Genomic DNA, 144,179 nt, shown 5'->3' on the forward strand with positions numbered 1-144,179 from the left:
ACCTTAAAGAATTATATACTAGCCTACGGAAGACTCAGACAAGCTCCAGCTTAGAAACTGCACCTTGAGAAGTTTAGGAGTTGAGTGTGCTATGAACAAGCAATCCATACATCATGTTATTTCCCTCACTGTCAAAGCCAAGGGGTGAGAGTGGGTGTGCATCTTGCATTGTTACACCTATTGACCTACTTAAAATGTTTTTATTGTCTCTAAGACTCCAGGATCTGCTTATTTATAGGTCTGAGTGCCCAAGAGGGTAATTATTTCATTGCACTTAAAATTAAAACTGCCATATGGCCATTTTGGAATCCTTATGTTAGTAGACAGACCACGTTTTAACCATAATTACCAAGAGAAAAGTGTTGCTATATAATGAGAGGGAAAAGGAACATTCTAGACAACTAGGGGTCATTCTGAATACCTTCTAGTGTTCCCAAGTCCAGTGTAAAACATTAATGTAAGACTAAAGCAACTTATATAGGAAAGTCCATCAAATGATCAAATACCCCAGGATGTCAACTTGTGTTCATCCTCTAGGAGAAAAATTTCGATCAGCCAAGGTATTTTTCAAGAAAAACGAAACACTAAATGCACAGGAGAGGAAGGGAATTATAAACAACAATGGCTCACAACCAATTGCAGGACAGAATTTTTCTTGGTTCTGTGGTTTTGGATGATGTTGGTGGTGGTTAGATTTATTACTTGGTCCTTGTTTATAAAACACCAAAGCAGGACTGTGATTCCACTAAGGTAAGAAAAACCAACACTCAGACTTGGATGTCATAACTGAGAAGATTGTGTATCTTCTCTCTGGCGAATATAATGTGAGTCCAATTTTGTTTTTGCACAGGTGGTTATATACATTAACTGCAAGGACATCGTGCGACTATTGTATTGTCTGGAATTGCACACATGTACAGTCAAAGCACTCAAAGGGTTAAACTGTGGCAGACAGACTGATTAACTCATTCATTCCCACTTCCACATAGGACTGTACCGTATCTAGGACCATATCTTCCTGTTTTCTTACAAACCAGCTCAGTTATATTTCAGAAGTCTTTTGCCACAAGTCTTCCACTTGGCCAATTGCACTGCACAAGGCTTGTAAGAAAGAAATGAGCAGGTGAGATGGCAGTCTCACCTAGGGAAATGAGGTCTCCTCGAAATGACAGTGGGGGGGACATCTGGTTCTCTGGGCTAGCTTTGATGGAGGTTCCACCCGGGAACCCTACGTGCCAAGTAGCAGATGGCAGCGGCAGTGGGATTTCACCTAGAACAGTCCCATATTGTGGCTGGGTGATTCTCTTCCTGCTTTGTACTTGGCTGTGTAGAATGCATGCCAAATTCCCTGGCCTTCCTGAGTATTCGGTATGCTGCTAAGTATGTCAAAATAAATCCCAAACTACAGTCTTTCTGTTGTTTGCAATGATGGCTCCTGGCCAAGAGAATACTTGTTTATATAAAGGAATTATTTGAAATTAATACATTTTATATTTTTTGATAAATAATGATGTGTCATGAACAGAATTACACACACACACACTGTATATGTATATGTATATATATACATACTTTATATTTATATAGATTTAGAAGTTGGGATGTAATTTTCATAAGGTAAAATACACAAATCTTGGATGAATGGTTCTAAGAATTGTTACAAACACCTGTAAGTGTGTAAACCACATCCCCCGTTTATTTCTACGACAACAGATTAGTTTCCCTGTTCTGAAACATCTCACAAATAGAATTATGCAGCAAGTACGCCTCTGTGTATGGCTTCTGTCATTTACCATAATGTTCGTGAGGTTCACCCGTGTTATTCTGTTATCACTAGATTACTTACTTTTATTGCTGAATTGTCTGAGCAGGGCACAATTTGCTGATCCATTTTCCCATTGATTGATATAATATTTGAGCCGTTTTCATTTCTTGGCTATTATGAATAAAGCTGCTGTAAATACTTTTGTACAAGTCTTTCTATTGACATAAGTTTTTGTTTCTCTCCACTAAATATCCAAGCATGGAATTACTGGGACATGAATAGGTAGGTGAAAGTTTAAGGTTAGGAAAAATTTCCAAACTTTCTTCCAGACAGTTGTGCCATTTCACAATTTCACCAAAAACATCTGAAAGTTCTGCTTACTCCATGTCCTCACCAACATTTGGTATCTTTGGTGGTTTTTAATTTGAAACAATCTAGAGTGAGAACAGTAGTATGTCACTGTAGTTTTAATTTGCCCTAATTATTAAACTACTGACCACATTGTCATTGTCTATTGGTCATTTGTGCATCTTCCTCTATGAAACAGTTTGTTCAAGTATTTTGCATATTTTTAAGTTGAATTGTTCATAAAAGTCTTTTATTGTTTAGATATAAGTTCTTTGTCACATACATAAGTATAGCAAAGATATTCTCTCAAGTATATTTTGATGAGCAGAAGTTTTAAAATTTTACAAAATTCAATTGGTCATTAGTATATACTTGCTAATGTCTATATCCTGTCTAAAAATTCTTTGTCTACTCCGAGTTTATAAATATATTCTCCTGATTTCTTCCTCGAAGATTAATGGTTCTAGATTGTATGTGCATGTGTGTGATTCATATTGAATTAATTTTTGTGTAAGACATGTGTTAGTCCCTGGCAGGTTGGCTCAGTGGTAGAGCGCCCACCCAGCATGTGGAAGTCCTGGGTTTGATTCCCAATCAGGCCACACAGAAGAAGCAACCATCTACTTCTCCACCCTCCTTCCCTCTTCATTCTCTCTCTCTTCCCCTCCTGCAGTCATGGTTCGATTGGTTGGAGCACATTGGCCCCTGGTGCTGAGGATGGCTCTGTGGAACCTCTGCTCAAGAGCTAAAAACAGCTCAGTTGCCAGCATGGCCCCAGATGGGCAGAGGATTATCCCAAGACAGGGGTTGCCAGGTTGATCTTAGTCAGGGTACACGTGACCTGACCTCTCTGCTCACCTCTCACTCAGAAAAGAAAGAAAGAAAAAAAAAGACATGGTAATTTTCTTTCATGTTACTATCCAGGTGTTCCAGGACCATTTGGTGAGCAGATTAGCAGATTTTCTTTTCCTGTTGAATTGCTTTAGCGCCTTTGCAGTAAATCAGGTGAGTGTCAATGCGTGGGTCTATTTCTGGCCTCTATCATTTTCCATTGATCTTTTTGTCTACACGTACTCCAGCTCTCTACTTTCTAGACTGCTATACCTTTATAGTAAGTCTGGGACTGAGGTACTGCAAGTCATCAAATTAACAAAGTGTCTTGATTATTCTAGCCCCTTTGCACTTCCATATCGTTTCTTAGAATCACTTTGTCAGTTTCTATCAAAAGGCTTACTAAGATTTTGATTGAGGTGACACGGAATCCACAGAACATTCCAGGGTTAACAGCTCTTCACACTACTGGTCTTCTAATCAAATATTATGACATCTCACCCCTTATTTAGGTCTTTGTCTGCTCAAAATGATCTTCTACTTCTCACTTCATTTCTTTTACATCTATCATTACATTTATTTATAAGTATTTTATGTTTTCCTGTAATTAAAGTGGTATTTATTTGTAATTTTATTTTCAAATTGTCCATATGTAATAAACAGAAACACAATTGATTTTTGCATACTGTAACATAATTAAATTGACTTGCTGTTTGTTTGTGTGTTTTTTTGTGGTTTATTTTGTAGGATCCTTAGGATTTTCTGCATAGAAACTCATGTCAGTTGAGAATGAAGACAATTCTATTTTGCCCTTCCTTATTTGTATTCCCTTGCAGTCATTTTCTTCCTTCCACTGATTATGTTAGTAGTACAGTGTTGAAAAGACTGGTTACATTAAGATGCCCCTGCCTTCTTCCAGAATATAGGACCTAGGGATTTCAGGATTCACCATTTAGTATCACCACTTAGTTGAGATTTTTTTTAAAGACATCCTTTGTCAGATGAAGAAGATTCCTCTAATTCCTACTTTGCTGTCATAAATGTGTGTTGAATTTTTTCCAAAGTTTTTTCTGCATCTATTAAAATGACCATATAATTTTTCTTCTTTATTCTATTAGTTTGATAATTTACATTAATGATTATTGGATGTTGAAACAATTATATATTCTTTTAATAAACTCTTAGTCATGTCATATTATGCTTTTTACATACTGCTAATTTCATTTGTTAATATTCTGTCCATCTATGTGTATGTTATATTGGTATATCATGAAGATAAACACTCTTATAAGAGCTGATCGGATTGGTGCTACCTTATTATTTTCTGAAAGCATCTGCGGAAGGTTGATATTAACTTCTCTTACATGTTTGAGAAGTTCTAAATTCACCAAAAAAACATAAGGTATGTGATTGTCTAACCACTATGCTGTAAAACTGAAACTAATACAAAATAACAGTGAATATAAACTGTAATTGTAAAAAAAGTTCACTAAAAAGCTTTCTGGATGTGGCTGGTTTTATTTTTTGTTGTTTTGTTTTGTTTTTCTGAGAAGGTTTTTAATTATGAAATCAAATTATTTAAATAGGTATAGGGCTATTCAAAATTTGTATTTCTTCTCCTTGTGTCTGTTTTCACAACATATGCGCCTAAAGTAATTAATTCACTTGACCTAAATAATCAAACTCATTGTCAGAGGATATCGTATTATTTATTATATATTACTCTTTTATATATCTGTAGGATTTGTACTGAGGTCCATCATTATTGACATTGATAACTGTGCTTCCCTCTTTTTCCCTTGATCAGTTCACCGAGGGGTTTAAAAATTTATTAATCTTTTTCAAAGTATGCCTTTGAATTTTATCAATATCTCAATATTTATTCATTTCATTGATTTCTACTCACTTTATTCTTTTTCTTTCTACTTATTTGAGGTTTAATTTACTCATTTTTCTAGTATCCCAAAGTAAATTAGTTTCAAACTTTTCTTTCTTTTCTTACATATATATATAAGCATTTACAAATTTTAACAGTGTGTTAGCTATATTCACATAACCATTTAGTTTGAGATTATTTTCTAAGTATCCATGTGATTTCTTCCTTGACACATGGTTTACTTAGGACTGTGTTGCTTAATTTCCAAATATTTGAGACATTTTTAGATATCTTCTTTATTGATTTTTAATTTTGGTCAGAGAATATAAATTCTTTGACACTTACTTAGACATTTTTATAGCACAGCATATGATTTATCTTTATAAATGTTTCATGTACACTTAAAATTTGTGTCCTGAGTTTTGGGGGGTAATATTCCACATATATAAATGAGGTTAGAAGAATTGATGTTATTATGCAATTCTTCTATAACTTTACTAAAGTTTTTGTCTAATGGCTTTATCAGTTCATGAGAGGAGTGTTCAAAATTATAAACTATAAGTGTATAGGTGTGTTTACATTCTGTTTTAATAATTAAGACCAGAATTTTTATATCTTCACGATAAATTGATTTTTTAATCATTTTAAAATATCTCTTTGTATTCATTATCATATTCAATATCCTAATTCTGTCTGATTCTAATATAATCTTTCTGAGTCTTCCTGAGTTGAGGTTCCACGGTGTTCCTTCTTATTCTTTTACTTTTAGCCAATCTGCTCCTCATATTTAAAATGTATCTCTTATAATAGCATGTAATTAGATTTTGCTTTGAATTCCCTTTTGTCAACCTTTTCCAATTAATTGGAGTGTTTACTTCATAATACACTTAAAGTAATTACTGATACAGTTGAGTTTTAAGCTATTATCTTGCTATTAGTTACCTACTTCTCGCATGTGTCCTTTGCTCATATTTTTTCCTTTCCTGTCTTCATTTAGATAAATCAGTCTTTTCTCCCTAAGCATTTCCTTTTATCTCTACTGTTAGCTTTTAGTTTTGTCTATTATTTCTTATTGGTGGTGGTATTTATTATTGCGTTAGGGGTTATAATATGCATCCTTAATTTATCAGTGCATTGAGTAAAGTTTGGAAAGTAACATTATGCTTTCTCATGTGTAATGTGAGATCCTTACACAGTTTACTTCCTTTACTAGCCTCCTTTTCTTGGTCTGTTGTTATAGGTTTTAATTCTACATATGCTACAATATACACAGTCTATTAATATTACTTTTCTCTAAAGTAATAACCTAGATATTAAACAAAATAAGGATAAAAAAGACAGTCTGATATATTTATTCATATATTTTCTATTTCTGGTTGTATTTCCCTGTGTTTATTTGTGTTACCATCTGGTATCATTTTTCTTGTGTGCTAGTCTGTGTGGATAAAATTGTTCCATGTGTGTCTATTTGAAAATTTTCATAGCACTCTATATTTTGAATATTATTAGGATAATATACCAGGCGTTTAGTATAGAGTAAGATAAGAATGGATACAGAGGAGGACTAGAAAGAACTGTCCAAGGGTATGGAAGAGGCACTTAGCCCAGTCTTAAACAAGTCAAGAAAGGTTTACAGTAGACATGGTAGGTCAACCATCTGAAAGATGACAAGGAAAGAGGGCATGGGTCAGTGAGACAAACAGAGAGGTTAACTGAGGTCTTTTCAAGCAAAGGAAAATATAATATAATTAACCAAAATTCTACAGTATATTTAGATTGTTTCCTTTATCCCCCCTTTCCTTTTAATTGTTTGTTTACTACTAGAAAGCCCAGCGGTCATATGAAATGACCGCTGTTCTAGATATTATAAATTGTAATTAAAATGATTTGTGCAAAGGTGTCTGCTAATTCAAACTGAATTACCCAGGGCAGGCGGCAAGGACACCCCTTTGCTTAGTGCCCCACGGGGTTTCCCCCTTCTACTTGCTTAATTGCTTAAAGTAGAGTGCAATGAAGGAAACCACTGGTGGTACATTTCTTAAGAGCCACTGCTAGCTCAATAAATAAAGGTGATTTAAAAAATAAAATGTTAATTCACATGTCAAAGATCTCTTTGTACACAACATTTCTTGTGTAGATCTTTCCATCATTTTTAAGCTCGCCTTGCAGAGGACCATCAATTATTTTTAATTTTACATCTGTTCTTTCATGAACTCTTGAACAGGCAACATAAAGTTGACCGTGTCCAAATGCAGGCTCAGGTAAAAAAATGCCAACACACTTAAGCATTTGGCCCTGAGACTTATTGATGGTCATAGCAAAGTCAAGTTTTACAGGAAATTGTCTACGTGGATAATTCTCAATTAGTGGAACTACAATGTTTCCGTACTTGCAACATTGAGAAAATCCTTTCTTGCCATGGTCAAATCGATTAGTTTCTAACTTGAAGTTTAAGGACTGACAGTGTTCACATTTAATATTCATGTCACCAGAGGAATGCTCAAAAATTAAAGTTTCTCCGTTTGAAACCGTTTTAATCCTTTTTGCATTTCAGTCAGCATTACTCTGTCATTTTTTTGCATTTCTCTCCTGCCTTTGTTCAAGGGACTCATTTTGTCGAGACAGGCTTTTTTGTCTTTCATCTGAGTCAAGCCTTGTTTCTCTATGCTCATCAGTCTCATTTTGCCGAGAAAGACGCATTTGCTCTGCAACTGAAGCAAGCCTTGTCTTTCTCTGCTCAGTGGTTTCTTTTTGTCGAGAAAGCTGTTTTTGTGCAGCTTTAGCTCCTTTTCTCCTCTTCAGTGCTGTATTTTCTAGGAGGCATTCTTAAAAGAAATTACGTTAAGACGTAGTTTTTATGTAAAACAGATGATTGCCAATGCAAACAAACGTTCACCTTCCCCCTGACCTGCTCAATTTGCATTCAGCCATGGCAACTTCACCCAATCGGCTAGTACAGTTACGCAAGCAACCAATAAGCTATCGGCGACAAACAGACACTTAAGCTGCATATAATAAAGATGTAAATAGTGACTTCTTTGAACATTCCATTCATATGTACTTGCATGCTTTACTCATAATGAAACTCCTAGAATTAAGCATTTGAGGTGAAAGGTTTTTAATCTTTTAATACCTACTAAATGGTGAAATTCTCTCTGGAATGGCTATATCAGTTTGGATTCCCACCAGGAACCTATGAGAGTGGTAGGCTTTATATTCCTGGAGCTGATAGCAGAATGACTGAAATCACAGATTTGTCATTATTTCTTCCTTCTCTGTCATTGTTGGGCCTGTAGAGCCATCTTTTCATGTTCGCAGGAAAAGCCCAGACCCTCGGCAGAGACTGCAGGAGTCCTCCAGAGCATCTCTCATGGCCTCTGGGATACATCCCTTTCCTGCAGACCAACTCCATCATGTGCCCTGTCTGTATACCTCAGCTTTGACTCCCTCTGTGCCTTTGAGCCCGGCTCTAAGAAATTGCTTGGGAATCTCAATTTCCTGCATAATGAGACCCCTAACTTACTGCTACAATTTTCCCTCCTAGGAATTGAAAAACTGCCCCTGGGTCCCATTCCTGTTTCTGAATCTGTCCTGGAAACTGCAGAGAGAACCTTATGATGCCAATAATTTCTCTGTCCTTCTCATTGTCACCAGCCCTAAAATCAATGTCACTGTGTTCCATCTAATAACAAGAAGGCTCCCTGCAAGCCACCTCCAAATGCTTTGATTACATTCACATGTAATAAAAGTTTCCTATTATAACAATCTTCATAGCAATATCCCAAATTCATTTTTATCACCTCCATCACCTCAGAGACACTCATGCATATTGAACACAGAATGAAAATTTCAAGACAGAATAACCTTAATCTGAATACCATTTGAAAGTCTTTGTTGTTGCGCTGAAGGATCTCTCTGCTTGCTGCAGGTGAGCTATCGGGATAAAAAAAAGAGCCTCTTGCACTGAAATTTCTGAATTGACATTTTACAGAATCCTTCAATAGGGACAGATTCAGAAAGAAGTTACATTTTGCTTGGTTGTACGTGTTTTGTGATTAAAAGTTTATACATATTTGCATCTTATTTTCTAATTTAGCAGTACAACATTTCTTACATGGCATCATAAAACAATGAAGATGTGGCCTTTGTAGGGTCTGCTCATGAATGAAGGTTTGTGTGGAATACAGCAACATGCACGGTGTTATCTCATTTCCACTCACGATGTCCATTGGAAGGTAAGCTGTGTGTCCCTACAGAGATATTAACTAACTCTGTGCAGCATTTTATTCTTCTTGTGCTGTGACAACACTAATCCCAGTTTCCTTTTACTCCCTACCTTGCCCCAGAGCAGTGTAGAAGATCTGAACGAGTCCGTAAGGAAATAATGGAAGAACATAGTATCTTTCACGTTTTAGGGCCACTAACCCCACACTCACGCATGCACATGCACACACACGCACACACATGAACAAACACCGATAAGGGATAAGGCAGGTCCTTTGTTCTTATCATAGACACAGACATAATCCGTGCCTTCACAGGATGGCAGCATGCCAGCCCGCCTATCACCGTCACCTGACCCTCCTTAGCCAGACCAAGATGATATAGACCAGAAATCTCAAGGTAGGAGTTACTCGGTTTTCTTGCTTGCTTGCCACCAGTAGACCAGGGAGCATGAAAATTCACCCTGTTTATTTTATTCTCTCAACTGGAGCCTCAGATGCTAGCCGTTCCTTCAAGTCCCATCTCAAATATTGCTTCCTTCATAAAGCCACTTTCAGGGTTAATGGGAGGATTCTCAGTCTCCCTGCCACTTGTTTTCTCTCTGAAGGTGATTTCAGGAATCGTGGTGGAAAATAAGAGTTGATACGGAGGCGGAATTGAAAAGACATGGAGTGTGGGGGGGGGGGGGGCTTAGATAGAAATGACACAACAGCAGAGGGAATCAGGGAAGTGATTTATAAACAAACATCTCAAAACTGAAAGAAGTAGGCAGACCAGTGAGTTATTTCTAAACATCGTTTACCTTAACTTCTTCATTGAATCCCTACTCTGAACCAAACACTGTACTAAGTACTTTCCATGCTGTCACGTGCTTTACAACTGCCTTGTACTCAGGATTAAAGCAAGGCCATTGGCCTTGACTCGTGTCTTCTCTCACACCCCACTCACAAGCCCTGGGAAACTGTGGTCGACGCTCCTGTTACGAGTCCAGACTCCACCCCCTTCCCATCATCTCCGCTCCTCCCCTCCCATCCCAGCTCCAGCCGCCACCTTCCCCCGACTGCGCCCCTAGAGGCTCCTAATCCTTTTCCCTAGTTCCCCATTATCCACAGTCCTGCTTCTCCCGATATTTACCACTGTCCTCCAAACGCAGGTGAGACTGTGTCACTTCTCAGTGACACTCTGTGATGCCTCCTTCCCTTCAGAATAAAGCCAAACCCTTGCCTTGGCTGGCGAAAGGATCCTCCACTACCTAGTCTGGTCTTCCCTTTGTCGCCTGGCTGACCTCATTTCCTAAGACCCGCCCATCACCTGCTCTGCCCCAGTCACAAAGGCCTTCTTCTCTTCCTTCAACAGGCCAGCCTTTGTGCTGGCTGCCCGCTGTCCCCCCGTTGCGCTTTCCAGGGTATGTGCTGACACTCTTCCTTACCTCCTTTGCTCTGACACAACATTCTCTATAAAGCCTACCCTGACTACCACATTTAAAGGTATAGCCCCTTCCCCAGTAAACTGTTAGTACCCAATTCATTTCATCGTAATATCTACAGTTTAGTGTTAATCTCCCTGTCCTGGAAGCTGAGCCATATGAGGACAGATATCTATATTTTTTTTTTCACCAATATATAGCAAGCACCAATTATATTCCATGGCTTAGAGTAGTAGGCACTCAAATATTTGCCATCTAAAGACTTAAATATTTGATCATTTTACTAAACCTTTGAGGTAGGAACCCTTTTATGCTATTCTAGGAGGATACTTGACGACATTATCTACTCACAGCCAGTTCGTGGCAGAGAAAACAATTCAAATACCATCCAGCACTCAGACCCTTTGTCCTGACTCCGAGTCTGTCTTGCATCCTCAGTATATCTTGTGCTCTCCTTAAGGACCGGGAACAATGTGTATTCCACATATCTTGGTTTTGCCTCAGTGATACATGCAGTACCTTGCACACAGTAGGTGCTAAATAAACATTTATGTAATTGTGTTTGGCCAGCTTTTCCCAAACATGACCTTGTTTGCTGCAGGGGTCTTCTTGTGTTGGCTTGTATAACACTTGCCAAGGGAGTTGGGGGAGGTAGAGGAGGGAAAAGAGGGTACAAATGGTGATGGAGGGAGACGACGTGGGGTAGTGAACACAGTGCAATGTACCGATTGTATACTGTACAATTGTACACTTAAAACCTATGTAATTTGCCCTGGCCAGTTGGCTCAGTGGTAGAGCGTTGGCCTGGCGTACAGGAGTCCGGGGTTTGATTCCTGGCCAGGGCACACAGGAGAAGCACCCATCTGCTTCTCCACCCCTCCCCCTCTCCTTCCTCTCTGTCTCTCCCTTCCCCTCCCACAGCCAAGGCTCCATTGGAGCCAAGTTGGCCCGGGCGCTGGGGATGGCTCTGCCTCAGGCACTAGAGTGGCTCTGGTTGCAACAGAGCAATGCTCCAGATGGGCAGAGCATCGCCCCCTGGTGGGCATGCCAGGTGGATCCCCATCAGGCGCATGTGGGAGTCTGTCTGACTGCCTCCCTGTTTCCAGCTTCATAAAAATACAAAAAAAAAACAAAAAACAACAACAACAAAAAAACTATGTAATTTTATTAACTGATACGATCCCAATAAATTCAATAAACATATTTTTTTAAAAGAAGATGTCACAGCCCTGGCCGTTTGGCTTAGCAGTACAGTGTCGACCCGGCATGTGGAAGTCCTGAGTTCAATTCCCAGTCAAGGCACACAAGAAAAGCGCCCATCTGCTTCTCCATCCTTTCTCCTCTCCTTCTTCTCTGTCTCTCTCTTCCCCTCCTGCAGCCAAGGCTCCACTGGAGCAAAGTTTGCCTGGGCACTAGAGTGGCTCTGGTTGCAACAGAGCAATGCTCCAGATGGGCAGAGCATTGCCCCCTGGTGGGCATGCCGGGTGGATCCCGGTCAGGAGCATGTGGGAGTCTGTCTGCCTCCACCCTCCGCACCCCTCGCTTCTCACTTCAGAAAAATACAAAAAATAAAAAATAAAAATAAATAAAAGAACAACATGTCATGCTGAGGAGTCACAGAAATGACCTGCGCAAATCAAGGCCCAGACAGGTACAGCAGCCTAGCCAAGGCTATGCGGCTACTTAGAGGAAAAGACAAGTCTAGAGCCCAAATCTTCAGACTCTGCAGTCATTTTTACTTTGTGATCTTGATTTTTAAATATAAGCATATATATACCTTTTGAGTGCAACTTAAAGAAAGCAGGGACTTTGTTTTTTCTATGTGCCCTGCAGGGACTGTGCCTGAGGTAGATACACCAACAGTATGGAATAAATGTTGTTTATTTCCAACAAGGCCCGAGCTGGATTAGTACAAATAGTAGAACCAACCCAATTTAGCTGGATGGTCAAGCAGAGATAATGAGGGGAAGTAAGAAATGAAACAGCCTCATGAAAACACAAAACAAGCAGTCAATTTCACCTTTAAAAGTGATCACAGTTTCTGAGACAGAGTTGGGAACTAAATAGAATTTGGAAGATTTTCAATCAATGGTCTCCATGGTTTTCATTTCCATTTAAGGGGGAAAAAACAGCAAGGCCTTGAGCAAGACTGATAAATGACTACTTGATCAATTCTTTCCTTGTCCCAGTTGTAAAAACAAAACCATAAATTATACTAATTTTTATTTTGGCTAAATGAGTTTCAGCAGCAGGGGTGGATGGCGCAGCCCACAGGGACTCGTCCTTGCGTGCAGCCTAGCATCACAGCATCGGGGCTGTTCTCCCTTCCGGGGCGTTGTCAGAAAACTGGGACCCTCCCAGAGTCAAACTGAAAACCTGTTAAATAATTTAAATTTTCCATTTGTGTTCAAATAATTCTTCCTCTATTTCTGAAAGCAGCTTGAGAATAAGAACATCCATTCTCATGATGGATAAGACATGGCCGATGCTGTAGAACTTTCAGCTTACTTTTTCTTTCTAATAGATGACTCTTGACTTCTGTAAAACTAGGATATTTGTTTGGGGCATATGTTCATCTCAAAGGTCTTTCTAACAATGCCTGTGCCTTTAGGCAGATGCACCTTGTCTAATATGAAAAGGCTGCACAATGCTGTACCATGAGTAAGAAAACCAAATGAAATCCATCCCCCCCCAAAAAAAAAAAAATTAAAGAACACAGAAAAAAAAAAAGTGTAAGAGAAGTTGACAGACCCTGGCCCCCATCTCAGGCCTGCCATTCATTTCAGCCAGCACACCTTTGCAAGAGGAGACCATTTCTGTGTGAATTGAAGCTGCGAGTGACCTTCATTCACATACCATGGACCTCTGTTTGATTAAAACTAATAGGAAAGTTTGAGTCTGCATCATACAGAAGCCCTATAAGCTCCTTCCTTCCTCACTGAGCTCTCTCTCTCTCTCTCTCTCTCTCTCTCTCTCTTAGAATCTCTCAGAGATTCATTTTAAGAAATTAGCCCCTGTGATTATTCGTGGTGGCAGCCAAGACCAAAATCTGCGGGCAAGCTGGAAATGCACGGGCAGGGCATCATGTTACTGTTTGGAGCTAAAATGTCTCCTTCTCAGGGAAATAACCGCTTTTGCTCTTAACGCCTTTTAAAAACTGATTGTACGAGGCCCACTCACTCACAGTGTTAAGAGTCACCTTCTTTCCTTAAAGTCAACTGACTGAAGATATCAACCATGTCTACAAAGTACCTTCAGAGCAACCTCTAGGTTGGCAAGAGTAACCAAAGGCTTTCCTGCAGCTGTGGCATCCAAGCAGAGACCTAGGAAATGGCCAGGACTTGGCCAGGCCAGAAGAAGAGAACTGCATCGCAAGCATTTCTGTGCATGCTTCTACAAAAGCTCTGCATCGAGAAGGAACCCTTTTCCATTGGAGACATGTAAAAGAAGCCAGGGCAGCAGAAGCCTAATTATCTTTGCACCCAAATGTCCCAAGTAGACAAAGCCAAGCTCCTGGACAGAACGGACAGCTTCGGTTTCCATTGGATCCAGCCACTTTGCCTACACGTATTTAAGATCTCTTTGGGCGAAAAGACAATTTCTCTTGTTCTATTGATCTCATGATAAAAATCACTCATGGTCCTATCACAGGTAGAATAAAATATTTGTCCCCTGAAAAGTGTACAGGTCAGGCATTGCCATACTGTTTGTAACAACCCCTACCACTTTCTTTTCTAAATACGTTGCTCCCATGATGCCTTTAGTTCTCACACGTGCCAGGACTAGTCCAGTCTCAGAGCCATTGAACTTGCTATTTCTTTTTTTTTTTTTTTTTTTTTTTTTTTTTTTTATATAATTTTATTTTTTTAATGGGGTGACATCAATAAATCAGGATACATATATTCAAAGATAACAAGTCCAGGTTATCTTGTCGTTCAATTATGTTGCATACCCACCACCCAAAGTCAGATTGTCCTCTGTCACCTTCTATCTTGTTTTCTTTGTGCCCCTCCTCACCCCCTATCCCTCTCTCATTCCCCCCTCCCCCCCCCCGTAACCACCACACTCTTATCAATGTCTCTTAGTTTCACTATTATGTCCCACCTACGTATGGAATAATACAGTTCCTGTTTTTTTCTGATTTACTTATTTCGCTTCGTATCATGTTATCAAGATCCCACCATTTTGCTGTAAATGTTCCGATGTCATTATTTCTTATGGCTGAGTAGTATTCCATAGTGTATATGTGCCACATCTTCTTTATCCAGTCATCTATTGATGGGCTTTTTGGTTGTTTCCATGTCCTGGCCACTGTGAACAATGCTGCAATAAACATGGGGCTGCATGTGTCTTTACGTATCAATGTTTCTGAGTTTTTGGGATATATACCCAGTAGAGGGATTGCTGGGTCATAAGGTAGTTCTATTTTCAGTTTTTTGAGGAACCACCATACTTTCTTCCATAATGGTTGTACTACTTTACATTCCCACCAACAGTGTATGAGGGTTCCTTTTTCTCCACAGCCTCTCCAACATTTGCTGTTACCTGACTTGCTAATAACAGCTAATCGAACAGGTACAAAGAGATCTTTGACATGTGAATTAACATTTTATTTTTTAAATCTAAATATTTTTTAAATCTAAACAAAATACTAGCAAATCGAATACAACAACATATTAAAAAAATAATACATCATGATCAAGTGGGATTCATCCCAGAATCTCAAGGATGGTTCAACATACGTAAAACGGTTAACGTAATACACCATATCAACAAAACAAAGAACAAAAACCACATGATCTTATCAATAGTTGCTATTTCTTCTACTCGCATCATCACTTTCCAGATTTTCACTCAGCTAGACAACACTCAGCTTTTGAACCTCCGTTCAGAAACCCATCTCTCCCCCCCTTCCCAGTTCCATCACCACTATCGGGTCCCATCTTATTTGCTTGTTTCTTCCCTTACTTTCTGTCTCCACTCCCTGGCATGAATGTCCAAAAAGCAGATACTTTGCTAGTAGCTATGTAATACCTGTTTTTAAAATATGGATTTAATGCTATTAGTTAACAATATTTGAGCTTTATTTTATTCATCTTTAGAATGAGATAATTAATGCACATTTAACACACTATGGAGGACTGCAAAAGTGATTCTCTTATGTTTAGGGAGACTGAGTTTTTCTAGTTGACTTTGAATTTTTTTTTTAGTATTTTTGTTTTTTGCTTGGCTTCTTAGTCAACAAATTTATGCTCACATAAAAAAAGAGCTTAGAAAAGGACACAATTTAAACAATGTCTCAGACAAGTCATCGCAAAGTAATGAGAAATAAAGAAAAAAATGTTAGAAGACTGATTGCATAGTAGCGAAGCCATCCTAGAATCGTGCCCAGATTTTTATTGAAGAGAAAAACCTCACAAGCTTATAATATGGTGATAAGTAGGAAGAACACAAATTATAGTTAGATAAATGGGGACCTAAATCTTAGCTACTTGCTCAATGTTTGTAAAATGGGTAGAAAAGGGTACTTAGCAAAAGAAGTTGTCATGAGTATTCAATACGATATATAAAAGCATATATCACTAAGCATGACACATAGTAGGTAATAAAAATTATTATTATTGCTCATAATAACATTAAAAGGGTGAGCATAGCATTTTATACCATGCCACCTATATTGACAAACTATGGATTATCAATTTAGGTTATTCCAGAGGAGGTCTGGGAAGCAACCAATGACTTATAGGCACTGACATCATGTGGATCAAGTGACGATTTTTGGTCACCAAATGAAAGCATTTCAGAAGCCCCTTGTCTCAGTAGCTTTGGGCGATGGCTCCAGAATTCTGTTCTTCCGTATTTCCTGAGGTTGTTTTCATCCCTGTAGAGAACTAGAGAACGTGCTGGTGAGGACAAACATGGAGACTGAGCTGGGGGCTGTCCAGCCAAGAACGATCATCTCTACCAGCTTGACAAAGAAGCCAATTCTTCCTGTTCCCTGCAGATGTCAGAGCCTGTCTAGTGGGTGTGCCTGTGACTATTATAACAAATCGCATGACACTTTCATGGCATTGTCCTTGGTTTCCTTCTCTTTATTAAGTTGCTTACTGTATTCCTTTTGAAATCTGCCCCTTAAAAATGTCTACTCTAGATCTAAGATCATAGAACCAGGACACTTAGAAAGAGAGAGGAATATTGGCCTGCCCCTCACCTTCCTGATACCCCCACAGGGAGGTTGGCCCAACCCCTCTCTCACCTACTCTTAGACTTGATTGCTGTCCAGTTATAGAGAAACCACTGCCTTGGGATTCTGTAGCAACTCTTCTTTGTCTGGTTGGTTGGCTATTCATATACCATAATTTTAAAGTGTTCATTAAAATGATAAAGCAATGCCCATTTTAGTAGAAAGCAATGGCATGTTATTAAATGTTTTAAGTTTTTTAGAAGGCCAGATTTAATGAAACTGAGTTCAGCTGAGTGTTTTCCATACACTTAGAACTGTTCTAGGGGCTCTGGATATAACAAAACATAAGGCACATCTCTTACACTTTGAAATTGTTAGCCTTTTGGGGGTGCCCAACCATAAAACAGTCACTGATTCCACAGTGCAAGTGCTTAGAACAGGGAGTGATGGCAACAAAATGGAGAATACCCAACTCAGATCAGAGGCTGGGAAGGGAGGTCTATGGCTGGTTCCGTGGGGGAATGAGGAAGTCCAGTCCAGGATACAGAAACTCTTCCTAACAGATGGTGTCTGAGGGCACATGGAGATAAGATGAGGAGCCAGAGAGAAGAATGTAGAATGAGGGCAATAGCTAAATCACTGGGCACATGGAGCAAAGTCTGAGCTTACATTAAACCGAGTTCACTTGGATAAGGGGTGAATTCTCACTGGCTTTTCCTATCTCTGTTTGGATTTTGACAGAAGCATGGTCACAAGAGGGGACTGAGAGCAAGACAGTGCAAGCAAAGTCACATTGCCTGAGATGGCAGTCAGCACTACAGTGAGACCCAGGGCCAGTGGGAACAGATGGGGGGACTTCGCAGCAGACGTCAGCAGAACTGCTAAAAACCTGGAGCAAAACCGTGTTCCCGAGATCCAAAGAGCTCGAGAATGTGCTCAGGACCACGTGCCACTAAAGCTCCAAGTAGCTGCAGAGGCTCTTTAAAACGCTGCGTGTTTCTGACTCAGAAGGCTTAAAAGGAAGGGAAGAGTCCTACAAGACTTTAGTTTAAAAGAAATGGAACAGAAGAAAAAAGGTCTTGGATAAATGACTAGCCTGACTGTTCCTTCTTTCTCAGATTTTATTCTACTGTAGATTATTTCCTTTCCCAGAAGGTGCTTATTAGTATTTACCATCTGGTTTCAATGAAACATATATTGTTCAGAAAAGTGTGGTCATGAGAAGATGCCCACAGGATCTGTGTGTCAGGATATCGGTCCCATTGGAGGCTCGGAGGGTTCTTGATCAGTCCTGGGACCTCCCAGTTTTCATTACTCTGATCTCTGCAGAGTTAAGGTCACCTGGGTGCTTTTCAGGCTGTGAAGGTAAACCAAATTTGTGATGGCAAATGTCACTGCCAATCTTTGGTCCAGAGAAAGAAGAATAGCATGAAATGTAGTAAAGAAACATAGACACACACACACACACACACACACACACACAATGTATACAAATACACACAGATGTGTTGTGTTTTGGTGTATAATATAACATTGCTATATAAACTTATTTTTTTCTCTAAAACCTTTAGCAAGATAGGCAAAGAACAGGCTTCTCTATATGTCTCCCTGAAAAAACATACTAGATGCCTTTTATCTACAGAAATAGTAACTGATTAGTCACAATTTAAAATGCTTAAAATGTCACCACAGTTTATTGTTTTTTACTCTGAGTCTTTTGACTGGTTGTAAAGAAATTCTGGAGTCATTTCCAGCCCAAGCAACTCCTTCTTGGGCCGTATAAAAATCAGTCAACTTAAATATTTTCCCCTAAGCTTGCTGTTGTTGTTCTTGCATTTTAGCAATAGATGATGGTGGTATTTGGGAGCAGGGAAAAGAGCTCTGATAACTAGAACAATGAACTGACAAGCAGTGAGAGAGCTAAGATAACCAGGCCTGCCATTTGCTACCAACGTAAGCAGACCAACCTCAGTCTTTCTGCTAGACTTCGGGAAAATAAATAAGAAAATATTACACCTCTTCTATAACTGCTTATAAAACACTAAGGAATTGAAAATGAAGAGATTGAACTGCACAGGGTCCTCATTTCTTCTTAGCCCCTCCTGGCTGGTAAGTTCCCCTGCCGTCTTAACTCTCCAGTTCCCACATAGATTCCTAGGAGCTTCTCAGTAACAAGTGAATAAAACATAATCTCAGTGGGAACGCCTATTAACATCCCACATTCATTTACAGAGTCTGTTGGCCATGTCTTGCTGTGGCCCTCATGTACAGAGCTGATAATGTCGTACGGAATCTGCAGTTACCAGGGCCCGTGGTGCACACTGCATTTGAAGCACCGTAAGAGAGCACACGGGAAATTTGCATATGGCGATCTGACCAATCAGGTTTCTGATTGTCTTAAAAGAGTGCAGAGAATATAGTTTTAAACACTTAATTTTATATATACTTTTGAGACATATTCCCACACCTTTCCCTCACGCCCAGTTTTGAGAACCTGCTCTCTGGTAAGACAAGAGGGGACTTGCATTCCAAGAGAAGAAACTCATTACAAAGTCTTACATATTCAGAGTGTCATGATTCCACCCACGGAGAGGTGAGAACAGCTCTTTGAACTCCAGCCCAGTTGAATAAAATATCTCTAATTAGAGCTAAAATGCTTAAAATTCTATAAAGAAAGCATCTACACTAATGTACCCGTAGAGGAAAACTTCTTAATGGTGTTCAAACTACAGTGAAGTGCTTCTCTCCACTAGAAAATGCATCAGAATGAAGACAAGGGTAGCGTCAAAAGAGACAAAGGAACCTCCTAGAAGAAAAGAAGATCTTGTCTGCTTTCTTGGCAATGAGAGCGGCCCACTGCCTAAGCCACTGATCAAGTATTTCCCTCTTTTGAAAAGAGATTGGAGAAGCAGCCATGTGAATAATTGTCTTCTTACACTGTCTAGTTATCAAGAAATGTCAGCCTACCAGGCTCAAATGATCCTGGTAGATAAGCAAACTTCTGTGGAGGTTTCCCTGAAAAAAAAAAAAAAGAACTAGTGACTTCACATACATTGAAAACTCTACATCTTTTATTTAAGTTAGCAGTCATTTATTGAGTACATACGCTGTGCCAGACTCAGTAGGAAACAGGAATGAAACCTGGATTTGTGGTTTCCACACTAGAGAGCCTGCCTACCACAGTCAACATGCTTCACATTTAGAATGAACTTGAAAAACTTGATGGACCCAACACACACACACACACATAGACACACATACATCTCTGTCGTTTCCCCCGAACTTCAGAAACAAGTCCTTCCGTGTAAAATATTCCTTGTCAGTTTCTTCCTGAGAACTAGACACAGGCTTGAGATGTAGGCTTTCTCGCACTCGAATGCGTTCGGGGGAAGGAGTGATCAAAAGAAACTGTGGACTTGTTAAATAGGTCAGAAGATGATAAGCCCTCAGCATTAGAATTTAGGAGTTACTTAATAATCACACATCCAAATAAGATAGAAAGTATGCTTTAGTCAAAATTAATCAGATCATCAGGACATTTAGGACTCCTACTTCTGGGCAACAACCGCAAAATATATTCCTCAGCTACTAGTTAATTAAATAGAAATCAAATAAAAATACACTTTGCTGCCAGCGGCTGGCTTCTTGGCAGTGATTAACTGTATTGATTGAGGTACTTTTCATTAGATCTTCCCGGGGAGGGATAATTACAAGAGTTGAAAGAGACAAAAATGCACAGCTGTGGGTAGATGTCTGTGGCCGGAAGAAGCAGCACCTTCTCCCTACACTCAGGTCAGTCTGTCCAAGACTCAAGGTATATTTAGGTTCCTTTAGTTTCTATTGCTCAGATCTCCTATTTCAAATGGTTTCTGAGTATTAAGCTTATCCAGCCTTCTCTATAACTCCCGACCTTTCCATTTCCGCCATTATCCTACCACTTAGCCCTAACCGAGAAAACAACGGCATGCCTTCATTCTCCAAAATAAACTCTCTCAGTACTCTGGAGTGTCGCCACTTTTTTTGTTGTTGTTGTTGTATTTTTTTGTATTTTTCTGAAGCTGGAAACGGGGAGAGACAGTCAGACAGACTCCTGCATGCGCCCGACCGGGATCCACCCGGCATGCCCACCAGGGGGCGACGCTCTGCCCACCAGGGGGCGATGCTCTGCCCCTCCGGGGCATCGCTCTGCCGCGACCAGAGCCACTCTAGCGCCTGGGGCAGAGGCCAAGGAGCCATCCCCAGCGCCCGGGCCATCTTTGCTCCAATGGAGCCTCGGCTACGGGAGGGGAAAAGAGAGACAGAGAGGAAAGAGAGGGGGAGGGGTGGAGAAGCAGATGGGCGCTTCTCCTGTGTGCCCTGGCTGGGAATCGAACCCGGGACTTCTGCACGCCAGGCCGACGCTCTACCACTGAGCCAACCAGCCAGGGCCCGCCACTTTTTGATGAAAGTTTGGGGTGACAGAAAGAAGTGAAAGCCAGGCACAGTGATGGAAAATGGAAGTTTGAATACTAAAGTCTATTTTCCAAAATCTTCAAATCCATTCCCAATATGGAGAAACGCTTTGTTGGGCCCGCCTGGTCTAGGACACTGTTTCTGCCAAGTTTCTCAAGTTTCTGCCTAACGTCAGTCTCTCCTCTTTGTTTCCTCCTTTCCAAGCCCCCACCCCACCCCCTCCCTACCAGAGAATAACTTTCAGGCCACTCGTCTTCCATGAGCAGAAACCACCATCATGGTATTTGTTCTAACAAAGGAGAAGTTATCCTTCCAAACATAAATTTGCCTCCCTTCAAGGACATGCGACTCATATTGCTGACTTCTTTACAAAATAATTGATATTTTCTCTCCTTTTGTTCATTTACCCATTCTTTCAATAAAGATCTATCTATTTAGTACCTGCTGTATAAGCCACTCTGGGTGATGACATATTTATAAATAAATAATTCAATCAAATATTATCAGGTCAAAGACTCAAAATTCTTAACCTCTACATTGGTCATGAAGATCCCAATAAATGGTTCAATTAATTTAGAGTCTTCTTATTTGGCATAATGACTACTTAGAAACTGGTTACTTGAATTTCTCTTGACTTATTTTCAAAGTAATGACTCCTTTGCTTTCAACTAGCTGTTTTTAAATCTCTTGAAATGCAAGCATAGCTTTAAGAAAAATCTAAAAAATATTATCTTATCATAACATATGCTCGTGTGGATGAGACAACACAAACCTATTTCTTAAATTTAGGACTGTAGCACAACAAAGATTTCTGGCCATGTTCTGTTTTATGGAGAATTTTATCAGTCTCGATTCAAATAATTTAATTTTCAAGTGTCTTGATACCAGCTCGGCTCTAAAAACCCTTGACTACGTAAGTCAGGAACCGGAAGAACCCATATATAGTGTTATCTCTCACGGACTTCATAAGCAGCACTTAAAAGGTATTTGCACTTGATTGGGTAACAGTGGGCTTCTGTTTGTTTCAGTGCTTGTGTCATGCCAGACGTATCCTTTATGATGATGATGATACATTAGTCTGTTCTTTGAAGGAAGTGCATAATCACTCTTAGTTCAGCCTCTGTGTTACTCATGACCCAAGTGAGGAAAATGTGGTCGGTTTTATGTCAGCTGAGTCAGAGCGAACACCACAGCCTGGGGAAATTGTACTTTGTCATAATGATATCTGAACTGAAATTTCCAGGTGTCCACACTCTGTGGAGTGAGTCATTGCTTGCTAGTGTATTCAGAAGGTCCTACATACCCATTCCTACGTGCAATATAAAATCTACCTCGTTTCCAGTAGTGGTCAGCTTTTATGTCTTTCTATTATTTTTCATTTCTTTCTATCACATATCAGGTTACGCTCCTCACGGAAGGTGTTCTCCGTCCTGGAATGATTTTATATATTGTTGTACCAACGAGAGTGGGAGAAAGAAAAAGCATTTACATGTAGAACTCTGGAAATTATTGCAAGTGAGAGAATGGTATATAATAACAGCCAAAAGGAAGCCATGTTCAGGCCCCTTAGAGCAATAATCCTTTCTGACTCACTTCCCTGATTGGCTCTCTCTCAAAATGAACACAGGGTATTGCATATTTAAGCTTAGCAACCCTCCAAGTTCCAATGTGCTTCACAAGGGGGTTTTGGGAGCAGAGCTGGTCTTAGTAAATTGGGCTGCAGGTGAAGTTCGGGTTGTTTGGGGTTCCTCGCCCTGCTCCCAGTTTCCTCACCATCTTTGCCTCCTAAAATACTATCTTCTAAAAGCCTTTAAAAGCCAATGAGAGCTTAGTGATGGGTTTTCTCAGACAACCTGATATTTCAGATGATGTGCTTTCCAAGGACCTGAGAAATTGTGTCCAGTAAAACATCACTGTAATTGTACCAAGGATGGCCCCATTTGGAAGAGCCACAAGTTTTCACACCATGTTTTTCAATTCCTTCCTTCTATATTTTTTTCTCAATTTATATTTCCTTTGTCAATGAGCTTTGAAGTTGAACATGGTGATCTGACTTTTTAAGTGATGGCCTACTATGTGCCGGGCACAATATTCTTTACGTGCAGTATCATAGTTAATCTTCACACCAGCCTCACAACATAGGTATTAGCCTGCCTGTGTGACAAATAAAGAAATTGAAATTCGGAAAGAATAAGAAGATGACACAAAGAGCTAGGCAGTGTTGGTCCTGACTTGAACCCAAGTCTTTCTGTCTCCAAAGCAACGCTATGTCCAATATATTACTCCACTCTCCTCAGATCTGGAGATGACACAGGACAGACGAGAAGAAACAGCAAGGTCGCATGTTATTCTGAGCAGCATCGGAACTCAGATCTTTCCCTCTTCCTGTTTACTTAGGACACGTAAGTCCAGAGTCAGTGTTTCTCATGCCGCACAGCTCACTTGAATCTCATCAGTGCCTTTCGTATCCCGAGGCATCCCCAATTCTTCCTGTAAAACTCGCGCTTTCACCTTATCTTTTTTTAAATTTTATTTTATTGTAGAGTAAGAGTGCTAAGAAGAAAAAGTCAAACCAAGCACCCTAATGTTTTATGCTGCGGGAAATTCCAGTTGAAATACTCACTGTAGACCATGATTGCAAATACATAGTTCATGACTGCAAAAACAACCCCCACTCCCACCACCCCCATAGCCACCAGAAAAAGAGAACGGTGGCCTGTTGGGAGGGAAAAAGGGAAAAGAAGACAAACTGGGCTTTTGAGTCACACAGACCCTAGTCTGGAACCACGTTTGCTATCTTGTGCCTGATAAGGACCGTGAGCCTGTTACTCAAGCTTTCTAACCACTGCTATGCACAGCTCTTTTCTCATAAAGTCAGAACTCCCTTCTTTCCTAAGGAAGTGAAATGCAATCAGGTGCATTCAGTCTCTAGCTAGCTAGCTAGTTAGCTAGGTCTCCTCTCTTTCTCTTCTACTCTCTCTGCCATCCCCCTTCCCTCTCTGCTGAAATTGCATTCTCCCTGGCTGTAAAAGTCTATCTCCTAAATACAACTGATCTTGATGGATTGGAATGTTTCTTGTATCTTCTCTCGGTAAAGAAGTGAAGGAACAGCTATGATGTATAGGAGCGGTGTCATTGAATTATTGGGAAACAGTTTGCTCCTAGGAGAGGCCAGCTCAGAAGGACTGTGAGTACAATAGTCTAGCAGAAATTCACCAAAAGTCAAAAATCATTAATCTAGTCTGATTCCTCTCCCTTCTACCAAACTCCCTATTTTATGGATTGAGTAAAAAGAAAAAGAAGAGTTTATTGTGTCTGTACAACAAAACAGAATCATGACAAATGCTGCTGGGGTAGCAAGTCCTGGGCAGTATCCCATCAGGCTGGGCAAGAAAACTGAGAAAGAGGAGACTGCTTTCAGCTAAGGCCTTGAGAGCAACTGTATTTGGGATGCTTCTTTGTCTCTGGCCACCCCATTATGCTATTGAGAAGGCATGATGATAAATTGGCCACCCTACCAAATTTACCAAAACCCTAGCAGAAGACTAAAACGTAAAATCTAAGTACTCTAGAAAGTGACATATTTTTCAAAACCTAGTGTAGAATGCAATTGCAATGAAATAAGACATGCCTGGTCTTTCAATTGTGATTAAGAGAAGGACATTTGCCTAACCAGGTGGTGGTGCAGTGGATAAAGCTTTGACCTGGGATGCTGAGGTCCCAGGTTCAAGCCCCAAGGTCGCCAGCTCGGGTGCAGTCTTGCCAGCTTGAGCATGGGGTTGCTGGCTTGAGCGTAGGATTATCAACATGACCCCATGGTTGCTGGTTTGAGCCCAAGGGTCGTTGTCTTGAAGCCTAAGGTCACTGGCTTGAGCAAGAAGTCAAATGGCTTAGCTGGAGCCCCGCCCCTCCAGTCAAGGCACGTCTGAGAAGCATTCAATGAACAACTAAGGTGCCGCAGCTGCAGGTTGTTGTTTCTCAACTCTCTCCCTTCCTGTCTCTCTCTCTCTCTCTCTCTCTCTCTCTCTCTCAGAAAAAAATAAATAAAGACATTTAATTCCTGTGAGAGCTTTCCATTTTATTAAGTCTGTTTGAGTTTTCAGGTATAAAAACTCCGTAAAATAGAAGAAAAATTTAAATCCAAAAGGTTTTTGAGAGCACTCAAGAGCTGAGAAACTGACTTAATTATTTCATGGCCATGACTCGCTGAATATCATTGTCATTTTAATATCATAATTACTATCTTGATATCAGAGACTCAATCATCAACCACTCTGGCCCTCATAAGCAGTTTGGGGTATAAATAGTGAAATTTCATTTTTTTATAGGAGATATATTTCCAAAGTTAATTATCCCATCTCTATATAGCCCAATGGATGACAAGGCAATACCTGTCACAGACTGTCCTCCCTTCCCTGGACTTCCTTAAATTAAAGCCTGCCCCAGCCAAAGGGTCTGCCCTGCTTAACAATGATTTGACTAAGGGACAACTGGGTGACACAGTGAGTCTACCAGAAGGTCCCTTTTTCTACTGCCTTGTGTTTCTTTGCTACTCAAAAGCATCTTTGCCTGATGCTGTCCCTCTCCACTGTCAACTTCCCCAGTGGCAATTTAAGGCTTATTGAGGGACAAAAGAATGTCTCTTCCACTCAGTGTTATGTTTAGTCAGGGCCATGTCATCTCCAGCCAGAACACCTAATGTTAAATCCCTTTAACCCCTGCCACTGCCGCAGCTCCTGAGATGGCCTGAAAGAACACAGTCCTATCCCTTCAGCACTCCATGCTCAGCCAAGGGTGTTCATGACTTGGTCCTCCCCAAGTCAAGGGTTTAAGTTCTGTTCATGCATTCAATCATGTGTTCATTGAGTATTGTCCTGGCTTAGACTGCTATAACCAAATGCCATAGACTAGAGACTTGTCAACAATAGAAATGTATTTCTCACAGTCCTGGAGTCCAGAAGTCCAAGATCAGGGACTTGGTGAGAACCCTTTTCCGGACTGTAGCCTGCTCATTTCTCCCTATATTCTCACCTGGTGGAAAGAGAGTAAGAGAACTCTGGACACTAATCTTATTCGTGAGGGCTCCACTCTAATGACCTAATCACTTTCTAAAGGCTGCATTTCCTAATACGTACCATCACATTGGGTGCTGGGATTTCAACATTTGAATATGGGGGCTGGTGGAACACATACAGTAAGTCAATTATAAGCATCAATCATAAGGAAAACTCAGTTCCAGTTGTTGAGAATCCAATCATGAGAAAGATTCAACCATTCTGCCCTCCTGGAGCTCATTTTTTTTCCTGCTAAAGCATGCCATCTATCCCAGGGTGACTGATTTCGGAAGGGCATTCATCTTCATACATAAGCTGAATTAGAAAAGGTTCCATAAATCCAAGCCACAGGATGGACAAGCAATAATTATTTTTTATATATGAGTTGGATTTATATTATGCCCTGGAACACAAACAGCTAATACTCAAGGACAATTGTAGGCTCAGTACAGTACGTGATGAAAAGTTAGAGTGCATAAAATATGCTTTTAATAGTTTGTTTTTCAAATAAAGACCAAAATTATACTCAACCCACTTTTTATATTGTGACTCATACAGTGAAGGTTAAAAGCATGGTCTCTGGAGCCAGAGACTCGAGTTTGAATCATAGGTCCACCACCTGTTTTATAGATAAACTTAACTCATATATATCAGTTTTCTCATCTGTAATACTGAAATAATAAATGTAAGTATCTCATAGAAGTGTATGTGCATTACTAAGTTAATGCACAAAGTCAATATCTGAAATGTGGTTAGTACTTGCAAATGATAACTGGGACTTCTTACATTTCAGTCCCTAAATATATGGCTTGAAAAACAAGTATTGAAGCATATCAATTTGCCAGGTTCTTCTGTATTGGGATTTGACTTATAAACACAATCATGGTATCTATTTCTTTCCGCTACACTCTATTTTAACTTTTAAAAGTGTAGTGTTTCACAAGTGCTGACTTGACTTAAGAAAGAACCTATACTGAGTAAAGCAAGTCAATGACTTCAGATGGCACTCAAAGTGGATTAATAGATGTCATACCAACATATTTTCTTTGTTAGAGAGCATTAGTGCATTATCTTACAGTTTATTAAGTGTTGAGGGGAGATGATGTCAAGATAGCCAACACAAGAATCACTCATTATTTTCCCCAAAACTATATGTTCTTTCAAGCTAGACTGAGATTCTTAACTTTTTGGAAAAATAAGATTAGCTTTGGACTAAATGAATACAAATGTGGTGATGGTGTGTAGGTAGCTGAGAGTGTTTTTACAAAACTACAAAATAATCTAGGGAGATATTCAAAATATTTAGCTCCCATAATAGTATAAGCTTCTCTATAAAAGGCTTATTGGTGCCTACTGGTAAATAAAATATCAGCCCCTCTTATAATAGAGCAAAATACCTTTCTCAGATTTTAACTCAACTATATTATGGGTGGTGTCTAATGAGGGTTGGGGTTAGATTTATGCTAAATTATGAAAAATGTATCCATAAACACATAGATGGGATGCAAGAAGAGGAATGGTCATGCATTTCCCAGGAGAAGAGATTTTTGACAAAAAATATCACAAGAATGAGGAGGCTTATTAGATTCTAGATTTGAAGTCTGAGATGACAGTTTTGAATGGTTCTAATCCCTTCTGCATGTTTGGGAAGGGCCAAAGAGTGTATTTCCAGATAGACATGTGCATTCTGCATTTGAGACTCTATAAAATATACACATCAGATAAAATTAAGTAATTGGAGTCTATCACTAGCTGTCTGCTATTATGGTACATAATTTCTTGCTCTCTGTGTGACAGGTGACACAGAGGAAGTGGTATGAGCTATTGCCGAAGTAAACAATGTCTATTTGGGACTGCCTATCAATTATCCAATAGGGTCCTGCTTCTTTTGAAACTGAGATGTGTATTGTCTACACAGATTAGGTCATCAATGACTTGGGTTTAGGATGACCTCAAGTTATTTGTGAGTTTACTGATCTTCAAAGTGTCTAATGGGAAGAATATAAATGCCATGTTTTATTCTTAATTCAACTTTTGCCAAATTTTTTGCTGCAATTCAGTGGAAGGGACTTCCCTGGGTTGGAAAAGAACAGCAGTTAATAGTGGATTGCAGTTGTTATAAAACTACTAACAAGAGAAACAAGGAAGGCATTAAGATCTAAATTTTCAAAATATGAGATGTCATCTCCTTTCACATTTCTTTGTCAGGCAGTATCCTTGCCTATAATGCATCCACAGTTATATTTAGCATGATGCAAATTTTATACTACAGAAATCAAGGACTCCTAATTTAAGCAGGTAGATAATCCACAGATGTTAGAGCTAAACTTAAAACTAGATAGTTCTAATCTTTAGCTTATAGTGCACACATTTTTATCTGACTTCTCCCTAAAATGGTTCTTATAAAGAAGTTTGTTCTCATGAAGTCATAAGTATTAGTTTGTGGAAAGTCACTCCTAAGAGAAAAAAATCAAAGTCTGCATACAGGCTGAAGAAAATAACAGGGTTCTGAATGATCTGGCCAAATCCACAGGGAACTGGAAACATCTGCTGTTCCATTCTGACCAAGCAGCATCAAAATGCGTCCTCATGTTAGAGTCTCAGAGTTTGAGAATCCTAGCATTACTTATTTGTTCACATTGGAATTTAAGGTCCACGGAGATAGAGACTTCGTCTCTCTTGGTCGCCAATAATATCTCAATGCTTAAAATAGTACCTGGCATATGATAATAAATGCTCATTAAACACTCAACCTGTACCAGGCATTTTTTTTTTGTACCAGGCATTTTAAAGGCAATTTACATGTATTATCTCATTGCATCCTTCCAATCATCCAGTGAGTAGACACTTAGTCGTACTCCCATTTTATAGATGGGGAGACTGTGCACTGACCATTTCGGTGACGTCGCCAGCAGATTGCAGCTAGAAGGAAGAAAAGCCAGGATTTCAATCCCACCACACCAGCCCGGAGCTTCCTCTTCTACAACTTCATTCTGATTGAATAAACCAGAGAGAAAGGATATGATGAAAATCATGGAAACTTAAAGCAATTCCATCTAGAACCTGGACAGAGAACTTTCCTAAGCTGTTTCTGTATAAAAGGGAAGAAGAGTGCAGAGAGCACCACTGATTATCGTCAGCATCATCAGAATCACACCAGAGCTCTAACAGCACAACTGGTCCTGAGCAAGCTGAACACTTAACCACCCCTCCCAACCTCCCCATCTGGACATGCTTCTAATGGACTCTTCTTCTCATGCTGTGGAATAGAAGTGACACTGAACCCAGGAACCAGGAGATGTTAATAACTGCCACTTGTTAAACACGTGCCTCAATTCTGTCCTAGGCTTGATGCTGTTCCAACACTATCTTATTTAGTTCTCCCAACAGCTCTCTGGGATATATTTTTTTGGCCCCTTTGAAGATGAATGAGGTAAAGGAGTTTTATGACATGATAGAAACAAGATATGGGTTCCGATCTACCTGACTTACAGACCATGGTTAACCAATGGAGTTTTTTGGGAGGAGGGGGATTGTGTTTTTGTTTTACTTTGAGTCCCACCTCTGTCTTCCACCAGCAGTGTGGTTTTGACCAAGTCCCTTAGCAGCTGTAATCTATATGCATGGTCATCCACTAACATGGTGATGATAATAATAATAATAATAATGTATTATCTATATACAGCATTTCTCAAGGTTGTTACAAGAAAACATATATAAAGTGACCAGATTAATCACTTTAAAATATATATCTCCCCATTTCACTACTACTCATCATATGTATTTTAAAAAATAAATCTAAAACGAGTAGAAAGCCCAAAACTTAAATAAAAACTGCAACTAAAATAGATAACATTTTCTTTTCTTTTCTTTTTTTTAAATTTTATTTGTTCAGTGAGTAGAGGGGAGGCAGAGAGACAGATTCCCACATTTCCTGAACTGGGATCCACCCACCAAGCCAACTAGGGGGAGATGCTCTGCCCGGGGTGTTGCTCCATTGCTCAGCAACCAAGCTCTTATTAGAGCCTGAGGCAGAGGCCATGGAGTCATCTTCAGCATCTGGGGCCAATTTGTTCCAATCAAGCCATGGCTGCAGGAGGGGAAGAGAAAGAGAGAGAAGCAAGAGAGGGAGGAGTGGAGCAGATAGGCACTTTTCCTGTGTGCCCTGATTGGGAATAGAACCTGGGACATGCACACGCCCTACCGATGTTCTACCACTGAGCCAAACGGCCAGGGCGCCCACTTGTTGATCTTCTTATTGCAACATTATGGGGAGATTTGCTAAAGCTGGATTGCCCCCATTTCCTCAGGCCCCGGACTTGCTGTCACTCTGAGCACAGGACGTTTTCCTATGTGATAACCCACACTCAGAGATGGTGTTATAAACGTGAAATGCTCAGTGATGGTAGGAGATTGTGTCAGGTGTGGTTGTTAGCATCCCTGTACACCTCCTGTCCTCCCACCAGTCCTAGAGCTCACCGTGTGCATCCTTCTGGCTCCAAGCAAAATGAGTGCTTACATCACCCTGCCCAGGGCAGCTTTCCGTGATTCGCCAAGACTGAACTCCCCTCCATGCTGCTGCAGGAGTCTGTTCTTATCCCCATCCTAGCCCGTTCGAAGACTTTGGACATTTAAAGCATAGAGCAATACGATTCCCAGCCAGGGCACACAGGAGAAGCACCCATCTGCTTCTCCACCCACTGTCCTTCCTCTCTGTCTCTCTCTTCCCCTCCCGCAGCCAAGGCTCCATTGGAGCAAAGATGGCCTGGGCGCTGGGGATGGCTCCTTGGCCTCTGCCCCAGGCGCTAGAGTGGCTCTGGTTGCAATAGAGCAATGCCCTGGAGGGGCAGAGCATCACCCCCTGGTGGGCAGAGCGCCCCCCTGGTGGGCAGAGCGCCCCCCTGGTGGGCGTGCCGGGTGGATCCCGGTCGGGCGCATGCGGGAGTCTGTCTGACTGTCTCTCCCCGTTTCCAGCTTCAGAAAAATACAAAAATAAAAAATAAATAAATAAAGCATAGAGCAATAGAAGGGAAGGCTATTACCCTGCCAATTCACACCAGACTAAAGAATTAGATCAGATTCTGTATTCTGGAACTCAGACTAGAAAAATAAAGTTATGACCAACAGCCCCTGAGTACGTTCGCCTCCATTGCAGTGGCCAGCCAGAACTGCTGTGATAATGACCTTCATTAGCGTTTGCAGACATCCCCTCCAGGAGTACATTCAAGAGAAGAACTCAGTGAGCAGTGTGTGTTTAACTGCCTGGCTATCCAGAATTCCTAGAGAAATCAATGACAGGCAGGCTTGCCTTAGCACATCTTAATGAGGTGAAATCTCACTAAAAAGGCTAAATGAGCAAAAAGACAATTCAATTTCCAGGGTAGAGACGAGGCTGAGATCGAACAGAAGCAAGGAAATCTCGTGATGTGCTCTAAGACTGAAGCTGTCTAGATGGGAGAGCTTTGTTTGCAGCCCACTGTGAAAAAGGAGAAGAGGAAAACTCATTAGTGAGACCTGCCAATGACCCCGTTTGATGCTGAGTCCCTGCCAGAGGCTGACTGTGAAATTCTGGTGAGGGAAAGAGAAAAGATAGAAGGTCACGTTTACGCCAACCCCTTTTCCTAGAACTTCCCTGGTACCGGATGGGAGGGAGGGACAGAGACGCAGGAACTGAGGGATGAGAACTTCCGGGGTCTCTATGGACTTCTGATGGGGCAATGAGCACGTAAAGGCTTCAGGGTCCCCAGGATGTGAGAGGAGGAGAGCACAGGCAGGAGGGACAACAGGGGGAGGCATTGTAGCATTAATAACATCTGACTTCTGGGAACTTCCTGTCTTAATGCATGATTCTGCATCAAAGAGCTAGACTAGGTTTTCCATTGTTTTATTATTTTAAAAGCAGTCCCTTTCTCCTGTCCCTTGTTACTCTCATTGCCTAATCTCCAGAGACATCACATTCAACTCTTTAGCCGGTTCTTCTGATATTTACCACCTAATTCCAATCTACAATGTCAGTTTTGCTATTTCTTGGTTTTGCAGTTATAGACAATATTGTCATTTCTTCCTTCTGAGAAAGACAAGGGTCAGTTTGCTCAGGGTTCTCTTGTCAACTGATCATTGCTGCATCTTCAAATTCTGCTAAGCACTTTTCAACCAGGTCAAACACATCAATATCTTATCTAGTTTTTCCCTTGGGGACATCTCTCGTGGAAGCCCAAGTTACATGCTCCGGTGTAGACTGGGACCACCCGGGCCAGCTGCACAGCAGGCCAAATGTGCCTGCTCCGCTTTGTCACCTCTCTCTCCTCTGAGGAGCCCTCTGTTTCCCGGATCTCTGGCTGCGTTGCCTATTATCTTATCTGCACCTGTGCACTAGATGAGAAGCCCTGGGTAATGAATTGGTTGATATCTTGCATGCCTGAAAATGTTATTTCACCCTCAAACTTGATTTATAGTTTCATTGAGAACGTAATTCCAGTTAGAATTCATTTCCTTGGGACTGGGAAACATTTCTCCATTGTCTTCTGTCTGCCAGGGTTGTAGCTAAAAAGCTTGATTCAATTATCATTCCTGATCATGTGTTGCTTGCTATTCTCTTTTCTTGTCTGGAAGCTTTTAGAATTCTCTCTTTAATGAGAATGTTCTGCATTTTCTTGATGATAAGACTTGGTGTGGGTCTTTTCCTTCACTCTGTTAGGCATGAAATGGCCCCTATTAATCTGGAAATGCATGGCCTTCAATTAATAGAGATTATTTGTTCTATGGGATATTGAATAGATAAGTGTTAAAAATTCTAGATTACAATTGCAATCTTTTGGAAACTAATCTTGGGAGTGACATTCCATCTATTGACCATATTTCATTTGCTAGGGGCTGGTTAGTAAATTCAAGAGGAGGGAATTACATGTGACTATAAGCTGAGGGATCCTTGGAAACCATACTGGAAGCTGCCTGCCACATCTTGCTTAAAAATAAACAATAGCCATAATCTCTTCACTTCTTCTGATTCTCATGACTGTAACTCTCTTACCTGGTGGCAACACGGGACCTCAATTCTACTGGAGAAGATTTTCCTGAGTTCTCCTAAAGGCAGGAGGAATTTTGTTGAAGAAAATAACCTGATTTTCTTTTCCATCTATATATGTTTACCATACTTATTTGGGCAGGGATTGAAGAGTCAAAAACTGCATGAGTAAATGTTCTGAAAATCCATAGAGTTTATATCACTCTGGAAGACTTTTATTTTCCAGAGAAGCAACAATAATTCTAAGAGATGCCTTTATCCAATTAAGAGTATTAGCGAGAAAAATCACTAATAAAAATATTAAGGTAAAGATTAGGATACTAAATTATTCAATTAATTTGGACAAAATATTCATTTGTCCTGATAATTAAGGTATGTAATGATAAAAGATTACTTCTCAAAGACAAGATACAGCAATGAATAAAAATTTCCCTTCAGTTTACCAACAGAAAAATTCATTACAAAAGTAATTATTCAAACTCAAATACAATTATTTCATTTTTGAAAGAAAAGCCCCCAAATCCAGGGAACTAAAACTGGAAGTTTTTGATGTTGTTTACATAACTTCATCATTTCCAATAGGGAGAAAAATCAGGTACATTATTATGCAGTGAACACAATCTAGTTGGTTGAGTTTTTTTTCTCACTCTTGAATTGATTATCAAACTACATTATAGCTAGCTTTCTTCTCACGACTGCATGATAGACTAATTATTAAATGTTCCCTCACTCTGGGCAGACTGTATTTTGAAGTTTTTGGCTTCTAATGTATAATTATCCCTGGCTGGATAGCTTGGTTGGTTAGAGTGTCACCTCAAAACACAGAGGCTGCTGGTTGGATCCCCCATCAGGGCACATGCAAGAACAATTCGATGTTCCTGTTTTTCTCTCTCTCTCCCTTCCTCTATCTTTAAAAATTAATTAAAAAAACATATCATTAAACAGTTGTTCTTCCCCTCTAGCTGTGTCTGTGTTTGTGTGTGGTTTCTTGCATGCATGTGTATTATAAATGTGAAGAAGTACCTTTTATTAGCCTTCATGTAGAAAGTTGGCATTGACTGTTAGGTCCAATATATGAGCTATTTTGAGCTCAGACAAAGGTGAGCAAATGTGACATTTTATTTAAATAAGTTAGAAATCGGCTGGGCATTGTGTGCTACTTTCTCTCTCAGGATCAATAGCCCACTTCTCCTTACCAAATTCCACTCAAGCTTCAACTAACAGAAATTGAGCAGCCCTGGAAGCATTTAGAGGTATGGTACAAGAAGTGTTGATCATGATATTCAATTCATCTTTCCTTATGTTCTGATGGAGCACTTGTTCACTGGTATATTTTTAAATCAATGCTGAAATATTATTCCAAGATACATGTGCATTAAAGATATATGTGGAGTTACCTAAAATAATAAAATTTGCATGTTTAAGAAAACAGGCATTTTTCGAGCTCTTATAATATGTCTGTTATCATCCTAGGCATAATGGGAGAGGACTGATAGAAGATATAACCCAAAAATTCATTGGTGAAACACAGCACATACAAGAGACTCCCATAGCAATATAAATTCTTCACTATCTATTCCCCAAACACGTAATTCTTTGAACTATAAAACTTTGGAAGCACAATTCATGTTCTATTCAGTACATCAACAGTACCTAACACTGTAATCAGAACATAATAGACACTTAAAATATGGCTAATGGATAATGAATAAATCATAAAGTAAATTAATAAATAAACCTGTAACCAAAGCAGATGCATGGTACAGAGTGTTATGGGAGTTAAATGGGGGAAGATATTTCTATAGGCTAGAGAGGTAATGAAACTGTATTTGGAAGAGATGCATGCTATAGGCTGAATGTTTGTGTCCCCCAACATTCATATGTTGAAACCTAATCCCCAACTGTTATGATATTTGGACGTAGGGTTACTGAGATATGATTATGTCATGAGGACAGAGCTGTCATGAACAGGATTAGTGTTCTTATATGAAGAGACCCCAGAAAAATTTGCCCCCTCCATTCCACTCTGTGAGAACACAAAAAATGGATGATTATCTATGAATCAGGAAGCATGCCTTCACCAGACAAAAGATCTGCTGGCACCTTGGTCTTGGACTTCACAGCCTCCAGAACTGTTAAAGACAAATACGTATTGTGTATAAGCCATCCTGTCTAGGGTATCTTTGTTACAGCAGCCAGAACAAGCTAAGACATGAGTTGTACTCTAGTCCTAAAAAATTAAGAATTCTTTGGTTGGATAGAAAGTAGGAATGACATTAGCCAAGTTGTTTTCCTGAGAAAATACCATCTTCACCATCTTTTTCAAACAATCATAAAATCTTACACATCCTCCACTATTTTATGATGTTATTGCTTCCTTTATAGACATGAAGAGATGATCTCCTATAATGGTTACTTGGGCTGGGATGAACCTTGCTTTCTCATTTCCTAGCTGTGTGAGTATAACCAACTTATTTAATTTTTCTATCTCAATTTTTCCTCTATATTCTAGGAATATAAACAGAATTTATTTAACAAGTTGTGAAGATTAAGGGATGTATGACAGAAAGGCCTTATGGTATGAAAGCACACAGTAAGTATTAAATAGTGTTACCTAGTTTGGCAGAGACATTTGGTCTCCACGAACATCTGCTCACCTCCCCCCATACCACAGTCTGTATGGACTACACTGCATAACATACATACTACAGAATTCCTTGTCATTGTAAAGTAGCTCTGCAGTGAGGCCTATCTCAGCTTTCATGCATGTAAGTGTGACCAAGAGACCAGTTCTCACCCATGGAAATTATACGAGCAGAAATGATATGGTCCCTTCCTTTCAACACAGGGCATAAAAAAGCACACGTGTCTTCTCTAGGCTCCCAAAACCTCCTCTCAGCTGATTGAGTCCCACCATACGGGACTTCATTAAAAAATTCATTATGCCATGAGGCTTAAAATAACTTAGCACTGGTAAGAATTAGTGTAAACACACCTTGTCATAGTTAGAGAAAATTTTCTGCATTTACATTGGGATTACCTTAACTCAAAAGGTCAATGAAATAAAGCTAAGGTATCTTTACACTGTGCTTTCTTCTTTAGCAAAAGAGGACACAAAAGCACAGTGTTCATTTGTGTTCTAAGATGAGTCCTAAAGTCAACACAATTAGAAACGCATATTCAGTGATCACATTAAAACAGCAGTAACTTTAGACCTTTTTTTTATGAGATGGAGACTTGCTTTGAAAGATTATAACTTTACAAACACTTGGATTTACCTTAACCAAAACACTTCATTTTGAAGCATCCTCCAAGAATGCTCATCACATTGCCAAGCAAAAAGGCTCCCACGGGGTGGTCAGATCTTAGAGAATCCATGTGTAGCAGTTGGCTAGTGCTGTCATAATAAAGTACCACAGACAGGTGCATAAGAGAAATTTATTTTCCCATAATTCTGGTAGCTCCAAGTCCAAGAACAGGGTGTCTGCTGGGCTGGTTTCCTTCCGAAGCCTCTCTCTGTGGCTTGTAGATGGCCATCTTCCTTTTGTGTCTTCACATGGTCTTCTCTCTGAGCATGTCTGTGACTTAAGTTCCTATCATGACACCAGTCATATTGAATGAGAACTCATGCCAATAACCTCATTTCACTTAATTATCTCTTTAAAGACCCTATCTCCAAAGATAGCCACTTACTGAGGAAATAGTGGGTAGGACTCAAAATGTCAATTTGGGGGCACATTATTCAGTCCTTAATAAGTACCATGTGACCTATAAGTAGCCAATTTCAAAAACTGAAGTACTAACTCTATCAAAAATATTACCTTCTCCAAACTTGTTGGTCCTTTTGAATATGTTTCAGAGAGTAATGCACCTTATTCTTTCACATTAACTGGATGAAACTAGCAGTCTCTCTCAATGGTGTCGATATATTAACTTGGATATAACTGATAACCTCAAAAGAGTGCATTTGCCAACACAAGTTCTTGGTGCTCTCTGGCAATGTCACACATAACAACATGAAGTGTTTTTCCTGCTTCAATGAAGAAGGAAGTTGTACGTGTCAGGTGGCACCTCTGCTTCATTCTGAAGTCACAGACAGCCTCCTGTCCAGGGAGTCTCGTCTACTGCCCTGAATGTGGGCTCTTTCATCTGAGCTAGGTTTTGAATCACAGCTTCTTTGTGTCGTTTTGGTCAGGAGTAGGCTGAACAGAAAGTAGTCTTCTGGACAGATGTTCCCGAGCTTACAAAAGAGAATGAATCTTGAAGGGCTGGATTGAACATCGGGCAGAAGTTGCTGTTTGCATGAGAAAAGTAAATCATATTCCCAGCCCAGTCACAAGGGCTCTTGGCTCAGATGGCAGAGATCTGGGCCCTTCTGGATGAGGTAAATCACGTCATGGGACCTCTGCAGGCCCTCTGGTGGAGGCTGCTGTGGACAGTTGTGGATTCCAATGGCTAACTCGCCACACTGGATGGAGAGATTAGGATCAGAAACTTGTGAAACCTTTCTAACGCTGGAAGAAGCAATTCAGCAGACTGAGGTTGAAAATAAGAAAATCTAGTCAATTTGTCAGGAGTCTGCAGACACTCAGAAATACAACAGAAGAAGTCTGCCAAAAATTACTTCTGTGGAGATGGCAAAAAGATTCATAATTCTGTTCTTGCAAACATACAGAGCACCAATGACGAAATTAATATAAAAATACATCCTCACTGATTTGAGGACAAAGGAAATCATGAATTTAACCTCAAAAGGAAGAATCTTGGAACTACCTCGTGTTTCATAAGACAAACTATGCTTACATAACAAAGAGCAAAATAAAACATAATGAAAAATGAACACTCAGTTTGCCTCTTATTCTTCCATAAGTCAGGTTCTCAGCACTTATTCCTATGGAAATACAAGTCAAAATAAGTCGCTGTAAAGGGCGCATGCATATTGCTACTTCAACAAGGTCCTCTGCCGTCTTAACGTCTCATTAAAACCAACCCCCCCCAAAAAAAAACCAAACCCAACAAGCTGCTTTTAGTGCCATTTAGATCTCTTTCAACCTTTTTACAGAAGTAGGTATAATTTTTTAAAAAAAAAATAAAAAAAAGGAAAGTGAAAAAATATAATTCATAAAGAAGATTATTTCTATTTTTCATTGTGAAGTAAATTCTTAATCAATTGCTTTGACTGCACATCAAACTAATGTAGCACCATCACCAAGATGGCTTATAGGAAAAAGGAACTCACCAACAGGAATCCATATCACCAATTATAACAATAACATCAATTTTATATAAAATACTAGGTGTATGAATGAGGGTGTTGAGGTTTTCTCTACTAAGTGATCTAAAGTTTCATCAGAGTCCCGTATCGGTTTTAGCTTTCAAAGAACAACACACACAAAATCAGAACACCCAGTAGCAGTTCAGTACTTTACCCGTAGAAGCTTTAACATAGCTCTGCACTATCTGGGCTTCAAATACTTGTCTGTAAACTACAGGTGTTGTTGATATACTTAGTATTTACTGAGTAGGGCTTTCCATCATTCCTCGAATCGAAAAAGCTTCTGTGAACATATAATTTATTAAGATATTAGTTTGTGTTCAGTTCTCATGTATGTATATACAAAGTCGGCACTGCAAGAGTAAAAGGTCAGCCTTTGAAACCTAATGACCAAACCAGGCAACTAAAACCTGCCTGGCTGATTTCTTTCTCTGGTTGTGTGAACTGGGCACTTTACTTAACCTCCCTAGGTTTCAGTTTCTCCATCCATAAAATGGAACAGAAATAGTTGTATCCAACCCTCAGCATTATCATCGGGACGAATAAAAAGCAGGAATCTGCTGGAACTTTTTGTTCTAACAACATACATGGCTACATCCCAGAGATAGGGGGTTGGCAGCACCTCGACACCAGGACCCCATCATCTGCCCCACCTGCCTCCATCATTTCTCCACTCCCGGTGGGACTGCAGCAGCCCTCTGCTGTGTGGAACAGAGACCCGCGGCCATGCTTGGAGACAGAAAACAGCAGCCATGGAAGGATGGCCTCTGCCCCGCTCTACTTCCCAAACCTCAGCAGTGTGCATCAGGTGGGTGAAAAGAAATTATTCAGAAGCCCAGCTGCAACAGAGTCTGGGGCAGGCAGAGTCCTTCCTCTTCCTAGCTCTGCAGCAGACCTAGGCACACTGCCCCTCATCCACCATGCTTGTTACCATATTTCCCCGTGTAAAAGACAATCCCATGTATAAGATGCACCTTAATTTGGGGGCCCAAAAATTTGAAAAAAACATGTATTATATGAAGTTATTGAATTCAAGTTTTATTCATCATAACATTCGTACAACTCCTCATCACTGTCAAAACTCTCGTCCATTAGTTAGTCCTCATCTGTGTCTGATGATGAATCACTGTCTTCAACAATGAGTACAAAAACAAGCATTAAAAAAGCAGGAAATGCAAGTAAAGGAATCTACAACCACTGTGTAAGATGCACCCAGTGTTTAGACTCCAAATTTTTCGAAAAGAAGATGCATCTTATACATGGGGAATATGGTATATCTGGCTGTCCCAAGGGAAGGCAGGGAGGTGAAGTCCTAATTTACTCAGGGTGGAGATTGTGGAAGCTGTGAAGGCAAAGGGGGGGCGACATTATCTAAGAGGAAGGGGTGGCTTTCCGTAAGTCCCACGGAGCAACAACAGCAATGACACCCGCCTTGGGAGGGGAGTCAGACCACACTCATCACGGTCCCACTGCACCTTGGGAGGGGAGTCAGACCACACTCATCACGGTCCCACTGCACCTTGGAAGGGGAGTCAGACCACACTCATCACGGTCCCACTGCACCTTGGGAGGGGAGTCAGACCACACTCATCACGGTCCCACTGCACCTTGGGAGGGGAGTCAGACCACACTCATCACGGTCCCACTGCATCTCGGAGAAACATGAAGCATGTTTAACCTCAGTAAAATACTAGTAACCTCTTCAGAGACACTGTAAGAAATTAAGGAGACGATAGAGAAGGAAATGATTACTGCAATAATGACAAAGCCACTGAATTCCTTTGAGGACCAATCTGAATTCCCCAGAGCAGGGAGTGGGCCCTGTTCTTCGCTATTCCCAGGCCTGGTGCCTGGCCCAGAATTAGATGTCAGTACCTGTTCAAAGATTATACCAGTCAAGAGGCACGATTCCACTGTGAATGGCAATGTATAGAATCTGCGGATTGAGGGATAGGAGAAAAGGAAAGAGAAGGAAGTTCTCTTATAAAAATTATAACAGAGGGGAAATCTTTGCCTCTGTAAAGACCAGACTTCACTTTAACTAGAGGAAGACTTCTAAGTATTCACTAGTTCTTCTCATGGAGAGTTCTATGAATATTGTTGGCACTTACTATTCAATCACTATTCTAAGCTCTTAGGCTTCTTATTCTGTTGACTTAATGTGTTCTGGTATTTCATAAATTTATGAATCGCATCCTCATGAATAGCAACCATGGTGCTGTTCGGAATTGACAGGAGAGGGGTGTTCATTTTCTGCTGTCTACATCTGAAAGATATCAAGGACTCCTAGGAACCAAGGTAACTTCCCTACTGTTATGTTTTCCCCGCTAGAATCAATGTGTCAGATACTGGGAAGAAAACAGAATAAAGCAATCAATTCCTGAACCCCTAATATACCACTCACTCTGCTGTGCTTCATACACGGGACAGCTCTAAAGAGACAGAGCCTCCACACCAACTGACCTAGTAGGGCTACACAGTCAAGTGACAGTTGTCATGCATCCCCTCTGCACTGCAATGTCCTCACCTCTACAAGAGTAAAGCTCTGAACCATTCCACAGGCCTACTGAGATAAATGCACAAAGGCAAAAGTGAGAAGTATAAAAGCTCTCATCACATTGAGAAATTATTAAAACTGATCAATTTCTTGAATGTTAATTATTGGAATAATCAGTCTATTGATGTTTAAGAAAAATATTTTTGATGTATGAATTTGAATATCTGAAAACAACTTGCAGCTTCACGATTTTTCAAAAATTTTAAATGAGAAAAACCAATGGGATGTCAGAAAACACAAAAGAAAATCAAATTAGTATGATAATAAAGTAAAATCAAGAACTAAAAATATTTGTATCATTTATACCGGAAGGAAGTCCATCAGCCATCTCACAAACATTTTTTCAAATTAGCAACAGTTTCCACCAGTCTCTTAAAAAAATAAAGGATTCTTCAAAGTAACTTTCACAAAAATTTTTACTTTGCTAAAGCAGATAAAGCCTCATGTCATATAGATAATATATCTATAAATAAAGACAATCAAATTACATGCATTATAAACTTCAAACTTGGCAGATGGCAAAATCTAATTTGGCTTCTTTACAAAAATTACAAATCATGGTGTTGAATTTTGAATTACCAAAGTTTTGACTTTAATGTCTCCTTAAAGTCCTGGTCCAAAAAAATAAAACACCAATATAATATTTACAACAATTGATTTTACAAAATATGACCTGTCAATCTCTGAATGAGATTCTGTGTTGATTATATCCAACAACTCTTCCTAGGTCGTGATGCTCTCAGGAAAAATAATATTACTTACATTGTCTAGGGTAGGTGTCATTTCAGATTCAAAAACAATGACTTTAACATGGAAGAGAAATTATTTTGCTTATCTTATATAACAGATGAAGATAGAGGAAAAAAATGATGATTTCAGTGAGAATTCCTAACCACAGTTTAGGATATCCTAAAGGGAAGGAATTAGAGAATGAATGTTATTAAAGGGCTACTGGTTCTCATCCATCATTTTCATTCTGTCATAGTTAATAATTCCACAGGATTGCCTACTCTCTGTCCTCTTAAAAATATTTTGTTTTACCAGTTCAGTGATGTGAATTCTCCAACAGAGTGAAAAAGAACACAGTCTTCACAGGGCCCCTTTTCTGACTGTCTTTTTGTTAAAGGAATTTACCACCACAAGGCAAATAAAAATAAACACAGTGAGGGTACAAAGCTTGGAAATCTCAAGCGGTTCTCAATAGAAATAGGCTCTTTTCTCTAAGACCTTACTCCATGCTGATTGTAGCCGAAGCCCCACGTGATCCCTTTCTCCCCTTTGGTTCCTGAGACAGGAATTCACCAACGTTGTTCCCCTTTCAACCTCCGTGAGGAGGCTTAGAGATCATTTGCTTGTTTGCCTGAAGAATCTATCCCTCCCCATTTCCCTGCCCTACCCTGAAGCACACAGTAGGGACGCCTGGCCAACCGTCTTCCGCGACCCCGTTCCCCCTTGCAAACCCCGTTCCCCCTTGCACATGGAAGGAAACTGAAGGGCAGAAAGAGAAAGACGGTGCGTCCCTCCCTGTCTTTGCCTCAGGCACAGTCTTCCTGGAGGCGGCACCTGCTCTCTGGCCCTGGCTCTATGGTTTCAGGCCCCACCGCGCGCAGTCTACATGATTCCTGCTTCCGCTGCTGGTGACCCTGGCTCCTCTCTTCATCCCCTATGCCTAGGGATGGCGACAGCTTCCCACAGTTGCAAATCCTAAGGTTTCCTTGCTTTTTGGTTGCTTTTCCTAAGACTTTTATAAGTACATGTAATAATATATGGCTCACAAAAATTAGGGGATACTTCAAAATTATTATGAAACGGTAAAACATCCCCTAATTTTTGTGAGCAGTGTACTTCAGTTGTTAAATTAGCTAGAATAAGTTCTACTGGCAGACAGGGTTCTCTCGGATGGAACAGGCTACTGATTCTTTCCTCATGAAAGGCCTCAGACAGGGTCACTGAACTACGTGATAGGAACATTTTTCATACCTTCACTTCTGGTATAAGAGCCACTGCAATCATAAAAAACCCTGAGAAAGTCAGTGAGGGTGTGACTTCCAGGAAGACCAGACAACCCGCTCTTGACTGGAGTTTCGTCTTTCCCTCTGGGCAGTTCTGATGTCAAAGAATGACTTAGTTAATCAAATCTTCAATAGCACCTTTCTCTGTTATATGTACAATTTAATTATCTCAATTTCATGGAAAGTGATAGGCAAAATAGTTCCAATAATAGCTCCCCGGAATGGGAGAGTACTGTCTCTAAATTCATCCTCTGTAGCATTCTGGAGAACCCGCCACATTCAGATGATGAGCAATTGTCTGTCACTATTTAGACAGCTTTAGCTTTAGCATTTTCCCAAAATCTGTTTCTTCTGAAGCTTACCTCTCAAAGTTAGTAGCTATTCAATTTTATTAGTTCCTCAGTTCCAAAGCCCCAGTGCAGGGGTCTGGAACCTATAACTCGCGAGCCAGATGTGACTCTTTTGATGGCTGCATCTAGCTCGCAGACAAATCTTTAATAAAAAAATAATAACGTTAAAAATATAAAACATTCTCATCCATTACAATCCATTCATTTTCTACCGCTCATGTTCATGGTTGCGGGTGGCTGGAGCCAATCACAGCTGTCCTCAGGGACATCATCAAATTGTTATTGGATAATGCATAATGTACACGGGTCGTTTTATGGCTCTCATGGAATTATATTTTAAAATATGTGGCGTTCATGGCTCTCTCAGCAGAAAAGGTTTCCGACCCCTGCCCTAGTGTCATCCTTAACACTCTCTTTCTCTCATACCCTAGATCTAACCCACCGGTGAGTCCTCCTGACAAGACCCCTCACCATCCCTTCTTCCCAGTGTAGTCCAAGACACCGTCATCTCCCACCTGGACAATTGCAGTAGACTCCAAAGAGAGCCCCTTGCTTTTATTCTTGCACTCCCCGAATTTCTCCTCCACACAGCAGCCAGACACACCCTTCCAAATTATCAACTACATTATACTATTCCTCTCCTTAATACCCACAACTAGCTTTCCAACTTATTAAAGGAAAGCCCAAAGACTTTATTATCTATAAGAAACACATCATCCTCCATAAGCCAGCCTCCAGTTTTCCTTCCTGTCCTTACCCCCTAACTTTCCCTCCTTCTAATTTCCTTGGAATAGCATGGGCGTCTTCACTGAGCCTCAAACTTGCTAGTAGTCTCCTCTCTCCTGTAATCATCACAAGAACACTACTTAAATCAAAAAAAGGAACAGAGATGTCAAAGACTGTGATTATTCATTAGAACAAAATTTAGATGGGGAGAAAATTTCCAAATGTCCTTGATAGCTAGCTCTCTCTCTCTTCAGCTGTGGAGAAGCTCAAACACCTATAAAAAGTGATTAATGTTGGCTCCTAATGTTTCAAGGCTTTGGTCCAAGCTTCACGTTCTGTCCTCTGGTCAGGACACTGGTGCTCCATCTAGAGCGCCCTAAGTTTTACGTTTTACTCAGTTTGTACCACTCACCGCAGCTTGAGTATGACTCTCAGTCCGTTTTAATGCAGACTTGGGCCCAGATGCTGTCTTTCATAACTCCCTCCATTCCATCATTTGTGTCCTGAGGAAAGATCACACATCTACATGCCCAATTCCAGCCCTGCAAACAATAGACTTTAGATAGTAGTCTAGTCCCCACTTTTTGAAAAGAGATAAAGAATAGATAATAATAAAGATCAAGACCTCAAATAACAAAGAAAAGAAAGAATACCAACACAGACCTATACTGGGAGTCACTGCAGGATTATGTTTTTATGTTTTTGGAATATCTAAGGACCTACCTTGAGGCTCCTGCCCCATGTTTTTAGTAGTTTAAAACCATCTCCTGAAGTCATTGGTATGGGGTAACATGTGAACCCTCTGAGCTGAAAGAAAAAGAAGAAGAGACAGAAAAATGATAACGATATAGAAGTATTTATTGCCTGCAAGACACAGGAGCAGAACAGAAACATGGACAACATGGAGAAAAAGAAATAAACTGTTACTTTGTGGAATCCAGATTTATAGAAAGGAGGCCCACGAAAGACCAGTTCTTTTTGCATCCCCTCCCCTAGATTGTTAACAAGGAGACCAGAATATAACCACCAGGAGTCATTCTATTATTTTCACCCAGAAGAAAATATCATGTGAAGTTATGCGTGATTTCTACTGATGACAAGGTCATAGTACACCTAAAAGTACAGAAGAACGTTGCCTAATTTCCTAAGGTATAGTCAGAGATTAATAAAAGTAAAGATACAAGTTTTCCCATCCAAATTCACAGACTCTCAGCATCTTATTCAAGAGTCCTTTGGGGGGGGGGGGTCCATGAATCCCATAATCAGAGTCTCTTTTAAAAAGACATAAACCAAAGAACAAAAGAAAATTTCCTCACAGTGCCTCACACTGAGACCAACCAGAGAGAATGTCGATGGAGACTTGCCCCAAACTGTCCTGTATATTACTGCACCATAAAATAGGACAGTATTCGAAACTCCACTCTTTATAAGTAGAAAAGAAATTATGGACAGCTTTGCTTCTTGAAGGACAACTCAGTTCAAGTACCACCAATTTCATTACTCAGCATGTTTGTTGTTTTGAATGGTTTTGGCTTGGTTTCTATTTCTTTGTTTGCTTGCCATAACCTACAGAATGAGAACAATATGCCTACCTCACGGGGTTGTTGGTACTCCTGACGCACATTAACTGAGTTCTCAATGAAAGCCTGTTCCTTTCCGTTTGTGTTCCTTAACACCAGTGAGATCTCTGGAGCAGCCCGGTGTCTCCACAAATTATATTCCCCTAGTCACAGAGGATGAAAGTGTAAGAATTGATTGAGGCCAAGCCACCTTCAGGACTTAAAACAAATTAAAGCATAAGGCTTTAGCAATCTCAGACAGCAATAGATATTTAATTTCTAAAGGCTGAAATATCATCATTTTGGAATTCTTATAGGGTTCACCCTTTTCTAACTATAAAATTATGTTTGGGTTTTTAATACAAATTACTCATAGCTAAAGAGATCTTTTAAAATGCTGACAAGAGATTCTAGAAACACTAAAATTTTAAGGCTGAATCGGTTCCAGCATTCATTAAAATAATGGGACAAAGAGATGGGCTAAGAGGACTACCTTTTCTGTCTGGACTTGTGTACAAGTTTTTTAAAGTCAGAAATGGGGGGTAAACTCAAATGTTGAAGGAAGGATAATTCTCAATTTGGCAAAGAAATTTCTTTGAGGCAGGAGACAACAGCCCAGAGTGTATTTATTCATGGATTTACGAAAGGAGTTACATCACTGTGGCTTAGGGCATGACTCGAAAGTTTAGCAAAATGTGAAATTAATTTTTGATCTTCTGCTCCAGGTTCCTCTTTAAATCCTCCCCTAATTCTGCTACTTTTTGAAAAATATTTGTGATTTCCTTTTGTGGGAAGCATGTTGTTTCTCTTGCCAAACATTTACCCTTTGTTTGTTCAAATTCAAATTTGTTCTACCAAATATGTATCAAGTCTCTGTTCTGTGTTAGACAGCATGCCAGGAGCATGGAATACAAAGTGGACTGGGAGAGGGTCTTCTCCAGCCCTGGACTTAATAAGGCAGATGACCCACATCAAAAGGAATTGCAATAGATCCATGTATAAATCAAAAAGATATCTGCACGCCCATGGTAACTGCAGCATCGGTCACAATAGCCAGCATACAGAGGCAAACTGTCTGCCTATCAAAGGACGAATGAATAAAGAAGTGACTAAATAGATAAATAGATGGATGGATGATAGATAGGTAGGTAGATAGGTAGATAGATAGATAGACAGACAGACAGACAGACAGATAGACCTGTACCTATATACAGATATGTTTAAGGGAATATTATTCAGCCTTGAGAAAGAAGGACATTCTGCCATTTGTGGCAACATGGATGAACCTGGAGGACATTACGCTAAGCGAGGTAAGTCAGAGAAAGACATATGTATGATCTCACTTACATATGGAATCTGAAAAAGCAGAACTCATAGGAACTGAGGCTGGAACGGTGGTTACCAGCAGCTGGGGAGAGCCCTCTTCCCGGATGCAGATGGGCATCTTCTCCCGTGTTCGTGCATCACAGAGAGAGACAGCGTTCTGTTCTCTCTTCCCCTTCTTCTACGGACACTAATTTTATCACGGGGGCCCCAGCTTTATGACTTTATTCAAACCCAAGTACTTCCAAAAGCCTCATCTCCAATTACCATCACATAGGGGATTGCACCTTCAACATAGAAATTTGAGGAGGACACAAACATTCAGTCTCTGATACTTGGCTTCGTAAAATATCACTAAGACCAAAGTTCAGGGCAAATAAATGAAAGCATTACTCCCAAGTCAGTGCAACAGATGTCATGGTAATGAAAAGTGACTTGGAACTGCTAGTGTGCAAAACAGGAAGCCCGGGCTCTGGATTCTGATTGTGGTGGGGTCAAAGCCTGGCTCTTCTGGTTCCTAGCGGCTGTGTGACCTTCAGAAGTCTGTGTAGTGGTTCTGACCACCACGTTCCTCGTCTGTAAAATGGCGACAATAATAATAATGCTTGATTCATAAAATATCTCAGACGAGCTAAGTAAGAAATGCTCTGCAAAGTGCCTGGCAGAGAATAAACACTCAATAAACATTATTGTGGTGATATTTTTTATTATTATCTGTCCCAGTATTGCAAGTTTCTCAAGAAAAAGCAGAATTCAAGAAGATTATCAGGGTGGGGGAGTAGAAGAGGGTAAAGGGGATTAAATACAGGGTGCCAGAAGGAGACTCAATGCTGTGGAGTGAACACACGATGCAACATACAGATGATGTAGCATAGAATTGTACACTTATATAATCTTATTAACCAATGGCACTCCAATACATTTAATAAATATTTTTTTAAAAGAAGGTTATGTCATACACTGACATCGCAAGTAAAACGCTGAGTACCATTCATGTTTTTTAAGGTATTAATAAAGCAAACCTAGACATGGTGTTAAACTACACACACACACACACACACACACACACACACACAAAACAAACCAAAAAAAAAAAAAAAACCAGACTTTTGAGTAGCCAAACAAAATAAACCCACCCTTGTGTGAACAGCCTTAACGTGCTTATTTGCATAAATTTCCACACAATTATGTTCACATTTTATTAGATTTCTTCTTCACTGTTTCTGTTTAGACAAAACAAAAAAAAATAAGTGCTGTAATTGTTGCGATCTTTTCAATATTTAGTAGCTTCAGTTTGCCCAGTTCATTTGTTTGCTTTTTAATTTGGCACAGTTTTATTTCCCCCTCCTTATATAATAACATATCCAAGAAATGCATCATCCAAAGTAATTTCATTACTGAAGAAATAGTCATTAAAATGTTTGTGAAGGCTTGAGGTTTTACATAATCTGCGCGATGTTCAATAGCTTTCAGGACTAAAGCATCTCCAGGCTCACTCTCTAACCCCTTCCCCACCTGTGCTCCCTGTGGACGAGCTGTGCCTTTCCAGGGGCCATGGGTCGGTGGTCCCTCCCAATTCCATCTCACCCGCAGACCAGCTGCACTCACTGCAGACAAACACACTGAGAAGCTGCTCCCAACACAGGTCTCTTAGGGGATGCTGCAGCCCTTCCCCGTTCCCTACTATCCACTTCATTCTAGGCTACGAGTCACCGGAGTTGAAAGAAGCTCGACAAATTCTTCTGAGCCAAGACCGGGGAAAGCAGGGTGCAGCCAGCCAAGTGACTGCCCGAAGGCACATGGCTCCTGGAATGGCCGGGACAAGTCCCCGAGACCTGCTCTGTCTACCGTGTAACCCTGTTACACCAATACCCACTCCCCACCAGTAAAGCAAAACCACGTCGATTTATATGGCCTTTCTTCTGAAGGGCTTTTTTCATTGCTTTTATTAAGGTGACACTGGTTGACATAATTATACGGGCTTCAGGCGCCCAATGCTACATCACATCTCTGTGCACCGTACTGTGTGTTCCCCCCTCCAAGGTCTTCAACCATCACCATCTATTCCCCCTCTACCCTCCTCCACCTCTACCCCCACCCCAGCGATCACCACACTGTTGACCATGGAAAAAAGGGGTGAAGCGATTGAGCAAAAAAAAAAAAAAAAAGAAAAAACTTATATATCCTTTCATATTACTTCCTTATAGACAAACACTAACGGACAGGGCTGTTCCCTCCAAGATCAAAGAACAGCCTTACACCAAGTGAGGAATGAACTTGGACGGTAGAAGGGGGAGCCCCGACGTGCCATGCACAGAGGGGGAGCCCCGACGTGCCACGCGCAGAGGGGGAGCCCTGACGTGCCATGCGTTGCCAGCGTTAGGGGACACTATTCAGGAATGGTTGAGAACCCAGGCTTCACGGCCTATTATCCAACCAATTTCTTAACTTCTGACCTAGTCCTCCCATTCCTCCAAGGCGGGGAGGGCTGTTAGCTTCCTCATAGAATTGCTGTAAGATTTGGATACAGTCCTGTATGGAAGACACTTATCACAAGGGCTGATGTAAAAATTGTCAACTACAGCCAGCGAATGGTGCTGGAGGCATAGTTGTAATGAGAGTCACGCAGCACTGGTCATGCTGATGGGAATAGTCATCGCGGTGGACACAGCAGCAGTAGTTAGAATGGCGGCACAAGAGTAATAGAGGAAGCGGTAGCCATCGCAGTAGTTACAGCGGTGGCAGCAGTGACAGCTAGAGTAACAGTGTTGTTATTACCCACCATGATGGTCTTACTAACAGAACAAGTAAACATGCTGGCTTTGGAGCCAGAGGCCCTGGATTTGATACCCACCTCTGCCACTTACTTGCTATGTCACTTTTGGCAAATTACTTAACTTCCCTAGGCTTTATTTAATTTCTTCATCTATACAATGCTAATAATAAAAGTAAAACATTTTAGAAAAGGCAACCAATTATTTGGTGCTCACTGTATGGCCAGCAACCGTGACCATTTGCATGCAGGTTCTCATTAGATTCAGGCAGATGGTAAAGAAACAGTGGAGCCAAAAAATGGTGGGCCATTCCTTTATTAAAGTCTCGCACCAGCCGATGAGCAAACACACAGGGCTCCCAAAGCCACTGACACATTCTCCAGTTCCACTACCAGGAGAATCTTTTCTGGATTCTCCTAGAATCAAAGGCCCCACCAGTCTCAGCGGAGCTCGCAAACCCCCTCAACTCTGGTTCCCCACCTGCACACCTTCATTCCCTCTGTTCCTACTCTACAAACATGGCTTCCTCCTCTTCCTCTTCTTCTCTCTCTTTTCAAAACTTTCTGGCCCAAAAACCTCTCCTCCAGCAAACATTAGCAAGACAATGGCCCTTCCCAAGCAGGAAGGTAATTTGCAATTTCACAGATCACATACCTGGCGCTGCCCAGCACCATTTTTAACAATAAAAGTGAGCAAACTCAAAGAATACAAATTTTGCAAACTCATTTGCCCAACACTCACATCAACAGCTGGAGTCTGTGCTCCCTCCCTTCCAGTCTGGGCGGGCTGAAGATGGCTTCCACCAATGGAGTATGGCAGAAATGACACCATGGGCCTTCCCAGACTAGGCCATAAAAGGCTGTGCAGTTTCAACCTCCATCCCTGATTCAGAGTCGCCATGTGAGAAATTCAACATTCCCTAGGCCACCATGTTGGAGACACTTCATATAAGCTATTGGGCAGATAAAATATATTATGCTCACTTTGTTAAAGATGTCACTGCCCACGTGGACCCCATCTCCCAGGTGATGATATTAGTTGCCCTTATGCTTGGAATGGTCGTAATTATATTAACGTGTGTTGGGGGTGGGCTGTGGGCAGGCAGGATCCTTGTAGCCTGTGGCTTGGTTTTAGGACTAAGCCTTTCCCACTTTTTTTGATGTAGGGTGGTGCACTCTCATGTGGAATCCCATTATGCCTCAGATAAGTGACTTTGTATCAGAGACTTCCTTGTTTGTATATTGGATTAAAGGTTTTGATTCCTACACTATAAAGTGGGGCAGACCAGGAGCTTGCTCTCTCAGTTCCTGAGATTAGCATTAGAGAGGAGAGCAGAGTAAGGCAGCCAAGATGGTGGAGTGCTGAGGGAGAAGCCAGTTAGTGCAGAGTTTGTGTAGAGAGAAGAAGATGGGGAACAAAGGAGAATGAGGCTAGTGAGCTAGAAACCTTTGATTCTAGGAAACTCGGATAAGTCAGTAGCTTTGTGAGCCCTGAATGAGTAGGTTTTGGAGCCCAGTGTGTGTTTTTACTTGCCCGCCAGGTGCAAGCTAGGATTAAAGCTAATGGCCCACCAGTTCTTGGCTCCATTGTTTCATTACCAACTATCTGAATCCAATGCGAACCTGCATGGGCCAGGCGGCTATGATGGTGGCTGTGGCTACTGGCTTTACATAAGCACTCTGGACAATAGTGTTAGCTATGCCTAGATTTCAAGCCAACTATCCATCCCTGTCAAGGAGCCAAATATATGAGTGAAAAACCATCTTATTCAAGTCTTCTAAGCTGTAGGCCTAGACATTGTGGATAGAGAAAAATCCTGCTCACCATGCTCTCTGTGAATTCCTGACCCCAGACTCGTGAGCTTAAAATGGTTGTCATTTTATACCCCTAAATTCTGGAAAGGTTTACTATGTAGCATTAGTAAGAGGGACAAATCATATCTATTATTTATTAGATGGATTAAGTGTGTTAAAATACAATAGTGCCTAAGGCATTGCAAGCTCTCAATAACATTAAAATTAGAGCAATACTGGTACTTTTTCTTTTCACCTTGGGTCTCCTTTGTTTCTTTCTCCTTCTTGCCCTGGGCCTTGTGACTTCTTCCCTCCAATTTAAAATCACTGCTCCCAGCATCTGCTGGTTTCTTCCTCTCCCCCCCCCCCCCACCAATTGGCTGTGGAGTTGCAGATAGCACCTCTTTACTTTGCTATCACCCCAATTTCCATTTCAAAGCAAGGGCATGAGTCATTCTGAATGGAAGTTTTCGTTGCTAGTCACTATTAGAAATATATAATGAAAAACCAAAATAACAGATTGGGGAAAGGTATCATGTTTTCTGAATTTCACAAAGATTTGGAAACTACTGTCTTATCTAAAGACTTGCCCCCCTTTTGAAATAATCACCAGGAGTTTGGTCTACTCTTTCCTCTCTGTCATTATTCCTAAAGTGGATTCAGCACATTGCTCATCCCCACTGTCCTCAGGAGAAGGACATGGTGACCTATTCTTCATTGAAAGTCCTCCTAAGAATATTTGGTAGAATTGGAAGAAGAATGGATAATTCAATCAGCTTTCCTGAGAATTCTTAGAGAAGTACGAGTGTCCTCAAAGGACTCCTCAGACTGCAATGGCCACCTTCCTGCCCTTCCTTGATTGAACATTTATCCTTCACTTAGTATAATTTTACTCTTTCTCTTTACACAGTGTGATTCCTTCTAAGACTCTCGTCTTCTCCCTTTTCTGTTTCTTAATGGGATTCAGTCCAGTCCATCTGGAGTAAGTGATTTCATCTCATTTCTTCCATCAACAGCAAACTCAGAAGAGAAGCAAAAACAAGATTTTTTTTTATTTTTATTTTTTTTTATTTTATTTTTTGCCAGAGGGCTTATCCAGACAGGATAGATGAAGTAGGTGGGAATCTGTGGGAAGCCAGACAGCCTCCAGTTACATAGAAGCTTCTCTGAGAAAGAGCAGTGCCCAGCTCTGGCAAGGAAGAAAGGAGAACAGGAACCCCAGGACAGGAGGACCGTAAGTCACCCCAGGCAAGTGGCTGGGAAGCCTTTTTGCTCAGCTTTGTCACGTGCTATTTCCACATGAAGGTAAGGATACGAAGCGGGTCCCTCTGCGGCTTTTGCCAGGTTGGTTTCATCCCTGACACTTCACCCCTCGGTCGCCCACAGCTCTCTCTCCCTGGTCCTGGCCTCACACCCTTTCTTCTCCTCCTGCTCTGTGGGTCTTCTTCTGCTCGCCCTCCAAATATCAAGACCTCAGAGTTATAGTCAGCCTGCTCTTCTCATCACACATCCCTTCCTCCTCCTGCTCTGTGGGGTCTTCTTCTGCCCGCCCTCCAAATATCAAGACCTCAGAGTTATAGTCAGCCTGCTCTTCTCATCACACATCCCTTCCTCCTCCTGCTCTGTGGGTCTTCTTCTGCCCGCCCTCCAAATATCAAGACCTCAGAGTTATATTCAGCCTGCTCTTCTCATCACACGTCCCTTCCAATGGATAGCATGCATTTCCGAGTTTAAAATTCCTATTATAGACGACACCCAAATCTCAATCTTGACCTGAGAACCTCATTATAACTTCAGAATAACAGTTACAACTGTACCATGTAATGCATCCAGCATATCTGATCTGGGGTAGGTGGTCTGTTGTCAAGAACATACCAGCTCCCTCTATCCTTGTACTTAGCCAATGGTATAAATACCCATAGAAAACAATCTTTAAATAATCATTGCAGGTTTTACAAATGAATTGTATGAAAACACATTTGTCTGGCCCTGGCTGGTGGCTCAGTAAATAGAGCGTTGGCCTGGCATATAGATGTCTCAGGTTCAATTCCCAGTTATGGCACACAGAGTAGTACTATCTGCTCCCCCTCTGCCTTCCCCTTCTCTCCCTCTTCCAGTCCAGAGCCAGTGGCTCAATAGTTTCGAGCATAGTGCAGGATGTTGAGGATAACTACATTGGAGCACATCAGCCTTAGGCACTAAAAATAGCTCAGTACTAGAATATCAGCCCCAATGGGGTTAATGGGTGGATCTCAGTCAGGGCACATGCAGGAGTCTGTCTCACTATATCCCCTCCTCTCACCTAAAAAACAAACAAAAAAAACCCCCAAAAAAACATTTGTTTATAAAAATATGATAGGCAATACATATTTATAAAGTTTTCAGTTAAGAATGAAAACTCTAGAGCAGTGAGAGTCAACCTGGCCCCTACTGCCCACTAGTGGGCATTCCAGCTTTCATGGTAGGCGGTAGCGGAGCAACCAAAGTATAAATAAAAAGATGAATTTAACTATAGTAAGTTCTTTTATAAAGATTTATTCTGCCAAACTTAGCGAAAATCGACATAAAGTACTTGGTAAGTAATTATTATTATATGCTTTAACTTGCTGCAACTCTGCTTTATAAATTTTATAAAGTAAAGTGACTTCCCTACTTTATAAATCACCATTACTGTGGAACCGGTGTGTGTGTGTGTGTGTGTGTGTGTGTGTGTATAAAGTTGTTAGAAGAGTCTCTTGAATGTAGATATAATGCTTACTAAACTGTTATGATTACCATTACTTATTATTTTATGATAATAAGTAAATTGTTACTTTTTTTCTTTTTTTTACAGGGACAGAGAGAGAGAGTCAGAGAGAGGGATAGATAGGGACAGACACACAGGAACAGAGAGAGATGAGAAACATCAATCATCAGTTTTTTGTTGCGACACCTTAGTTGTTCATTGATTGCTTTCTCATATGTGCCTTGATCATGGGCCTTCAGCAGACCAAGTGACCCCTTGCTCGAGCCAGCAACCTTGGGTCCAAGCTGGTGAGCTTGTTGCTCAAGGCAGATGAGCCACGCTCAAGCTGGCAACCTCGGGGTCTCGAACCTGGGTCCTCCGCATCCCAGTCTGACGCTCCATCCACTGTGCCACCGCCTGGTCAGGCTCATTTCTTTATAATACAAAATATAACTTAATTTTTCTCTCTTTTCTCAACTATTATAAATATCTTTCGGAAAAGGGCCCTCTTTGATCTGTCTTTTATTCTTCAGCACCTAGGCCAAAAATAGGCCTTATCGTGGATCGAGAAATAGTGAATGAATGAGTATTCACGGGGATGGACCCGTGAAGAACAGAGTGTAGATGTTGGCAGGTTAAGGGCGATGACCAACAATAGCAGGGAGAGAAGAAAGATCAAGATTTGCATTAAGAAAAAATGAGTTTCATACGCCTACAAATTCTGACAGGAAGATAATATAGATGAGAAATGACTAGAAGGGACTCATGTTTCAGAATCACTGTGGCCCACGGCACGGTGTTTGATGAGCGAATCCCTTCTGCATTCTGTCTCCAAAGCAATCCCATCCGGCCCTCGTCCCTCAGTCTCAACGTCAGGCTGAACTTTGCGCTTGGCAGTTGCCAGAGAGCTGAGGCCTGCCTTTCCCACCCACGGGAGACAGCGTGGTCTTTCCTCACGGTGTTGTCCTCCTGTCTTCCCAAGAATGCCTCAGCACCCTGCTTGCCAGAGACATCCTCGGGGACCCTCACTGGGGGATGGCGTGAGCCACTCTGAGAGGAAGCTCGTGACACCACCTCGCTGCCAGCCTCAGATGGATGCGAGGAGCCCTCCGAGGGTGAACCAGTCAACCCCGGGTAACCATTCTGGGAGCTCTGTGAGGAAGAAGACTCTTTTCTTGTGAAATCTTATTTTTTGGTTTTTTAGTAACATTTTTTCTTGTCAAGATTTTTTTTTCCCCTGCTGGTTCAGGATTCACATGAGTACACGCTAATGAGAAAGAACATAAACCCTTCCTTGGGGGAATGTGAACACTAAAAAATAATTTAATTTAATTAAAAGGCTGATATGTCAAAATGATATACAGTGTGTCCGTAAAGTCATGGTGCACTATTGACTGGTCACAGGAAAGGAACAAAAGACGATAGAAATGTGAAATCTGCACCAAATAAAAGGAACACTCTCCCAGTTTCATACCTATTCAGTGCAGTTCGATGTGGGCTCACGCACAGATTTTTTAGGGCTCCTTAGGTAGCTATCCCGTATAGCCTCTAAAGACTTGTCACTGACTGATGGCCTACCAGATGGGGTTTCTCCACCAAACTGCCAGTTTCTTTCAACTGCTTATCCCACCGAGTAATGTTATTCCTATGTGGTGGCACTTCGTTATAAATGCGCCGATATTCACATTGCACTTTGGTCACGGATTCAAATTTAGCGAGCCACAGAACACACTGAACTTTCCTCTGTACCGTCCACATCTCGACTGGCATGGCCGTGGGCTGCTCCGCTGTATACACGGTGTTATGTCACCATCTGCGCATGCACACATGCTGCCACATCATCCTACAGAAATTGGGAGGGTTTTCCTTTTATTTGGTGCAGATTTCACATTTCTATCATCTTTTGTTGCTTTCCTGTGACCGGTCAAAAGTGCACCGTGACTTTACGGACACACTGTATTTTATAACATCTCCTATCTATAAGCTACGGACAGAGTCCCCACTTCACCATCTGTACTTTTAGAGCCAGAGTAGCACGTGCTTTTCTAACCTGGAAATTCGAGTGTATCACCTCCCTGTATAAATCCCGCCACCCATTGTCCTTTTGGCTTGACCCTGACAGAAGCATGCAAGTTGGCCCGTCCGGCGCGGTCTACCCCAGCGCTTTACAACCGGTGAGCCACATGACTTGTTAAAACACGCAGCCCCTGACTCACTTGATCAGGGGCACTGACCTCTTTCCCCTTAGGTAGTTAAATAAAAAAAACAAAAACATGACAACATAGCAATAGCTGAGAATAAATCAAGATTATACCCATTTCTTTCTGTCAGATTGAAAGAAAATACATGTTTTGGTGTGTCACGGATTTTTAGTCATCAGTTTATGAGCACTGTGAGATGAAAAAGCCAAACATCTCTGGTCTGACCTTCTCCCTCAGCTCTCCGGTCTCCAGCTACGGAATCCATGCTTATCCAACTATTTGTGGTTCCCCTGAAGAACATACTTCAGATTCACTAATTTTAGAAAATAAAAAACACAGGATGCCTGGATAAATCTGATTTTCAGGTAAACAGCAAGTACTCCCCCCCCCCTTCTTTTCCAAGTGAGAGAAAGGAAGATAGAGAGACAGACTACCTCATGTGCCCTGACCAGGATCCAACCGGCAACCCCCATCTGGGGCCGATGCTCTGTACATCTGGGGCCATTCTCGCAATGGAGCCAATTCTACTGCCTGAGGTGGAGGCTCCAGAGAGCCATCCTCAGTACCCAGGGCCAAAGCACTCGAACCAATTGAGCCAGGGCTGCAGGAGGGAGGGAAATCTCTCTCTCTCTCTCTCTCTCTCTCTCTCTCTCTCTCTCTCTCTATATATATATATATATATATATATATATATAATTCCTCGTCACTCTCCTCGCTTTCTCTCTCTCTCTCTCTCTCTCTATCTCTCTCTCTCTATATATATATATAATTCCTCGTCACTCTCCTCGCTTTCTCTCTCTCTCTCTATATATATATATATAATTCCTCGTCACTCTCCTCGCTTTCTCTCTCTCTCTCTCTCTCTCTCTCTCTCTATATATATATATATATATATATATATATATATATATATATATTCCTCGTCACTCTCCTCGCTTTTTCCCAACTTAAGTGTTCTCCAAAGGACTCATCACTCGTTGAAATTTTCTTATAGGTTTATTTACTGGTGTGCTTACCCTCTGTTTTTCACAATAGGATATAATTTCTGTGAGGAAAGGGACTTTGTCCTTCCCCTTGCATTCTAAGCACTTAGAACAAAGCCTGGAATGTGTAGATATTTAATAAATATCTGTAGAAGGAAGGCAGAAAGGAAGGAAAGAAGGGGGGGAGGAGGGGAGGGAGACTTCTACATGTATTCTGGAGCCTGAAATTCTTCACTGGAAAGTTTTCTTCCCATTAAAGACGAAGGCTTAAAACATATAGGTTCCATGAAAAAGAATGCACTGCCTTAAATTTACTCTAAGGTATACATGAGTGACATTAGAACTATTCCAGGAAGTAAACTATTTGGAGATGGTGGAGTAGCCACTTGTTACCTAAGGACTGGGCTCGTGGATAGTACAGAAGGAATAAAAGCCACAAATGGAAGAGAAGTTTGAAAGAGTAGGTGACTGAATAAGAGACAGACCATTGTTCCTGTAAAAGTTAGACCACTTCCAACCTTTTTTTTTGTTCCCTATGACATCCTAACCTCTATCACTAACAATATGGTGACAGACATTTTTAATGGCCCACCCAATATCCATTCTACTTTCTTACTTGCTAATCACACCCATTTTTATTTGGAACAACAATGATTTCAGCCTTACTCTATGGATCATTACTTGACCTAAGCCTGGTGTTGGTAAACTATTTTGTGAAGGACCAGAGGATAAATATATCAGGATTTGTGGGACATATGGTTGCTGTCACAACTACCCGATTCTGTTCCTACAGTGGAAATGCAGCCATAGAAATGCATAAGAATGATGGCTGTCTTTCAATAAAACTTTATTTACCAGGACAGGAGACGAGCAGATCTGGCCTGGGAGGCAGACTTTGCCAATCCCCAGTTGAAGCGGGTCTGTTCCCAACTTTTCTGTTCTGCCTTAATATTGTCATTATTTTTTTTAAAAAAAAATACCTTTCTTTTTAAATTTTAAGAAGAGAGAAAATGTCATTTTGGGTTCTATCTGCTGGTATATTCACAAAAACAACTAACCTATTCCCTAAAAATCTCACTCCTGTGTAGGAAGAAAACTATTCCAGGCAGGTGTAAGAATCGGGTTCTGCAGAGAGGACCAGGCAGAAGGGCCAGTCACAAGGACACTGAACTGACCCAGTAAGAGCAGTTCTGTTGAGAAGCCCCTCGCTCGACCTCCTCCCCTCACTTTACCCGTCTCCATCCCTGTGGCTTTGATGGAAGACATTTAGAAGTGTTTTGAGTGCAAGTTGTTGCATATTAGCACCAGATTTTAGTTGACTTGTGCCACTCCCCCCCCCCCCACAAAATAGATTTTGTACAACGAATCCCCAGTATCTCACTGTAATGTAAACTTCTTTGGAAATAGGGCACTGCAGATGTACTGCTTCAGTTAAGATAAGGTCATTGGGATTAGTGACCCCCAATCCAATATGACTGGTGTCCCTGAAGAAAGGATGTGAAAACGGAAAAGACACCTGGAAACACCATGCTAACGATACAGGCAGAGACCAGGGTGATGCCTCTGCCAGCCACCGTTGTCACCAGCCACCAGAAGAAAGCAAGAGGCCAGGAAGAGTTGCCCTGCAGACACCAGAGGGAGCATGACCCAGCCCGCCTTGATTTCAGAGTTCTAGCCTCCGGAACTGTGCGACAGTAGAATGCTATTGTTTAAAGCAGGAGTCCCCAAACTATGGCCCACAGGCCACATGCAACCCCCTGAGGCCATTTATCCAGCCCCCACCGCACTTCTGGAAGGGGCACCTCTTTCATTGGTGGTCAGTGAGAGGAGCATAGTTCCCATTGAAATACTGGTCAGTTTGTTGATTTAAATTTACTTGTTCTTTATTTTAAATATTGTATTTGTTCCCGTTTTGTTTTTTTACTTTAAAATAAGATATGTGCAGTGTGCATAGGGATTTGTTCATAGGTTTTTTTTTTTTATAGTCCGGCCCTCCAACGGTCTGAGGGACAGTGAACTGGCCCCCTGTGTAAAAAGTTTGGGGACCCCTGGTTTAAAGCGACCCAGTTTGGGGTACTTGGCTAGGGCTGCCGCAACTCTAGGAAATGTATCTACTTAGCATCCTCCTTTTTGTTCCTTCCTCACGAATAAAATCAATTGCTAAGCAACTTATCAAAACACTTAAATATCCAGAAACTTATTTTATTTTGTAAACCACCTTGTGGGATAGATAAGTCAACTAGTACGTATTATATATTTTTAAATGAAAACTTTAAAGTACAAAAGATTCCTTGAGAGCATCAGCTGTCTCTCCCACTATCCTGTCTGACCATGTCTGTAGGTCGCAGCACTTTTTAAATCTGTTTACAAAATTCTCTCAAGTAGGTTCTATGAGAAAGAGACTTCATCAGTCTGTTTGTTGCCGACCCTTAGCGCTTGCAACAGGTCTGCCGCGTGGTTCTCAACACACACTTATTCAGTCAACGACTGAAGTGATCTGTCCAAGAAGGAAACTCGCACCTATTCAAAACTGACATTCTATAATGGCTTTTATTTTTGTACCTCTGACCTTTGGTCCCCTGACTGCTAAGAAAGGAATTTTACCCATAATTTGCATATGGAGAGGATTTTGTCGATACCTACCAAAATTATTGGCACATTGACTCTTTGGTCCAGCAACCCATTTCTATAAATATATCCTAAATATACACAGCACATTAAAAAAGGGAGAAGACACAGGACTCATTGCAACATTATATATAATAACAAAAGGTGGAAAACAATTCAAGTTTCCCACAAAAGAGGGCAAGTTAAATAAATCTATTATGAATAAGTTACGGAATGCCATCTAATTATAGAAAGGAATGAGAAAGATCTCTACATACTGCCATTGAATGATGTTCAGGATACGTTAAATTAAAAGGCAAGGTAGCGGCCCTGGCTGGTTAGCTCAGCGGTAGAGCGTCGGCCTGGTGTGCGGGGGACCTGGGTTCGATTCCCGGCCAGGGCACATAGGAGAAGCGCCCATTTGCTTTTCCACCCCACCCCCCTCCTTCCTCTCTGTCTCTCTCTTCCCCTCCCGCAGCCAAGGCTCCATTGGAGCGGGGATGGCCCGGGCGCTGGGGATGGCTCCTTGGCCGCTGCCCCAGGCGCTAGAGTGGCTCTGGTCGCGGCAGAGCGACACCCCAGAGGGGCAGAACATCGCCCCCTGGTGGGCAGAGCGTCGCCCCTGGTGGGCGTGCCGGGTGGATCCCGGTCGGGCGCATGCGGGAGTCTGTCTGACTGTCTCTCCCCGTTTCCAGCTTCAGAAAAATACAAAAAAAAAAAAAAAAAAAAAAAGGCAAGGTAGCCTGACCAGGTGATGGTACAGTGGATAGAGCATTGGCCTAGGATGCAGAGGACCCAGGTTCAAAACCCCAAGGTTGCCACCGTAAGTGGATGGTTGCTGGCTTGAGCATGGAATCATAGACATGACCCTATGGTTGCTGGCTTGAAGCCACAGGTCGCTGGCTTGGCTCAATCAATATGGAAAAGCAATCAATCAACAACAAAGGTGCCCAATGAAGAATTGATTCTTCTCATCTCTTGCCCTTCCTGTCTGTCTGTCCCTGGTCTCTCTCTCATTCCATCTCTCTCTCATAAAAAAAAAAAAAAAGAAAAAAGAAAAAGAAAAAAAAAGCAAGGTAAATGGTGTGGAAAAAAGGCTAATTTTTACTTAGGTAAGAAAAAGTATTAAAATATTTATATAAACATACATATATTTGTTCATACTTTTTAATGAAAGTTTGATGGACCTAAAGCTAAGCAGTTGGGAAAATGTGATCTGTGGAGGAAAGACCAGGGTGGGAAAGGGAACAAGCAGCTAGAACCCACAGAAGCCTTATTCTAGTATCTTGTTTTCACTCTGGAACTGTGCAAATATATGCACATTTAAAAACAAGATGAGACTCTGACCAGTTGGCTCAATGGTAGAGCATCATCCCAGCAAGGGAATGTCCCAGGTACGATTTTCAGTCAAGGCACACAGGAGAGGTGACCATCTGCTTCTCCCCTTCCCTTCTTGCTTCTCTTTCTCTCTTCCCCTCCTGCAGCCATGTCTCCATTGGAGCAAGATGACCCCAGGCACTGAGAATGGATCCATAGCCTCTGCCTCAGACTTTCAGAAGAGCAAAGAGCTTGCTTGCTGAGCAACAGAGTAATGCCCCAGATGGGCAGAGCATCACCCCCTAGTGGGTTTGCTGAGTAGATCCTGGTCAGGGCACATGTGAGAGTCTGTCTCTGAATAAATAAATAAATAAGTAAGTAAGTAAATAAATAAATAAATTATATTGAAATTAAAAACAAGATTAAGACAAAACCCCAAAGTAACAGCAATAAATAAAATTAACTATATGAACCCACAGAATGGCATAACCACTTAGTGAAGAATACTTTCATACTTGTAGAAACAATATTTTTACTGCACTTCCCTAAAAAACTAAGTTATAAAGTAAAAAATAACAACCAAAACTAACTTCAAAGTAATTTAAGATCAAATTCAGAAATATTATTACTACTATCTGCAGTGTTAGATAATAGAAAAAAAAAAACAGTAATAAATTATACTAATGCTGTCAGAAACCAAAATTTTTAATAAAGATATTAGGGTATAAAAATCAAAATATAAACCATGTATTATCTTTCAAAATGAAAATTTTATATAAATTTATGATTTCTTTTTTATTTCTAGAAATGAAGAAACATGCTGAATCTCTGTGTACTGAGGTAGCCTTGAAACAATGATAAGGGTACTCCTTAGTGCCCAGACTGTGGTCTCTAAACACCCCAAAAGAATCCAAGAATTCTTGTGGACACAGACACTGCAATGTGTGAGGAGTAAGATGTGCAAGATAAACCTGGGACAATTTGTAGCGCCAGAGTAAGAACATTACCGTGAACAACGGGGCCTTAATAAAAACACAACCTGAAGGGGTGTACGCTGGCCACTAATGGGACCACTTAAGCACCAAAAGAAACTAAAGACAGAAATGTGAATGAAACACAAATATATAAAGGTACACAATTCATAATGAAAGGAAGGAAGGAAGGAAGGAAGGAAGGAAGGAAGGAAGGAAGGAAGGAAGGAAGGAAGGAAGGAAGGAAGGAAAGAAGGAAGGAAGGAAAGAAAGAAAAAGAAAGAAAGAAAGAAGGAAGGAAGGAAGGAAGGAAGGAAGGAAGGAAGGAAGGAAGGAAGGAAGGAAGGAAGGAAGGAAGGAAGGAAGGAAGGAAAGAAAGCAAGCAGGGGGAGGAAGGGAGGAAGGAAGAAAGGAAAGGGGGAAAGAAAGAAGGAAAGAAAGGAAAGGAAAGCCTTAAATTGGTTGCCACCATCTCAGTATTCTGAAAACTAATTTTAAAAAACTGACATTCCTTCTGCCTTTCATATACTAATTTTTCTCAGGGAAACTAAATTATTGACAAAGCAAGTCTTTTCTTCAGAGAAGAACTCCAGCTAGTAAAGGCGGAGGGAACAATAGCATTAGAACAGTCACCATTTTGTACCCAGTAATGACAATAGATCCAAACAGCAATCAACAGCTGCAGAAGCACCAGGTGGAAAACTCGTGGAGAACCGTGTAATAGAAGGGCAGGGCTCACAGACCTGGGCCCACTTGTGCTACTTCTCAGGAGGCACGCCTCCCTTCATTGTTGCTCGCTTTACTGCACTACACAGGTGCGGTATTTTTTTTACAAATCGAAGGCAAGATCCTCCAGCAGCACAAAGATTACAACGTGCTTTACTGGGGTGGCCTGGAACTGACCTGCAATATCTCCAAGCTATGCCTGTAGTGCTGTCCTAACAGATACCACACATGTAGCGGCTTAAAACAGCACAAATACATTATCTCCCTGATCTGTAGGTGAAAAGTCCAGGTGAGCGTGACTGGTTGTTCTGGTGCAGACAGGGAGTCCGGAACAAGGGGTCAGCCAGCCTGGGTGGCACTGGGGAAAATCCCCCCGTAAGTTCCTCCAGGCTGCTGGCTGAATGAAGTCTGCAGGAGTGGAGGACAGCGCTCCGGATTCCTGGCTGGCTGTGAGCTGGGCTTTGGCCTCAGCTCCTAGAGGCCTTGCTCAGGGACCTCCTGTCTCATAGCAACAGCACGTCAAACCTTCCTCCTCCTGGCAGTTTCTTTTACTGTATTCCCTCCTCCCTCCTACCATGTTTTGAAATTTATATTTATTGATTATATATAGAGGAAGGAAGCAAGACTGAGGAAGGGAGAGTGTAGGGAGAGAAAAGAGAGAGAGAAAGATAGAAAAATACCGATTTTTCCTCCACTCATTTATGCATTCTTTAGTTGAGCTTGCATTTGCCCCAACCAGGGATCAAACCCGCAATCACAGCATGTCCGGACGAGCTACCCAGCGAGGGTCCTCCCAACATATTTCTCTTCTGCTTCTTTTGACTTCTGCTGGGAAGGGTTCTCTGCCTATAATGTCTCCTGCGAGTCACTCGAGCCCATCTGGAGAATCCTGGCTATCTGAAGATCTGTATCTACCCTACAAGGTCCCTTCTGTCACATAGCATAACAAACCTACAGGTTCCGAGATTGGGATATGGACATCTTTGGAGAATGGGGGCATTACTTGCCCTATCACACCACTGATTCATTTTGACCTCACAAAAGTGGTCATTTATGCCCCAATATTGTAAAAGAATTTCAACCTATAATAGAACTGGAGGATAAGAAATGGAGGATCTCACACATGTGTCATCAGGAACAGGAATGTCCACCAAGTACCTCTTCCCATCCTCAAGTTAATGAACTTGCTGCTTAGATTCTAACCGCACTGCCCTCTTTGCACAACTCCTACCTCAGGACCTTTGCACAGAGCACATACTGCTCTCACTTCCAATAAACACAGCTTACCCAGAACCCTCAATGACTCTCCTGTAGTTTGTCATAGTTTAATATCCTGAATAGCAATTCCCCTGGCATTCTGAAATAAACTCAAATTATGCAAGCTTGCCTCAGTCTACCTCTTTATTTAGGTTGGCATCCAATAACGTAAGTAATAGATCAGGGGTCCCCAAACTACGGGCCGCATGCGGCCCCCTGAGGCCATTTATCCAGCCCCCGCCGCACTTCCGGAAGGGGCACCTCTTTCATTGGTGGTCAGTGAGAGGAGCGTAGTTCCCATTGAAATACTGGTCAGTTTGTTGATTTAAATTTACTTGTTCTTTATTTTAAATATTGTATTTGTTCCCGTTTTGTTTTTTTACTTTAAAATAAGATATGTGCAGTGTGCATAGGGATTTGTTCATAGTTTTTTTTTATAGTCCGTCCCTCCAATGGTCTGAGGGACAGTGAACTGGCCCCCTGTCTAAAAAGTTTGGGGACCCCTGTAACAGATGGTATCGCCTATGAATTATTCTGGCCCTGTTCTTGCCCCCCCAAAAAAAAGAATATAACCAAGCTTCATGATGTAGGTAACAGTTTCATAGTAAATTAGGAGATAAAGACACATTTTTAGCCTGACCTGTGGTGGTGCAGTGGGTAAAAGTGTCGACCTGGAACGCTGAGGTGGCTGGTTCGAAACCCTGGGCTTGCCTGGTCAAGGCACTTACGGGAGTTGACGCTTCCTGCTCCTCCCCCCCTTCCCTCCCTATCTCTCTCTCTCTCTCTCTGTCTCCTCTCTCTAAACAATGAATAAATAAAATCTAAAAAAAATCTACTTTATTAAAAACAAACAGACACATTTTTCAAATGCTGCACAATGCATTCAGACAGACCTAGTACGTGGAAATCCTACAGGACAAATGACTGAGGCTTCTCAATTTTTTAAAAATGGCAAAGAAAAATAAAAGGACGGCTACAATTTGGAACACTGACAACACTACATACTGGCGAGGCTGTGGTAGAATAGGAGCTCTCATTCACTGTAGGTGGGAGATCAGAATGGTCCAGCCCCTTTGGAAGACAGTTTGGCGGTTTCTTATACAACTAAACCTACTCACATCGTGTTATCAGCAACACTCCTCGGTATTTACCCAAAAGATTTGAAAACTTATGTCCACACAAAAATCTGCACATGGTTTTAAAGCAGCTTGATTCATAATTGCCAACAATTGGAAGCAACTAATGTGTCCTTTGATAGATTAACGGATAAATAAAATCTGGTACATCTGAACAATAGACTATTAGTCAGCAATAAAAAGATATGAGATATCAAAACATGAAAATACATAAAATAAACTTAAATGCATATTACTAAGTGTAGAAGGCAATCTGCAAAGGCTACATTCTGTGTGATTCCAACCATGTGGCATTCTGGACGAGGTGGAACTGTGGAGACAGTAGAAAGGTCAATGGTTGCCAGAGGTTGAGGATGGGGGGAGAGGGCTGAATAGGCAGAGCACAGAGGACTCTTAGAGCCGTGAAATACCCTGAATGCTACCAAGATGATGACCATAGTGTCTAAACCCACAGACTATCCAACACCAAGAGTGAGCCCTGTAAGGTAAATTATGGGCTTTGGGTGATTACGATGGATCCGTGTGGGTCCCTCAGCTGGAAAAGATGGGCCACTCTGCTGGGGTGGCGGATACTGAGGGAGGGAGGTTATCCGTGCGTGGGGCACAGGGGTGCATGGGAAACTTCCACCTTTGTCTCAGTTTTGCTATAAACCTAAAAGTGCTCTAAAAAAAATACAGTCTTATAATGAAAAGGTAAAAATAAAATAAATAATTATAACAATTCAGTACTTCCTTTTTGATGGGAGGCCGAGCACCCCAGGTTCACATTGACTAGCTGCGGTGTTCTATAGCAGGGTGAGATTTGGGGGTTCAATCGTTTGAAGAAGGAAGCAGCTCTTCTTCCCCTCGGCGGAGTTTCCGCTTGCCTTAAAGCGCACAGGCTGCTTAGGGCACCGTTGTCACCACATGTCCCTGAGCTTGGTGTTCTCGCTCTCCTCTGTATCAACCCTCTGTGTATTTTTATCCACAAGCTTGTTACCCGGCTCCTACCTTTTAGTAGAGGCATTTTAAGGTAAACTTGAAATTAAGCTGTACATCGGCAGGGAATCTGGCTGACATGAGATAGAAATAACTACAGCCCAGACCTTTTTTTTAAATTATTGCTCTCATTTTTATTATTTTTATTTATTTATTTTAGAGGAGAGAGAGAGAGAGAGAGAGAAGGAGGGAGGAGCAGGAAGCTTCAACTCCCATATGTGCCTTGACCAGACAGGCCCAGAGTTTTGAACGGGCGACCTCAGCATTTCCATGTCGAGGCTTTATCCACTGCGCCACCACAGGTCAGGCCTGCTCTCATTTTTACTTCTCTTCAGGCTAAAGAACATGAGGACACATATTCTCCTAGTAACACATACATCGCCCTTAAGTTAGCGCGGCACATGACCTGTTATCACTGAAGGGTCACTTGTGGAAGCAAAGGGTGCCTCAGAAACAGCAGCTTTTCAGAGAGACCAGCACCAGCAGTGTTGCCCCAGGCCTGGGAAGTTTACCAGGAGCTTTCTTTCTAATCTATTGTTTCCTTTGTCCTTCACAACAACCTTCCAAGGAACATTATGACTCGTTTTATTGAAGAAGAGACTGAAGCTGAGAGAGGAATGAGTTCCCGCAGGAGGAGGCCCTCCAGAGGACGTGACCACTGGTGGTGGAGCCTCCAGCTGGACCTGGGCAATGGGAGGCCCCGCCCCACCTCCTCTGTCCTTGGAATGTCCCTTCCGCCCACCGTTCAGTACAAGGAGCCACTGCGAGGACGCAGCCTGGAGAGGGCAGAGCATAGCTGAGACTCTCCGAACTGAATCTGTCACTGAACCCAGTTAAGGCCTCCGTACAAACAAGATTACGTCGGGTGAGCCCAGTTTCCTCCTCTTGCAGCTGCCCAGGAAAAGCCTCCTGTGTCAAGTCCCCTTGCTCATTAAACCTTCCTGTCACCCATCTGGAGCGGCCTGCCTCTTCCTTTGCTTTCTCCTTGCCCTCTGTGTGTGGAGGCCAGTCTCACATTTCACCCAGGGAACCAACGCTTAAGCTTAGATATATTTTAAGCTATTTATTGGCATACTATTAAGGAAAAGCGCTTCTTCTGCTGAGTGTCTCTTCCTTTTACGCTGTATTTACACTTATTTTCTTTTTCTTTTTTTTTTCTTTTTTTTTTTTGTATTTTTCTGAAGCTGGAAACAGGGAGAGACAGTGAGACAGACTCCCGCATGCGCCCGACCGGGATCCACCCTGCACGCCCACCAGGGACCACGCTCTGCCCACCAGGGGGCGATGCTCTGCCCCTCCGGGGCGTCGCTCTGCCGCGACCAGAGCCACTCTAGCGCCTGGGGCAGAGGCCAAGGAGCCATCCCCAGCACCCAGGCCATCTTTGCTCCAATGGAGCCTTGGCTGCAGGAGGGGGAAGAGAGAGACAGAGAGGAAGGGGGGGGGGGTGGAGAAGCAAATGGGCGCTTCTCCTGTGTGCCCTGGCCGGGAATCGAACCCAGGTCCCCCGCATGCCAGGCCGATGCTCTACCGCTGAGCCAACCAGCCAGGGCCTACACTTATTTTCAATGGGATTTTTCACCCTTCTCTCTACCCAATCCCAAGGATTACAAAAACATGACATTGGCCAAGCTGATGAGAGTTCTTCATTCTCCTCTCCCCAGTGATTACTATGGAAACTAGTATGGGGACCCAAACTTGGTGTATCTTAAGGAAATACGTCCTCTTTTCTCTGTGGTCACAAACATCAGCAAAAACTAGGCCAAAATGATTTCGAGCAAATTTCCTGGGTCAAAGTCGGACAATATTTTCCATATGAGAAGAAGGTTGACCAACAGAAGCAGAATTACAGAGAGAGAGAGAAACCAAAGTCACTAAATCGCATCTATGTACTAGAGCAAACTTGAGCTGGACTTCCAGCCAAGGTATCTGGCCAGAGTAGACTTAGACGAGGTGCAAAAGGAGGGCCTCGAATAGCCAACTCTCTTTCTTTTCACTACACCCAAGCTGTCCTAGCCCACTAGAATCATAAGTATCATGCCACAAGCTTTTTGTCACCCAAAGGTTTTTACCTCTCATACTCTGGTACCACAAATAGCTGAGTGGAAGGCCTCTACCATTACTTACCAGATTTATAATCTGGGACAATGTACTCAAACTCAAAAGTAGCATCACACTAATGGGAGTAACAATAGGACCTATCTCATAAAGTCATTATGGCCTGCAAACACCTAACTGGCCAATATAACCGCCCGGGACATTATAGCTGCCATTAACGCTATTCACTACTGAATAAGAGAACTTGGAATGAGATAAGAGAAACTTGAACCTGTCAGAGATTCACATATCAATAGATAAATAATTCAGTAGAGTACATTGCTGATCTTTAGCAGGATATCTTGCATGGATTCCCAGGAAATGGGATGGGGGAGGAGAGATATGGGCAGAAATTCTAGTTTTTATTGAAAAGCTGATTCTGATACTAACAACTTCTTGTGCTGAAAAGAAGTGATTTCATGAGGGATAAAAGGAAAAGAATTAATATGGACTGAGGGTCTTTCAGGTATCAAGCTTATCCTTGGCACTAATCCTAAACAACGTCTCATTTAATCCTCACGGACACACTGGAAGGATGTAGGCATTCTTACACCCATTTTATGGATCAGAAAACTAACGATCTAAGTGTGGTTCATGAAGACACACGGGTAGGGTAGTAAGTAGAGCTAGAATTGAAAAGCAGTCATATCTGTGCTCTGATCTGTGCTCTCCTTCCACACTGTGCCCTCTCTTGTGACGGAACAGTATGGCAACCCCTGTGTGCTTGGAAAACACCTACGTTTCCCCACAGATGTGGAGTAATAGACATGCCTGCTCTCAGATCACACACTCCTAAAGGAAGTGTGGTGTCTCACCCGCCAGGGAAAGGGATCCAACACCTTAAGTCAATGAGCCAAGAGAAATCTTACGCTAATTGTATCCCTAACTTCAGATACCCAGTCATCTCCCCATCAATTCCTTCCTCATTCTGAACTCCCACCACTGTCTACCAGAACTGGAATAGTTACCATCAAAACACCTAGACTGTGTTTCCAAAGTTTTCACTTCTTTGCTGTGTGATTGAAGATTTTCTCTCCCTCTGAACCCATGATAGAAATAATACTTGCATGTAAACATTAATTGAGGTAGTGTCTATTAAAAAACCCTACGAGAGAAACAGCCATACAACAAAATGAAAATTAATTGCATCCATATTTCCTTGTTTTGCTCCATTGAATTAATCATCACCCCTCCCTTCACTGTTCCAATATGAATTCGTAGGGAAGCAGACTGTCTCCTTTATCGGTTCTGATGCCTGGCCCAGGCTGCAGGCACACCTAGAATCTGTTGATTTATGAACCTTTCATCAAACCCGAGAACACTCCTTTCCAGTTCCTAGGTCTCCAACCCCACCCTCTCAAGATGGGGGTAGCAGTTGCAAAGGAGGCTTTGAAACAACCAAAAAATAATTCCACAGCATCCACAAGGGAGCCCGTCACCAAATTCCACATTTCCTGCGACCCTTCCATGCTGTGAACCGGCATAGCAAGTAATTCTGGGTCCTGAGGGAGAACGGTGCAGAATTAAGAAAATAGACTCACTGAGAAAAGAGGATGGGATTGGGTGGTGTGTGGCCAGGAGCCGCCCTGGTGGCCGTTCACATGCAGGTTCCCACTGGATTCAGGCAGACAGTAAAGAAATGGCGGAGTCGGAGGATGGTGGGCCATTCTATTTATTGGTGTCTCACCACGACAGGCAAGCCACAAGAGGAGACAAGGGAAAAGCAGAAAACCTGCTTTTCCCATGGAGGGCAAGGGATCAGGGAGGCCCCTGCAATGGTGCTAGCAGGAACCGAGATATTGTGGCCCCGGTTTGTCCCCATTTTATAGTGTATAAATCAAAACCTTTAATTCAATATACAAATAAGGAAGTCTCTGATACAAAGTCACTTACCTGAGGAATAATGGGATTCCTCATGAGAGTGCACCATCTCTATCATGCAATCAGTCAAGGGTGTGGGCAAAAGCTTAGTTTTAAAACTAAGCTTTAGGCTATAATAACTTTGCCAGCTTACAGCCTGTCCCCTACACCCAAAATGAGCAAATATACATATTATATTTACAAACTTATTTGACCAACATTCCACCCCTTTTGCTCACTTTACAATCTAAACCACAGGTATCTTCCATGATATAGTCACTGTGCAAGGAGTGGGGTACATTGCATAAACAGAATCAGTATCAACTACAGCAATAGGATTAACAGATCAAAAGCTATGGGCAAAACGAGAGAGCTGTCAGCATCACCAAGAGAGGCAAATCTTTTCCCTCTGGCAGAATACAGGCCAGAGTTTTGTCTGCAGACAGCACCGTAGCTGGTACCAGAGGCCACCAAACCTTATTGGCCAATACACCAGCATCTGCTGGTTCTATGTGTAGTAAAATAGAAGAACTCATTATTGGCCATAAAGAAATTACGAAGGTGCCCTTCATAATGCTGTCCCCCTGAGCACTCAAGGGGTAATACACTTCTACCTTAGGTGGCCAGGTGCTGGTTGCCCAAGGAGTTAACTGGAGGGACACCTCTAGCCCCTTTCCCCATGGTGCCAACATGGCCACCCATCTCAGATGGGGGGCCTGTACAGTCCAGGGCCAAGTCCATTGAAGCCGTTGTCCTTTAAGAAAGGCAAGAGCATGCTGCCCTGCTGTCCAAAACCTGGCTTGAGTAAAATGTCCTTGGTGCGTATCTGCAACAGAATGGGGGCAGCTGCCCAATGCAAGAAGGCCTCTACTGGAGTTGGGCTCCCCCGTCAAGGTCTCTCATTCAAAATCCGGAGTACTGTCCATAAGCAGCGTGTCCATCCAGTAAGAGAGCCGGTGCCCCCCTCCTGTCACAGTCCCTGCTTTAAGAGTCCATTATAACGCTCAATGATACCAGCGGCCTGGGGGTGGTAGGGAACATGGTACTTCCAGTCCACTCCCAGCTCTTGAGCCCATTGCCTCACCGTTGAACAAGTGAAGTGGGTACCATTGTCACTTTCAAGGACCAGCGGTCGCCCGTATGCAGCACTCAGGCGGTCCAGAGCCTGTATGACTGCCCTCTGGTCAGGGTTACGAGTGGGGTAAGCAGCAAGCAGCCCGGTGGCAGTATCTACACAAGTGACTGCATACTGGTACCCTTCTGACTTTGGTAAGGGCCCAATGATGTCTATCTGCCATCGTGTCAGTGGAACATGACCCCTCTGAATCTGTCCAGGTGACACCAGTGGTCTCCGAGGGTGCTCCTTGGAACATACTGCACATTGCTCACAGGCTGCAAGTACCTCTGCATAGCACACAGGCAAGTTCCACGCCTTAGTGGAACTAAGTAGACCCCATAGTGTTCTGTCCCGCATGGAGCAGGCGCCGGTGGAGCCACTGTGCCACATCACCTGCAGGGGCAGTCTCCAACCATTGCACCCTCGCCAACGTATCTGCCTCATCATTCCCAGGATGGGCTAGAGGGACATACCCCATGACATGATATACTGTCACCTGCTTCTGCTGTCCTATTTCCCATAAGTCCTGCCACATGGCCTGACCCATAGTGGACGGTGCATTACCATCCACTGGTTAATGTGCCAAGTAGCAATCCAAAGGGTCAGTCCACGATAGACAACCCAGCTGTCAGTACAGATCACCAGAGGTGAAGGTTCATTATGGGCAACTAGCCAAACAGCTCTTAATTCTGCCCATTGGCTGCTTTGGCCTGTACCCGTGTCCATCCAAATAGTCTCAGTGGCCGAATGGGAGGCTATAGCCATCCATTTGGCAGGTTGGCCCCTGATGGAACCATCAGTATACCAGGCATCTTCGGGGATGGGCACTCACTCCTCCTGGTAGGGACTGACTTCAGGTTCTGTCTCCTGAGCCCCAGCTGCACCTGACTCTAAGGTTGCATAGGTGACTGGACCCAAGACTTCCTGCAGTTCTGCCCTCAACGGGCTGGTGCTAAGAGCACAGCATTGTTGCAGGTAGGCACCCCACTTGGCCAGCGTGTCCATTTGGGCCATACCACTATGGGGTTTGGTCACTCAATCTCTCACCCATCCTGCAGTAGGGTATGTTCTCCTGGGTTGCCATGGCAGTTCTGAAGATGCTGCCTCAAGGAGGAGTGGGTGGTAATGGCGGCCAATTTCTCCATCTCTGTTCTGGAGAGCATGATGCCATCCACCCCTACGTCCCATAATCGTAGTAATCAGGCTACCAGGGATTCCGTAGGTTTCCACCTAAATTGTGCCCCCAACTCCATCAGCTCTGCTTGGGTATAGGGCCAGACAACCAAGTGTTCCATTACCTGGGCAGGAGGCTGTGGCTGCCCCTGAGGGACTCTTCACTGCTGGGTTTTTACCTTCTTGGTGACCACTGGTCGGGCTCTCAGTGTGCGTATGGCAGCTTCAGCCTGAGCCTTCTCATCCTCAGAAAAGGAGTTGCAAGCGCCTGCTCCTGCTGACTCAAAGCCAATCCACCAGCAGGGATGCTGCTGCTCCTTTGGCGACCGTTTAGGCTCCTGTGGCTGCTGGCTTTTGGCCAGAAGCTGAGACTTGAGCTCTTGAATCCGCTGGTGCAAACGTTCAGCTTTCGGGGCAAACTGCAACTCACAAACCTGTAATTTCTTCTCCAGTGTTCACTCCAATTCCAGCCTTTTCTGTCGTTCAATTTGCAATTCATACTAAAGCTTTTGACCTCGGACAGCTTCTCGCACAGAACTTCTAGTTTCGTCTTGAGTAAAAAACATGCAGCCCACAGCCCCTAAAAGGTCAGCGATGGGGAGCAAGAACAGCAACCAGTCCTCTATCCCACCCCTCAAGGGTGGCAGCCCCATACCGATCTCTGAATCCTGCCGCAAACTACACCAGTTGTATGGCTGGGAGCCGCCACCATAGCCATTCACACGCAGGTTCCCATTGGATTCGGGCAGACAGTAAAGAAATGGCGGAGTCGGAGGATGGTGGGTCTCAGAGAGAGCGAGCCCCCATCTTTGCTTTATTATATAGCATAGACCAGTGGTCCCCAACCTTTTTTGGGTCATGGACCGCTTTAATGTCAGAAAATATTTTCACAGACCAGCCTTTAGGGTGGGATGGATAAATGTATCACGTGACCGAGACGAGCGTCAAGAGTGAGTCTTAGACGGATATAACAGAGGAAATCTGGTCATTTTTAAAAAATAAAACATCGTTCAGACTTAAATATAAATAAAACAGAAATAATGTAAGTTATTTATTCTTTCTCTGCAGACCAGTACCAAATGGCCCACGGACCGGTACCGGTCTGTGGCCCAGGGTTTGGGGACCACTGGCATAGACAATCAAAGCCTTTAATCCTATATACAAATAGAGAAGTCTCTGATACAAAGCCACTCATCTGAGGCATAGATTGGATTCCTCATAAGAGTACACCACCCTACATCATGCAACAGTCAAGGGTGTGGAGAAAAGCTTAGTGTTGAAAAGATCTTAGTATTAAAAGAGTGGAAAAAGGCTCAGTCCCAAACCAAGCCTTAGGCTACAACAACCCCTCTAGCCTACAGCACGTCTCCCACACTTCCCCTGTGAAGAAATGACCCTATCACAAAGCTGAGTTCGTGATCTGCCGTGGATGTGCGCCAGAGGACAGCATTTTCAGCACATGTCCTGTTCTGACTGCAGCATGCCTTCCAGGGTCTGTGTAACTCGGAGCTGTCTGTGAAGGGACTGTGCCATCACGCAGCCTTCCTCCCACTACCCTCACTATGCTGCTACCCCGAGCCTTCCCCTTCTTCGCCTGCAAGAGCAGCTTGGCCTCAGCTGTCTATGCTCAAGCACTATAAAGTAAAAACTTCTGCGTTCCGTGTTTATTAAATTCTCTAAAGGCACTGTTTTCTGGGATCACTTCCCAAACAAAAAAATGAAATGAACCCAAAAACATATAGGGGTCCAGTAAATTGTGGAAACGCTGCGTGTTTCAGAGCCGTCTCAGAGAGCGGCGATGTTCCTTTGCAATGTCAGAACTCATAGCTGACCTGCTCTGAAGGGGTCTTTCAGCTTAACACAACTCTGCCTTGTGTTAGATAATACTAGAAAACGGTAAAGGATTGTTGTTCCTTTTATTAGGCACAATGCTGTCTGTGGTGAGGACTGTGAAGAGCAGCCCTGCTCCCTCTCCAGAAACTAACACTTCCTCCCTAGACTTCCAGAAGTCCCCCCAGCTAACAGATCCGTGTTCTTCACTCTCTCCAGAAACTGCCCTCAAAGTGCCATTGGCTTTTCGAGGCACCTACTTCAGGGTTACACCCACTTCCTGAGGAGAGCCTGGTCAATTGGGGAGGGGGACCGGGCTATGAAGACCGAGCCCTCTGCCCCAGACCCTGGGCACTGAGAAGTGCTCAGCTTTGGACCTCCCATGACAGCCGGGAGTGCTTTAAGGTGGCAGCCTTGGCTTCCTTCTGTTCCCTCCTACGTGCTGGCCGGATCAGGCTGCTTTGTAACGAGCTTTCTGTCCTCCGCTTCTCATCTCAGAGTTTGCTTTGCAGGGAACCCAACTTGGAGCAACGTCATAGGGGAAATGTTCCATCTACTAGAGATAAACCCTGAAGAAGTTATGGAGGAGATGATATGTCTCATCATTGCAAAGAGAAAATAAGAAGGGAAAGAGATGCCCAAAGACTGGCAATATGCTAATCATTGTGAAGACTGAGCAGCGAGCATAGGCAGTGTTGGGCAGATAAAATGTATTATGCTCACTTTGTTAAAGATGGCGCTGCCCACATGGAGGCTGTCACCCAGATGTTACTAATGTGTGTTGGGGGCTGGCTGTGGGCAGGCAGAATCCTTGTAGCCTGGAGCTTGGTTTTGGGATTAAGCCTTTCCCACTCTTTTTGATGTGGGGTGGTACAATCCAATCATGCCTCAGAGAAGTGACTTTGTATTAGAGACTTCCCTATTTTGTATATTGGATTAAAGGTTATGAAGCTACACTATAAAATGGGGCAGAACGGGAGCTTGCTCACTTGGTTCCTGAGATTAGCATTAGAGAGCAGAGAGCAGAGAAAGGCCACGTGGAGGAGGCCAGGAGAAGCAGCCAAGATGGCGGAGTGTTGAGTGAGAAGTCAGTTAGTGCAGAGTTTATGCAGGGAGAAGGAAGGAGATGGGGAACAGAGGTGAATAAGTCTGGTGAGCTAGAAACCTTTGATTCTAGGAAACTTGGGTAAGTCAGTAGCTTTGTGAGCACTGAATGTGAGTGGGTTTTGGAGCCCAGTGTGTGTTTTTACTTGCCCGCCGGGTGCAAGCTAGGATTAAAGATGAAGGCCCATCAGTTCTTGGCTCCGTTGTTTCTTTACCGACTGTCCGAATCCAATGCGAACCTGCATGGGCCGGGCTGCTGTGATAGTGGCCCTGGCCACTGGCTTTACAGGCAGGTTCATTGTAACATTATTCTTTCGTAGTGCATTTGAAAGTCTTCATTAAAAATGCTTTCAAAATAGCATTTACAGAGCTTCCAGAGGACTCTCTGTTTCAAGGAATACCATTATCACCTGGGGATAAATTTGGTGATCCTTTGGTTGTTAACCAGGGCCTCCTTAAGCCAGGAAAGTTTTCCAGTCCTTCCTGAGGCACAAAATATTACCCTCTCTCTGGGTCTAAGGTTTCAGATGCACCTCATTAATGCTCATGAAAATGTCACAGATGCTAATGAACAGCCAGCCCTCTTCAGCTCCACAGAAAACCAACCGAGGTAGTGGCAGCGGCTTGGAAATCATTGTTGCCTGGTGGCAGACCCACCCTTCGAGGTAACCTAAATGTGCAGCGCTTGCTGGACTCTGAAATTCCCTAAGATGCAGGTGAGGGAGTAGAATGATGTAGAAAGCCTCAGGAAAAACGACCAATATAGCAGAGCCAATTAACTATCTGAGCCGCCTCTCCACCAGGACAGTGGGACACCCAGAGTTGTAATTACTTCTCATCTCGAACATTAGGCTTCCTTGAAATCCCGGGAAATGACCTGGGGGCAGCTCCAGGAATCTTTGCAAATAAGAAGAGAAACAAGATTCTTTTCCTCTCGGACTCAAACAGCCCCGGCTGGATCTATTAGCCACTCATAAACAGAAGAAGAATTCTATTAATAATGGAAGGCAAACAGGTCTGCTGTTGGGGCTCTCTGCCTGGAAGACGCCCTTTCTCAGAGTTGCCTGACGTGTTCGACTCTTGTTCGTCCAGCCATCTGCTCTGCCTTGGGCTCCCCCCACCCCATCTTCTCTCCTAGGGCTCTTTTAAGCTTAGTGACTTTGGGAGACCTGCTCTGAATTGAATTTGCATCTCTAACTGAACCGGTTCCTCCGCAAACCGGTTTCCTACTCGGAGCTGATTGCGCCTGCCCTGAAGACTCCGTTCTTCCCCCGGGGTTTCCCTTTGACTGGCGGCAGACACCCTCCGTCGTAGAAACCATCTGGCGCAGCAGCGGCTCATACAATTTTTATCTCCATACTTCAGCGTTAGGAGAAAACAGCTTTCTCCAGAACCTTCTTTGCTTTTCATTTTCACAGACAGGGCCCTCAATCAAGAGGACCTTGGGGGCCAAGAGCCTGTCAACGTGGGACCCTCCAAACCTGCAGACGACTTTTAGAATTTATTCGAGGCAGAGAGAGGATACACTCGGAAGCAAGATCTTAGCGGACTGAGAGAAATGCTTCGAAGAATTGACAGTTTGCAGTTTCTTTTATGCATTTGAGATGAAGGAGAAAACACAAGGTATTATAAGCACGGGTCCGAAAGGGGGAATTTCAAAGGTATGTGGACCTAGATGCACAAGAACAATGAACGAAGATTGTTTGGGGCAAAAAATAAGCCTTTTACTAGAGAAGTTACATGCCTGGGGCAGGACCACCCACCATGACCTTCCCAGTTGGGAATCGATGAGCAGATCACAGGTGAGGTCAGTTCACAGAACCCCCTTTTTCATCCACAAGTTGTATAGGCTCTTCCTTGTCCAAAGTGCTCTGCTGATTTGTCAAAGTCTCTGTGACCTGCCTCCTCCCTCCTTTCTGAACGCACATTCTCCTCCCCTTCTAGACTCCAAACCAGGGGTCCCCAAACTTTTTACACAGGGGGCCAGTTCACTGTCCCTCAGACCGTTGGAGGGCCGGACTATAAAAAAAACTATGAACAAATCCCTATGCACACTGCACATATCTTATTTTAAAGTAAAAAAACAAAACAAAACAGGAACAAATACAATATTTAAAATAAAGAACAAGTAAATTTAAATCAACAAACTGACCAGTATTTCAATGGGAACTATGGGCCTGCTTTTGGCTAATGAGATGGTCAATGTGCTCCTCTCACTGACCACCAATGAAAGAGGTGCCCCTTCCGGAAGTGGGGTGGGGGGGCGGATAAATGGCCACAGGGGGCCTCATGCGGCCCGCAGGCCGTAGTTTGGGGACCCCTGCTCCAGACCTACTGGTTTCATTTCAGGTCCTAAACACGCCACGCCCACTGCCGCCCCTCTTTGCGCAACGCGATGATGTTCTGTTCCTGAGAACCACCCTCGGCGGAGTCCACGTCGAGGTCTCCTTGGCCTCGCTCCCGAATCCGGCAGCATCCCATCCAGCCACGAGAAGGGCGCTCCGAGAAGGGCTGGAGCCCAGGGAAGGACTGTAGAGGAAGAAGGGAGGGCAAGGAGCTATTAACGGAAGGAGGAAGGGTTACTTCTTAGATCAAGACGTCTTCTTTCGGGGGGAAGGAAAGAGCAAGGGTTTTTATCAGGCAGACTGCCCCTTCTTCCTGTTGGGAGTGGAGGCCATGGAGAGGCCGCCGTGACAGATTCCCTCATTGATGTCGTCGACTAGAAATCTCCAGACTGGTTAATTAAGATGCTGTTTCTGGGAGAGGCTGTACCGGTATTGATTAGGTCAGGTATTAAGTCTAGGTTTGGTGTCAGAGGCTTTAACACAAGTGATGCCATGTGTGGCCTGTAGTTTCCTCTTTAACAGCTCCCTTCTCCGATATGTTTACTTACTCCCCCCCCCCCATCAGTATGACAGCCGCACAGACAGCAGAGCTCGTTCTGCTTGCTCACAGCTTGCCCACAGTGCCTGGACTGCACCTGGCATATGGTGGGTGTTTAATAAATACTTATTGAATTATTGATTAAGTAATTCTGTTTATCATTCTCCTAACAACCTGAAGGTACCCACTGTTATTCCCTCTTAACAAGGTAGCAAAGGGGGGTGTAGAAATTAAATAACATGAACGGGGTCATCCAGATCTGGGGAAGGAATAGGGTCAGGATCCCAATCGATCGCTCCCTCTGCCCTCCCTCTAGCTGTCAGGTCTGGGCGGCCTCCGGTGAGACAGGAGCACAGGTCTGTGTGTGCCTGCAACAACGACGGGTGTAGCGTGGCTCTCTAACTGGAAAGTGTAACCTTGATCTTAGAAATGGTATCATTGCGTGCCACTCATGGTACTGGGGCACAACTCACAAAGGGAGAGTGACAGGCCAAACACACAGTGGCCAAAAGTGAACCCCAGATGGAGTTCCCCTGACTCCCCATGCCATGTCACAAGCCACCATGATGGCTGTGAGGGCTCTGCCCCGCCCACAGGTGCTAGGAGGAGAGCTGGGCAGAGAGGCTAGAGCCCTGCTCAGCTCTTCTCACCACGAACCCACATGCACCTGCCTGTGCCTGCCCTAAGGGGGCGCTGTTTTCTACTTCCCACATGACTCAACTGCCTGCAGCTCCTTATTTACTGTACTGAGATGAGCTGAACGAGCTGAAAAGCTGTTCGTCTCAGAGGGATGAGTTGTTAGCCCTCGAGTTACTGCTGACTCTCGGCTTTCCTTCCTAATTAAGAGCTGAATCTAAATGTGAAATACTGTAAGGAAGCACCAACCTGAGGGTTCACAACGATGAAATACTTCCACAGCAGGTGCTTGGGTTTATGCTTCTTCTGGGTCCAGTGCCCTCTCCCCCCGTCTCTCTCTCTCTCTCTCTCTTCCTCTCCCATAGAGCACTCCCACCCAAAGTGAAACCCTGCCTGGGACGTCCCCGTAGCTGACGAGTAAGAGCACAGAGAGCATAGGCCAGGAACCGGCCAGCTCTCAAGATGCTTAAGAACAGTCTACGCGGAAATGTGCCAACAGGCTCACAACGTGTGCCTCTGGGGAGGGGCTAGGAGCGAGTAGTTTGCTCCTCTGCATGTTTCTATAGTGACTTCCTCTAGGAAGGCTGGACCACTTTCACAGTTGAGGAGACGACACCGCATCTTTTGAAAAGAAAGTGAAGCAGGTAGGTAAAGCCGGAGGGAGCAGCTCAGGGCCGGGTCACAGAGCCACACTTCGGCAGAGCCGGCTTCGGCAGCTGAGCCCAGAAAGGTTCTACAATTGAAAGCTTTCCCCATTCAAAGCAGGAGAAATCCATGAGTCCTTCCCTTGTGACAGCGGGAAGACAGCAGGACCTGGAACGAGGAGGGGGAAAAAACCCAGCCCAGACACAAAACGAGAAAATCTTTTTATAAGCACCTTTGATTCGGGTCGCGGACACATGGCTCTGTTTCAAAGGAAGTGTCACTGGGCGCAGCCTCAATGCCTCCAGCAGGCGGCCGGGAGGCCTCTCGCAGGCCACCGGGTCCTGTCTGTTCCCTTTATGCTGGCTTTGCCTGTCCCCCATCAAATAGTTGGCAGGGGAGCCCCCAGGAAGGGTTCAGAGATAAAGCCCAAAGAAACTAGTGTGTAAAAGTGAAATAATAGACCCTAGAAAAAACCCAGATAAGAGAGGAAAGAAAACGTCCCCTCACACTCTTAAAAAAAAGGGAAAAGCAGTGGTTGGAAGAAAGGCAAAGCAACCTTCTTGCTTTCCTATTTGTAAATATTTTCTTTGCCATACACTATTCCCACCACCCTCCGAGAAAGTCTGAAAACCATACCCTTTCCACTGAGCTGTGCCCGAGCCCAGCTCCAGGTTCTCCTGAGCCCCAGGGTGGCTCAGGGTGGGGGAAAGAGCAAGTCAGCAGCGCGGATTTCATGGCCCTGCAATTGGGTCTCAGACCCCAGGACTCTCCTGGGGCACTTAGCAACAGAGAAAGACGTAGGTTTGCTCATGAGGGCGTGCTGAGAGTGAAAGCCAAGGCCAGAATTCTCAGTAAGAACACAAGCCCACAGCTAGAAGTGAGGAGCCAAAGGCAAGAAAATGGGGAAAATCAGGACTCCTCCTTGGAATGGAATGCAGGTACACAGAGCTGCCTCTAGGGGGTGGTAGTGCTGTGATGCATGAGTGGCTTTGCCGGGCTTCGCCATCTTGGTCTGGAGACTGATTCCAGTTGGCTGCTTTGGCCGCATGATCGAGACAGCGATACAGTCCTCAGCAAGAGGACCCTACAAGAGGCGAAGCCAGCCAGAACCAATGACAATGGAAGGGTTTCCATGACTCATTTATCCATTTCCTTGGACAAATTGTATGAGTGGCCTTGGGACATGGGAACAGGCCCTAGGGACATGATGGGGGTCAAAAACATGTGTGAGCCCTGGCTGGTTGGCTGAGCGGTAGAGATCAGCCCTGCGTGTGGAAGTCTCTGGTTCAATTCCCAGCCAGGGCACACAGGAGAAGCACCCATCTGCTTCTCCACCCCTCCCCCTTTTCTTGCTCTCTGTCTCTCTCTTTCCCTCCCACAGCCAAGGCTCCACTGGAGCAAAGTTGGCCTGGGTGCTGAGGATGGCTCCATGGCCTCCACCTCAGGCACTAGAATGGCTTCAGTTGCAATGGAGCAGTGCCCCAGCTGGGTAGAGCATCGCCCCCTGGTGGGCATGCCTAGTGGATCCCGGTCGGGCACATGTGGGAGTCTGTCTCTCTGCCTCCTGCTTCTCACTTCAGAAAAATACAAAAACAAACAAACATAAAAAAACAAGTGGGTGCTCCCCCTCTCAGTCCCCAGGGAAGTTATTCACTAATCAGGAAGGGAGACATTAATCATATATAAATCATTGGCAAATAATTAAAAAAAAACCAAAAACTACAGTCAGGGATAGGAAACATTGGTGCTTTAGAAAGCTGATTCAGTGGAAGCTGCACCCTCCCGCCTGCATTCTGGGCTGTTGAAAGAGACAGAAGACCCAGACAGAGGGAGGCTGAGAAGAAGCGGGCCCACAATCTGGGGCTAGGTTAGTGGCCTTGGTACAGCTTTTCTGGGGTCTGAGCCACAGAGAAGATCTGCTGGTCCTGCCTCGCTGCACTGAGCAGACGTGGGAGGAAACGGGGCCGCCGCAGGGCTGGCACCCAGGGGCATCAGGGCCCCAGCCAGACAGCTGCCCCATTCCTGGGGGCATCAGAGCCAAGTGGGAGGCCAGGACTGTTGAGGGAAATTCCTCCTCCTTGGTTGCAGGAGTGGGAATAGTATCTCTCCCCTCCACTCCCTGCGTTTGTGTTCTCTTAACCCATTGGGCTTGGCCAGTTAGTCTACCATCAGCCTGGGTCCTGGGCCTGTTTGCTTCCCGAAGGCTCAGCAATCTGAGCCATCCAGCTCCAGCCTTCGTAAGCCCAGAACCCAACACCAACCTCTGCTTTTCTGGGTATTGTCCTGGCACCTTTAGGGCATGTTAAGTCTTTGCCACCAGAATGATCTCAGAATGTACAAATAAAATGAACTCAGACCACCGTTTACCCATTTTCCATTGTCCTGTCCATCCCATAATTGTATCATCTATTAACATAACCTAAATCCTCTATGGGTGAAGCCACTGTGTGAGAGTTAGAAGGATATATAATACCTTGGCCACAGCTTATGCTGCTAACAGCCAGAGCCAAATGCAAACCACGTGTTGAGGAGTGATCTAAGAGCATGCAGATAAGCCTTCTTACTCACATGGATTATTACAAACCCAAGAATAATAGTTTCCTCCTTTGTACCACAATGCAGTTCTTAATAACAGCCTCTCCTAGGTCACACTTGAATGACATAAAACTAGAAATTGTCACACCAGAACTCTGCAGCATACATGGTGTTTAGTTGCATTTTGACCTCCTGACTTAAAAGACTTGGCAGAAAACCCATGTAAATGCTAAAAATAATACTTCTGACTACAAGAATCTTAGAAGAGGCTCTCTTTTCTTCTAATCAGGTTTTTAAAGAGTTATGTCTGGTCTTCAGGCCTCCACATACAATAGTCCTAAACCCAGCACCACTGTTCTAGGAACTATGTGAATCACCCCACCGTATAGTAGTATGAACTAGTACACTGTATGGTAGTGTGAACTCTTAGTGCTAGAGTTATGAGCACCTAGATATTTACCTGGCCAATAATAATAACTGATGATAATAATACTGACGGTAAACAACAGTAATAACTTACATTTCACATGTGCACAGTGAGCCCTTTAGAGCCATCATCTTCTTTAACCTTCACAACAACCCGATGTTGTTGAGACGATCTCATTTTATCAATACTCTTTCACTTCATCAGATGAAGAGACAGAAAGTTAAAATAACTTACCCAAGGGCACTGAGCTAGTACAGTTGACCCTTGAACAATAGGGTTTGAACTGCACAGCTTCACTTACATGTGAATTTTCTTCAATATTATAGTCATCCCTTCCTAGTTCTGGGTTTCGTATCTGCAGAATCAACCAACTACGGATGGGAAGCAGTGTTCTCACATTCCCAACCGCAGTTTCCCAACAGGGGATTCCCAACAGGAGTGTGAAAATACTGTATTTGATCAGTGGTCGGTTGAATCTGCAGGTGTGAAGGGCCAACTGTAGTTAAGTTTTGGGGGCGCCAAGTGTTATACATGGATTTTGACTGCATGGGTCACACCATAACCCCCTCATTTTCCAAGGGTCTGAATTCAAATCCCAGTTCCAACACCTACTAGCTACGTGACCTTGGGTGAGTCGGTTAAATTCCATCTGCCCCGGTTGCTGCCTCTGTGGAGTCATAACAATTCCCCCTTAACAGGGTTGCTGTAGGATGACGTGAAATATCAGACGTAACGTGTTTCTCACAGTGCCTAGCATGCGGTCAGTCCTCAGTGAGCGATGGGCATTTATATTATATGTGTAAAAAGGAGATGAGAAGAGGGGAAGGCTGACACCTTGTGAGACCAGAGGCCAGCAACTCGGCAGAGCTTGCACTTGGATCAAAAGCAATGTGTGCTTTGACTGGGAGACAAATTGCACTGAAAGCAGACTTTTCCTCCGGAAGCAGCGACTCATCTGATGCAGGGCACGGGCAGCATCGAACACAGTCTCCAACCTTTAATGAATCGTAACAACCATCACCATGCACCCTTTTGATCCCTAATTAAATGTACAGCATTAGTCAAAGAACCTTAGGTACCACACAGAGGTAAAATACCAAGGGCCCCTCATCTGAAAGACTAACATAACCCTTCAAGGTACCATTTCTCTTCAAATATTTATTATAGAAACACCCGTGTAGCTTTTTCATTTTTTCTGCCATATGTGCATGTAACATGCTTTAGTATTATACATTTTCTCTAAGTTGAACCATTCTTTTACTAATTTAGGTTCTATTGAACCACTAAAAAGGAGTACTGTCCACCATCAGTACCATCCAAATGTGACCTTAAGAAAAATCAAGACAAGACTAAATTAGAGAGTATAAGAGAAATTAAGCAGCAGGTTCACATTTTAAGGAGACCATTGAACGGAGAGAAATTTATTTGAAGTCCAACACTGTTGGAATCTTTTCTAATCCTCTCTTCACGTCATCAGCTTTACCCTCTCCTGGCACAGAGGAAACTTGACCTTCCAGGGCCGATCACTTTATCTTTGTACTTGGATTCAGCATGAGACTGAAATTGTGCAACTTCAATGTAATAGCCTAAATGTGTCTAACTCAATGTGATTTTCTTGCCCTGTAATTACAAAATCTAACTTCTTATATACACTGTCCCTTTGAAATAGGAATCAACTTTATTCGTTATCAAGGAGATGGAAATTGAATCCACAATGCAAAACTACTAGACACCCAACAGAATGGCTAGATTTTAAAAAGGAAGACAATATCAAATTTGGTAAAATATGGGAAACAGTTGACTTGTCTTAACTAACACATTAAAGTAAGTTTGTGCAAATACCCTGAACAAAACAGTAGACGGTATCTATCAAGCTAAATCCATGGCTAGTGCATGAACCAGCAAATCCATTCCCAGTTCATCAGCCAACACAATAAGATATATGTTCACCAGAATGAAAACAACCTCACCACTCACCCGTGGTAGAGTACGTAGCTAAATCATGCTATAATGCATCGTTGAAAACTGCACAGGAGTGAGAGTGGATAAACTACGAATACCCATAGAGCTATGGTTGCATCTTACAAAGATAACAATGGGAAAGTGGCCAAACACAGATCGGTTCTATTCTTTGATTCCACTTAACTTGCACATGTTCTGTATGTTATAATTCAATACAAGTTCTAAAGATACAGAGGCCATTCCTGCTTCTGTTTCTGAGAATGTGTACAAAACACAACCCTATTTCAGAGGCTGGTTCCAATGACTTTATGTACAATAAATGTATATTTCATTTGCTCAAATTCGACACAAATTGAATCACCATTTAAGTGAATTTCAGGCAAGGGGTATTGGTTGACATTTATTAACAAAACAATTAAGCCCTTTCTCTAAGCGAAGTACATGCATTTTGATACGTATCACTGGCCTCCACTGTTTTACCTGAACTACTTAAGGCTCTATTACTTTTTTTAAAAAAAATCATAATTTGATGCAGAGGTAGCAGACATGCATCACCCAGATCACCACCCTCCACTCTAACGCTCACGGCAGACAGGACTAATCAGCCAGACGGACCACTCCATTCCATCGAGTTTGATGTGGCCTCAGTCTCCTATTTAAACAGCACTTCTGAATCATAGAACAAGGCTGACAGGAGAAATGAGGGTGTTTTCTGTTTTCCACCACTGAATGTCACCACCCATCTATCCCAAACCAGTTTTTATGCTGCATGGTTGCCTACCTGTTCTTTCTGCTGCTCCCCGGGGGTTAGTCCAATCCAGCGGGGTAGGGACAGCAGTCCAAGTGGCCAGGAGGACAGATGCGCCTTTTATGGCTCAGGGTTCGAGGTTCCTTCCGGGAAGCATTGCCAGCACGGACCATACAATTGAACGTGGGCCACTACGTTATGTATCTCCTACACGGCTCCATTCAAGGGCTGCTGGAGACGTAAAATGTCAGCAAGACACGGGACTCTCTCTAGAACTCAGCACCAGGAAGTCAGTCCTTCACCAACGCAAATTCTTCCCGTTTCCCTGACGGTGACAAATTCCTTTCGAACTGCTCTCCAGACCTCCCCTTCTGGGGAGACGTTCAAGACCACCTGTGGCCCTATCTTTAATTATTCTTTGCTTGGCTTGCAAATATTTTTTCTGATTAGAATTACAGCCAGGTGATTTCTCTTAAAACCAGGGCAACAGGGGTACTTCTGCCAAAACCCTTTCAATCACTTTGCTATAATTCTTTCTGAACTCTCACCTGTACCATTAGAAGCATGAAAACTATTCCATCGCCCACTGATTTTATGCCTCTCCCTCCACAAGGTCTGACCTGAACATTTTCTTCATCTCCCTGATGTTCTTTCCCATCCTATATATATATATTAGCATTCCTCCGAGCAAGACACCCACTCATGACAAACAGCTGGCGCTGGGAAGAGGCCGCTGCACCTTACCCCATTAACTGCCACCACCCAAGAGCCTTTCACCCCACGATCCCTCACTTTCTGCTTCCTCCAACCTGTTTCTCTGGTTTCAGATTCACCCATCGGATCATCAGATCCGACGCGGCTCTGTAGGACCAACTGTGCTGCTCTTCCGAGACAAGTGTGGTGTGCCCCTGGGACGATGCAAACGCTCAGTTTGCAGGGACAATATTTGTAGCAGGAATAATAGAGAAAAAAGAAATGGTGCAAGAGTGAGGCAGAGATGCCTAGTTTTTCAGCATAAATGGCTGAACCTGATCAGGCGGTGGCGCAGTGGATAGAACGTCGGACTAGGATGTGGAGGACCCAGGTTTGAGACCCCAAGGTCGCTGGCTTGAGCGTGGTCTCATCTGCTTTGAGCAAGGCTCACCAGCTTGAGCCCAAGCTCGCTGGATTGAGCAAGGGGTCACTCGCTCTGCTGTAGACCCCCAGTCATGGCACATATGACAAAGCAATCAGCGAACTCAGGTGCTGCAATGAAGAATTGATGCTTCTCATCTCTCTCCCTTCCTATCTGTCTGTCCCTATCTGTCTGTCTCTCCCTGTTTCTGTCATACAAAAATAAATGGTATTGGAAAAACAAAGAAATGGCTAAGCTTTCAAGCCATCTGAGCCTCACAATGAGGGAAGCCCCGATCACCTACTGGTCCGCTCGGCTCGCTCAGCTCCGGCTACGAGAGCCTCACCGCAGCTTCCAGGACACGTGAGCACCTCCGGGCTTTTCCCCCTGGAATTCCCTCTGCCTGCATCGCTTCTTCCCCTGCCGGGCTTGCTCCAGCACCCTTCACATCTTTATTTAAATATTCCCCTCTAGTGAGGGACTATTTATTGATTCCTTCTCTGAAGACCTCATCTAAAATATAACATTCCATACCCTTGACTTCCCATCACCCTTTCCATCTTTCCTTTCCTGCCTAGTAGTTCTCTCATTATGTGCAATAGTATATATTCTGGTAATGCTTATTGACCTTGCTTATCCGACTGTCGCCCATGGAAAGTAAGCCCCGTGAGCAGAGGATTTCACCTCCTTTCTTCCCTGCTGTGTCCCCTAGAGCTGTGGTCCCCAACCTTTTTTGGGCCACGGACCGGTTTAATGTCAGAAAATATTTTCACAGACCGGCCTTTAGGGTGGGGGGACGGATAAATGTATCACGTGACCGAGACAAGCGTCAAGAGTGAGTCTCAGACAGATGTAATAGGGAATCTGGTCATTTTTTAAAAATAAAACATTGTTCAGACTTAAATATAAATAAAACAGAAATAATGTAAGTTATTTATTCTTTCTCTGTGGACCGGTACCAAATGGCCATGGACCGGTACCAGTCCGCGGCCTGGGGGTTGGAGACCACTGCCCTAGAGCAGAGCCCGACCCATGTCGGGTATTCAATACATGTTTGTTTAATGGATGAATACATGAGCTGATAATAAAAAGTTGAAGCAGGAAGTCACAGCATATTAGAATGTGCCTTAGTCAGGTTGGGCAGCTGTAACAAAACACCACAGACTGGGAAAGGCAAGGGACTTAAATCACACAGATTTCTTTCTCACAGTTGTGGATGCTGGGAAATCCACCAGCAAGGTGCTAGCCAATTGGATTCCTGTTGAGGACACGCTTCCTGACTTGCAGACAGCGCCCTCTGGCTGTGTGTTCATGTGGCCTTTCCTCTGTGCATGTGTGTGAGTTCTGTCTCTTCCATTTTTTTATATGAATAGTAATCCCATCACAAGGGGCTCACCCTCGAAAGCTCATCTAAACTGAATCACTTTCCAATGGCTTCACCTCCGAATATAATCACATTGGAGGTTAGAGTTTCAACACATGAATTCTGGGGACACAAATATTCTGTTCATAACAGGATGTAAGCTTCATGAGGGCCAGGGTGTTTGTCTTTTTTTCACTGATACAGCCCCAACAGCTAGAATAGTGAGTGACATAGAATAAGCACCGAGGACATATTTATTAATTAAGAACAAGAGAAATTGTCTGTAATGTAACAGCTGAGCTAAAATGTAATGGTCACCCTCAAATCACAGAAGTGGCATTAATACATGTGACCAGATTTTTACTCTCTAAAGATTATAGGATGGTTTATCCAGACTCTTAGTTAAGATGTTGGGTTTTGTGCTGACAATAGAGACCCGAGGAAATGGCTTTAAACTAGAGGGCCAAACAGACTAGAGCTGTTCATTTCCCTCTCACATAATAATCCATCCCAGGGTGACAGTTCAATTCTGCCACATCCACAGAGGCCTGGACACTGCCTCTTTCATTGCTCTTCTGTCTCTAAACTGTCGCCTTTCTTCTCTGGTCCGAGGTGGCTTCCTTTCCCTGTCTGCAAACAGACAAGCAGAGGAGGGAAGGGAAGGGATATACCACACCCCTTCCATCAAAGGGCAGAGCTAGAAGTCATACCCACCATGTTTACTCACATCCCCTGGGCTAGCTAGCACTGAGTCACATGGTCACACCTAGCTGCAACTTAGAATGGAAACTGTAGCCTCTGTTTTGGGCTAAATCTGGGCTCCTGTGATTATAGAGGAAGGGCTCCACAGATCATGGGGAAAGCTAGCCATCTGCTCCATAGCATGGAGTTTAAAGGAATCATTAACATAGAGTTTGTAGAAGTGACTATGGAAGCTGGATCACGTACATACAGAGGTTCATTATAGTATTTTCTACCTATGTTTAAGAAGTCTGAAAAATTAATTGCATCAGCATATGATGTGGGATTTTAGTGATGTTCAAATAAAAAAGTAGGATCTGACAAGGTCCGGTGAGTGAACAGAGGCCTCAACGTGCTTTCTCAAAGGAGCTGTCCTCCGCTGCACTTGGGGACGGGGCAACGAGCCTGAGCTCGCCTGCTGGAGGCTGAGACTCCACGTGGAAGGGACTGCAGGGGCCTCCGCTCCCAGGCGCATGCGTGAAGCCGGCCGGATCACCCAGCTGCGTCCTCAGCACCAGCAGCCACGGATCCGGGAACAGCATCAGAGAGAAGCTGAGCTTGCCGAGGAGACATCCTCAGAGGGCAGAAAGGGGTCGTGGGCTTTCTAGGGCTTCACAGGGCTTGTGAGTGATCGGACATCATAGGTGGTACTGACTAGCCTTTATCTGAGCCAGCTGCCAATATAAAAGCAGAAACAAACAAAAGTGACCTGATAATGGGTCGCCATTCTTTGAGCTTTCTCAGTCTCTGTTATTCTGTGGCTCTGCAGAGACAACAAACACCTGCAGTGAGGATTCAGTTTCTAAGAGATCATTTTTTTATCCAAGCAGTGCCAAGCAATGCTCGTCCCCTCCCGTCTGTACTCTCGGGGACTGCCGGGGGCCACCACACATCCTGCTGTTCCCACCTCAGAAAAGCAAAGTGGGTGCTTTGGATATTCTTTTTAAAGAACATCATGCACCACTTAATAAATCCAAATTTGATTTTGTTATTTCTTTCCTCTTGCAGTGTTTAAACTCATCCCAACCCTGAAGCCCCTGGCTAAAAACAAACAAACAACAACAAAAAAAAAACCACGGTACCTGTGTCTTGCAAATGAGACAGCATTTATTGGGGCATTGCTTGTCAGAGGGTGACTCATTAGCTCCCAGAGCTAATGCAAGCTCTCCCACTCATAAGCTTAGGAGGCTCCGGAACTGGAAGAAACTGAGGGAGGATTTGTGCAACGAGGATAATAAGTTCCTTAAAACCAGCAGCAAAACATAAGTGAAAGTGATCTCTACACACATCAGGCTTTTTTCAAGTTCTTATTTCTCCTTAAGCTTTAATGTATTTATAGGGCTATAGGGACAGTTTTACCTTAAGTTCTGTAAGTCTCCGCTGGCCTCATCATGCTGGCGATAAAACGAGGGTAGTATTCAGAGCCTCACGCGGTGTTCTCTGCCTCTGTGTCCAGCCATGGGTGTCAGACCTCCCGTTCCCGCTCCCCTTGCTGTGTGTTGTGTCCTCGTAAACCTCCGGGATCTCTCCGTGGGATTTCCCCGGCGCTCAGCAGTTCAGTCCTTTCAGATGCTAGGTGGCTTTTACCAGGGTTATTTTTGCTCCTTCCCTCCCAGGTAACATCCCAGGCCTCAGAGGCTCACAAAGCTGTCCCCACCATTAGGGACACCACTCTAGGAGAATGACAGGGGCCAAGGAGAGACATGGAAGAAGTCACTGACATACAATTCCTTCTTCTGTCTTTGGTTTCTGATTCTACCCTCTTACCATCAGCTCAGCTGTTTTTGTTTGGTAATTTGTCCCAATTTTTTTTTTCTTTTAACCAAGAATACATTATTATCTCAAGACATCAGTCTTAGCTGAGAGTGCCGTCAGCGGTCACCTCTGTAATGAAGGGAAGACAGACTGTCACCACCTTTGTGTTACACTCAGCTCCTAGGGTCTCAGTGTGGGGCTCTGGCTTTCCCACTGTTCAGTGAGGATTTGATGAGCTCACTTTCCTGACTCTGATTTGTAGCTCTTTCTTCAGAACAATCAGACATGAGTCCATGAGACCCGGCTAGAAGATAACTTGAGAAAAGACCTTACAGCCCCCTCTCTTCCTTTTCTGATTCTGAGGCATCACTCTTGAATGACAGTAGTCTGTCTCATTTCTTCCTTCCCTCATCATAATTTTCTATAGGGAGGTGCTTCTGCCCTTTATGCAAACAGACTTACCCCATCACGCCTTTGTGTCCGGACACTTAGGAATTCTAGGAAGGGCACAGATCTAGCCAAATATAAAAGAGCCACCAACTGCCATTTGAGCTCCTGTGAAAAATCTGTTTATAATATCTTATATGGGAAATGAAATAACATGAATTAGTGGTGAGCTAGTTCAATTCTTTAGGTTACTTGATTTGGTCATTTGGTAATATTTGTGGATTAGTACCAGATATGGAGAGAATTTTATTGGGATTTGGTGAAATCTAAACTTGAGAAATGTCACCATATAATCATTTTTTATGGGAAAGAAAATAAGAATATTGTAATCAGCTTTATGTTCTCATTTCTCATTAGATGTCTTGCTTTTCTTCTTTGGTTCTCTGTCTTATTTCTGAATCTTAATAAACTCAAAATTGATTGTTTACTGCTTAAAATGTCTTTGTTTTATGCCTGAAATTATACCAAGAAAAAAAAAAAGCATTTCCAGTCAATAAAACATACCAAGTCTTTGCTATAAAAAGAGAGAAAAGTATTCAGGATGTTCCAGACATAAAACTATTCCAAATCTTAATCCTGTTTTGTTGGAATTTAGAGACTTGGCTCTAAATTTAGCTGGGTCTGACCTGTTTCACTAGACTTACTTTACGTTAACAGTGAGAAAGAATGTTAAAACTCCCCAATTCCTGTTCATTTCTATTATTAATAAGAAAAGCACTTACTTAATCTTTACCCCCAAGAACAGTTTCAAAGTTAAGATAGAGAATTCTCCTTGAAATGGAAATTAAGCAACTTGAAAACACCATGTTTATGAACTATTCATTTTTTAAAGGAAAAGACAAAGGTACCATGTGCTCATCTCATGAATTTGTCCTGAAAATTGTAACTGTTTCTTTAAAGAGATGTGGACGAGCAGGTGGCCAGGAAGTAGTTCTTATTAAACTGAAAAACCTTTGATCCTGAGTCACAAGTCTTTCGATTTCCCTGCAGAGAAAGGAAGAGTTCATTTATATTTCTTCTATTTTTTCCATGGAGGAGAAGCTATAGGCTCTGAATTGCCAAGATCAGTGGCAAGGCTGCATAAAATACTGAAAGGCCACATTACGGACCTGTTCACCAGCATCTCCAAGGCCCTCCTTCACAGCCAGTAAAACCATTTCTGTGCATGCCTGACCTGTGGTGGCGCAGTCTGGAATGCTGACATCTCCGGTTCAAAACCCTGGGCTTGCCTGGTCAAGACACATATGGGAGCTGATGCTTCCTGCTCCTCCCTCTTCTCTCTCTCTCTCTCTCTCTTCTCTCTAAAATGAATAAAATCTTAAAAAACAAGACAAAACCATATCTGTGCAGATAAATGCACAGTTGGGGGCGAGATTAGGATGTTAATCTCTCTGCGCATGTCTTTTCCTCCTTGTTTAGCTTTGTCTTAATTTCTTTGCTATCTATTCAGGACAACAAATTGAAGATAAAGGGAGCCGGACACTCAGGTACTTAGCAGCTCTGACCATGCCATTCCACCTAGAGAGCTTCTTCATGGACCAACAAAAGGTCAGCATGGCAGAAGCCCATGACAGCTCATGGGTGATAGGGTTGCAGGTGGGGGCCTTGACACCCCCCCCTTAAGTGGACAAAGGGACACTGACAAACTGGATGTTCCAGGTCACTACCCCCGGGGCATCCAGCTGACTAAGCTGGGTGTGGAAAGTCCCCTAGCTTAATTATCCTACATAAATCACTGAAAGCTACATTTTTCCTTAATGACTACCAGCCCCCACCCTCGAATCCCCTTTTAACTGACCTGTTAGAGAACCGGGGCTGCTCTCCCTTACGGGACAGCTCCTCAGGTTTTCTCTCAATAAAGCCTGTTACACTGGTCTTTCGGACTCCAAGTGTTTCTATCAATGGGAATATCTCTATGGAGGCTCTTTTGATCAAGAATTCAGTCCATGGTCAGCATTTCCCCCTCAGCACCTTGTAGGGACTAAGCACAGGCAATGGGGCACTTTTCCTCTGAACCCAAGGCTGACGGTTCAGGTACTTCTGGTCATGTGACTGCATTGGCCGGAGCAGGGTCCCAAGGACAGCACCGATTTAGGAAAACGTCATTAGAAATAAGTCCACCTCCTAAAGTTGCTATGAAAAAGAAAAACAAGTATTTGGAGAGATAAATTAAAATACTTTTTAAAAAATAGTTCTGTTTTATAACCATACCTCCAGATTCAAAACCAGAAAGAGACTTTGTCAGATGTCTGCAGCTAGAACTCTCAAAGCCAACTTTCATTCCAACACCTAATAACTATATGAGATCATATGCGGAATAAACCTGAGTCCTGACTGTATTTCCATATCGCTAAGTACCTTCAAATATCTATTTTAACCTTTACTACTGTAGGGGAAGGGGAAATTTCTCAACTTTTCCCCCTTAGTTCTTCTAGTTTGCGTGAAAATTAAATTGGCATGAGACAGATTAACAGGAGAAAAATGACCAAATTTAATTACATACTTATAGGGTCAGAGGATAAATTATGCAGCTGGGGTGTATATGTCCTCTTGAGCTAAGGAGAAAGGGGTGGGGGAAAGAGGTTTAGGACTTCCAAGGGCAGAAAGGTCATTCACGTGCAGATGGGAAAGCAAAAATTTGGTAAATAAACGTTTGCTGAGCCATTTTGAACAACAGGACACAGAGAGAACTTTGACCCAAGGAGCCTTGCTAGTCTCCTCCCGTCTGTCACACCTAGTTCCTATGAAAATGGAGTTCCCTATGCTAGTCCCCTCCCGTCTGTCACACCTAGTTCCTATGAAACCGGAGTTCCCTACGCTGATAGCTCCCGTTCCCAGAGCAGTTTATAGCGGTAAATGCTCCAATCCATCAGGAAGCTGTAATAGTTGCAAACACAACCCGTTTATTCCTTCTTCATTCAGTCTCACAGGAGAAGAAAAAAGTCATATGAAGTAAAAGATATCCGTACATATGTCACGTGTATACTAAGCGGGGAAAAAAAAAAATTCACATAAAGAAAACACTGATTTGGCCTGACCTGTGGTGGCGCAGTGGATAAAGCGTCGACTTGGAAATGCTGAGGTCACCGGTTCAAAACCCTGGGCTTGCCTGGTCAAGGCACATATGGGAGTTGATGCTTCCAACTCCTCCCCCCTTCTCTCTCTCTCTGTCTCTCTTTCCTCTCTCTCCCTCTCTGTCTCTCTCTCCTCTCTAAAAATGAATAAATAAATAAAAATTTTAAAAAGAAAACACCGATTTAAAAGTGTGACTAGCCCTGGCCGGTTGGCTCAGCGGTAGAGCGTCGGCCTGGCGTGCGAGGGAAACGGGTTGGATTCCCGGCCAGGGCACACAGGAGAAGCGCCCATTTGCTTCTCCCCCCCTCCCCCTCCTTTCTCTTTGTCTCTCTCTTCCCCTCCCGCAGCCAAGGCTCCATTGGAGCAAAGATGGCCCGGGCGCTGGGAATGGCTCCTTGGCCTCTGCCCCAGGCGCTAGAGTGGCTCTGGTCGCGGCAGAGCGACGCCCCGGAGGGGCAGAGCATCGCCCCCTGGTGGGCAGAGCGTCGCCCCTGGTGGGCGTGCCGGGTGGATCCCGGTCGGGCGCATGCGGGAGTCTGTCTGACTGTCTCTCCCCTTTTCCAGCTTCAAAAAAAAAAAAAGAAAAGAAAAGAAAAGAAAAAAATAAAAGTGTGACTGTATGAACTCTAAACCGTATAGTCTGAGATTCCAAGGACATTCAATTAAACAACACATCATGCCTTTGGCTGGAGACTTTTGTGCACTCGGCCTTGAGGGGAGGCAGAAGTAGGTACAAGCACGCAAACATGCACAAACACAGAACACGCGAACATGACTGGCTCCAAATCCAAATGTTTTCTTCGTGCCCACCGGTGTGCTGAGAGCTATGCAAACCTTCCATTCTGGGCGAGCTGAGGCCTGGTTCCCCGCGGGGACTGCTCGGCCCGCTGTGCTGACCTGGGAGGAAAGCCTGGGGTGGGGAGCGCTGATGCAGGGCCATGCCAGGAGACACTTCACAGGTGCCCTTGTCTGTGAAGACATCCACTCACTCAGAGACCCTGGGTAAGTCAATGCGTTACTATAATTATCAATATATATGATTTTACAAGCTCTACCGTTGTGATCTCGTGGGTAACTTTGTTTTTAAATAAAACTTGATTGTGTGAAAAAAAAAAAAAGAAAACTGGTGGAATAAATAATTGTCAGGAAAATTATTGATAGGTCTTGGGGTTTGCTCGTTTTAATTATCCTAATTAATCTGAGCTCTCTGAAACCTGACTTCTGGTTCCACCAATTAATCTGTGACTTGACCTTATGCGAGTCCTTCTTTCCCTCTATCTAATGATGGAGTTGAACAAGAAATCCTTCTAAACTTCTTTTCAGCTTCAATAATATTTGTGTTCCTAAAGTAGGAATTTTAGTTATAATCAAATTACATGTAAAGTTTCCTTCCGTTGCCCTACTAATTATAGTTAGGAAATTGCTAATAAACTCTAGAGAACAGAAAAAAAACAATGTTTCAAGTTAATTTCAAGGAGGGAGTTAAAAGGAGAATTAATTTCTTAGTTGATTAAGTATGAATTTCAATTGCTTATTTATCTATTCTTGTCAAAATGTCCAAGATACAGTACCCAGTTATAGCCAACATGCATTAAAGAGCACTTGTTAGCCTAACCAGGGGCTGGTACAGTGGATAGAGTGTTGGATTCGGACACAGAGGACCCAGGTTCAAAACCCCACTGCTGGCTTAAGCGTGGGCTCACCAGCTTGTGCGCGGGTCACCGGCTTGAGTGCGGGATCATAGACATGACCCCATGGTCACTGGCTTGAGCCCAAAGGTCACTGGCCTGAGCCTAAGGGTGCTGGCTTGTGCAAGGGGTCACTCACTATGCTGGAGCCCCTTGGTCAAGTCACATATGAGAAAGCAATCAATGAACAACTAAGGTGCAGCAACAAAGAATTGATGCTTCTCATCTCTCTCCCTTCCTGTCTGTCCCTATCTGTCCCTCTGTCTGACTTTCTCTCTGTCTCTGTCAAAAAATAAAGAACACTTGTTAGAGTTTTAGAAGGCTTAAGAAATAATTAACTATTCCATGTTTAGATATTTTTATATTGTAGAATAACTAACAAAATGTGTTTTCAAAGAAAAGTAGGTTGTTCGTTCTTGTAAATCTAAAATTGCCCTTGGCCCTGCATAGACCATGGAGACGTATGTCCTATTGTTTGTTCGGTTTTTTGCATTTTTCCAAAGCTGGAAACAGGGAGGCAGACAGACTCCTGCATGTGCCCGACTGGGATTCACCCGGCATGCCCACCAGGGGGTGATGCTCTGCCCCTCTGGGGCGTCACTCTGTTACATCCAGAGCCATCCTAGCACCTGAGGCAGAGGCCACAGAGCCATCCTCAGCGCCTGGGCCATCTTTGCTCCAATGGAGCCTTGGCTGCCAGAGGGGAAGAGAGAGATAGAGAGGAAGGACAGGGGGAGGGGTGGAGAAGCAGATGGGCGCTTCTCCTGTGTGCCCTGGCCGGGAATCGAACCCAGGACTCCTGACGCCAGGCCGACGCTCTACCACTGAGCCAACCGGCCAGGACCCTGTCAGCGTCTCTAGATTATGTAACTCTGTTCCTGAACACACATGAAATCCTCTGTAATAGATGTATGACAAACATTATCATCTCCATTAAGTTATTCATTCAGTTGAGGGTTATACTTTCATTGCTATACAAATCTGTTTAAACAATGACTCATTTGCAAATATGTATGTCCATAATACAGGAGTAGATATTAGCAATATTATATATATTTCCTCTGACTTCAGCCAAGTATAAATGTCACAAATGAGCTGATTGCTCCACTTGTGTTCAGCTCAAATCAGAGATTTAAACTTGAATAGTCCCAAACGGCCCTCTGCACTCAGGGAGTGCTCCCTTGACCATCTGCCAGTGCTCGTGTTTCCCAAAATAGAACACTGCTCCCACAGGCACATTTGTTTCCTCAGTTTTCTAGAAGCTACAGAAAACCTCGGGGTAGGTGCTGGCTCAAGACTTCCATCAGAAATGGTAAACACCTCAATCAACGAAAATCATCCATTTCTTTGAAAAGTTCAAATACAATGTTACATCCTTCCTCTGGGCAGAGCCCCCTCTTAGTCATGGGCTCTGCAGTTGACTAGCTATTTATTTGAATCATTTTGGAGCTATTTGAAGACAGATGAGCTTAAATCACATCTTTAAACAAAGCAAAATAGATTGAGACTTCCACAAACATCTGTTAATTTTTCATACACAGTGAATCCATTAGGATAATTCACTTTATGGAATAACTCACAACAAGGAGCTCCCTCCCAAACACCGAAGAAGGGAAAATACAGTTATGCAAATGATTTCCACTTAAACTGTGCCCAGTGAACAACAAAGAGGGTGAGTGATTCAGATTGCATGTTAATCACCTTTGCATCTACTAAGCTCTAGGAAAGCCAAGACTGACAAGGTTGGATTTTCTGCAGGATTCTGGCATGAAAGTATTCTGAGGATGGAAGCCTTGCTTAGACCATCCATATAATAATAGAGAACCAGTCTGGGCTGCCGGGAGTTCCTCTACTTGAATCTACTTCATGGGGGACTTTTTCTCTGCTGAGATATTAGGATGGTTTGGGGGTAATAAAACAATTCCTGATGATCTTTCCAAACTATTTAACTTGGACCAAATGGAAAAGCGGTTGTAATAACCTTGCAGTGGCTAAAAATACTGTTGGTGTTTGGTAACTGATGGGGGAGATACTGGCCATTGCTACTTGGCAGCGGCTCCAACAGTGTCTGAGTGGAAAGAAATAACTGCTGACTTTCTGTGAGATTTGAGAGTCCATTGCTGAAAACTGACCGGGGCCATATGGGTATGTAGGACATCTAAAAGGTACCGCTGTGCTTAGAATAGCAAAATCTGGCACAGAGGTGCCTTTCAGATATCTCAAAGACTGGTTTTAATGCATTTACAAAAATATACATATATATTTCTATCATTTCTTTTTTTTCCTATAAGTCTTCTAATTTTGAGTAGTTATTAAGTATTGAAGACTTACTTCTGGGCCAGATGCTGTACTAAATAGTATATAATTTCATTTAATTTTCAGAACAATATTATGAAATAATAAAGGCTATATTCATTCTATGTTTGAGGACTCTTTGGCTCAGGAAGTTTAAGTTCTTTACACCAAAGCAAGGACAGAACTAGGATTTGAACCATGGTCTGAATGACTTCCAGGGTACATGCTGATACCGCTATGCCACTCCACGCTCCTCAACACAAGAGTTACGATCACTCTGACCTCCAAGGCTGTAAGTTTGCTTCATCCACCCTTTGGTATAATTTCAAGTGGAGTCTGTAAGAATGAGACGGCACTCGAACTCCAGGTGTGCAGGCTTTATTAGAGGAGAAAGACCTGCCAGGGCGCTTCTCCAGAAGAAGGACCCCAAAAACAGACTGAGGGAAAATTTTATAGGGTTGGGGATAGCCTCGAGCAAGGGTGTCTGTTCGGCTTTCTGGAATACTCTTCCTTGGGGTGATTGACCAGCTTCCTGGAACCCCTCTGTCCCAGGGGTGACTGTCCGGTAATTAAGGGTGGGGTCAGGTAGCCAAGTGGAACAGCAAAAGGGCAGTTGTAATTCCTGGTCAATTCATGTATCTATCATTCCTCAACTCTGTGGTTACATATAAAAGAAAGGCAGTTATTAATTTTATAATATACGGTGAAAGGTGACGAGGAGAAAGAGGAGAAAAAAATGGAAAATTATTGTTTCTTCTGGAGAGAACTCAAGAAGAGAATCTTGCCAAACCAAGTTCCTCATCCAGTTAAGGAGGTCATCAATTTCTATGCTGTAAGGTCTGAACCAGGCGATGTCTCCGAAAACCTGAGTGAGGAAGTAAAAATAACCTTGCGAGGTAATAATTTTAGTTGCTTGCTGCAAGTGCCGATTGAACAGGGTGACATGGTGATACATGGTCTCCTGGGTGAGCCTCATAAGACGTGCTGGTCTGGTTCCTCTCGAATGGGAGGACGTGTGGAGCTTTTTAGAGACAGGGAACCTGTTGGTGTAAGTTTTAGAAGGACTGAGTATGTGTGGTTTAAAAGGAAGGGGATTTGGAGAACATTCAGGAGGGAACTTCTCGGGCTGAGGGGCGGCTTCTTCCTGCTGTCATCCCTACCTATTTGATATTTCCCTCGTGAAGTTCTCCTTGGGGTATTGGGGAATAGGAGTGTAGGAGCATTTGATTGTAGGTAATCCTAGAGATTTCTCTCATCCGTGCCTGTAGGAACTTGATAAAGAAGGGGGCAAGCATTAAAATTAGGCACAGAATTAGGATTGGTCCTATAATTGGTGCTAGCATGGAGAACAAGGGGTTTTTCCACCATTGTTCGGAGTAGGGGATCAGTACCGGCCCAGCCACTGCGGATTCGTTCTTGAAATTTTCGGAGAGAGTTGATATTCTCCTCGACCAGGTCAGACTCGTTAATGTAGTAGCAACACTATTCCTGTAAAAAGAGGCAAGTACCGCCTTTCTCTGCTTTTAGTAGATCTAAAGCCCTCTGGTTTTGTAGGGCGACCTGAGCTAGAGAGGTCAGTTGTCTCTGGAGGGAGGATAGAGAGGTGGCTGATTTTTCAAGGGCCTGTTCTAGGTCTGCCTTTAGTTGGTTAGAAGTCCATATACTATGGCCTAAGCCAACCCCGCCTATCCCTAGATCCACTATAAAGGTGGCAAGAGTAAGGCCAAGGAGGACTGGGAGGAAGGCAGCCCATTTATTCCTGCTTGTTCTCAGCTGGTTTGAAAATTCTTTCTCTCCATAATATGTTAGTTGTGGCGCAACTATTACCGGCACACAAGGGAGGGGAGAAGAGGTGTTTAACGTTTTTAGAATGGTTCCATTGCACCAGAAATGAGTTCCGTTAGGGCTGGTGAGAGAAGATTTGATTGAGATAGTCTTATTACATAATGGGGTAGGCCAATTGGCGTAGCAAATTGAGAGGGTCTTTTTGGAAGAGAGAAACTCCAGAGAGAGAAAATGGGTCTTGAATTTTGGTGGTGTTGAGTAGGTACGGTAAAGGAACTGCGGTGATGGGAGGCTTGTTTAAAAAGGCACAGAGAAAGCAGTGAGAAGTGTTGTATACAGAAGTGAGATTGAGAACTTGGATGCCCTGCTTGATGAGTCCTAGCCATGAGAAAGGTCGGGAGTAGGGGTGTAGTTATAGGATTTTAGATTTTTCTATTTTGCAAGGGCAGGTTTCAGGGTTGTTGTGTAGGGTTAGGTAGATTTTTTTTCAATTTTCTGATTGGTGAAGGTCTGCATGCGGTTCTGTAAGAAACTAGAGAAAAAACGTAAGAGTTAGGGTCCAAAAGTTAGAAAAATAAATAGGAGAGTGAGTGGACCAATGATAGGCAATAGTCAAGACACCCAGTTTTTGTGAAACCACTGATTCCATGACTCAGTTTGTATTTTATGAATTCGCTGGGCTTCAGAGAGAGAGAGAGAGAGAGAGAGAGAGAGTGGGAATAAGACAGGGCAGTAGCCAGTCCCCCTGCCCCTAGACCTATTTTTGTAGAGATTTCTAAAGCAACAAGAAGAGGGATTACCTGTACAGCTCGTTTGGTCCTTAGATTGATGGGTAATGTACTAGGAATTAAAAGAGGCTCATGGAGTGGGATTAGGTTGATACTTGGGGTGAGATAGATTAGGGTACAGATTTCTGTCCAATTAGTAGGGAGACACATATAGGTGTTGGTCCCACACAAGTAGAGAGACCATGATTGGGTGAGGCAAGTTGAGAGGTGAATAGAGAATAGAAGGACAAGGGGTCAGTTTTGTTTCTCTGTTTCTGAGATCCAGATGATCAGGATGGAGGAAAGAGTCATCCCAATAAGTGGGGAGAGTAAAAGATTGTTAGTTAGGGTGACTGATTAAACATTCTTTGAAAACTAATTTTCTGATCATTCAAATTCTTTTCTCAGTACAAACCTCCTACAACCTGCACAAACCTTATAAACCTTCAACTTTCATAAACTTTCTTATCCAGAAATAACTGGCCTTCATAACAACTTGCTTTTCCTTTTTCTTTCAAAAGTATTTCCATACCTTACACCTTCTATTATCAAAACCATACAATTCTTTTCTAGTCAGAACTCTTGATTTAAAAATCTTTAACCTTTAGTGACAGTTGACTTTCTTTTTACCCTAGTTTCCCTTTTCCCAAAGTCTGGTTAAAAGAGTCTTAGTTTCTTTATATATTTGCCATATGTAGACCAGCTAGCTTCGGTTTGTGGTGGAGTAAGTAAGGCATGCTGGGGTTTTTTTTACTTTAGCAGCAGTGGGAGTTGTCAAGATCACGGTGTATGGACCTGTCCACATGAAATTCAGTCTTTGGGTGATGTACTGCTGGAAGCGCTTCTTGGACAGTCTTTGAACAGTTTGCTGAGTAACCTGTAAATCCTACAAGTACTTAAGGAAAGGGTGGTTATACTTCTACACTTTGCAGTTAGAGTTTAAGTCCTAGTGACCACTGCTTTTAGCTGAAATTAGCAGCTGGTCCCAGCCTACAATACGCATGGGGTATTGAGACAAGAGGAATAAAGGAGATACTATACATTAAAAAGGCAACAAAATCAGTCTGTCAATACCTACAGTAGAGATCTTCGAGGGATAAATAAAACTCAAATATTCAGGCATAACATTGTAGATGGCCCTTGTATTTATAAGAAATGAGATCAGTATATGTGCTACTTGAAAGAAATACCTTAGGCTCGTGAACGATATCCTTGGGCCTTCAGTGGCAATTCCCAGCTGCTGGGCAAGCTCAGGTCACAGGTAGCTGGAGCAGGGCTAGAAGAGACTGAACCCTCCCTCCATGGAGCAAGGGGGCAGCTTACCTTCTCGTGTCCCTCTTTCCACAGCACAGACGTGTCAACCGGTGGGGCTGGAAAGCCTGGCAGGCTTCAGTTCAATGACCTTTCTTTCCACTCTGTAGCAGGGCCCTGACGGAATCCTATGAAGCCCTTTAGGGTGCTGGAGCCTTTAGGAGCATATGCCAAAAGCTGGTATTTTCTGACTTCTTTTGGGCCTTATTTGCCTTTTCTGTTACTTTCTTGGTCATTAGAGACCTTAAAAGCCATGCTCAGAAGATCTCACTGAGGAGCTTGACTAAGAGATCAAATTTGGGAATCCAGCATTTAAAGAAACCTATTAGACTGAGGAGAGAAAGGATGTGATTTGTGGTCGTAGCTGGTTGGAGACTGCAGAAGGTCTGAGTTCGATCTAGGGTGAGACCTCGGGTGGTGGGGGTTAAGGCAATGCCTAGATAGACTACAGACTAGGAGTGAAGTTGAGCCTTAGCAGAGAAGATACGATATCCCTTCACAGTGAGGAAGTTAAGAAGGGTGGCTGTGTGTCTCCTTGAGGCAGGCAGGGAGGGGCTGCAGAGGAGTAGGTCATCTACATATTGTAAGAGAGTACTAGTTTTGAGATTGCATGCTGCTAAATCCTGAGCTAGTGCTTGCCGAAACAGGTGTGGGCTGTTTTTGAACCCCTGGGGTAAGACAGTCCATGTAAGTTGCTGGGCTGCATTAGTGTCTGGGTCAGTTTAAATAAAGGTAAAAAGAAAATAAGAGTCAGGTTGTAGAGGAATGGTAAAGAAGGCATTCTTGAGGTTTAGGATTGTGAAGTGAGTGGTGTTTGAGGGAATGTGTGACAGTAACTTGTAGAGATTAGGGACTACTGGATGGAGGGGAATTACTGCCTCATTGATTAGATGTAAGTCTTGTATGAGGTGATAAGCCCCTGAAGGTTTTTGAACAGGAAGGATGGGGGTATTGCAGGGAGAGTCCATGGGGATGAGTAAGCCTTGATTTAAGAGGTGGGTAATTATTGGTTTAAGGCCTTGGAAACAGACACAGTTACACAGTAAACAAAGATTTTACATATAAATTATGAATTAAGAAATTTAAATGAGCATGCTTTACTTGTTTCAATTAAAATTATACTAGAGATATTTTCTGACAAACTAAGAGACAAGATGGATTACTTACATAGCTTAATATACAATTCTGCTTTTTTAAGTTTTTCAAGATGGCAGGGAGTTGCCAGCATAGAGGGGAGGAAGAGAGGAAGCAGAAGGATGGACAGTGTGAGCAGCTGGATGGAAAGAAGGAGGGTCAGAATCTGCAGGAGGAGGAGGAGGTTTAGGTGCTAGTTAGAGGAGTCAAAAAGATTTAGAGCTCTGAAGAGAGGGGAGAGGACAAGGGGGAGAAGGACATAGCTGTAGCAGAAGCTGGTGGGGAGAGGTTGAAGAAGAGAGACAGGCACTGCAGCTGGAGCCACAGCTTTTAAGGATGGAGGAGGGATTTAAGAACACAGTGGAGAAGGGAGGGGCCCCTGGCCAGCAGGGGAGGAGAAAGAGAGAATGGTATTTGCAGGTGAATAAGAAAGAGGATTCAGCGAAGAAAGGGGAGGGGGTTTTCTGGAGGGAAGAGAATGAAGCGGGATAGATTTGCAGAGGGACTAGAGAGGGGTCCCAAGAAAGGGGTGCCCCCAGGGGTCAGGCAGGAGGGAGAGAGAGTTGGGAGTCTGCAAAGAAGGAAAGATCAGGAGTGGAGGTTTTAAGTGAAGTTTCTCTGGGAAGAAGAAGAGCCTGCGTGGTGGAACAGGTGGCACAGAGATTAAGGACAGGAGAGAAGGAAGAAGAAAGGCCTGCATGTAAAGAATCTCTGATGCCCTCCCCGTGTGGTGGCAAAAGTTGTCAAGATCTCTTAGGATATTGTAATGGTAGTAGAAAGCAACCTAGCTAGGCGCCTAGAATTTTGAGGAAGTCCGTAGAAGAAAGCCGCTTGGAGTAGAAACCTCCCAAACTGTGAACCCCAGAGAGTAGAGTGAGTCCTAAAGAAGTAGAGGAGTAGAGGAGTCCCAAAGGAGTAGAGGAGTAGTCTCTGAGGCCTGAGATTGGGAGGAGCCCATGTTCCGAGGGGAGTCTGGCTGGACAGTTTGGAATGAGAGGAGCTCACAGTAGAGGAGACTGGTGAGAGAAAGGGGAGTCCCTGCCTTCAGTCACAGTTCCAAGAGGAGAAAATCTCCGTAGAAAGAGAGTCTCAGACAAGAGGTAGTCACCCCAAGGCCGAGATCCCGGGACGTAGGAGAGGGGCCTGACTAGGTGTGCCTAGACTTTTGTAGAGGTTCAGTAAAGGAGTAGAGACAGACCACTCATAGATATGGGGTCCAAAGTCAAAACCATCCAGCCAGGAAGGGGTGTTTTTGGAGAGAAATTTGGAGGCCAACCAGGGAAGGGGAGGGAGAAACTCCTTACCTTTCTGGTCCAGCAGGGTTCAGGGTCCAGCAGGGTCAGACTGCTGGTCACTCAACCACGCTCACACAGCCGAACAGAATCAGGGAGTTAGCCCAGACGAGCTGCCGCTGTCCACTGCTTCCCTGGTTGTAAGTTTGGCAGGCATGGGGATCGTCCAGGCAGCCGGTACCCCATCCCGGGTTTTGGCACCAGATACAAGAATGAGATGGCACTCAAACTCCAGGTGTTCAGGCTTTATTAGAGGAGAAAGACCTGCTGAGGCACTTCTCCGAAAGAAGGGCCTCCCAAAACAGACTGAGGCAAAATTTTATAGGGTTGGGGATAGCCTCGAGCAAGGGTGTGCTGGTTTGTTCGGCTTTCTGGAATTTTGATACATGTCATTCGGCGCATGCTGGTGAATAGGAAAATAAGCATGTTTGCATGTTTCTCATTTACAAAATGGTGCTAAAAATAGTGGCATCCTCACAGGGTTGCTGTGAAATTTAATAAAATAATATATGGGGTGACAAAAAAAGATTTACAGTTGTGAGTATGCAAAACACAGTTTGTTTTTGTGTTCTTATTTATCAATTATTTTATTATTTTCCTTTTTTATCTTATTTTTATTAATTTTAATGCAGTGACATTGATAAATCAGGGTACATATGTTCCGAGAAAACATCTCCAGATTATTTTGACCTTTGATTATGCTGCATACCCCTCACTCAAAGTCAAATCATCCTCCGTCACCTTCTATCTGGTTTTCTTTGTATCCTCACCCTCCCCCCACCCCCTCCCTCTCCTTCCTCACCTCCTCCCCACCCCTCCACCCCACTCCCTGTTACCATCACATTCTTGTCCATGTCTCTGAGTCTCATTTTTATGTCCCATCTATGCATGGGTTCATATAGTTCTTAGTTTTTTCTGATTTACTTATTTCACTCCATATAATGTTATCAAGATCCATCTGATGTTATTGTAAATGATCCGATGTCATCATTTCTTATGGCTGAGTAGTATTCCATAGTATATATGTACCAAAGCTTTTTAATCCACTTGTCCTCTGATGGACACTTGGGCTGTTTGCAGATCTTTGCTATTGTGAACAATGCTGCTATAAACGGGGGTGCATTTCTCCTTCTGGAACCGTTCTATGGTGTCCTTGGGGTATATTCTTAAAAGTGGGATGGCTGGGTCAAAAGGCAGTTTGATTTTCAATTTTTTGAGCTTTTCTGTTGTGGTTGATATCTAGTTTCATGCCATTGTAATCAGAGAAAGTGCTTGATATGATTTCAATCTTCTTAAATTTGTTGAGACCACTTTTGTGCCCTAACATGTGTCTATCCTATAGAATGTACTATGAGCACTTGAAAAGAATGTATATTCTGCTGCTTTAGGGTGAAAGGTTCTGAGGATATCTATTAAATCAAGTTGATCTAGTGTGTCCTTTAAGTCTGCTGTTTCTTTGTTATTTTCTTTCTTGAGGATCTATCTACTGATGTTAGTGGGGTATTAAAATCCCCTACTATTATAGTGTTGCTGTTGATCTTGCTCTTTATATCCATCAAAGTCTGCTTTATATATTTAGGTGCTCCTATATTAAGTGCGTAGATATTTATAATAGTTATATCTTCCTGTTGGATTGCTCCCTTTATCATTATTTAGTGGCCTTCTTTATCTCTTACTATATTCTTTGTTTTAAAGTCCATTTTGTCTGATATAAGTATTGCTACCCCAGCTTTTTTTTCATTTCCATTTGCATGAAATGTTTTTTTCCATCCTTTTACCTTCAACCTATGTGCATCTTTTGTTCTAAGGTGTCTGTGTCTCTTGTAGATAGCATATGTGCGGGTCCTATTTTCTTATCCATGCAGCTACCCTATTTCTTTTGATTGGTCATTAATCCATTTACATTTAAGGTTATTATTGATATGTAGTTGTTTATTGCCATTTTATTCTTTAAAGCTGTATTCCTCTTTTGCAATATTCTTTTCCCTTAACATTTCCTGCAGCATTGGTTTGGTTGTAATGAATTCCTTGAGTTGTTTTTTGTCTGTAAAGCTTTTTATTTCTCCTTCAATTTTAAATGATAGCCTTGCTGGATAAAGTAATCTTGGCTGTAGGTTCTTGTTCTGCATTACTTTGAATATTTCTTGCCATTCCCTTCTGGCCTCAAGTGTTTCTGTTGAGAATTCTGTTGTCATCCTTATGGGGGCTCCTTTGTAGGTGATAGACTTTTTTTCTCTCACAGCTTTTAATATTTTCTCTTTATCACTTAGCTTTGGTATTTTAATTATGATGTGTCTTGGTGTAGGTTTCTTTGGGTTTCTTTTTAGTGGAGTTCTCTGTGCTTCTTGAATTTGTGAGAGTTTCTCCTGCATTAATTTAGGGAAGTTTTCAGCTATGATATGATTGCACAAAGCCTCTATCCCTTGTTCTTTCTCTTCTTCTTCAGGAACCCCTATGATGGGAATGTTATTTCTCTTTATGTTGTCACAGAGCTCTCTAAGAGTTTCCTCAGACTTTTTGAGTCTCTTTTCTTTTTTCTTCTCTGCTTTCATGCCTTCATTCCAGTTGTCCTCCAACTTGCTGATTCAATCCTCAGCTCTATCCATCCTGTTTTTAATTCCTTCCATTGTGGTCTTCATTTCTGATATTGTATTTGTCATCTCCGACTGATTCTTTTTTTAATATTTCAATATCCTTTTTTATACTTGCTATTTCTTTATTGAGGTGTTCGTGATGACCATCTATTGTTGTTCTAAGATCCCTAAGCATCCTTACAATCATTATTTTGAAATCCGCATCTGGAAGTTTGATTATTTCCATATCACTCAGTTCATCTCCTGAAGGTTTCTCTTGTGGTTTCATTTGGATTGCACTTCTTTGTCTTCCCATTGTGTCTGCGTGTTTTCTTTGTAGAACTGGTTGAGTCTCTATTTTATTATTTTCCACATGAACAACAGTAAGGCTACTTTTGCCCCACCCTGTATAAAAGACTTAGAGAAGGGTCTAACATACAGTAAACACTCCATGATTGTTAGATAAGGTTGTTATTATATTTTATTCTTCCAATTTAAGTATTTTAAAATTTAATATAGAACTAAATGCTGTGAACCAAAGCAAAGCTGAGTAAAGTGATGGAGAGCGATGGTGAAGGGGGAAGATGAATACCCTAGTTGGTCATTTGGGAGATGGTCTTCATTTACCGGATATTTGATCCAAGGCCTGAAGTAAGTTATGGAGTAAGCCACATGACTGCATCGAGAAAAACAGTCTAGGTCCAGGGAAGGGCCAGCGCAAACATTTGTAGGCAGCCGCAAACACAGGTGCGCGTACTCATGCACTCATTTAGCTACAGGAAGTCATGGAAGAGACAAAATGTAACTTTTAATTAAATGTTTCTCAAAAGGTTAAAGATCTTGTTATGGGATGAATTATGACCTCACCCCCAATTCCTATGTTGAGATCCTAACCCGCAGGACGTTAGCATGCAACTGTTATTTGGAGAAAGGGTCTTTACCGAGGAGGTAATTAAATGAAAATGGGTCTTTAGGATGGAGTCTAATGCCGTATGACTGGAAATGTGGATGTAGACATACACAGAGAAAAAAAAAAACCACTGAAGACACAGGGAGAAAAATGCCCATCCACATAAGCCAAAGAGAAGGGTCAGGAACACATCCCTCTCTCAGGGACCTCAGAAGAAAACAAGCCTGAAAACACTTGGACCTTAGACTTTTTTGCCTCCAGAACTTTGAGAAGATACATTTCTGTTAAGCCACCCAGTCTGGGGTACTGACGGCAACTCGAGCAAACCAGTATGTAGAGACAGACCTCTTTGTCAAGGATCCCTTCAGATGAATCTATGTATTATTTAAACTTTAATGTTGATTTTTAATTTTTTTTGAGCTATTCAAAAGGATACATGCTAATTCAAATTAGAACTCCCAGGAATTTTGCCAAGTGGGTTCAGTCAAATAGGAAAAAGGCTAGAAGCAAACTAGTTCTCGAGGACGTACCAGGACCAGTTGAACCTCAGTTGACATCTTTGAAAGCATCCTGCCCAACACAGAATTGTTTAGGTTTCTCATAAAAGGCTTTAATGGTAGGAGTTAAGATTCTAAGGAAAGAGTACAGAACAACCCTCTGGGGAGCCACCAAGCACCAGCAATCCTCTTACCCTCCTCGCCTCCTGGCTGGAGGACACCAAGCTGAAAGTCAGACCCTATCCGAGCCTAAACCCCAGGCTGTGTGCTCTGATGGAGCCACCCAGGAACCGGCATCCAAGATTAAGGGGTTCCAGGATTGTAATGAAGCCGAGCTTGGTGACTACACAGACGTTATACCCTTGGATGTGCCTGGCCAGCAAGAGAGAGCTGGGGCCAAGAAAACTGAGTCACGAGTTCATCAGAACCGGAGGGACAAACGCAGGAAAGAAGCGGAGACAGAACTGACAGTGGGAGGCGAGCAGAGGGATGTGAGAACAGAAGCCCTGAAGGTCTGCGTGGCCATCTCTCTACAGGCTGAGAGAGCGCACTCTTCAAGTAGAGCACGGGCGCTTTCAAGGGTGGGACTACCTCTCCAGATAGACATGTTGGAGGTCAAGGGCTTGATTGCAATTTAATGAAAGTGGTGCCCAAGCAGCCAGGAAGAAAAAACAAAGCAAAACATTTTCACCCAGCAGGCAATGTTGCCATGGCATTTCAAAGTGCCGGTTGCACCAGAATCTTGGCTGTAAACTGAAATGGACATAATCAGGTGGGATGCAAGTTCTGGCATATTATGATTAAGTAATTATTCGAACCAATGGCTTTGCTAGGTTTCTGTGCACAAAAGCCAGCACCTCTGTGCAGTCCCTGCCAGATTCATTATAGTTAGCTCCTGCCCGAGGTTTCTTAGTAGAGAGGCTGAATAGACAAAGTTATTTTTACTGGTTAGTAAATATTGATACTTATAAAGATAAAATATTCAAAGTATTTAAAATAGAGTCAAACCCCCCTAGAGTAAATCAGTTGCATAGAAAGAAAAATTATCATTTTTAGACCCAGATACACGCTATGAGGAAAATACAGTTGGTTAAAGGGAAGGAAAACGACTCCAAAACTGTCTATCTCCTCTCTAAAGTGAGGACGTTTGGGTATCACTAATTAAAATATAGTCAAATCTCCTTAGAGTGAACCAGTCACACATAAAGAAATATTATAATTTCAGCTCCAGATAACATGTTAGGAGGAAAACACAACTCATTACAGAAATGGAAAATGACTCAGGGATCATCTATTTGCTCACCTGATGCAAGGACACGTGAACAGGGGCCAGAATGGTGACAAGGAGGTGGCCCTCAGATCGGAAAGAAAGACCCTGAAGAAAATCTTTCCAAGCAGAAGGAATAGAAGATGCGGAGGCCCTGAGAGAGAATGAGCTTAACATGACTGAGTGACAATGACAAGAGCAGTAAGACTAAAATTCAGTACGAGGGAGGGCACGTGGGCGCGGGGGGACTGGGCAGGGCTCTGCAAAGTGAAGCAAGAAATCTGGACTTGATTCTAGTTGAAATCAGGGATCCCAAGACCTCTCGCAGGAGGGTGATATTACTGGATTTATTTACCCAACAGATTGCACTGGATGCTCTGAAGACACGGCCGAGGACACAGGCCACCTCGGAGGCATTGTCACACCACACGATGAGGGTGGCTCGCAGTACAGTCTGGTTAGTGGTGGTGAAGAAGGGGAATTTCTGATTGATTGGCTGAGGGGTGTAAGGAGAAGGTGAATCATAGGAGAGTCCAAGAAGAATCCTAGCTTATGGCCCGAGGACCAGGGTGCCATTTGAAGAGATGGGAAATCTTAGGAAAGAACACATAGGATGGAAAGGACTATTAATAGTTCTGTTTTCTTCATGTTGAGTTGGAGATGCCAGTTAGGTCTCCACACAGAGATAGCAAGTAGACAGTTGAACATATGAATTTTGTGCTGAAGTCAAAGTTTTAGGGATAAACCTATGGGTTTGGGTTACACAACAATAGAGATGGTACACTTTAGAGGCACAGACATGAATGAGATCACCACAGGGGGAATGAGACAGCTAAGGGAAGAAGCTGTGGGTCCCTCTTGCATTTTGAGATCAGTGAAGGGATAAAGCCAGCAAGAGAGATCCAGAAGGAATGGCTAATAGAGTAAGAAGATAAGAGCATGCTCAACCGTTACAAATGATACTAGGAATTCAAATTCAATAAGGACTAAGAAATGACCGCTGGGCTTAGAATTCAGGGCAGAGAAAGGAAGTGCAGACTTTGCATGAAGACTTACAAAGTTGTTCTTTGAATGGAGAACAGAGAAATGGGCTAGACAAGGCTCTGAGGCCAAGAGAAAGATATTTTCCGAGTTGGACAATATTAATGACTATATGGTAATAAGAGTAACCCAATGGAGAGAAGTTGATTGATTGTGTTAATTAGGCCAAGCATAGTCATTCTGCAGCAAGAAATAAAAAAAACAAAATCTCATTTGAACACAATAAAATTTTATTGCTCTTTCTCGGCCATAGTCACTGGTAGAAGGGGAACAGGGTGGGGGACACAGTTTTCTGTTCTGGTTTTTGCAGCCATTTGAAGATGCTCTTTCCATCACAATACAAAGCCTCCAAATTCATTCGAGACAGAGAACACAGACGTTTCCGCAAGGGGTTTGATGGCGAGGTCTAGAAGTTGTGCATGCCGCTTCCTGTTGGCTGATCCGCTTGGCCAGAACTCAGTCCTAGGGCTCGGCTGATACAACAGAGAGTGAGAAATGTGGTCTTGCAGTGCCGTCCGCAGGAAAACAAACTGGGTTTAATGAATGCCTATCATTGTCCCTGCAAATGTCCCTCCTTCTGGTTTCCAAAGATGCATTTAATTCCCCCTCCCCCTGCCCCGCGCCCCACACTGATCATGCTCATTCGTTCCCCAAAAAGGCAACCCAGAGATCCAACTGCACTGAAAGCAGCTCAAAGCCCAGGGTTTCTGGGCGACCTCTCCATTATCATTGGGTGGTGGTGACCTCTCCATTTGCACCAAGCCATGGCTCCACATCATACAACATTATATGAAAGAAAAAGACAAATTCCCTTCCTCCACTCCCACATGCAATGTGCAACAGTGAGACGGGGGCAGAAGAGCCATGTAGACATTTTCATTGAGAAAAGGGGAAATTGGGAGATGCTTAGTAACCACTGGACTGTAGCAATTCTAAAATCCCACTGGGCAATTCCATGAAGATCTTCCATGATGAAAGGGGTGAAATCTCTTTGTAGAGACCCCAGTAAGGCCCTCCGGAGGAAGCAGTCACTTGCTCTCTGTTTTTCACGATTCTGGATTTCCCTCGGGGACATTCTCTCTGGTCCATCATCCCTGTCAGCCACATCTCACGTGGGTGTCGGAGAGCCTGCCCTCCTAAGAGCCGTGCCCTCACCCGGCCCGCTTCCTGCCAGAGGGCCGCTTTAAGACTCCCCGGGCAGGGAGGCTTTGTTTAGGCAAGACTTCTCTGGCAGCAAGCTCTCTCAAATAATTAGTGTGGTTCTGATTTACTTGCTTCTAGTTAGATCCATGTGCTGTTAACTGTATCCAGAGATCTGCGCACAGACTGGGATCACAGAGCTCTTATTTCTCGCCCCCCACCCCCACCCCCATGCCTGTCTCTCTCCACACAGAGCTATGACATGGGGGCTGCAGGCCCTGAGTGGCCAGGCCTCCCAGCTGAGTTACTCCACTCAACTAAGAAGCCTCGCTGGGCCTTTGTCTCCCAAAGCCTGTTCAGACCTCACCTCTTCCTTGGAGTCAAGAAGCAGGTGATTTTCCCAACTCAGTAAGACCCTGAGAGTCTAGGCCTTATTTCCTTTTATTTTTATTTATTTGTTTGTTTGTTTTGCATATAAGCCGTTTAATTCTTTCCTGTGCTTATCTCTTTCTTGTACCATAGTTCACTGATTTTAAGATGCACATTCATGTGTTTCACATCTTTGGGATTGGGCTGCATTTCATAATTGATGCAATAATAAAAAGGTATTATGTCACTGCTCAACTGACGTTTTTGATCCTTTCGTAGGGTTATATAAAATAACCTTGAGATGGAGAGGAATTCTTTTAAAGTATATAATATAAAGAAAAATATTAAAATGTGAACTACATTAAAATTTAAGTCTTTGATTGAAACTTTGCATCTGCTATTTCCCTTTGATTTCCATGGGGTTGTGTCCACATATATATAGCCCGTATGGCGCCCTAATCTGTCAAGCTCTCTGCCCAAGCTGCAGGAGTGGGAGGAGAATGTCAACTGCCATCCTCCCAGAGGTAATGACTTAGGACTGGCTGCACAATAAGGACAGATGGTCCCCTGCATCGGAGACGGACAGGGCAGCCCTGCTCCACATCCTCCCGGATGGGATGGGAGGAACTCCAAGTCCTCCAGTATTATCATCCAATTACCAGGACTGCTGGGCAGTGTCTATGCCCTGGAGCCTATTGGCCATGAAAGAATTGCTTTGGCTAGTCTTGCAACCGTTTTTCCTCTATCTCCCCTTCAGGATGAAAAACGCTTGACTGAGCGTTGGCAAGCGGGAATATTTGGAATCAGAAGGGAAAAAAATCTGTGTGAGAAAGAAGACGCCCACCGCCACGCCCCTTTCCCATCAGGCGGCTGGGGCGCCAAACCAACAGTTCTCAACAATCACGTTACCTGAAAGTTTAAGCTCTCGCTTACAAACGGAAATAAATTTACAATATAGAAGGTCGTATCCATAGGTTCGTGCACTTAACCAAGTCCTGTCTCCTTATCTTTGGCTCCCCTCCGCCACGGGTGGAAAAGCTCAGCTGAAATGGTGGCGTGTGCTACTTCTCCACCCCTGGGCTATTCTAACATCCCGAGACTCTGCCGAGGAGAAGCAGTGAGCACCGGGCCTCCGTGTCCCTTTGGCTGCCAGTCTTTCCGACTGCCTAAGGGGGGGCCAGGGGGCTGGAAGGCTGTCAGACTCTCTTTTTAAAGAAATACCGCGTCAATGCTTCAAATATCTCCTGCTTTCTGCACACCCCTTTGGCAGCTGGCACAAGTGTTACTGTCACTTGAATTCCTCTGAGAAGCGAGGAAAGGGCAAACGAGGTTTCCCTGAACCCGTGTCCCCGCACAGTCATGGCCATTTCTCCAGCCTCCTTGCTGGGTCTGACCGCTGCTCCGGCTACGACAGCCAGTCCCAACTTTTGCTAAGATGTGTAGTCATTCCCTTCATTATCACATAGGGAGGAAGTAGGAGTTGAGAGGGAAAGTATATTCTGCCACTTTTTCTCTCCTCTGAGACTTCTCTTTGCTTTCTTGGCTCAGGAAACCGGAGCTAAAAGCAGCAGGAAATGGGTCTGGATCTCCAAGCAGTTCCTGACATTTCTCTTTTATGCCAAACATTTTGCACTGAAAACAAATATCTCCATTCTTTGCATTTCTCCCTCCCATATGGTATATAAATCCCAAATCACCCATCATTCATCCAATGCTAAGCAATGGCTCTGCACTGGCTTCTAGGGATAGGGGGGTAGATGGAACATGGTTTTCTGCCCAGGAGCAGCCTCAGAGCCAGGAAGAAGACAGTGCAGAACCGGTAAGCATATGACACTAACGAGCCCAGAGGGGGAGCACGTGGCCCAGCCTGGAGAAATCAGAGAGGGCTTCCTAGAGGAAGTGACACCTCAGCTGGGTCTTAAATGAGTGGGAGACAACCAGTTAAGAGGAGAACAAGAACAGGCCAGACTGATGGAATGACAGACACTAATGCAGGGTTTCTCTTTGGACGACTGATATTTTGGGCCAGGCCATTTTTTCCTTCACCGGAAGAGGGCTGTCTGTGCATTGCAAAATATTTAGCAGCATCCTTACTTCTATTCACTAGATGACAGCAGCATCGCCTCCCTTAGTTGTAGCAATCAGAAATGTCTCCAGAGGTTGTCAAATTTTAGCCACCGAACACATATTCACGGCCAGCAGAGTGAGGACCACTGCACCAGGCGTAGAAGGAAGAGCGAGAAGCAGGTTGGCATCATTAGAGTGTAAGCCGGAGACAGAGTGACTGGAGCTGGGGACGAAGAAGTAAGCAGCAGCCAGATGGTCGTCGGTCTTTCTGCTCCCGGACAGGGTCTCCTCTATTGAGAAACGAGAATGGCCACACGGGTCCCACAGGTATGTGGTGAGGGCTTAATCAGATCACATATATAAGCAGCACAGTGCTTGTCTCACATAAAAAGAGATCTGTTCCCTCCTTGGCCGCACCAGAGATCCTGGGTTCAACTGCCAGTCAAGGCACGTATGAGAAGAAATCAATGAGTGTACAACTAAATGGAACCACTAGGTGAAACAGCGAGTTAATACTTCTCTCTCTCTCTCTCTCTCTCTCTCTCTCTCTCTCTCTCTCATACACACAGAAATCAATGGAATTTTTTTTTTTTTTTTTAAGAGAGACTTGTCCCGTCTCCTGCTCATTTCCATCCTCCGGAATAGGCGTCAGGGCGATGAGGATAAGGGCAGGGGAAGCGGTCAGCAGGGCCTCCGAGGCGGACACTACGAGGCCACAGGCAGAGCTGACAACTGCAGAGCTGGACGTGCTCCACCTGGCCGGTGGGAGCCGCAAGTGCTCCGTGCCCGCGACCTTGCCTTTGTCCACTCCCGAGCTTATCTTCCCAGAACACCTGGCTCACACGTGGTCATCAGACAGGCTTCCTCATCGAACACTTATCTCAGCCCCACACACAGCTGCTGGGTCCTTCCAGAGACACGCCAGCTCATGGGGGAGAGGGGAGGAGACAGGGGCATGGACAGAAACCAGGCCTCCCGGTCCTCTGCGTCCAGGGTGGAGAAATCAGCACCCCCGGCTCCTTCTGTCACTAACATCTCCCTGTCCTTAGCCAACAAGGTCAGGCCCCAGCTCAGACATCACTTCCTCCCAGAGGGCTGTCCTGGTGGCTTCCCTGTCCCCACCAGAGCTGGAGCATCCCATCTGTAAGTGACCCACAGCTTTCACGAACCCACTCTCTCATAGCCCTCTGCATGTTGCACCTCAGTGGATTTGTCCGCTGACTTGTCCACAGGTCGGCGACGTAAATAACTGGAAGGCAAGCAACCAGTATTTGTCCAACGCCGACTTAACAACTGTCGTGCCAAGCCCCAGAGCTCCAGCATAGCCTTTCAAATCCTGCGGAAGGTAAGCAAGCAGAGCTGTTAGAAGTAGGGCCCCCTGGCTCCCTGCAGATGCCAATACATCCCTGTAAATCACATCCTGGCCTGCACACAACCTGTCTTCAGTTCCTTGTCTCAAAGTTTTTAGCCACCTCAGTTTTGTCTGGCTGCCACAACGTACCATAGAATTATAATGACCGGGGTGATTTCAATCAATGGCCACTTCTCCCCTCACAGTTCTGGAGGCCGGGAGTCTGACAGCAGAATCCACGACCCACATCAAGGTGCCGGCAGAGCTGTGACTGCTCTGGAGGCCCTTAGGGGAGAATTGGGTTTCTGCCTCTTCCAGCTTCAGAGGCCGAGGGCCTTTCTGGGCTCGTGGGTTGCAATGCTCCAGTCTCTGCCTTCGTGGCCACATTCCTCCTCCTTTTCTCATGTGGTGCTCCTCTGTGTGTCTCTCATAAGGATACTTGTCATTGGACTTAGGGACTGGATAATCTAGATTCTAAGATAACCCTTAATCATGTCTGCAAAGACCCTTTTTCCAAATGAGGTCACTGTCACGTAAGCTGGGACTTGTGACAGACGTAGGATCTTCTTGGAGTCCACAACTCAAGCCCCTGTTCCCATCCTTCCCCTCTGATGCACTGTTTAGACACCCTGCTGGCTCCCACACCTTCTGCATCCTCTCAGCCTTTGCAATCCAGCTGCACGGCGTTAGAAGGAGCAAATGTGGGTTCTTCTGAGCACAACTAGATGCAGTTATACTCTATAATATGCACTCTGTATAAGACTGTGTCTCTCCCTCAGCACGTCGGGCAGAAAGACCACTGTGCTCAGAGGTAAGCGTACGAAGATGGACTTGCAGGTTCGCTCCTTATAAAGCTTCCCTATTTGATAAGGGCTTTACACAAGTCCATAGGTTCCATTGCCTTGCTACTCATGTCTTCTCTCATTTAGTCTTTATAAGAAGACTTCCAGATGGGAACGGAGGCAAGACTGATTCTTAGAAATCAGGAAACTGAGGCTTAATATGATTAAGCAAGTTTCCTAAGATCACAAAGAAGTAGGTCAGCCTAAGGCATCTTCCCGTAGACTCCAAAATTTCTCCTTTCTGCTAAACCTTGCTACCTATCTCATCAAAAGTACTGGGCACAGGAAGCTCTCTATTTTATGCTGAGTTGCTCTACTATAAGATTTCATCAGAAATCCAAACTCAAAATCAATCTCTCTCTGTCTCTCTCTCTCTCTCTCTCTCTCTCCCTCCCTCCCTCCACAAAAGATTCTCTAAAAAATTAAAACTCAGTTTCATCTCCTCGACACTAAGTGTTGACAGGGGCCTGAGTCAGCATTCTTCAGATGCTTTGCTGGTGTTTGACAGCCAAACAAACCCTCTTTCAAAAACATTAGGTTTGGTATAAAAGTTTCTGCAAAGGAAAAATCTCTCCTCCTGGCCTGTCAACCTGTCCTCAAGAGGGCAGTGACCCTGCGACAACTATCATCTTGTCAGCGCTGGCTTTTATCCTGATTTCGTGGCTAGGCCAACAAACACTCGCCCCTAGTTGAACGCCAAAGCTGCAGTGAGAAAAGAAAGCATAATAATAAAAACTATAAACTGAAAAAGAAACCTGCCCTTACACGGCAAAGAAACATTCCCTCCGCGGAAACCATGCTTTGGAATATTGGGTGCTCCATATTGCATTTGCAAAGCAGTAATTCATTTTGTTCTCTGTATTCATTGTAGACCCAAGTAAAGGCCACAGACACAGATCAGTAGGAATTCATCAGTATTTTCATTCTGAGTTGATGAGCTTGTATCTAAAAGGCTGCAAGTCCTAGCCCCAAGGTCTAACAGTGTCCTGGGTCTTAACATTTCAGAGGAAGAAGCAGGACATGGGGCTGGGAGGACTGGAGAGACGACTGGTGAGATGCGAAGCACTAAGGAGGGGGGTGCTGAGCTTGCCCGAGAAGCTGGGGTGACGAGTCCTCACACCTGCGCTCACGGGTGCAAAACCACCGTGTTAGGCAGATTGGGTGTCATTCGGGAGATGAGCCCGTACTCAAGGCTCGTGCTGACAGCAGGGTTTACGAACTCTCAGGAGGCAGCTTGTGTGTCCTGAGGCAAAGCTAGTGTGTCAGCTGAGAAATGACCCGTTGCACCTTTAATCTTCTTAAACATCTGATGAGGTCAAAATTGTAAGACCAATCTACACAGAACTTTGAGCTCTGACATCATTCATGACCATAGTTCAAGCATGGGCTCCTTGGCCAGCAACTAAGGCCAATTAGCCTTCTGGTTGCAATGACCATTGTTGGACCTAATCGCAGTGGCACACTCCCTCACCTCCTCCAAGCCTTTGCTCAGCTATTTGCATTGACTCCGCCCCCCAGCTCACCAAGGCATGTCTGATGCTCCTAAACCTCCTCTTCTTTCTCTTTTATCCACCGTAATAGTCACTTCCGATAAACCTATGGTTTATACATACACTCTATTTCTTTTCTGTTCTCTGTCTTCCTCGCTAGAATATAAGAGCCACGAGGTTAGAGATCTTGATCAGTTTTCTTCGTGATGGAATCCAAACAACCAAAACAGGGTCTGTCACACTGTGAGTGCACAGCAAATATTTAACGGACAGAGAATGCAACCTCAGCACAAAAGGACAAATACGGAAGATCTTGACACAGAGACATGGTGAATGGTAGAATTACGTGCAGAGGACGAAGTTTCTTTCGTTGGTTTGTTTAGGTTGAACTATCCTTCATTTATTTCTTGTCACAGAAATGACTGTCAGTAACCCTGGGGAACCAGGAATAGAAGGCATGAAAAAAGTCAGGAAAATCTCCCCACAAGGTCTGCATACACCCTGCCTCTGGAGAATGCTTATTTAGATCCCTGAACCCTGAGTTCGGCTTCCTCGGTTTCAAATCCGGACTCCACCACCTTCTTGTGCATCGAAACTAAGCTCTCTAGGCCTCAGTGCCCTGTTTATGAAATGAGGTAGACAATATTAGGTTTTAAGTAAAGTAATCCATGGGAAAGCCGAGAACTCTGCCTGGTGTGTAGTAATTGCTATTTTTATTATATATTTAAATCAAATTCTAAAGTGCTTTCAGTCTATCTGGACCTGAGAAACTCCCAACTGCTAGAACATACCCATGTGTCTATGAACATGTAAGACCAAGCACAAAGTCAAGCTCACAGCCATTTCCTAGGACCCACACTTAGAGCAACTTCCTAGGGCCTTCCTAAATTACAGTTCCCCAGTTCCTGAATCTGTCTCAGCCAGATCCCACTTCACAGATCCAATACCTTATTAATGATCATGGTCCAGCACTGGTCTCTCTAGCTCCTAATGCTGCCTCGGAGCCTCTAACTCAGATTAACCCCATAAATTCCCCGACTTACACCAAGTAAGTATTAGAACATGAAGCCAAAACAGCAAATCAATATCTGAGTTGTGAGCTGTTGGGATCACCCCTGGACTAATCAAACCATTTGATTCTCCTTTGACTGGAAGTCTCAAACACTCTCAAGCATAAAACGTGAAAGTTGTAAAAGATTGTTATTCATTCATTCAATGTTCACCAAGCATTGTTTTAGGTGTTTATATACTGACATTAATGCCACGATAAAAAAATTAATACATAAAAACAAAATACACTTTGTAAATTATCCCCAAGACTTGCAATATAATCAATGACATGGAATACATTTCCTAGCATAGTCCATCGAAACTGACCAATGATGCATCGTGCTACCTGTGACTCACAGTAATAAACTATCAAAGCAGAAGGCTGATATATTTGTTCAGATCCATGGAGCTCAATGCTGCTGCAAACTTATTAAATGTCACGCCAACACTGCCTTTCTCCCAAAGGAAGAATTGACTCAGGAACATTAACACATTCCCAGAGTGAAAATTCTTCTATAAGGCCATTCCTCACTGAGACACACATATCACTCCCCTTACAACTCGGATTTGCGAATCCATAAACGGAGCCATAAATTGTGAGGACGCTATTCAACAGGCAGTGGCTTCAGTGCTTGCTCCCAGCGTTCTCTGTTAGCGACGGTGTCATCAGCACGAGTCCAAAGAATTGAGCTCTGTTTGGATCTTCGGGAAAATCCAATTTTCGAACCATAAAGAATGAATTACTGCTTCCTTTTACCATTGCCGTGTGTGTGTGTGTGTGTGTGTGTGTGTGTGTGTGTGTGTGTGTGTGTGAGAGAGAGAGAGAGAGAGAGAGAGAGAGAGAGAGAGATTTGGTGATTAAAGTGCAATCTCTCCCGCTGGCATTATTCCCCCTGCTCTCCAATCGGCTTTCCCCTGAGGCCTCTCTCCTGGTGCCACGCCGCAGCCATGCTGCCTGGGGCGCGGGGAGCCTGTGAGGCTTGTTCCCTTCAGCGCTCGGGTGACGCATGGTGTGTGGACAAGGCTGCAGAATGACTGAGTCTGCAGGCTTGGAGGTAAGGCATGTAATTACAGTTTTTGTTCCCAGCCTGAATTTCTTGGGCTCTCTCCAAGGCTCCTGCCACAGTGTGGGCATCTATAAAACAGGGAAGGCATGACTGCTCACCTCCCTCTCTCACCAGAAAATTATTACCCACATCAATCCCGATTCTGGAGCTCTGGCCCCGGCAAGGCCGGTTAGGTGGTGGTAACAGTGTTTAAAATACAGTTGGAGACCTGGGTGGTGACATTTGCAAATTAAACCATTATGAGTCTTTAGTGCAGAGAAAAGGCAGGACTAGCAATGGGCACATTGCAAACGCGAGGCTTCCTGGGGTTGCTGTGCAGACATCACAGCAAATCCTCACGGCCGGCTCGAGACGTGAGTGTTCTTAGTCCCGCCGTTCAGGACAGATGAGCCAACTGAGATGCATAGAGGTCAAACAGCTGTTCCAAGTTCCCACATATAACAGGTGGTGGAGCCTGCCACTAAGTCCAGCTTCACCACTGGCTCTACAAAGAAGCACCAGCCCTGTCACTGCCTGAGATTCTCATGTAGGGTGACGAGGGAGGCTTCCATGCACCCTATGGATATCTGAATATCTCAGGTGACTAGGGTTGTGTCCGTGTGTGCGTGCGTGTGTGTATGCCTGTGTGTGTGAGTGTGTGTTCAAAACCCCAGCTTCTGTATTCCTTTTCCTTTCTTCTCCATTGTTAGCTGTTTCCCAAATCACAGCAAACCTTGAGTCATCTTTGGACCCTTCCACAGGACATGGGGCTTAGTTCACTGGTCTCCATGCAGTGCTACCGGTATAATGACATGTAATATTAGCTTCAGGTAATACAACATAATGATTAGATATTTACATATATCCCAAAACGATCACCACAATAAGTCTAGTGACCATCTGCTGGTGAAAGCTCCTGTCTACTCAGCAGGTGTCATCACTGCCCTTCTGTGTCACCGTTTTCCCTGGTGGCGGTGTCTTCCGTATTTTAACAGAAATATCACTACTTTTCTGTGTCACAGTTCCAGAGTCTCTGCTAGCCACAATCCTCCCAAAATAATGGAAGTAACCATTGTTGAAGCCCTTGCGTCCATATGTGATTTTTTAAGCTTCTAGGAAGAGTTTGGTTTTGGAGAAGGAGCAACCCAGCAGCGAGGCCACGGGTCGTTCCTCCCAACACACTGCCCTCTCCACTAGCTCTCGGCCTTTGCGCATGCTGGTTTCTCAACCTGAAATGTCTGCTACCCCTTTTCCATTCAGTGAAATTGTACTGGTTGTATTTATTCTTCATGACCAAGGCCAAAAATCACAGCTTCTAGAAAGCATTTTCTAGACATCCCAGGTAGAATTAATCAATCTCTTTTCTGTGTTTCTATTAATAGTTTATAACTTCATATGAACAGTTGGCACCTACTTAGGTAGAATAAGTTGTGTTGATCTACCCTATTACAACTCATGGCTATGCTCCCTGCAGCTAATACAGAGCTTGGCACACAATAGCATCTCAATAAGCATTAGTTGAAATGCACTGACAAATGACCTCAGATTTTCCAATTTTTAGAGACTGGGAGGATGGTGTGTCAATAATCATGTTGGATACACTGGAAAGGGTACTTTGGGAAGTAAATACTGAATTAGATTCAAATTTTAACTTCTATGCAAGGATTTTCTGGAGATAAAATCCTGAAGAGATTGAAGAAAAAAAAAAAAACAGAGAAAGCTGGTGTGGGCAAATTCAAAGGTAAAGCATGAGAAAAGCTATGGAAATTCCCAGCATGCAACTTAAGTTTGCTTTGGATCAAAGTTCCTATTTGTAGCCTTTCATGATAATAAACACAGCTTTAGAATGCTAGGGAGTTCACAAAATGCTTCTTAACTAAATCATCTAAGGCACAATGGGGATGTATCACTCCGCATGGTGATTATAATTAATAACACTGTACTGTATATTGAAATTTGCTAATTTTAAATAATCTTAAAATTTCTCATTATAAGAAAAAAAACTGTGCCTATGCATGGTGATGCATGTTAACTAGACTTATTGCAAGAATCATTTCCCAATATGCACAAGTATCAAATTATTATACTGTATACTTGAAACTAATAGGCTATGTCAGTTATATCTCAATTTTAAAAAATAAAGAAATAATAATCATCTGATGCAAGAAGTATGACTCCCCTTTGAAAGCAAGAACTTGAGACTAAGCAGACTGAGAAAGGTCACAGGTCAACATGGATGGACCTTGAGAACATTACACTGAGTGAAATAAGTAAATCAGAGAAAGCTAAGAACTACATGATTTCACACATAGGTGGACTGTAATACTGAAACACATGGACATAGATAAAAGTGAAGTGGGGGAGGGGATGTGACGGAGGGGGAGGGGATGTGGTGGAGGGGGACGGGTTGTGGTGGAGGGGGAGGGGATGTGACGGAGGGGGATGGGTTGTGGTGGAGGGGGAGGGGATGTGACGGAGGGGGACGGGTTGTGGTGGAGGGGGACGGGTTGTGGTGGAGGGGGAGGGGTTGTGGTGGAGGGGGAGGGGATGTGGTGGAGGGGGAGGAGATGTGGTGGAGGGGGACGGGTTGTGGTGGAGGGGGAGGGGATGTGGTGGAGGGGGAGGGGATGTGGTGGAGGGGGAGGAGATGTGGTGGAGGGGGACGGGTTGTGGTGGAGGGGGAGGGGATGTGGTGGAGGGGGAGGGGATGTGACGGAGGGGGACGGGTTGTGGTGGAGGGGGAGGGGATGTGACGGAGGGGGAGGGGATGTGACGGAGGGGGACGGGTTGTGGTGGAGGGGGAGGGGATGTGACGGAGGGGGAGGGGATGTGACGGAGGGGGAGGGGATGTGACGGAGGGGGACGGGTTGTGGTGGAGGGGGACGGGTTGTGGTGGAGGGGGAGGGGATGTGACGGAGGGGGACGGGTTGTGGTGGAGGGGGAGGGGTTGTGGTGGAGGGGGAGGGGATGTGGTGGAGGGGGAGGGGATGTGGTGGAGGGGGAGGGGATGTGGTGGAGGGGGAGGGGATGTGGTGGAGGGGGAGGGGATGTGGTGGAGGGGGAGGGGTTGTGGTGGAGGGGGAGGGGATGTGACGGAGGGGGAGGGGTTGTGGTGGAGGGGGAGGGGATGTGGTGGAGGGGGAGGGGATGTGACGGAGGGGGACGGGTTGTGGTGGAGGGGGAGGGGATGTGGTGGAGGGGGAGGGGATGTGGTGGAGGGGGAGGGGTTGTGGTGGAGGGGGAGGGGATGTGGTGGAGGGGGAGGGGATGTGGTAGAGGGGGAGGGGATGTGGTGGAGGGGGAGGGGATGTGGTGGAGGGGGAGGGGATGTGACGGAGGGGGAGGGGATGTGGTGGAGGGGGAGGGGATGTGGTGGAGGGGGAGGGGTTGTGGTGGAGGGGGAGGGGTTGTGGTGGAGGGGGAGGGGTTGTGGTGGAGGGGGAGGGGATGTGACGGAGGGGGAGGAGATGTGGTGGAGGGGGAGGGGATGTGGTGGAGGGGGAGGGGAGAAGGGAGTAAAGACGGATAAGTATAAGGTGACAGAAAATGATTTGACTTTGGGTGATGGGAATACAACATAATCAACATTCAAATGTTATAGGGATGTTGATCTGAAATCTATATACTCTTATTGATCAATGTCACCATGTTAAATTTAATTTTCTAAATAAAAAATTTTTTAAATGATACAGGTCAAATGTCAGATGATTAGTTAGAGGCTGCGCTGAAACTACAACCTAGGTGTTTTCTTTTCTCTTTTTCCATCCAACTCTGTGCTCTTTGCCTTACGACCTATGCAGTCTCAACCCACGACTTTCAGTTGGCGGTTGGCTTCAGCTCACTCTTCTCCCTCATTACCCCTTTTCATCACTTTTTCCAACGCCCTTCACTCTTCTCCCTGAAACCGCTGTTCAGACCCTTAGCCTGTCACTGTGAAGAAGCGGCACTGTCAACCAGGCCAGGTGCCCTGCCTCAGTCGTTAACCCCGAGTCTGCCACAGGACGGCAACTAGTGGCAGCTGTTGGTCTTTTCAGATACAGAGGTCTATTCATACAGAGAACTGTCACTCCTGGGAAAACAACCCTAAAATATTGACTGTTCTACTTTCAGTATTCTCCAGGGCACTGCCATTGAGTGCACTAGCAAAAAAAGAAAGTTCTGTTTGCCAATAGCATTTTGTGTCAGCTGGTTTGTAGCTCCACAGATTTCCAAGTCAACAAAAGTATGCTGAACACCTAATCCAGGTCGTGTCCTGCTCTGAACACTGAAGACTCTCCAGGTTTAACGAATGACAGTCTCTCCCATCGCGGTGGCCTTACGAAAGTGAGTTATAATACCATGTAGGGTAAAGTGATGTGTCACAAACAGGGCAGAATGGTACAACTACTAGTGTATAGATTTCTTCAGCCTGTGCAGAGGCACTAACCTGTTGGCCACCCCTCTGCCTCTTTGTAGGCAATGTTCCTTTTTATTGTCCACAAATGTTCAAACTTTCTACCTTCCCCAAATATTTTACTGAACACCCTGGTTCAAGAACCTGGTCTATTACCTTTCAGAGAAAGCCCCAGAAGTCCCTCAGTCTTCTGAACACTGCCGCATCCACGGTGCCCGCACAGGCCTGTCTGGACTGTCTTCCGTCTTCATCTGGTGCTCTCCTATCCCAGGGAAAGGGAAACTTCCCTCCCAGTGGTATCCCATGCCCTCCCCCCTGCTTCTACAAGACCTCATGACATCAAACGACCTCTACCTGTCCAGGCGATCCAATATTTCCCACCACCCCTGGTTCTTTGCTCTTAGTATACAAGCAGATATAAATCTCTCTTATCCTCCTGGTACCCAAGTCATAAACCTAATAGTCACACTTGACCCCTCTCTCTGCCTCTGCATGCAATCGGTCACCGTAGTTATAGGTTCAAACTCATCAAGACCTCTTATACTCATACCTCAGTCTCAACTCATGGCCACTGCCTCGGTCTGAGCCCTGTCCTTTCTCACCAGGGTCATTCTAGTCGCCTCCCAACCAGTCTTCTCTTGCACCATTTCTAACTCTCTCCAGTCCCACAGTCACCGCACTTCCGGAGAGCCTCCTCGGGTCTCCAGCCCATCACGCTACCACTCTGCGCAACATCTTTTCAGGGCTCCCTCTTGCCTGTAGAATAAAACGAGACTCCCTTGCAAAATGCACAGGATTCTTTCAGCTCTTCCTCCTACCTGCCCGGCCAGCCACTCTGCCTCTCCCACTCGGCCTGCCAGCCTTTTAAAATGCTTTTGTTTCTTCCCTCATCTTTGTTCTTTTGTTCCTGTTCCTCCTCTGCTTAGAACACGTTGCGCATCCCACATTCTAACTTGGACAAAATGCTTTCCTTCAAAAATCCTTCGGAAAGATTTCCTGACCTCCTTAGGTCCCTCCCACAAGCTAACACACACTCCGATGGGGTGGTCTGTAACATCAGATATTCGGGGAAACCAGAGAAGGAGAGAAATTTCACCTGTTCTCATACTGTTTGTTTCAGGTACTCTCCCTAAATAGATTTAGTCCCCGTGTTATTTGGGGCCCTGCTTCAATAGAACATCGACCACAAATGATAACAACCTCCACTCATTTTCCTTTTTGATATAAAACTCCTGTTGGTGTGAAACAGGAGGAGCTGCTTTGGAAATCTCAGTTGCAAAGCCGCGCAGATGCAGACAGCTGTGGGACAGAACAGTCCGAGGAGGTTAATCATGAGTCCCTGCTTTGCAGTAAGCAAAGCCGGATGCCACCATCGTAGGTCAGTGACAGGTAAACTGCAAATAAAGTAAAGGACCGCCGAGGCCCCATCAGGTATCAAAACCTTTATGGAGACTGAGGTTTTTCAATCTGCAGCAGAAAACATGCACCTGGCTTCCATCAGAAGTGAAGAAAGACATCACAGCCCTTTCTGCGGATCATCAACAATCCTGTGGTCCTATATGAGCCGTCCACTGGTAGCCCCTGTCCTAAGGACAGATTCTGGTGGTTAGAGAGGCGAGCCAACAGTGGTGTGCCGCGTAGCTCATGGCCTCTGAAATCCGCTGGCCAGGGTTTAAAGCCTGGCTCAGCCACTTATTGCCTGTATGGTCTTGACCGCCTAGTACCTCGGTCTGCTTATCTATAGGAGAGGAATAGTACACATAAAAATAACAGTTACCCACAGCTGCTGCAAAGACTACCGAACATATGCAAAATTTCTGGCATGTGTTAAATGTCCAATACGTGGCGATTGCCTCACATTGTGAAATGACAAAACCGAATAGGCTCTATTAAGAGGGAAATACTCTTATTTTATAAGTTTGCTCACATTTCACCCCTCTCCCAAATTTACCTCCAACTATTGTTCTTTTGATAGCACAGTGAGGCTTCACTTGGGATCTTGGGTGAAACGGTGTGGACTGGTACAGTCAATTGTACCACTAAGATTCTTTTTAATTCTACTGGTTTCTAAAATATATTTAGGCCCTGGCCAGTTCTCAGTGGTAGAGCATCAGCCCAGCGTGTGGATGTCCTCGGTCCAATTTCTGATCAGGGCACACAGGAGAAGTGCCCATCTGCTTCTCCACCCCTCCCTCTCCCTTTCTCTCTCTCTCTCTCTCTCTCTCTCTCTCACTCTCTCTCTCTCTCTCTCTCTTTTCCTGAAGCCATGGCTCGATTGGTTTGAGTGCATCAGCCTGGACACTTGAGGATGGCTCTGTGGAGCCTCTGCCTCAGGCACTAGAAATAGCTCATTTGTGAGCATCGCTCCAGATGGGCAGAGCATCGGCCCCAGACAGGGTTGCTGCATGGATCCTGGTCCAGTTGCATGCAGAGTCTGTCTCTCTACCTTCCTTCCTCTCACTTGGAAAAGAAGAAAATATTATGGCGTACGGAGGTCCCGGGTTCGATTCCTGGCCAGGGCACACAGGAGAGGCACCCATCTGCTTCTCCACCCCTCCCCCTCTCCTTCCTCTCTGTTTCTCTCTTCCCCTCCCACAGCCGAGGCTCCATTGGAGCAAAAGATGGCCCGGGCGCTGGGGATGGCTCCTTGGCCTCTGCCCCAGGTGCTAGAGTGGCTCTGGTCGTGACAGAGCGACGCCCCGGATGGGCAGAGCATCGCCCCCTGGTGGGCAGAGCATCGCCCCCTGGTGGGCGTGCCGGGTGGATCCCGGTCGGGCGCATGCGGGAGTCTGTCTGACTGCCTCCCCGTTTCCAGCTTCAGAAAAATACAAAAAAAAAAAAAAAAAGAAGAAGAAAATATTAAAAATTAAAATACATTTAGTTTCCAGAGGGAGATCTCAATTCCCCACCTCAGGGAAGAGATACCAGCCCGAGACTGGACTGACTCTGTCAGTCTTCCTATTAGAGGTGGCTGATCAAGAGCGTGCCGACGTTCTCGCCACCACAGGGGACACTGGGGTCAGGGGGAATTCCTCTATGGACACTAATGTTCCTCAGCCTGTGAATAAAGGAAACTCCTGCCGGATGTCAGCAGCTGTTACCTCGGCACTAACTTTTAAAACTTTATTGTGGCCTTCAGTACCACATGAAACTGCATGATATTCCAAAGTAACAGGAAAAACCTATTCTGGTATTTGTTTCTACAAAAAAGAAGAAGAAGAAGAAGAGACAGAAAGGAAAGAAGAAAAAAAAAAAAGAGATAAAGGATAGGGGGAAGGAACAGGGAAAAAAAGGAATAAAGAGAAAAAAATTCAACTATTTTTTCACATAATTTTATTTTTCACTTATTTTCATATCAGTGCTAACAATCTATTTCTAAGTAAAATATATGACAAATGCAGTCTGGGCTATGGATAGAGAGTTATATAGCTATAGACGTATCCATGCACACACAGATAACAGTACTTAGAGTGGGATGAAATCAGAAGGAACATTTTCTAGTTTTCTTTTTATTGCAAAGTTTTGAATAGATTTTGAACACGTACAATCCATTCTGTCATATTGTGTTTCATTATCTCTGGTTCTTTTTCTCCCTCAAGTCTATTTCATTGTATCCCCTAAAGAAAAAGTGAACTTTTTATGAATTTGTGAACTAAGAGGAAACTATCAAGAAGGTGAGCAATTTCCTGTTGAGGAACTGGAGACGGGGTTCAGTGCCTCACATACACAACTCGATTAACCCTGACGGGAGGGGAAGCTGCTATTCCCCCTTTGACGGCACAGATTCCGTAAGACGGCGAGCAGCGGCCACTTTCCACTCCGCAGGGCTGCGTCATGCTAATGACATTTTTATCTCTAAATTTCGCAACATTGACTCATTATTCTTTCTCTTACATTTATTTTTCATCTCCTTAAAATGTTTGTGTGTTTTTCTCTGAGACCATCTTAGAGTCTTCAGGTCTATCCAGAAATTTAATATCTTTCTCTCCCCATCTGTCTCTTGAATGCATGAATGTACTCATACACAGACACACACAGACACACACGTTTGAGTATAGACCTAAAATTCCCCATTCAGAAAACCAATATATATTGAGCACCTACTATGCTCCAGGCTGTATTCTAGGCACGAAGGATATAAGAAGTCTTCAGGAAACTTTCACTTGGCAGGGGTAACAGCTATTAAAGAAAGATATTGAAAAAAATAATAATTTTATTACAGTTGTAATGAATGCTAGAGAAGAACATGGACTAGGAAATGACAGCTCCTCACATGGGGCCCTCACCCTAAAATTGAGAGGAAGAGAACTAAAATAGCATCTTAATTAGGAAGATATCACAGTGAACTCTCTGTGGGCAGAGCCACCAGGTACGAACTAGTTCCCGCCCTCTCGCGTTCTGACTGCCTGAAGCCGGGGTCGTGATGCATCCTCCTGGGCGAGCTTTTTAGCATTTGCATGCTGTGGCTTCTACTTTTAACTTGGATATGTGCTGCTTAGTCTGTGATAGTCTTGGTATCTCTTTTTTTTCTCTTGATTACCCTTGCTTATTGAATGGGTGCTATAAAAACTGGCATAGGAGGGTTTTATTGTTAGTTGTGATTCTCTTAGCTCTAACTCATTCATTTTCTTAATCACAAAATATATATTGGACACCTACTATGCACAAGGGTGTGTTACCTCCCAGATACATTAGCTGGGAACAAAACAAGCCTAACTCACACCTTCATGGAACTTACATACTAGACTAATTGTTTGTTCCTATGTGAATCCTCAAATATTTATCAAGATGTTTTTTTTAAGTGCTTAGCATAGAAAGATAAAGAGGCAGAGAACAACATCCCAGCCCTTGCAGAACCCACGTCCCTATGAGGGAGACAAGATACAGGCACACCTACAACATAGGGGAGAGAATATTGTCAAAAGGGGAAATGGATATGGTGTAGAGTGGCCGGGGAAGATGTCTTCGAGGAGATGAGGTTGCAAAGGTGCGTTGAAGGAAAAATAAATTTGGATAAGTGATTAGTAAAAATGAGGCCATCCAGGGTGAAAATGACAGAGAACCCAGAAAATGAGAACAGCCAAGAAATGAAATTATGTAGGTCATCAGTTTACCAAAAACAAGGGAAGTTGGGACTTACGTGCTAAGCTATTAAGAATTGTCTTAACAGATGAAGCAAAGTTCTTCTTTCATAGTAAGTGAAGGGTTTCTAATTGTTTTTATGCTGTTAATATTATAATTGAAAATCTGTGTAGATTTGAAAGGCAAAAAAAGAAAAAAAAAACGGGCAAGGAGACAGATGAGGACATTGTTTACTTGATTGAGGTGAGGTGATGTCTGTCCAAGTGTGGACCCAATGGCGCTGGAAGGAATGGACCCGAGACAGATACAAGACTGGACGACGGTCTGAACAGGAGGGATGGGGGAATGAAGGAAGGAGATGTAGGGGAGGAAAGGTGGAGATGAGGGAGTGAAGGACAGAAGTGGATAGCGGAGGAGTCTTGATGAAGGTGGGGACTGTTGAATTTTATTTGATTTAACTTTAGCATGAAATTGCACTATGGTCTTTTAAAACCATGGGTCTTGGGTACGAGTCTAGCCTGGAAATCTAAGGGTCACTAGAACATGACAGAGGAACTGTGAAAACAGATGAGCTCTATGGAAGCCAAAAATGCCAGCAATAACTAATTATTTGTTAGAAAGGAGAAAATAAAACAATTAAACTTTAGGTGATAACAATGTCTGTGCCACTGACATCAGCTATTTTCTATGCTTATAACATATCTTGGGAAGTGTAAATGCTGACTTGAAAAAAAAAAAAACACTCTTCATTAACTCATCCACATTCTAATTTTGCAGATTCTGGAGAGGTTGACACTGTTGGCTTAAAAGAGGCCAGATTCCCTAATTACCTGACAATTTCTCATGATTCCTGGGAAAATGGTAAACTCCCCAAAAAGGTGAGAAGACAAAAAAATGATTTATTTCCAATAGCTCCATAAATCATAAGAAAACCTGAAAGATTCAATTAAGAACAGAAATGGCTTCCAGACAATTTAATAAAGGTAGTTCTTTTTTTACATTTTTTTTTTTTTTTTGCAGATTTTTGTCACTGTTCATTTAGGCCCCTCTGGGTTAAAAGCTTTAGTGACAGGTAATTATATGAGCTTTCATTGCTGAGACTCTTGCAAACAATCTGTGATCCCATCACTGAGAAGGTCCCATATAGACCAACGTAGTATTTGCCGGTGGACTTACACGACGACCCCTCTTTCCAATCATGAAATAAGCCCACAAAAGCATTTAAATTTCAAATTACAATTTCTTTTTTCAATACAATACAATACAATGAAAGTATAATTTGAAAGGTATAATCCATGTAATAACTTCTAAATGTAGACACCAGTTCTGTCTAAAATAGAAAACTTTTAAAATAAAAAACTGTTCCATCGTTAATCCTCAGCCTTAGCCTGGCTGCACTGAGTGAAGCCTGTTTCAATCCATACTATGCCTGCTTATCAGGACCTTATTCCCAACTGGAATATTAGACATGAATGTATTGCTACTTCTTTATCTTTAAATTTCTCTCACACTGGGCAATTTGGGGAGAAATAATAGCTCATTGTTTTAAAATTCTCACCACCCACTTGGTCTGACAAGCTCTTACCTAGTTCCAATGTCATCTTCCCTCTGCAATTATTCATGCATCCATTCACACAAATATCTAATGATAAGTGCTCAGTGAACAGATAAGAACAAGAGTTCACCCTTGATCTTATGAAGCTTTGTATCTGAGAGAGAGAGAGAGAGAGTGTGTGTGTAGAGGGCAGAGGTAAGGAGGGATTGGGAAGAAAAAAAGTAACCACAAATGATAAGTCAAGATCATTCCAGGTATTGGTAAGTGTTATGCAGAACAAGAGAAAATGATGGAATTTATGCAGGGTTAGGAGGAGACGTCTGAGCGAAGATCAGCAAGAAAACGAGCAGCCATTCATGGGCATCGTCGTAGGCAGAGTTTCATTCAGAAACTTTACAGTGAGAGCAAGCTAGACACATTTCAAAGCACAAAGAAGCCTGACGTACCCACAGCTGTACTACAATAACTTGGACCAACTTGGATGGTGCGTTAATCGCACACTTCACAGCTAGTGTAACGTGGAACCAAGCCGGAAAGGAGAAGCAGCTGAAGGGAAGGCAGGCATGGGGCGGACGGCGTCGGGCCTCGTGGGTCTCCGTGAGACGCGTGGACGGCGTTGGGCCTCGTGGGTCTCCGTGAGACGTGCAATGGGAAGCCCCTGAGGACTTCAGGCAGTAGAATGACATGGTCTGGTTTATGTTTCTGAAAGATCATATTTACTGCTGCATGGAGAATACCCTGCAGAGCGGCACTAATGAAAGTGGGGGACCAGGGGAAATAGTAACTGAAGCACCAGGGGAGATTCCCTGGGAGCTTGAACCTGGAAGACAGCACTGGCCGTAGAGGAGACTTGACAGGTGTAAAGTACAGAAGGGTCTGGCTGGAGCAGGTGATGGCCTGGAGGGGGGAGAGCAAGGAAAGGGCCAATTCATGGATGATGCCCAGTGTTTGGCTTCATCAACTGGGAGCACAAAGGGAGGGGGAGCTGTTTGGGGGTGTTAGAGCTTAATAGCAAGAGCTCTGTCCCCCCATCCCTGACCCCAAGCTCTTTATTCTATGCCAGAGTAGCCTCCTTAACAGCTTAGACACAACTTTGTGGCTGGAGGTGCCATGGTGTTTGCGATTTGTACATTAATGAACTTTGAGTTCCTAGAAAATAAGGGTCTTGTTTTGTTAATATCCCAGGTTCTACCACAGTGTCTGGTGTGTAGTATGTGCTCAAAATATACTCATTCAATAATATACCGACTGAAGTAAAATGCTTCAAGTCCAATTACTTGTCTCTATGGAAAAGTAGTATCTTACAGAACTGAGTAGAGGACCTCCTTCTACCTTGACTTAGGAAATATTTTATTCACAGTGGAAAACAGATACCAGACAAAGTTAAAAGAGCTTTGATTACAATTTGGATGTGCCATAATGAAAAGAAACCACTATATGTAAAGCAGACCATATTTTATAGAGAGAGGAAACCAAATAAGTTGTTTGGTTCCTGAAAAATCTTTGGAGTCCCTACAGGGCTTATACTAGTCCCTCTAAATTTAGTAGGGGTTCTATATGTTTACTTAATAAATGGAATTGAATGCGATAGAGTATTTTACCTAAGTGCCTTCTTTGGTCCATAAAAATATATAGGAGTAGAGTACTTTGTAGTAAGCTATTAGTTTTGGCAGGATTTAAATTTAATATCTTGGAAGAGGGGACCATTGATATTTAAAGGTCCTAGTAACAAATCAAACTGTCACTTTTCATGACAACTGACCACTAGAGATTGAACTTTCTGGGACAGTACAGTCTTTGCTATTTCGGTACGGTATTCACTCCATATAACTTACTGTTTGTGTTGCTTGCTACTTCACTGCATCTTATACTTATATAAGAAAAGAAAATGTTTGATGCACAAAATCCCAGATGGCTCAGCCCACAGGTATAAAAAGCAATGTGATATGAAATAAAACATCAGGTTAATTTTTTTTTTTTTTGTATTTTTCTGAAGTTGGAAACAAGGAGGCAGGCAGACAGACTCTCGCATGCGTCCGGCCGGGATCCACCCGGCATGCCCACCAGGGGGCGATGCTCTGCCCATCTGGGATGTCGCTCTGTTGCAACCAGAGCCATTCTAGCACCTGAGGCAGAGGCCATAGAGCCACCCCCAGCACCTGGGTCAACTTTGCTCCAATGGAGCCCTGGCTGCGAGAGGGGAAGAGAGAGACAGAGTGGAAGGAGAGGGAGAGGGGTGGAAGAGCAGATGGGCACTTCTCCTGTGTGCCCTGGCCGGGAATTGAACCCGGGACTCCTGAACGCCAGGCTGATGCTCTACCACTGAGCCAACTGGCCAGGGCCCAGGTTAATTTCTGATTAATGGGAGGAGAAGTGCTGATGTCGCACGCAGTCTTGAGTTTTGTTTCTTCCCTTTCCTAAGCCAGAGTGTTCTATAAAATTCTCACCTACACTGTCATTACCAAAACTCACAGAGAGAAATAATTCTCTGATTACTGCAAGGAATATGTTGGGGGGGAAATGCAGGTCTTCCTTCTGTGTCAGCATCACGGTAGCTAATATTCCAGAAACTAAAGGATCACAAGATTTGAGATGGGGGAAAAGGGCTGAGGAGAACTTGGTGGTTCAGAGCTAGAAACTTGAGCCAGTGTAGGCTGTGAAATCTACATTTCCTGTCGATCAATACCTGATCAATCAATCACAGAGTAGGGTGGGGCATAAGAAGGATAATAAAATACAAAGAAAAACAACAATAACACTGGGGAACAAAATTTTTGTTGCATCCTCAAAAACACTTGTTCTTACCTAATTCGAATGAGCTGATCTCAAATCTGACATTAGTTTTTCTCTGTAAGCTACAGTTTTTCTGTAATTCAAGATTTTAGGTTTTCATCTTTTTGTAAAATTTTCAACATTTAGTTTAACATAATGAAGTAGAATGTCTTCTTGGGCATCATCTTTGTGAAAATATACTAATTTATATAATGCAGTAAATACACTAATACACTAAAAGAAATGATTGCATCAGAATTTGTCTATAATTTCAAAATAGAACATATTAAAACACTTTAATCATAAAATTTGCGCAAAACTTATTTAAATTCTTTTCAGGCAAAAATTTGCGTTTGTAGCTCTTGCGTTTGTGTACTTGTTGAGGACAATCTCGTTTGATGCTCCAGCAGTAGTCTGCTCATAACTAACAGCTCCAAGATTTTCGGGAAACTTATCAAGGTGACTGTTCAGGAAGTAAGTCTTAACACTCATGTTACATTCAATGTCGCGGAAAGCCAACAGCATCCTTTGAACCAGAAGTTCATAGTTTTCTGCTTTTTTGTTGCCAAGGAAGTTCTTTGTAACTGCCACAAATGACTGCCATGCTGCTATCTCCTCTTTATTCATCTTCCTGGCAAATTATTTGTCACATATGAGGTTTCGAATCTGAGGTCCATCAAATACACCTGCTTTTATCTTCTCGAAACACAAGGCAGGAAAAGCAGAAATAACATGTTGAAAGCATTCATTTTCTCTATTCAAAGCCTGAACAAACTGCTTCATTAAGCCAAGTTTGATGTGAAGTGGGGGGGAAATGGTCCTGTCTCGATTGACTATAGGTTCATTCACAATATTTTGCATCCCTACTTCCAGAGCTTCACATTTCAGCCACTCCTCTTGTGTCCAGTGTTTCTCCCGAGCTCAGCTGTCCCACAAACACAGAAAGCAAGGATACTTTGTGAAACCTCTCTGTTGTCCTGGCAGGAAATTTACCATTTTAAGATCCACACAAATGATCCAGTTATGCTCCTCATACTTCAGAAAGTTGAGGACAATTTTTATGTCATTATAATCTTCTCACAGATGAGTTGAATAACCAACTGGAACTGCTGCATAAACATTACTGTTGTGTAGGAGAACACATTTCAGACTCCATTTAGAGCTGTCAAGAAATAGCTGCCATTCTGTTGGACTGTAAGTGGTAACACCTAGCTGGCTGAGAAGACTACTGATATCATGACAGTAAACAAAGTGTTTGTCTTTGGAAAAATCCACAAAAATTTGTTCACGCTTCCTGAAATGGGATATTTTAGCTGACCAGTGAAGTGCATTCTTTTCTTGAAGGCTAGAGGCTAATAACTCAACTGCTTTCTTTAATAGGCCCAAATCTCTTACTAAGTCATTCCATTCGGGTTGGCTAAACTGCTGAGGGGTTAATGACCGCTTGGCATCAGAAGAAGACCCTTCAGATTCTACAACCATTTCCTCATGCATCTTATCAAAATACACTTGATCACCATGTTCACTTTCTTTATCCTTAGAAGAAATAAAACCATTGAAAACTGGAACCAGGAGTGTCTCAGAGTGTGGGATAGGTCGTATTGCTTAAGGTTAGGATATGCGATCATATGCTGTTTTTTCTTGCCGATGCCTTTTGCATGGATCAGACAGAAATAACAGTCACTGCTGTGGTCCTTAGGTTCACGCCAAACCATGGGAATACCAAAAGGCATTCCTTTGTGTTTTCCTTTTGTCCAGTCACAAAGCATTTCCTCACAATTATGACACACAATATGAGGAGCCCAATTCTTGTCTTGATCTCCAAGGGGAACTTGAAAATAGGCAATATATGCATGTGTCACACATGATGAAATATTGCACCTTAAACTTTGAAGTATGTAACAGCCACATATATAACAGAAGATATCAGGACTATTCTTACATTTACGCCTACTCGAAGAAGCCATGATTCAATCTTAAACCAAAATAAGAGGGTGTGTTTATCAGATAATAATTTTTTACATTTAAAAACAACTAGAATTACATAAAAGTGATGTTTGTAAAACATTAATTGCCTTGTGGTTATGTTCAATCCAAGGGTCATTGCCCTTTAACTCCAATTTAAAAACCAATGCATGCCATTAACTGTAACAAGAAGAAATTAAAATTGCAGAAAAACTAGAGCATGCACCAAAAAACGGATTTCAGATTTGGAATCACCGATGCAGAAATATATAGAAACAGTTCTGAAACCTCAAGCAACAGAAAATGAAAAAGAAATTGTTCCCCAGTGTAATCAACAATAGCCTTGTTCACTAGATCCTTTAGTAAACTTGATCTCTATGGCACACATCACCATCAGCTTTGTATTGGTCATCTCTAATTCCCACACTCATCCCATAGGTAGGTTTATTATTCTCACTTTTAGCTAAGGAAACTAAAATTCAAAAATGAGTAAGCCTGACCAGTGGTGGTGCAGTAGATAAAGCATCGTCCCAGAATGGTGAGGTCACCAGTTTGAAAGCCTGAGGTCACTGGCTCTGAGCACAGGTTCATCAGCCTGGGGTTGCTGGCTTGGGGGAGGGGATTGTCCCCATGATACCAAAGCTCACCAGCTTGAGCCCAGAGGTCGCTGGCGTATAAAGCCCAAGATCGCTGGCTTGTGCAGGGGAACAATGGCATGGCCCGGTCAAGACACGTACGAGAAGCTCAATGTACAACTGAAGTGAAAGCAACTGCGAGTTGATGCTTCTTACCCTCCCTTATCCTCTCTCTCCCTTCCTGTCCCTCTCTCACTCTCTCTCTCTCTCAAAATTAAAAAAATAATTGGTTGAGAAACTTACTCAACACTGTATCTCTAGTAAGAAGCAGACCAGGATCCAAACCCTAGTACATCTGGACCAAAATGTCCCACCCTGCCTGCCACTCCCTGGCAGCAAGGAGGGCTCAAGGAAACTTCCGGAGGCCACCCAGGCAACCGCCCTTCCTTGGCCAACTTGCCCAAGATGGCCGGATGCCGGCAACCTCACTCGACCTCTTACTTCCTCCCACTCATCCTCACCACACCGAGCGGCTCTCCCCTCTTGTGGGGCACGGGTCAGGTGACAATTGAGAGAGTGGGGTTTTGAATGCTTCTTCTTTTGTGGAATACAGAGTTACAACCCATCTAGAACTATGGAGAATCAGCACACAGCATAGGGAAAAGCTCTTTGCTGTTGGTCAGGAAGACCAGAGGTCTCAAGGGTGATGAGGAATGTCAGAGAAGCATTCTGCTAGCTAAGGCTTTGCTCACAATAAAAAGCAGAAAAGGTCATAAGTAATAAGGAAAAGGCAAAATTGAATCAGGATTTACTTGGTGATGTTGAAATTCATATGTACTCCTTTATCATTATAAAAACATCTTTACTGTTGAAATACTTGCAGTAAATAAACCTTGTCATTTCAAGTCTGACAAAAAAAAGAAAAACCCTGCCCTGAACTAAAGGATGATGCAGAAACTGGTGGCGTTGGGGGCCCAGATCAGAACCAGAATAGGAACAACCCCCTCAGCCACACCTGGTCAAGGTCCTTCCAGTGCCTAGGGAGAAAGACTGGATTTAACCCCAGAAGTGTAACACACTGAGAAAAAGCATTTGATAGAGTACTCGATTTATGAATTTATTTAGTCTAGAGAGCTGCTTTCTAAGTGTAGGTTCACTTCCTCTCAGCTGTCTTAGTACCGTAGTGCGTTCACTACCCCTGGGGTATTGTTAGAACATACCTGAAGGGGACTAATCGTCTGGTCCTGGCAGCCAGGGCTCTCATTCCAGGGTGATGCTTTCTTGAGCAGGAGGCCAAGGTAAGCGCCTCTGCTCAAGAAAGCATCACCTGAACAATGCCCATTGCTACCTGAGCGTGCCACACTTTAAATCAAATTATTCCCCCTCCCCCACCTCCCCAAACTTTAAATACCTTCAGCATTGAGCATGTATACATATGTGTCCACACCAGAATAGTTTCTGTGGGTCCGCATTCCCTAAGCACATTTCTGGCCCATCTTTCAGGCGACCGTGGCTGCGGGCACCCTGTCACCTTTATTGCAGTCCCGCCCCCACTTTTATGGGCCCTTTCAGCTCCATGAAGTGAAGATCGTAAATGACCAGCCCTGTGCTCGGAACCTTCTGGGTACCCTGAAGTTCCTAAGTTTTTCTTAGAGTTACAATCATGTGAGTGAATAATGGCTATTTGTAAACAAAAGAGAAAGTATGAAGAAAAACGGAGTTCTTTGAAAATAAGAGAATGAAACATAAGGAGTTCAAGAACAAGAAAAGGGAGCTGAACTTACTGGGCAAGAAAGAACACGGAAAATCAGGAAAGATTAACAGGGTTGTGAATACCAAGCAGGAACTGGTGATGTTACAAGAAAACTCCACTAAAGCAGCAACTATGCACGCACAGCATTCTGGGCACTGCGGAGAATGTGTCATCGTCAAACCTCACTAGGTAATGATTATCACTCCATTTTACAGATGATGATATTGAAGGTGTTAAAGAACGCATTACCTCCATCAATAGAACAGATAAGAGGCGCTTCAATATTTGGACTCGAATCTGAACATTTCAAAATCCCATGCCATGCCCAGTATGGGAGAAGAGAGACCATGAGACCATGGCCAAGGTTGTAACCTGAGTAAACACACTGGAGCTTCCCTTTACTGTCAGGTGGATCCATCTTGGCAATGTGCCCTTTGCCAGGGAAGTCTTTTTTCTCCTTTTTCCTTGGTTAGTTTCTAACTTGTCCATCAAGTTTCAGTTTAAACATCAATTGTTCCATAAGTGAGGCATGATAAGAGAGTGGGGTGTCAGAAGGTGTCCTAAACCTCCACAGTGGATTAATCTACTCTCTCCTTCCTAACGGTGCTGGGATTAGGCTCAGTGAACGTTTACCTTTGATTTACTGTTCTCTGAGACCTCCCTGTTCTCTTACCCCTAGGGTTATTGTGAGAGAACCCAAGGGCCCCGTGAAAAATCGGGCTCGGTGGAGAAGTCACCATCCCAGATCTCACTTCTGCTTCAGGGCTGTCTGAGTAGTATGTCGGAGTGGGAGGATGTATAGTAGCAATCAATTAAACTATGTTTATTACCACAAATGTTACTATTTATGGTGAACCATCTAAATTTAAAATGCTTTTTATACAGGGGGTCCTGGGGTTACAAGAGTCTTGACATACGTTTCAAGTTTACAACACTCCCATAAAAACTAAAAAAAATGGAGACGTGAGTGTTTTGGCTTATGCTGTAGGGTCATGCTCACGGACTACGTGGGCGAGATAATTCGGTTGTGTGTGGTGGCAGAATCCACAGTGCAGTGGACAGTACAGAATATTTATGTCCTTTTCCTTTTTCTGTGGCTTGGTTATGCTTTTATGTTCTAGATCAGGGGTCCCCAAACTACGGCCCGTGGGCCACATGCGGCCCCCTGAGGTCATTTATCCGGTCCCCACCGCACTTCTGGAAGGGCACCTCTTTCATTGGTGGTCAGTGAGAGGAGCATAGTTCCCATTGAAATATTGGCCAGTTTGTTGATTTAAATTTACTTGTTCTTTATTTTAAATATTGTATTTGTTCCCATTTTGTTTTTTTACTTTAAAATAAGATATGTGCAGTGTGCATAGGAATTTGTTCATAGTTTTTTTTATAGTCCGGCCCTCCAACAGTCTGAGGGACAGTGAACTGGCCCCCTGTGTAAAAAGTTTGGGGACCCCTGTTCTAGATTGTGATTTTATAATTGTGTTAGGATAGAAAGTGACTTAGGTTAGGTGTGTTTTGACTTACACCAAAATTCGGGATACATCACTGTTGTAGGAATGGAACTATGTCGTAATCCGAGGACCCCCTCCCCCGTATACTACTCCTTAAGAATAATGAAAGTTACTATTTAGCATTATCAAAATTCCCTATATTTTATACATTTTCACAAAAGTATGTTAGCTCACAACCCTTCAGCTCTTTTTGGCTAACAATCCGCAGCACACCCAGAAGATGGGGCTATAAGTGTCTTCCTCCCCTGGGCACCGTTCTGGCTCCCAGCGGTCGCCGCTCCCATCCTGGTCCTTCCACAAGGCCCCTCCAGCTCCCAGTGAACCTGGACTAGACGCCTGAATCTTAAAGCAAATTCATTTAAAGTCTAAGTTTTCCCTGGAGTCTCAAGAGTGATTGGGGATCTTGATGAATGTGTGTCTGTGCGTTCCTCTGATATTCTAATGAAAAGTGACACTATCCAATATCCTTTTTTCTGTGTGTGTGTGTGTGTGGGTGTGTTTTCTGAAATGAAACAGACATTTAATAAATATTTGTTGATAAAAACGAATCTCTTAATTATCTCTTAATTACAGTCTGAATGCAAAAGAAACAGATTTTAGGATCTGACTTATTATTTCCTCTCCATCTAGACAATGTGGGTTGACTTTTCCTTTTCATAGATAGATAGGTAGGTAGATTAAAGAAATATATAGATAGGCCCCGGCTGGTTGGCTCAGTGGTAGAGCATCTTCCCGGGTTCCATTCCCAGTCAAGACACACAGGACAAGCAGTCATCTGTTTCCCCACCCCTCCTCCCCCTTCTCTCTCTGTCTTCCTCTCGCAGCCATGGCTTGATTGTTTGGAGCACATTGGCCCCCTCTGCTGAGGAAGGTTCTGGTGGAGCTTCCCTCTCAGGCACTAAAAATAGATCCATTGAGAGAGCACAGCCCCAGATGGGCAGAGCATCGGCCCCAGACAGGGGTTGCTGGGTGGATCTCCATGGGTGCATGTGGGAGTCAATCTCCCTTCCTTTCACTTGGAAAAGAAAAAAACTTAAAAAAAAGAAATATATAGATAGAAATACTAGTGAATGGATTAATAGAGAAGAGAGAGAGAGGGAGAATGAGACAGAGAAAGTGAGACACAGAGAGGCGTGCGTGTGGCTGACTGGATAGTCCCTAGACCCCGGTCGGGTCACCGTAAGTGTAACCCTACTTTGGTGCTGATGAGGCTCCTCTGTGTTACTTCTCTCACTTCTCCCTCCTCTGAGCCACCTGACCGCTCTGTGCTTTTTCTCTCTCCCTTCAAAGCAGCAGGCGGGGGTCGCAGCGCCCCCAGAAGCCTTGGCCCGCTGTGTCGTGGACCACTTCATCCTCTTCTGCTTTGCACCTGGGCGGCTTCCCCCAGACCCTGCTCCCTGACTCGCCTGCCGGAATAGCAAAGGGCCAGGCCTTCTGCAAAGCGTTCTTCCCAAAGGCCACGCCGGGCTCCCAAGTTGACCGAGGGGGTGCCTTAAGCTTGTCAGACCCTGCATTCAGCAAACCACAGATGCCAACTTACAAACGAGCTTCCTGCGCAAAGCCTGAGCCACCACCAAACGTGGGCCAGGACTTCAGAAGGGACCCCACGCAGAGGCCCCGGGGCTGACGAGCCCAGAGGCTTGGAGTGAGCAGGGAAAGCCCCGTGAACACCCACGGACGGCCCCTGAGCACCGCAGGGCAGACCCGGACCACCGCCCTTTAGGACCCATCGGCTCCTCCTGTTGAATTGGTCATTGCTTTCACATCCATTTCAGATTCAGTCTCCTAGCCAAGCACATTAGTGAGAACTGAAACTGGTTCTTCTCCCATCCAAGTACTAACCAGGCCCGACCCTGCTTAGCTTCCGAGTTCAGACGAGATTGGGCGCGTTCAGGGTGGTATGGCCGTAGACTAAACTGGTTTCTTCTAACACCTGGCTCTTCCCACCTTCATGGGAGCAAGGACTGCTGTTTAAGGCGGAGAGAAAAGAAAATGCCCCGATCCGGGGTATTGGAGGAGGAAGGTGGAAGAAGTTCTGGGGAGTCTAACAGAGCTCCTCACCGGGCGCGTGCCCAGGGACCTCGGCCCTGAAAGATTTGGTGAGAAGGCTCTGACCCTGGCGGGGTGACGAGAGAGGGGTCAGGTCCTCTCCCTGCCGGTAAAGGGACAGGCTTCAAAGTCAGATAAACCTCACCCGTCATTTCTCCTTATTCCCTCTCACACTCTCCTCCCCCCGCTCGCCTCGGGCCGCACCAGCCTCCCCACCTTCCTCCCCTGTCCGGGACGTGGCACCTGCCTCTGCGGGTCAACACGCAGCTCGTCTGTCGGGTCTTTACACAAATGGCACCTTCCCTTCCCGCGGCTTTGTTCACACCTCCCCCACCTCTGAAAACTCCCTAAGCCTCTCCTTCGGCACCTACCATACATTTTCCACACCTTCCCCCCAAGCAGACGTCCACCTGGCCCACTCCCCGCGGAAGCCCCAGGCCCCAGAGAAGCGGCCTGACCAGAGCTGATTCCACTGAGTATTTGTGGACAGAGTGAACGAGCGAGTGACAGCCCCACGGCCACCGGAACCGGTTTCAGGATTAGGCCTGTCCCATCTCCCTTCAGACGATGCGGTGTCCTAGTTTCATGCTCACCGGAGCAAAAGCCACCACCCTGATCACCTGTTACTAAGACAAAAGGAGGCGTCACTTCCGTGAGAAACTCAGACTTAGTCTAGACACACCAAGCGGAGGTCAAGGTGCGTGTCAGTCTGGGGATGGGACAGATTCCACACACTAGCAGGGATAGGTAGGGTCTTAGCGTCGCCTGCATGGTGGACTTCAGACGCCAGACGCCACCTGGTGCTGCCAGCTGCTCCTGTCCCCGGGGGATGGCATCCAGGCAAGCAGGGGCGTAGACAGCTGGGACTACGGGGGGCTGGTCTGCACCTGGGCAGCTTCCGCACCTGAAACCCACCCGCCAGGTCCGGGTTTCCTCCTTTGAAAAGTGCGCAGGGGTGATCGCGAGACCCAGACAGGACTGAGAACCAGCATTCTCTGTGTAAACAACTCATCCCTATTCTCTGCCCTGCCTGCATTCCTCCTGGTGCCTCCTGAGCCTGAGAACGAACAGAATTTCCCTGTGGGCAGGTGTGTGTTTGTATGAGAACGAACAGAATTTCCCTGTGGGCAGGTGTGTGTTTGGATGCAGTGTATGTAGGTGTGCCAGGCGTCTGAAGCACCGCCTGCAACTGTCCCAGAGAAACGGCCAAGCATCATGGTCGGACCTTTCCCAACCCTACTCCCAGTGGGCCCAGTGCCCAGGAAAGTGGGGCAAATCATTCACAACATCCCTTTGATGGGAGAAGACATCTCATTTGCAAACAATAAGGTCACAAAATAGATTTTGAAATGAAATTGGTTTATAATTTGGAACTTGCCTATTATCCTAGATATTTAAATTTTTCAGCTCAAGTCATATCACAGATTGTACTGTGATGCAAAAACATGTTCTGACAGGCATACTGGGCAATTTCTGACCTGCTTTCCCCGGTTGCAGTGAAATACGGCAGAAGAGGAGGGAAGCCGCTTGTGTTTGCCAGCGCCTAGTAAGAGCTCTGACAACGGCAGCTGTCATTTAAGAATGGCGAAGACCAAAGGCTGTGGCTACGTCTGAAAACCGAGGACACCATGAGGGTGGTTTTAGGACTGCACTTTATAAAGATTTCAAATTGCTGCCCCTTTTGGTTATTTAAGCATAGGTACTTTTTCCCCCTATGCTTTCAATCTCTTTTATGGACCTAACTGCGGTGGTCTCCTAGGAATTTGTACTTCTCACCCACTTTTCTGAGGAGCCCCTGTGCTAAGGGGCTCTGAGGATGCTGAAGACGTCTTCTCAGTTGTGGTATCTGCACTAAGGAGAAGAGGTTTTCTCAACAGCGCACCGGCCTTCAGCCACAGTAAACCCACCAGACATCGTCCCTGCCTCCCATTCCTAGAGCTGGACCCCTCTCCCCACACTGGGAACCATTCGGAGGCAGAATGACTGAAGGGCGTTAGAGCTGACTAGGAGCTGGTCTGTCTCACACCTCTGCCCCCCCCCCCCCAGGTATTTACGCCTCATCATACTTGTAGGGCTCCACAAGACCCTTCTCAACATAATCTTCCTCTTCCCTCCCTTTCCTCTGCTCCCTGAATCTCTAATACGCATGTGTCCTTGGGTAGAGCTGCACCCTTGTGACATTACAGAGGTTGTTTTATGTGAACATATGGTCTTAACTTTATTACTTCGTCTGAATTGCTTTGACCTATAAATCGGCTTCTGTTTCCTTATTACTTTGCACTCCGTGCTATACTTTCAAGAGGATATAGTTAGCTGTATGCAGCACCCTGATGACTGCTTCTAAATGCTGCCTGATAGGTCTGTGTGCATCTGCCTTGTTTTGCATACTTTTTCCGTGAGGGTTCCTCCAGAGCCTCATTACCACAAGCGGTGCTGCCGTCAACATCTTAGGCTTGTCAAAGAGGAGTCTGTAACCGGGTTTGGGGTACACACATTTCTGCGTTCACGAGGTGTTCCCTGATTCCCTCCCCAGTGTTTGTCCGTTCACACTTCCTCCGGCAGCGTCTGAGGCTTCCAGGTCCACTGCCATTCCCGGTGTCTGCTACTATCCTACTTTCTAATCCTTACCAGTATAGCAGTATAGAGAAT

Source organism: Saccopteryx leptura, chromosome 5 (genome assembly GCF_036850995.1).
Source record: "Saccopteryx leptura isolate mSacLep1 chromosome 5, mSacLep1_pri_phased_curated, whole genome shotgun sequence".
In the NCBI taxonomy this organism is placed as follows: domain Eukaryota; kingdom Metazoa; phylum Chordata; class Mammalia; order Chiroptera; family Emballonuridae; genus Saccopteryx; species Saccopteryx leptura.